The following is a 128,764-nucleotide window of genomic DNA, read 5'->3' as shown; positions in this document are numbered from 1 at the left end:
TTCAAAGTTTTAAGAATGCGAAATTGAAAAATTTGAATTTAAAGTTCCAAGAATAGATAATTAAATCATTTTCAAATGTAGTTCCGAGAATGCAGGGTTGAAAATTTGGAATTTAAAGTTCTGGGAATGCAGAATTGAAAAATTTCAAGTTGAAGTTCCAGAAATGCTGAACATATTCCGACACTGGCAAAAAGTTGTGTGGGATCCATGCTTTGTTTATCTTAATAATGATCACAATGGCATCTTGTTGGTGATGACACCACTGACAATGCTGAACTGCTCTGTGTGTCACCCAACTCATCCTCCTCATCATCCTCCTTTACTTCATTAATATTGATCTACTATAACAGTGATGGCGAACCTTTTGGAGCCTGAGTGCCCAAACTTCAACCAAAAGCCACTTATTTATTGCAAAGTGCCAGCGCAGCAATTTAAGCAGTAATTTATTTCTCCTTATTCTTTGACAACTTTCAATCGTTCAGCCTCCTAAAAACACCAATGCAGTTGAAAGGAGGAGGAAGATTCTGCAGGAAGATTCTTTGAGTCCTGTCTGGTGAACTTCATGCTGGGGTGATGGCCCGGGTGCCCACAGAAAGGGCTCCGAGTGCCGCCTCTGGCACCAGTGCCATAGGTTCGCCACCACTGTTCTATAACATTGACAGAAACATTAGTGCATGACATGTGCACATGAGAACTTAAGAACAGTGCAATAGTAGAAAAGTGTATTCCTAGGTTGACATCTAAGGGTAATATCTGGTTTTAACTTTGTGCTGATATTAGATTTTAGATGCTATGTCTTTTCATGATAATGGTTACTTGGATGTTCCACATGCATTTAATTCATATGGTGAATTCCAGCATTCAGCATTGTATACAAAGTCCATATCCATGACAATGCTCCCTGCGATGCAGGTATTTATACCTCACTGCCGCAGACGAGCAACGTCATTGGTTTGAGGAAGTGCTCTATAGTGCGAAACAAACTGCAACCTGTGTCGTGTTCTCCATCCCCCTGCACTTTCATTGCTATGAAATAAAGATTATGGGTTTTTACTGGGTGAGTGCCACTGCTCTTTCTTCATCTTCCGTGATTGTTTACTTCTCCTGGACGAGCCCCCAGGGATTTCTTACCTTCCTGTTGCCGTATACACCTGCCTATCTTCCATTAGTGGATTTTGAAGTGTGGTCTTGAATATATGAGTGGTGCCCATCCTTTCTCCTTCTTTGATTGTTACCCTAAATGAAAATCTCTTCCAGAGCACTCTCTACCACAAAATGGGCCAAAGGTTCACCTTCCAACAAGACAATGACCCTAAGCACACGGCTAAAATACCAAAGCCGTGGCTTCAAAACAACTCAGTCACCGTTCTTGAATGGTTCAGCCATAGCTCTGACCTAAACTTAATTCAGCATCTCTGGAGAGACTTGAAAATAACTGTCCACCAACATTCACCATCCAACCTCAGGGAACTGGAGAGGATCTGCAAGGAACAGGCAGAGGATCCCCAAATCCAGCTGTGAAAATCTTGTTGCATCATTCCAAAAAAGACTTATGGCTGTACTAGCTTAAAGGATTCCTCTACCAAAATACTGAGAAAAGGGTCTGATTACTTTCTGTTGTTTTTCTGCCAAGATGAGGTGCAGATTGTATGTTACTGAGCAAACAAGAACATCTTTAATCTTACCAATTGGCTGCAATGAAACAAAGAATGAAAAATTTAAAGGGGTCTGAATACCTTCCGTACCCACTGTTTGCCCACAAATCCTGGGTGGGAAAGGGGGGGGGCTTGGTCAGAATGTGAACCAGAGTGCCTCCTGCCTAAGGAAGGACATGCCTGCCTGCAATTGTAAGCTGCACCTCAGTACAATTAGCATTGAGCAGTGCACATCTGATTTTGTCCGCAAATGTTGTTGCAGGGCAAGGACTGCCTGCCCGGAAAAATACTGTGGGACAACCACCACCATCAGATCTTTAAAGCTGTCCATCTCCACCAGTCTCAATGGAAACATTTCAAAGGCCAGTAATTTGGAAATTATTTTTGACTAGAGCTTGTGCATGAGAAACTCCAAACTTCTGCTTTCTCTGCATGATTTGGAGGATGGCAAGCTGAATGGATAGTGTTGATTGACTTGGTCATGGTGGTGGTGGCCTTTTGGCTTGAGATATGGAACAGGCTAGGACAAATGAAGCAAAAAGGGAGCCTTAGTTGTTCCCATTAGGTGTTTATTGGAGTCTCAGCCTTTTTTTGGTGTCTGAAATTGTTAATGCTTCAGTCACGCTCTATTGACGCTCTATGGACTGGAGGCACAGCATGAAAAAGACATTTGTTCTGTCTTCTACATTCTGTAGGATTCTGTTTCCTGGGTCCCAAGGCACTCGCAGTAGCAGTCAATAACATGGCTATGGGCTAACCACTGCACCTTCACCCCCTTTCCCTTATTCTGCTGGCTTCCCATGACCTCCTTGCCACCACCTCTTCCTCCGAAGTATTACTGCCTTCAAACGATGTTGGGTCTAGCACCTCATCTTCAACCCTCACTTCTTCTACTACCGAGGCCACACCACATTCATTTTTCTCCATCTGAATATTGTGGAAAGCCACAACCATTGGTTTTTGTACTTTATCATCATCATAGGTCATTTCAGATGGTCTACTACAATAAAAGTTCTTGGGAATCTTTGAACTTTTTCTCTGCTACTAAGGCAGATGGGCGGGCCACAGAATTTCCACTAGGTGAGTCATTGTACAGCAAGATGGACTGCTTCATGACTTGTGACTGAAACAGGTTTGCTACTTTAAAGGGAGGTGATGTGGAGGGGCTCAGCACATTCAACTGAGCCTGAGTGTGGCAAAGATAATCCCACCAAAGTTGATGGACTGTCGGCTATTTAATTGACCAATGACTCAGCTATGTAAGGCCTATTGGGGCCAACCAGTACACACTGCACACCCTGGGACCTATTTGCGCTAGAGAAACATGGATGAACACTCTGGGGTCATTTACTAAGGGCCCGATTCGCGTTTTCCCGACGTGTTACCCGAATATTTCCGATTTGCGCTGATTTTCCCTGTATTGCCCCTGGATTTTGGCACACGATCAGATTGTGGCGCATCGGCTATGGCATGCACGCAACGGAAATCGGGGGGCGTGGCCGAACGAAAACCCGACGGATTAGGAAAAATCGCCGCATTTAAAAATAAGTGCCGCAGGACTCGCGCTTACCTTCACCAGGTATAGGCTCGTGCATTCCGGCGGACCTCGGGGAACTTCAGCACAGCAGCGACATCTGGTGGACGGCGGAGGAACTACCTTAGTGAATCGCCGGAAGACCCGAATCCACCGCACGGAACGCGCCGCTGGATCGCGAATGCGCCGGGTAAGTAAATCTGCCCCATTGTCTCCCTGCAACACCAGCTCGATCACCACAACTACCATAACTGAGGTCACATTCTTGTTCCTTCATCCCTGCTTTCCTTATTTTAAAAGATTTGTATTAGCAAACTATAGTTAATTCTGTTGTTTAGTATAATGGTTTTTTTTACAGTTATAAAATTTAGACACTGGTTAGTAAAACAGTGACCTTTGATCATCTTTACCTGTAGCGATTTGGTGGCTTTTATTGTAGGGGATACTGTATATACTTGAGTATAAGCCGACCTGAGTATAAGCCAAGGTACCTAACTTTAACCCAAAAAAATGGGAAATCGTATTGACTCGAGTATAATCCTAGGGTGGGAAATGCATTGTTCACAGCCTCCAGCCAGTAAATGGCTGACCAGCCCCCATACCCCACAGTGTATAGCTAGTCAGTCCCTTTCCCCCCCAGTATATAAGTGGCCAGCCCCCCGCCCCCCAGTATATAGCAAGCCAGCCCATGCTCCCTAGTATATAGCCATCCAGCCCCTACCCCCATTATATAGCCAGCAGTCCCTGCCCCCAGTGTACAGCCAGCCAGACAATGCCCCCAGTATATAGCCAGTCCATGCCCCCAGTACATAGCCAGCCCCTTGCCCCCCAGCATTATAGCCTGGCAGTCCCTGCCCCCCAGTATTTAGCTTGCCAGCTCATATTCCTAGTATATTCATATTGCTAGCTCCTGCCCTAGTATATAGCCAGCCCCTGCCCCTAGTATACAGCCAGCCCATGCCCTACAGTATACAGCCAGCCTATGCCCCCGGTATACAGCCAGACCCTGCCCCCCAGTATACAGCCAGCCCATACCCCAAGTATATAGCATGCCAGTCCCTGCCCCCCCAGTATATAGCCAGCCCATGTTCCCCAGTATACATGAACTCATTTGATTGCTCAACTTATTGGGGGTAATTTATTTTTTGTCTATGTTTGGTGTTGTTTTGGTCCAGTTGTGGTACAAATGCTGTTGCACCACTTTCCATTGCACCAAATGAACATAGGACAGTTCAAAGTCACTTTTAAAATAGCCCCAAATTCATTATCTGCATAGACTGTTTTTCATAATACAATTCAGCCCATGAGTCCTCTCCCTACAATGTTAAAGATAGTGCGGTTATGAGCATCATTGTTTTTTGTCTATGCTTGGGGTCGTTTTGGTGCAGTTGCAAAGTCACTGTGACATAGAGATAATTCTTGAATTGTGGATTTCTGTTTAGACGCAAGTTTTGGTGCAAATTGATGCCAGTTCTACCACCCTGTTCTATGTGCTGTGACTTTTGGTATTATTTCGTGACTTTTTGTGCAATTATTGCAAATAGAGGAGCCTGGAGCCCGTTTTTGTTGGTAATACTGAAGGTAATTTTGTAGAGTTTTGGCTGCATTCCTTCTTACAAGGCAGAGAAGATACTAGTCCTGCTACTGCACTGTTGGACTTCCACATCTTTGTTCACTTTATCCCTTCATTTAACAGACAACAGTGTCTTGTTTTTACTCTTAAGATCACTAGAGGGCGCCTCAGAAATTCTATAGACAACCACGGAAGTGAAAGATTAGAAGTAAGATTCCCTATGAAAAATAAGGAAATAAGTAGAGATGAGCGAACATACTCGTCCGAGCTTGATGCTCGTTCGAGCATTAGCGTACTCAAAACTGCTCGTTGCTCGGACGAATACTTCGCCCGCTCGAGAAAATGGCAGCTCCCGCCGTTTTGCTTTTTGGCGGCCAGAAACAGAGCCAATCACAAGCCAGGAGACTCTGCACTCCACCCAGCATGACGTGGTACCCTTACACGTCGATAGCAGTGGTTGGCTGGCCAGATCAGGTGACCCTGGGATAGACTAGCCGCTGCCCGCGCTGCTCGGATCATTCTGTGTCTGGATGCCGCTAGGGAGAGAGCTGCTGCTGGTCAGGGAAAGCGTTAGGGTGTTCTATTAGAATAGTGTTAGGCAGGAGTGATTGTACAACAACCCAACAGCCCTTCGTAGGGCTACAATAACGTTATACTTTTTTTTTTTTTGTTTGCTTGTGGCTGGGCTTGCTGGCACTAGTAGTGCAGCTAGTACCATATTGTGAGGAATTTGCAGGGGGACTTGCTACCGTTGTGTTTAGCTCTTAGTGACACACATATCCACCTCAAACACCAAAGTGGGAAAATTTATTAGGGATTTGATTTCAATTAGGCACAGTCTGGCAGTTTCTTTTTATTTTACGTTTATTTTTTCATAACTCAGCGTCATCTCATCAGTGTGCTTTCATACTTGGCTAGAAAATAGCCAAAGGAGAATCCAAACGGCTTACTTACGCCTACAATAGCGTTATATATATTTTATTTCTGGTTGATCTGCTGGTGGCTGTCCTTGCTGCAGTGCATATTCTAGCCAATTGTGAGGAATTTGGAGTGAGACTTGCGACCGCTGTGTTTAGCACTTAGTGACGCACATATCCATCGCAAAGACCGAAGTGGGAAAATTTATTAGGGGTTTGATTTCAATTAGGCACAGTCTGGCAGTTTCTTTTTATTTTACGTTTATTTTTTCATAACTCAGCGTCATCTCATCAGTGTGCTTTCATACTTGGCTAGAAAATAGCCAAAGGAGAATCCAAACGGCTTACTTACGCCTACAATAGCGTTATATATATTTTATTTCTGGTTGATCTTCTGGTGGCTGTCCTTGCTGCAGTGCATATACTAGCCAATTGTGAGGAATTTGGAGTGAGACTTGCGACCGCTGTGTTTAGCGCTTAGTGACGCACATATCCATCGCAAAGACCGAAGTGGGAAAATTTATTAGGGGTTGGATTTCAATTAGGCACAGTCTGCCATTTCCTTTTTATTTTACGTTTATTTTTTCATAACTCAGCGTCATCTCATCTGGCATAGCAGTGTGCTTTCATACTTGGCTAGAAAATAGCCATAGCAATAGGATAGCATTGTTTGGTTTTAAAAACTAAAAAACACAAAAAAAAACTAAAAAAACACAAAAAAACACAAAAAAAAGTTAAAAAAAAATTAAAGTTATATAACTTTTATTTTCAAAATGTTTAACCCGAGGGCTAGGGGTAGAGGACGAGGACGAGGGCGGGGACGTGGGCGTCCAACTACTGCAGGGGTCAGAGGCCGTGGTCCTGGGTGGGGTGAGACACCACCTGCTGATGAGGGAGCAGGGGAACGCCGCAGAGCTACACTCCCTAGGTTTATGTCTGAAGTTACTGGGACTCGTGGTAGAGCACTGTTGAGGCCAGAACAGTGCGAACAGGTGATGTCGTGGATTGCCGACAATGCTTCGAGCAATTTGTCCACCAGTCAGTCTTCCACGCAGTCCACCCATGTCACCGAAATCGGCACTCCTCCAGCTCCTGCACCTCAGCCTCCTCCCCCCCAGTCTGCCCCCTCCCATGAAAATTTGGCATTTGAACCGGCATACTCTGAGGAAATTTTTTCTGGACCCTTCCCACAGTCACAAACCACTTGTCCGGTTGCTGCTGAGCAATTTTCCGATGCCCAGGTTTTCCACCAGTCGCAGTCTGTGGGTGATGATGACCTTCTTGACGTAGTGGAAGAAGTGTGTAAAGAGGTGTCCGACGATGAGGAGACACGGTTGTCAGATAGTGGTGAAGTTGTTGTCAGGGCAGGCAGTCCGAGGGGGGAGCAGACTGAGGGATCGGAGGATGATGAGGTGACAGACCCAAGCTGGGTTGAGAGGCCGGGTGAACACAGTGCTTCTGAGACGGAGGAGAGTCCTCGACCAGAACAGGTTGGAAGAGGCAGTGGTGGGGCCAGACGGAGAGGCAGGGCCAGAGCAGGTGCATCAGCGCCAAATGTGTCACGTAGTGAAGCTCCCGTGGCGAGGGCTCCCGCGGCGAGGGCTAGATTTTCAGAAGTCTGGAGGTTCTTTAAGGAAACACCGGATGACCGACGGACTGTGGTGTGCAACCTTTGCCAAACCAGGATCAGCAGGGGTTCCACCACTACTAGCTTAACTACCACCAGTATGCGCAGGCATATGAATGCTAAACACCCCACTCAGTGGCACCAAGCCCGTTCACCTCCGGCCGTGCACACCACTGCTCCTTCCCCTGTGTCAGCTGATAGTCAGCCCCCTGCCCAGGACCCTGGCACAAAAACCCCATCGTCGCCTCCACGATCCTCCACAGCATCCACCAGCGTTCAGCTCTCCATACCCCAGACGCTGGAGCGGAAACGGAAATATAGTGCAACCCACCCGCACGCCCAAGCCCTTAATGTCCACATCTCCAGATTGCTTAGCCTGGAGATGCTGCACTATAGGCTAGTAGAGACCGAGGCCTTTCGCAACCTCATGGCGGCGGCCGCCCCTCGGTATTCGGTCCCCAGCCGCCACTACTTTTCCCGATGTGCTGTCCCAGCCCTGCACCAGCACGTGTCAGACAACATCATCCGTGCCCTGACCAACGCCGTTTCTGACAAGGTCCACCTGACCACGGACACGTGGACGAGTGCTGCCGGGCAGGGCCACTATATATCGCTGACGGCACATTGGGTTAACTTGGTGGAGGCTGGGACCGAGTCTGACCCTGCGGCTGGTCATATACTGCCGACGCCGAGGATTGCGGGGCCTACCTCGCTCCAGGTCTTTCAGGCCTACTATGCCTCCTCCTCCTCCCTTCCCTCCTCCACCTCCTCCTCCGAACTACCATCCGTGGGCATGGCGCCATCAGTCGGTAGCTCTAGGCACAGCAGCAGTGCCGTCGCTAAGCGACAGCAGGCGGTGCTCAAACTGCTGAGCCTAGGCGATAAAAGGCACACCGCCCAAGAGCTATTACAGGGCATCACGGCGCAGACTGATCTGTGGCTGGCACCGCTGAACCTGAAGCCAGGCATGGTTGTGTGTGACAACGGCCGTAACCTGGTGGCGGCTCTGCAACTCGGCAGACTGACACATGTGCCATGCCTGGCCCATGTGTTAAATCTGATAGTTCAGCGTTTCCTCAAGACATACCCCAATCTGTCTCATTTGCTCACGAAGGTGCGCCGCATCTGTGCGCATTTCAGGAAGTCCAGCACAGATGCTGCCACTCTCAGGGCAGCGCAGCGCCGCCTCCAACTGCCCGCTCACCGACTGTTGTGCGACGTGCCCACGAGGTGGAATTCAACACTAACCATGTTATCCATAGTTTACCAGCAGCGCAGAGCGATTGTAGACTGCCAGATGTCAACTTCCACCAGAACTGGTAGTCAGGTCAGTCAGCTTCCTCAAGTCTACAATGAGGAGTGGACGTGGATGTCTGATATCTGTCAGGTGCTGAGTAACTTTGAGGAGTCAACACAGATGGTCAGTGGCGATGCCGCCATCATCAGCCTCACCATCCCGCTGCTTGGCCTGTTGAAAAACTCTCTGATCAGCATGAAGTCGGAAACTTTGCGCTCGTCACAAGAGACGGGGGAAGAAGATTCCCTTGTTGATAGCCAAAGCACCCTTAGGTCTGTTTCTCAGCGCATATCGGAGGAGGTGGAGGAGGATGAGGAGGAAGAAGAGGAGAATGTTGGCGAGACACAAGAGGGGACCATTGTTGAGTCCTTCACTGTTCAGCGTGTATGGGCAGAAGAAGAGGAGTTGGAGGAGTTGGAGGAGTTGGAGGAGGAGGAAATGGACAGTCAGGCCAGTGAGGGGAGTGAATTCTTACGCGTTGCTACTCTGGCGCATATGGCAGATTTCATGCTAGGCTGCCTATCCCGTGACCCTCACGTTCAAAGAATTTATTCCAGCACCGATTACTGGGTATTAACTCTCCTGGACCCACGGTACAAGCAAAATCTTTCCACTCTCATCCCTGGAGAGGAAAGGAGTGTGAGAATGCATGAATACCAGCAGGCCCTGGTGCACAAGCTGAAACACTATTTCCCTTCTGACAGCGCTAGCGGCAGAGTGCGTAGTTCTGCGGGACAAGTAGCGAGGGAGAGTAGGCGAGCAGGCAGCTTGCCCAGCACTGGCAAGGGTGCGTTTTACAAGGCTTTTGCCAGCTTTATGTCACCCCAGCAAGACACTGTCACCTGTCCCCAGTCTCGGCAGAGTAGGACTGATCTTTACAGAAAGATGGTGAGGGAGTACGTAGCTGACCATACCATCGTCCTAAATGATCACACAGCTCCCTACAACTACTGGGTTTCAAAGCTGGACATGTGGCACGAACTGGCGCTGTACGCCTTGGAGGTTCTTGCCTGCCCTGCCGCTAGCGTGTTGTCCGAGCGGGTTTTCAGTGCAGCTGGTGGCATCATCACCGATAAGCGTACACGCCTGTCGACTGACAGCGCTGACAGGCTGACGCTTATTAAGATGAATAAAGCCTGGATTTCTCATAATTTCCAATCTCCACCAGGTGAAGGAAGCTCAACCTGAATAATTTATCCACTCCTCCTCCTCCTCATTTTACTCCTTCTCCTCCTCTTTGTACACTAAAGCAGAGGAAACTGGCTATTTTTTGACAGGGCCCACTGGCTCTAGCTATAGTACTTTATGCATTTAATTTTTCTGGAGGGCCACCTACCCGGTCCTCTGTTTTAAACAATTTTTGGGAGTGCCACATACAGGCACTCAATCTATTCCATTTTTCTGGAGGGCCACCTACCTGCTCCTCTGGTTTGAAAACTTTTTTGGACTGCCACATACAGGCACTCAATCTATTTCATTTTTCTGGAGGGCCACCTACCTGCTCCTCTGGTTTGAAAACTTTTTTGGACTGCCACATACAGGCACTCAATCTATTAAATTTTTCTGGAGGGCCACCTACCTGCTCCTCTGGTTTGAAAACTTTTTTGGACTGCCACATACAGGCACTCAATCTATTTCATTTTTCTGGAGGGCCACCTACCTGCTCCTCTGGTTTGAAAACTTTTTTGGACTGCCACATACAGGCACTATCCAAATTAAATTGTCTCCATAGCAACCTCCACACGTTGTCTCCATTGCTACCTCCAAAAGTCGTCCATATAGCTGCCTCCATACATCGTCCCCTTATAAAACGAGGTGTGTCAGGCAGAAATTTGGGTTGTTTTCATGGATTCCACATCAAAGTTGTTAACTTTGTCGCCACCCTGCTGTGTAATCCACAAAATATACTGGCAAACTTTTATCATTTACCGATATTATTTCAGCGCTTCTTGCGCATCTGTTTACATTCCCCTCACCCGCCATATCCCAAACTTATAAGAACGCTACTACACTTGATCTTATACAAAAGGTTCTTAGAAGTGCTGTTTGGGGAGTAGCCTAGAGACAGGGGCTTGGATTGGCGAAAGCTCGCCTGGAAGCGGAGCGCCAGCTCCATGCCAAGATCCAACTAACATAGTTTTAACTGCAGCACCTTTAATCTACTACTAGTTCACTGCCTCCATACATGGTCCCCTTATCAAACGAGCTGTGTCAGGCAGAATTTTGGGTTGTTTTCATGGCTTCCACATCAAACTTGTTAACTTTGTCGCCACCCTGCTGTGTAATCCACAAAATATACTGGCAAACTTTTATCATATACCGATATTATTTGAGCGCTTCTTGCTCACCTCCTTTGGTTCCTCTCTGCCACCCATTGGTTTGAAGCCTGAGTCCATTTAGGGTATGTCGCCATGCCACTCTCTAGCCTGCCGCTGCTGCCGCTGCCTCTGCATGCCGTCCCCTATAGTGTCAGGGTCAATTATTGGATGTTTTAGATGCTATCTAGCTTCATTCTGTCACTCTGTCATGGCCATGCTGTTGCCCATAATTTTGGCATAATGGTGCGATTAAGCAGCCTCAGAGGCATCCATGCATGCTGCCCCTGCTGTTTCCTGTCCATTTCCGTGGTGTTTCCATCCTTTTCTGAGGTTCCCAGGTGTTTGGCCAAGCTTCCCTGTGCAGAGCCTTGGTCCCCTTGAAAAATGCTCGAGTCTCCCATTGACTTCAATGGGGCTCGTTATTCGAGACGAGCACTCGAGCATCGGGAAAAGTTCGTCTCGAATAACGAGTACCCGAGCATTTTAGTGCTCGCTCCTCTCTAGAAATAAGCATAACTGTCCTTGGCCACCACCTCATCGGATGGTCAACAAGAGAAGTGTCAGATCTGGACAAGGCCTACTGCTTGTCTTTGGCCATAGAATTAAAATTTTCAAAAACTGTACAAGTGTGCCTAATGTGAATCGTACCCACAATTCCACATGTAAATACATACAGTTAATCCTTTTATTTTATAATCTTACATAAAATACAAATAAAATGTTATGTTTTAAATTAGACCAGCAGAGAATAAACATTGATTGGTCACAAAGGTCCCAGGATCTATTTGAGAAAATGTTCAGAGATCGCAAGTATGACAGAGGGGAATAAGTGCTGTACATTATATAAGACGGCCTCTGCATCTCTTCTGTTTTGTGATGAAACCAAAATGTCGCAACCTCCATAGAGACTGCTCTGCGTTGTTTCAATTAACCTGTGAGTACAATACATACAGTATACAGTGGGTATGGAAATTATTCCGACCCCTTTACATTGTTTCAATCTTTATTTCATTGTAGCCAGTTGATAAGATCAAAAAAGTTTACTTTTTTACTCAATAATGTGCACTCTGCCCCCATCTTTACAGAATTTTTTTTTTAATAAATTAGCAAAAATATATACAAGAAAAACTGAAATAGCACATGGTCATAAGTATTCAGCCGCTTTGCTCAGTATTGAGCAAAGCTGCTTTTTAGTTAGTACAGCCAGGATATGAGGATCCTCTGCCTCTTCCTTGCAGATCCTCTCCAGTTCCCTCAGGTTGGATGGTGAATGTTGGTGGAGGCCATTTTCAAGTCTTTCTAGAGATGCTCAATTGGTTTTAGGTCCGGGCTTCTCTGCAGCTGAGAAGCACCCCTAGCATGATGCTGCCACCACCATGTTTCACTGTTATATGAGCAGTGTCTGGTTTTCTCCCCACATACCGCTTAGCATTAACTCCAAAAAGTTCTATCATCATCTCATCAGAGCAGAGAATCTTATTTCTCATTGTCTGGGAGTCGTACACATGTTTTTTTGCAAACTCTACTTTCAAATGTCTTGCAGAAGGAGAGGCTTCCAGTAGACTCTGCTATAAAGCCCTGACTGGTTGAGGGCTGCATTGATAGTTGACTGTGGAAGTTTGTTCCATCTCCTTACTGCATCTCTGGAGCTCAGCCTTAGTTATCTTGGGGTTCTTCTCTACCTCTCTCACTAAGGCTTTTCTCTCATAATTTTTAGTTGATGATTTAGATGATGTTTAGTTTGGCTTGACGGCCAGGTATGGAAGAGTTGTGGTCATCCAAAACTTCTTCCATTTAAGGATTATGGAGGCCATAGTGCTCTTAGGATCCTTGAGTGATGGAGAAATTCTTTTGTAATCTTGGACAGATTTCTACCTTGCCACAATTCTACCTCTGAGCTCTTTGGGCAGTTCCTTAGACCTCACGATTCTTATGTGCTTTGTGAGCTGTGAGGTCTTATATAGACAGGTGTGTGCTTTTCCTAATGAAGTCCAGTCCATTTAATTAAACACAACTGGACTCTAATAAAGGAGTCGAACCATCTCAAGGAGGATCAGAAGGATATGGGCAGCATGTAAGTAAAATATGAGTGTCATAGCAAAGGGTCTGAATACTTATGACTTGAGCTATTTCTTGTTTAATAAATTAGCAAAAATCAACATTTCAGTTTTTTTCTATCAAGATTGGCAGTAGAGTGCACATTAATGAGCAAAAAAAGAACTTTTTTGATCTTACCAATTGCCTGCAATGAAAGTGTAAAAAATTTAAAAGGATCTGAATAATTTACATACCCACTGCACATTTTTTTAAATTATTTTTTATCCTTAACAGTTTTAATATGTGTTTTAAATTTTGTCATTTGATTTAGAAGCAATCGTATTATTACCCAGATGGAAATGTTTGTCTTAAACAGATGATTTTATTGAAAATATTTCAATGACATAAACATTATGATCCTGGCACTGTATCTTTAAAAATGTGTCTTTTTTTAAAAACAACACATGGCAGTTACATATGTAAACTGTTGATTTCTGCGTTTCGGGCAGAGAACAATAAAGATGCACTGCGACGTAGCTACGACAAAGTTTTCAAAGATACAGTGTCAGGATCATATTGTTTATGTCATTGGACTTTCACGCTGCAGTCCGAGCAGTCAGTATCCCGTTGCATAGTGTTTCATAATTTGGAAAATAACTGAAACCAATTTTTAGAGTCCAAGGAAAATCTGTGATTCGGTTTATGGGGGACATTTATCATAGTGGGTCTCAGGTTCGCCTATTTTTGCACCTGGTTTGTTCTTTTTTTTTGGCTTGTGATTTATGATGGATCTAGTTCTGCCTTAGTAAATGCGTTTTGGAATTGTTGCATGTCTGATTCATTTGCGCCTAAATTTGCGCCAAATTTGTCTCTAATTTTTACCCTACAAAGTAGATCTCATTTAAGACTAATAATGGAACGAGATTGAAAAAAGGTGACAGAATATATTACAGATATGTAAAAAAAAAAAAATTCTTGCTCAAATGAATCTTTGCCTTTTTTATTATAATGTACCAGAAATGGAGTCTGATAACATTTTCAGATCTGTACAATAAGACAATAATAACTCACAGAGATGATCTCATAGAAAATGGAGAAATTTTACATTTTAAAACTGTGCTAAAGTATTTTTTATGTTGTACAGAGATAGGTTTTCACTTCCCAAATGAAAAATTATGTTTTTAGTAATAAAAAGTGAATTTTTTTTTTAAGTGTACCTGCTCAGAGCAGGTGTATTTTTGCACCTTTTTGCGACTTTTTAGGCGCAAAATTGGGATAGATGCCGTGCAAACATCTCTATAGCAGCCACTCACTGGGGGTCAATTACTAAGGGCCCGATTCGCGTTTTCCCGACGTGTTACCCGAATATTTCCGATTTGCACCGATTTCCCCTGAATTGGCCCGGGATTTTGGCGCACGCGATCGGATTGTGGCGCATCGGCTCCAATTCAGAAAAACCTCCGCATTTAAAAAAAAAAAAGTGTCGCGAAACTTGCACTTACCTTCACTAGGAATAGGCCGGTGAACTTGAGAGCATTTCGGCAGACTTCAGCGCAGCAGCGCCACCTGGTGGACGTTGGAGGAACTACCTTAGTGAATCCCGGCCGGACCCAAATCCACCGCAGAGAACGCGCCGCTGGATCGCGAATGGACCTGGTAAGTAAATCTGCCCCACTATGTCAGATAAGGTGCAGACACTCAAAACCACTAAGTGCTAAACTTTGACGTGCGCCTGAAAATGTTCCAAAAATGCACCAAATTAACTAACTGTGCCAGATTTTTGCGCAAAAAAACGCCAAAAACTGTCTAAAAAACTATGATTAATGTCCCCCTATGTTTTCTATACATTAAAAAAATTACTTCTGTTTAGCTAAAATTCTGCTGTGTGATGCCACACTCCATAGTCCAAACAGTGGGTTACACGTTATTGGTGCTCTGGGAGTAAGAATGTCAGAAGCAGCCTATCCGGGAAGTTGGAGCAAAGGCTACTGCATGCCACAATGGCCTCTCCGATCCCTCTTACTTGCACCTTCTTGCCACTCCTCCTAGCACTCCTGCAGCAACCCCAGCTACTTTGTAGTTCTGCACATGCGAAGTAGCCAATAGGAGACACTATGTGCTATGCCCAATTTTTTGTAATTTTTTTTATTTTTGCAGGAAGATTAGAAATTATGCCACATTTTATCACAGCTTCTATTTGCATAACCATTATCATGACAATTCATGACATCCTACCCAAATAGTGTGCAACTTGGACAGCTCTGCTAATCAATAGCACTGCAGACATGTTTAATAAGCAATTTCTTTTTATGGATATCTCTTTATATGTTTTTAGTTTATGAGATACCAGCCTAATATTGTATTAAAAAAATTATTTATAAATATAACTTTCCAAAAAAAAAACGTTTTCCAATTTATGACTAATCTGACATAATTTAGGGCATGATTTTGATGCATTAGTTGCAATCAACAATTTAGAAGTTTCTGCGGAGACAGCGAGCAAGACTGGGCTACATGTCTCGATGCCATCAACTTCATTTCTTATCCAAAAAATACAAGCTTCTACATGAACAGAAAATTCATCCATCTAAATATCAGTGGCTGGAACAAGAACATGACTTCGTTGAGATCTTGTTGTAATGGCTCCAACGAATAAATAAGAGTTTCATCCTTAACCTGTTTACCTACTCATCCAAATTATTATAAGGCGAAAGGCATTACTGCATAACCCATGAATGGCTGAACCAACATGGAAACCTATAGCTTTGCAAAATTTTATATTAAAAAATAATATACCAAATGAAATCTTTGATTTTGGGGATTGGACCATTTTTCAAGCATGGACAGAGCTGCCACAATAAAATGGGCAACCTCTATTAGATCTTCATCTTTTTTCCATAAATACAAATACTACACCCATTTTTGAACAAAATTAAAGAATCATTTATCTATTGAAAAGCTTTATTCACATCCAAGACATCTCACAACGGCAGGTAGAAGGCCCCACAGTCATCTGCAGAGGCGTTCTGTAGAGATGTTCAGCTTTGTTAGCTTATTTTAAAATCATCTGTCTTCTTAACCATAACCAATTAGTCGAATTGGTCTTATTGTAAGTAATCCAACAAGGTATCTCACATAGGGTTAGGAAATTATGTTTATTGTTAACTAAAGGCATCTCACATAGGATGATCTTCATGAAGGTTAGCAGGCAGTATTTTTAGGGCCGTCAATGTATTTACCTTTCGAGCTCCTACGGTTCATTTTTCTCATTACATATGAACAAATATTATGGAACAATTAAACCAAACAACTTCACTTAGGTTCAACTTACTTGGTTTGTCTACTGACTCTCACCTTAAATTTATATACTTCTTCATATTTTTGATTATGTATTTAATGACGGTATCAGGGAACCTTATGCTGGTTATCGTTATGAGGATCAATCCAAGACTACACAGCCCAATGTTCTTTTTTCTGACCAACCTCTCTATCATTGACATCATCTTCTCCTCCTCAGTTGTTCCTCTCCTCCTTAAGAATACCTTGGCTAAAGACAGAAGTATTTCAGTATTGGGATGTTCAACACAAATATTCTTCTCCTTAGGTATGGGAGCTACAGAAAGTTTAATACTTGCCTTTATGGCCTATGATAGATATGCTGCGATTTGTAGACCATTACATTATAACACCATAATGAACAGGTCATTGTGTATTTCCTTAGCTGTAGTGTCATGGAGTGTCGGATTAATAAACTCTACTATTCAGGCAATCCTTACATTCCAACTTCTGAAGTTCTGCAATAGTCGTGATGTAAATCACTATTTTTGTGAGGTACCTGCTTTCATTCGAATTTCTTGTGGGAATGTCTTCGTAAATGAGTTGTCCATTTATATTGCCGGAGCAATTATTGCGATAGGTTGCTTCTACTTAATTGTGATATCATATGTGCATATTATCTCAAAGGTTCTGAAGATTATTTCATCAGAAGGGAGGCAGAAATCCTTCTCCACGTGTGCCTCCCACCTCACTGTTGTCACTCTCTACTTTGGAACTGTTATGTACATGTATCTACGACCCCACTCCAAAGAGCACGCTTTTACAGATAAGATAGTGCCCGTACTTTATACATCAGTAACTCCAATGTTAAACCCTTTTATATATAGTATGAGGAACAAGGATGTGAAAAACACCCTCATGAAGAGGAAACAATGTCACTAAAACCTTGACTTATTTATGACTGGTGTGACGCCCACCACTAGTTAAGAGGGACAACTTTGGGAAGCTTTGCCAACTTTGGGAAACTTTTTGAATTTTGCCTATATCTCTAAGCATACAGTCATGGCCATAAGTTTTAAGAATGATACAAATGTTAATTTTTACAAAGTCTACTGCATCATGTTCTATAATGGCAATTTGCATATACTCCAGAATGATATAAAGAGTGATCAGCTTAACAGCAATTAATTGCAAAGTCAGTATTTGCCTAGAAAATAAACGTTTTCCCCCAAAAGACATTTCAACTCCATTGCAGGCCTGCCTTAAAAGGAGCAGCTAACATCGTTTCAGTGATTGCTCCAGTAACACAGGTGTGGGTGCTGATGAGGACAGGGCCGGAGATCAATCTGTCATGATAAAGTAAGAATCACACCACTGGATACTTTAAAAAGAGGCTTGTGCTTGGCATCATTGTTTCTCTTCTGTTAACCATGGTTATCTCTAAAGAAACATGTGCAGTCATCTTTGCACTGCACAAAACTGGCCTAAGAGAGCTAGAAAGATTGCAGCTCAGTCAACAATCTATCGTATCATCAATGAATTCAAGGAGAAAGGTTCCATTGTTGCCAAAAAGGCTCCAGGGCACCCAAAAAGGACCAGGGGGCCTGAGGAAGCAGGGATACGTGAAACGCTTGTCAGGGCAGTGCACCCTCGCTCACTAAAACATCCACATAATATGGGTAAGTAGACTTAGAAGAGATTTTTACTGGGAAAACTAATAGAAACCTTAGTCTTTGACCTGTAGTCATATCTATCGATAATCCTGATGCACGGACACTTTATAAGTACACTGGTACATAAATGCACTGGCATTAGCACTTTTATATGAATTTGTTTACATTAGGATGTCGTATGAAATTATTTTTAAAATTAAATGTTTTTTTTGTGATGCGGGGGTGTACCAAATGGATCTGCGGAAACGATTTATATTGTTGTGTATTTTTACACATTGTAGTGGTCTTTTTTTAATTGAATTTAAACAATAAAATGAATTACATATTTTTAAACTGCGATTAGAGATGAGCGAGCACTAAAATGCGAGTGCTCGTTATTCGAGACGAACTTTTTCAGATGCTCGAGTGCTCGTCTCGAATAACGAGCCCCATTGAAGTCAATGGGAGACTCGAGCATTTTTCAAAGGGACCATGGTTCGGGAATAAAATGTGTTAATTAATTGAAAAAGAATGTCTTCTGATAAGTTAGCAGACGTATGCAAACATCTGCAATCTATTCTTCACTGTTCCGCGCGTATATTATCTCCCGAAGAGTTAGCAGATGTGAAGAACAGTGAAGAATAGAATAAAAACAGTGACCAAAGGATCATTTAAGTGAAAAACACAGTGAAGAATAGATTGCAGATGTTCGGCACATCGGCTTACTTGTCGGGAGATACGCTGTCCCGGGATCCGCTGCTCTTCTTCCACTGAAGTCTCCCCGATGTCTCCGTGCTGCCGCTGCCCCGTGTCTCCGTTCTGCCGCTGCCCCGTGTCTCCGTTCTGCCGCTGCCCCGTGTCTCCGTGCTGCCGCTGCCCCGTGTCTCCGTGCTGCCGCTGCCCCATGTCTCCGTGCTGCCCCTGCCCCATGTCTCCATGCTGCTGCCCCTGCCCCATGTCTCCGTGCTGCTGCCGATGCCCCATGTCTCTGTGCTGCTGCCGCTGCCCCATGTCTCTGTGCTGCTGCCGCTGCCCCATGTCTCCGTGCCGCCTCTGCCCCGGTGTCTCTGTGCTGCTCCCCGGTGTCTCTGTGCTGCTCCCCGGTGTCTCTGTCCTGCTCACCATGTTCTTCAATGTGTTCTTCACACATATATATTGTTCTTCACATACTATTTTGTTTGCACCGTTCCGCGTGTATCTTCCGACAAGTAAGCAGATGTGCCGAACATCTGTAATCTATTCTTCACTGTGATTTTCACTGTGTTTTTCACTTAAATGATCCAGTGTTCACTGTGTTCACTGTTTTTATTCTATTCTTCATTGTTCTTCACTGTGTTTTTTTAATTAAATGCTCGATCTCGAGCAGGGGAAATACTCGTCCGAGCAACGAGCCGTTTCGAGTACCTTAATACTCGAACGAGCATCAAGCTCGGACGAGTATACTCGTTCATCTCTAACTGCGATGAATTGTTTATGAACCGTTGTTTCATTCATAAGTCCTTTTTTGGTTTAGTTTAAAATTGCTGTTAGAGTGGGTTCAAATAAGGAGAATATACCTTGAATGTATATTGTTTGTTTTGTGCTGCTTATTTGGTTTGGAGCTTCAAATACATGACTGATTAAGACAGTGCTTCTATAAATGTGATGTCAACCTCAATGAAGACACACCCTAAAGTCTGTGGAAATGTTGCAGATTACATGCTGGACAATCTAATCAATTATTTGTAAGACCTTTGTTGTGGATGGTAGTGATTACTGCACTGTTTAGTAAGTTGCAGGAACTACCTGGCAGGTAAATTCTCCTCCATACTTTTCAATGCAGAGGTAAGTTTAAGTTCAGGGCCTACTCAGGACTTGAGAGAGAAGCAAAGTTGTTGGTAAGTTCTAGTAAGTTTGCTCTGTGGCAACAGAGAAAGTCAGGCTGTTGGACCAAGGACTAATGGCTGCCAAGATGACCCCGCCCACATTAAAGTGCCCAGTCAAGTGGAACCAGCACCAACTACAGAAAGAGATTGCTCTTACCCCACAATAGAGACATCAATGTAGAGATTCTTCTGAACAGATAGAGATTTTATTGGTTGAATAAAAAGTGGACCAATAACTTCTACAAGAAATGTAACTGTCAAGCATGAATAAAGTGCCATGAACAAATGTGTTAGCTGCCACGAGGTCTTCTAATTGCTTTACTTCACCCACGTCACCAAGGAATTATCACAAGCCGAGAAACCTGAGTGTTGCATGTATATCATCTTTTAAAACAGGAAAACAAGTTTTCCAATGGCACATCACAGCCCTCAGGAGATTCAGTAGGAGCATGGACTGCACCATGACATCACTATTTGGCCCTTCCCCTTTGTTCTCAGATTAACTGTGATAGATTTAAGCTCTATTAAATAGTATACAATCTGGTCATCTTTTTTGTGAGATCATCTCAGATAGGTCTCACAAGATGCCTTCCTGAATGTCTTGCTTGTTACTTCAAAAGTGCTATGCAAGTAAAAATAGTCATAGTAAAGGAAAGGTTTATTTAAAAATTTAGTTTTTAAACATCATCAGTAGAGATGAGCGAGCACTAAAATGCTCGGGTACTCGTTATTCGAGACAAACTTTTCCCGATGCTCGAGTGCTCGTCTCGAATAACGAGCCCCATTGAAGTCAATGGGAGACTTGAGCATTTTTCAAGGGGACCAAGGATCTGCACAGGGAAGCTTGGCCAAGCACCTGGGAACCTCAGAAAAGGATGGAAACACCACGGAAATGGACAGGAAACAGCAGGGGCAGCATGCATGGATGCCTCTGAGGCTGCTTAATCGCACCATTATGCCAAAGGTATGGGCAACAGCATGGCGATGACAGAGTGACCGAATGAGGCTAGATAGCATCTAAAACATCCAATAATTGACCCTGACACTATAGGGGACTATGCAGAGGCAGCAGCAGCAGCGGCAGGCTAGAGAATGTCTTGGCAACATACCCAAAAATGGACTCAGGCTTAAAACCAATGGGTGGCAGAGAGGAATCAAAGATGGTGAGCAAGAAGCGCTCAAATAATATCGGTAAATGATAAAAGTTTGCCAGTAAATTTTGTGGATTACACAGCAGGGTGGCGACAAAGTTAACAAGTTTGATGAGGAAGCCATAAAAACAACCTAAAATTCTGCCTGACACAGCTCGTTTGATAAGGGGACCATGTATGGAGGCAGTGAACTAGTAGTAGATTAAAGGTGCTGCAGTTAAAACTATGTTAGTTGGATCTTGGGATGGAGCTGGCGCTCCGCTGCCAGGCGAGCTTTCGCCAATCCAAGCCCCTGTCTCTAGGCTACTCCCCAAACAGCACTTCTAAGAACCTTTTGTATAAGATCAAGTGTAGTAGCGTTCTTATAAGTTTGGGTTCTGGCGGGTGAGGGGAATGTAAACAGATGCGCAAGAAGTGCTGAAATAATATTGGTAAATGATAAAAGTTTGCCAGTATAGTTTGTGGATTACACAGCAGGGTTGCGACAAAGTTAACATGGAAGCCATGAAAACAATCCAAAATTCTGCCTGACACAGCTCGTTTGATAAGGGGACCATGTATGGAGGCAGCTATATGGACCACTTTTGGAGGCAGCTATGGCGATGACGTGTGGAGGTAGCAATGGAGACAACGTGTGAAGGCAGCTAAAAAGACGACGTGTGGAGGCTGCTATGGAGACAATTTAATTTGGATAGTGCCTGTATGTGGCAGTCCAAAAAAGTTTTCAAACCAGAGGAGCAGGTAGCTGGTCCTCCAGAAAAATTACATAGATTGAGTGCCTGTATGTGGCACTCCCAAAAATTGTTTAAAACAGAGGACAGGGTAGTTGGCCCTCCAGAAAAATTAAATACATAGAGTACTATAGCCAGAGCCAGTTGGCCCTGGCAAAAAAATAGCCAGTTTCCTCTGCTTTAGTGTACAAAGAGGAGGAGAAGGAGAACAATGAGGAGGAGGAGTGCATACATTATTCAGGTTCAGCTTCTTTCACCTGGTGGAGAATGGAAATGCGGAGAAATCCAGGCTTTATTCATCTTGATAAGCGTCAGCCTGTCAGCGCTGTCAGTCGACAGGCGTGTACGCTTATCGGTGATGATGCCACCAGCTGCACTGAAAACCTGCTCGGACAACACGCTAGCGGCAGGGCAGGCAAGAACCTCCAAGGCGTACAGCGCCAGTTTGTGCCTCATGTCCAGCTTTGAAACCCAGTAGTTGTAGGGAGCAGTGTGATCAGTTAGGACGATGGTATGGTCAGCTACATACTCCCTCACCATATTTCTGTAAAGATCAGCCCTACTCTGCCGAGACTGGGGACAGGTGACAGTGTCTTGCTGGGGTGACATAAAACTGGCAAAGGCCTTGTAAAGCGTACCCCTGCCAGTGCTGGACAAGCTGCCTGGTCGCCTACTCTCCCTCGCTACTTGTCCCGCAGAAGTACGCCCTCTGCCGCTAGCGATGTCAGAAGGGAAATACTGTTTCAGCTTGTGCACCAGGGCCTGCTGGTATTCATGCATTCTCAAACTCCTTTCCTCTCCAGGGATGAGAGTGAAAAGATTTTGCTTGTACCGTGGGTCCAGGAGAGTGAATACCCAGTAATCGGTGCTGGAATAAATTCTTTGAACGCGAGGGTCACGGTATAGGCAGCTTAGCATGAAATCTGCCATATGCGCCAGAGTCCCAACGCGCAAGAATTCACTCCCCTCACTGGCCTGACTGTCCATTTCCTCCTCCTCCAACTCCTCCAACTCCTCTTCTTCTGCCCATACACGCTGAACAGTGAAGGACTGAACAATGGTCCCCTCTTGTGTCTCGCCAACATTCTCCTCCTCAACATTCTCCTGTTGACTCCTCAAAGTTACTCAGCACCTGACAGATATCAGACATCCACGTCCACTCCTCATTGTAGACTTGAGGAAGCTGACTGACCTGACTACCAGTTCTGGTGGAAGTTGACATCTAGCAGTCTACAATCGCTCTGCGCTGCTGGTAAACTCTGGATAACATGGTTAGTGTTGAATTCCACCTCGTGGGCACGTCGCACAACAGTCGGTGAGCGGGCCCTGAGAGTGGCAGCATCTGTGCTGGACTTCCTGAATTGCGCACAGATGCGGCGCACCTTCGTGAGCAAATCAGACAGATTGGGGTATGTCTTGAGGAAACGCTGAACTATGAGATTTAACACATGGGCCAGGCATGGCACATGTGTCAGTCTGCCGAGTTGCAGAGCTGCCACCAGATTACGGCCGTTGTCACACACAACCATGCCTGGCTTCAGGTTCAGCGGTGCCAGCCACAGATCAGTCTGCGCCGTGATGCCCTGTAATAACTCTTGGGCGGTGTGCCTTTTATCGCCTAGGCTCAGCAGTTTGAGCACCACCTGCTGTCGCTTAGCGATGGCACTGCTGCTGTGCCTAGAGCTACCGACTGATGGCGCCATGCCCACGGATGGTAATTCAGAGGAGGAGGTGGAGGAGGGGTGGGAGGAGGAGGAGGCATAGAAGGCCTTTGAGACCTGGACCGAGGTAGGCCCCGCAATCCTCGGCGTCGGCAGTATATGACCAGCCCCAGGGTCAAACTCGGTCCCAGCCTCCACCAAGTTAACCCAATAAGCCGTCAGCGATATATAGTGGCCCTGCCCGGCAGCACTCGTCCACGTGTCCGTGGTCAAGTGGACCTTGTCAGAAACGGCGTTGGTCAGGGCACGGAGGATGTCCTCTGACACGTGCTTGTGCAGGGCTGGGACGGCACATCGGGAAAAGTAGTGGCGGCTGGGGACCGAATACCGAGGGGCGGCCGCCGCCATGAGGTTTCGAAAGGCCTCTGTCTCTACCAGCCTATAGGGCAGCATCTCCAGGCTAAGCAACTTGGGCAATGTTGAGGGCTTGGGCGTGTGGGTGGGTTGTGCTATACCTCCTATTGCGCTCCAGCGTCTGGGGTATGGAGTGCTGAACGCTGGTGGATGCTGTGGAGGATCGTGGAGGCGAAGATGGGGTTTTCGCACGGGAGGTGTTTGAGCCGTGGTCCTGGGCAGGGGGCTGACTAGTAGATGACACAGGGGAAGGAGCAGTGGTGTGCCCGGCCACACGGGCTTGGTGCCATTGAGTGGGGTGTTTAGCATTCAGATGCCTGCGCATACTGGTGGTAGTTAAGCTAGTAGTGGTGGAACCCCTGCTGATCCTGGTTTGGCAAAGGTTGCACACCACAGTCCGTCGGTCATCCGGTGTTTCTTTAAAGAACCTCCAGACTTCTGAAAATCTAGCCCTCGCCACGGGAGCTTGACTACGGGCAACATTTGGCGCTGATGCACCAGCTCTGGCCCTGCCTCTCCGTCTGGCCCCACCACTGCCTCTTCCAACCTGTTCTGCTATAGGACTCGCCTCCGTCTCAGAAGCACTGTGTTCACCCAGCCTATCAACCCAGCTTGGGTCTGTCACCTCATCATCCTCCGATCCCTCAGTCTGCTCCCCCCTCGGACTTCCTGCCCTGACAACAACTTCACCACTGTCTGACAACCGTGTCTCCTCATCGTCCGACACCTCTTTACACACTTCTTCCACTACGTGAATAATGTCATCATTACCCACAGACTGCGACTGGTGGAAAACCTGGGCATCGGAAAATAGCTCAGCAGCAGCAGGACAAGTGGTTTGTGACTGTGGGAAGGGTCCAGAAAACAGTTCCTCAGAGTATGCCGGTTCAAATGCCAAATTTTGGTGGGAGGGGGCAGACTGGGGGGAAGAAGGCTGAGGTGGAGGAGCTGGAGGAGTGCCGATTTCGGTGACATGGGTGGACTGCGTGGAAGACTGACTGGTGGACAAATGGCTAGAAGCATTGTCCGCAATCCATGACATCACCTCTTCGCACTGTTCTGGCCTCAACAGTGCTCTACCACGAGTCCCAGTAACTTGAGACATGATGAACCTAGGGAGTGTACCTCTGCGGCGTTCCCCTACTCCCCCATCAGCAGGTGGTGTCTCACCCCGCCCAGGACCATGGCCTCTGACCCCTGCAGTAGTTGGACGCCCACGTCCACGCCCTCGTGCTCTACTCCTAGCCCTCGGGTTAAACATTTTCCAAATTAAAGTGTAAGCTTGGCTAGTTTCTAACCTACACTGACAGCACACAACTGGATTTTGTGCTTTGCAAGATGAGTTTGAGCTATAAAATGAAATACAGCTAAAAAAAAAAAAAAATCAGCAGACTCTGCCTAATTCTACTCAAACCCCTAATAAATTGTCCCACTTCGGTGTTTGAGGTGGATATGCGTGTCACTAAGAGCTAAACACAACGGTCGCAGGTCTCCCAGCAAATTCCTCACAGTATGGTACTAGCTGCACTACTAGTGCCAGCAAGCCCAGCCACAAGCAAACAAAAAAAAGGAAAATATAACGCTATTGTAGGCCTAAGTAAGTCGTTGGGGTTCTCCTATGGCTATTTTGTAGCCTACACTGAAAGCACACTGTTTTGCAAGATGAGTTTGAGCTATAAAATGAAATACAGCTAAAAAAAAAAAAAATCAGCAGACTCTGCCTAATTCTACTCAAACCCCTAATAAATTGTCCCACTTTGGTGTTTGAGGTGGATATGTGTGTCACTAAGAGCTAAACACAACGGTAGCAAGTCCCCCTGCAAATTCCTCACAATATGGTACTAGCTGCACTACTAGTGCCAGCAAGCCCAGCCACAAGCAAATAATTAAAACAAAAGTATAACGTTATTGTAGCCCTAAGAAGGGCTGTTGGGTTCTTGTAGAATCACTCCTGCCTAACACTATTCTAATAGAACACCCTAACGCTTTCCCTGACCAGCAGCAGCTCTCTCCCTAGCGGCATCCAGACACAGAATGATCCGAGCAGCGCGGGCAGGGACTAGTCTATTCCAGGGTCACCTGAGCTGGCCAGCCAACCACTGCTATAAGGGTACCACGTCATGCTGGGTGGAGTGCAGAGTCTCCTGGCTTGTGATTGGCTCTGTTTCTGGCCGCCAAAAAGCAAAACGGCGGGAGATGCCATTTTCTTGAGCGGGCGAAGCATTCGTCCGAGCAACGAGCAGTTTCGAGTACGCTAATGCTCGAACGAGCATCAAACTCGGACGAGTATGTTCGCTCATCTCTAATTGCAATCATTTTTATCTCTTTTTGTCTTCAATTGATTATTTCTCTTATTCAATCACCATAATCAATATCTCTATCATATTAACACCAGCATATCCTCAATGGATTGCTGCTTCTTTCCTGTATCTTTTTTGAAGGAAAAAAGTAGGAACAATATTAAAAATATATTCAATCCAACAATAATTTTACATATTGAGTTAAATGAATAATTTATATTGACTTCTACATATTTAGAGATGTAATAAATGCTTAAACTAAGACAAACTAAAACACGACACTACTATCATATTACCTTATTCAGGCCACAATATAATATCACGTATGACACTTCTTGGCCCATATAGAAATAGAATAATGTGCACAATACACTGATAAGGTTATTGTCACATAAATCCCAGAACTATATGTTTTGTTCTATCAAACCTCTTATGTTAAAACCATATCCATTAACAAGCCGTAGTCATTACACCAATAGTAGTCAGTAGTATACAGGGGTATATTCTCAGCCAATACCTAACCCATGTCTAAAAATCTTTCCCTCTAGAATATCATTGAGTATCCTCATCAATGTGTCCTTCCTATGATACATGGATTTGGTGGATTCATTCATGAATTCACAATACTGCATTTTGTCTAATTTGCTCTCAATGGCTGAGGAGACGTCACATGTGGGGACTTCCTTCTCCTGAATATCTTTAGCTTTGTTTACCAAAGCCTTGGCTATGTCTAATGATCTATCCAGTACATCTGGCCCTTTCTCTTCTCTGATTACATTGTCTTTACAATTTGAATGTTCACACTGAATAACTTCTTTACTTACAACAGGTAACAGGGAATTACTCGGTGGAGCAGATTGTGTAATCATGTTGTAAGGTTTCCTTGCTACATGCAGATTTCTAAGCTCCTCATAGATTTTGTCCCACTTTCTCCTTGGAGTATATATTTCTTGTGTTTCTCTTCTATGTTCCTCATAGACTTTGTCCCACTTTCTCCTTGGAGTATATACTTCTTGTGTTCGCTCAGGCAGGTTTCTCTTATATGACTTTCTATAACCATCTGCCTCTATTCTCTCTATACTCTCTCTCTGATCCTGTGATTTGTTCTTTCTCTGATACTTTCTAATATTATCTAAACATTTTGTAGCATCTAATAAAGAAGATTGATCTGAAGCAAATACAAGTGCAGAAGCATTAAGGAATGTAAATTTCTTAATAAATTCTCTCACTATTGAGCGAGGATTACAAATTCCAATTGCTTTACACGTTCTCTCAAACATTGACAGGAATGAGAAGGTACATTCCTTTCTACCAATTTTCATTTCGTGTAAAATTTCGTATGAAGGCATGCTGTCACTTGTAGTGCACCAGAGTAACTTCTTCAATCTGTCTACATCACTGTCATGTGACCACTCCCTAGACTCGTCATCAAGTAAATCTTCTGATTCTAATCGTCTAGAAAACTTTAGAGGAAGCCAAATTTTAAACAACTGATTTTTCTGTTCATTGGATAAATCAAATTTTTCCACAAAACTCTCAAAGATTTCATGATTCCTGCACACATGGATTTTTTCATCATATGTGGGAACCTCTCTGCTCAGATTTAATAATTGCTTCTGCATTTTTAACTTTAAACTGGATTCTTTAATCTCCAATATCTGTCTCTGAAAAGACCCTTCCATGTTTGTAGACACAGAGTCACCTCCAGCAGAGAGAACACAGACCTGTCCCTGGTCATTCTGCTTACATCATTACATGTATTACCTGCACTATCCATCTCCTCACAGATCACATTATCTGTATTAAGAGTAGAACTAGTGCTCCTGACTATGGATCTGTCTAGCACAACCTGATGATAGACTTTTACCATCTGCAGAATGTTTCTCAATTTCTCTTTGTCTTTACTGACAGAAACACGTTTACTTTCTATCTTTTTATTCTCCTTTCCGCATTCATCATATAAACTTAACCAAACAATTTCTAGATCTGACTGATCACTAGGCACAAACTTAAACTCTAAGTTACATTTCTTAGTAAAAGAATCAATGATTTCCATACTTACACCCTTGGAATCCTGACCCCTATTGTCCTCCTCAGGTCGCCGTCTGTAGTGCGTCTGGGAAAGATCACGTGCATCACTCTTCTAGATTCCTCTTTGTTGATTTTCTCTGACACTTGCACCAACATGAGAGTCAATTGGAATTCCCCCCTTTGCAAGTGTTAGGAGAATATAAAAAATTAAAAAAACAAAGTCGTAGGCTGGCTCGCCAAATGTAATAAATTATCTTATTGAATATTATATCTTTCCCGTGTCCTTTAATACGTTCTTCTAAAAATAGAAGGACTCAGGATAATTATTATAAAAAGTTGCGTTTATTGTCGTCGTCCAGGTTGCAGAATACAGAAAACTTGTGCAGATTATTAGTCGTGTGATAAAGTCAGTCAGTCCATGAAATTATGTTCTGGTGAAGGTTTCATCATCTTGTGTTGGTCTTTCTTCCTCCAGCTTCATCTCCATCTTGTGTCCTTAAATTTCCTCCATATGTCAGCGTGTGAGAGCGAGCTTGGTGTGTGTGATATGCTCAATGTACCCCTCCCCCTTGGACAGAGTCACTTATAAAGAGTACACTCCTATAGAGTTACATTGTGAGCCAAACTCCTCCATTGGCCTTGTCCATAACCATATATGGTAACATTCCTTTATGACCAGCTAACACAGAGACCATTATATAGTAAAGCCATATGGATGTGGTTGGGGGAAGGTTGCTTCCTTCCATAGGTTTTTTAGCTATATGTCAAGAATGTCCATACAACTCAAGTACTGGCCATATATGGTCCTGATCTTACACTCATGATTATTACACACTTACTCACCATTTGTATTTTAATCCTCACATTTGTATCTCATTGACCTTGTTGTGCTTGATCAACTCTTGAGTACATTTTCACACCCAAATTATAATATTGTTCATCAATAATATTTAACAACCTGGTATCACAGTTTTGCAGAAACACAGCAATGAAAGCACCCTGTTGAACTTGAATTGTGGTTGGTAATCTTTTGATCATCTGATCAATTAAAAACAATGCTAGGATTTTTTTTTCCTATTATGAGGCTATCTCTATCAATCTTTGAAATGTATTGTTGTCTTCCTTTCTTTTCTACACTACTAAGATATATATATATACTATGATATGTACACATTTGTATTACGGTACAGAATCATGGAGCAAGCGGATAGTCAAATAACATAGCAGGGATCAGATACAGTATAATAAGTAATAGCATTGGAAAATGAAAAGTGTTTGTGTCTGAAAATTAACCACCAAGCTGTCCAGATACCTGGACAAAAATTGCACTGAAAAACCCTAACTCGTCTTATAATCGGGTCTATAAAAAATGAACACTGTACTCACCTTTCCGAGACCCCCCCAATAGGTCCTCTTCTTGCTTCTGATACTTCAGTGCCTCTTCGGGTCCTTCAGGTCCTCTTCGGGTCCTTCTGCTCCTCTATTGCTCCTCTTTGGCTCCTCTTCGGGACCTCTAGCGATGCCTGTGACTCACAAATAATGACGTTGGCAAGCGGCTGATGTCATTGTGTGTACTGGCCGAGTGTGAAGATAGCCAAAAGACCCAAAGAGGAGCAGAAGAAGACCGAAGGACCCAAAGAATATCCAAAGAAAGAAGAGGATCTCCTCGGGGCATTGGAAAGGTGAGTACAGTGTTATTATTTATGTTTTACTACAGCGGAACTGGCTATATACTATCAGGCTGGCAGGCTATATACTACAGGTGCTGGAAGGCTATATACTACAGGGGCTGGAAGGGTGTATACTGGGGGGGACTGTGACGAATGCATTTCCAACCCTTGGCTTATACTCGAGTCAATAGGTTTTCCCAATTTTTTTGTGTTGAAATTAGGTACCTCGGCTTATACTCGGTTCAGCTTCTACTCGAGTGTATACAGTACTTATACTGTTTAAGCCCGAACCCTCAGAGACTGGAACTGAATTGACATGCTGAGTATAGTTCCGGTCTTTGATCATTGGAGCCACACATTCAGGCAAGCTTATGATGTGAGTTTGATGCAAGTAAAGTGCATCAGACTTACTCATGGGCATAAGTCCCTAGACACTGGGTTCCTGACTTACAAACAAAAACTTCTTATTTATCAGAAAAGTGAAACCATGGCAATTTAAGCAGTAGCTTATGTTTAACTACTCTTCCTCAGTTTTAAACCACATAAGCACATTTAAGATGCCAATACGTTGAAAAAGGAAGGGAAATTTGGATTATCATCCATCTAGGATGACAGGAAGAATCATGTAGGTAACCAGTAGGTAACCAACCCTGTCCACACCTACTCTCCCATCTTACGGTCTCAAGAAACTTAAGTGTTGTGGTTGAGAGTGCAGGAGGTTACAATGAGTTCTGTCTGGTCAACTCGGTGATAGGGAAAGGGTCTGTGCGCCTACCCAGAGGGCTCTGTGCCATAGATCTGCAATGACTGACATGGTTGTATACTTCCCATGTATATCATAAATACCCCCCACACCGTAAATGACCACACTGTACCTCTCATATATCATATGCACCCCTCACACCACAACTAACTGCACTGTGCCCCTGCATAAATCCAATATATCCCTCACACCACAACTGACCACATTGTGCCACCACACATATCATATTTAGAACTGAAACCACAAATAACTACCATGTGCCCTCACATATATCATATATACCGCTCACACAAGAACTAACTACACTGCGCCTCCATATACACTCACCGGCCACTTTATTAGGTACACCATGCTAGTAACGGGTTGGACCCCCTTTTGCCTTCAGAACTGCCTCAATTCTTCATGGCATAGATTCAACAAGGTGCTGGAAGCATTCCTCAGAGATTTTGGTCCATATTGACATGATGGCATCACACAGTTGCCGCAGATTTGTCGGCTGCACATCCATGATGCGAATCTCCCGTTCCACCACATCCCAAAGATGCTCTATGGGATTGAGATCTGGTGACTGTGGAGGTCATTTGAATACAGTGAACTCATTGTCATGTTCAAGAAACCAGTCTGAGATGATTCCAGCTTTATGACATGGCGCATTATCCTGCTGAAAGTAGCCATCAGATGTTGGGTACATTGTGGTCATAAAGGGATGGACATGGTCAGCAACAATACTCAGGTAGGCTGTGGCATTGCAACGATGCTCAATTGGTACCAAGGGGCCCAAAGAGTGCCAAGAAAATATTCCCCACACCATGACACCACCACCACCATCCTGAACCGTTGACACAAGGCAGGATGGATCCATGCTTTCATGTTGTTGACGCCAAAATTCTGACCCTACCATCCGAATGTTGCAGCAAAAAACGAGACTCATCAGACCAGGCAACGTTTTTCCAATCTTCTACTGTCCAATTTCGATGAGCTTGTGCAAATTGTAGCCTCAGTTTCCTGTTCTTAGCTGAAAGGAGTGGCACCCGATGTGGTCTTCTGCTGCTGTAGCCCATCTGCCTCAAAGTTCGACGTACTGTGCGTTCAGAGATGCTCTTCTGCCTACCTTGGTTGTAACGGGTGGCGATTTCAGTCACTGTTGCCTTTCTATCAGCTCAAACCAGTCTGCCCATTCTCCTCTGACCTCTGGCATCAACAAGGCATTTCCGCCCACAGAACTGCCGCTCACTGGATGTTTTTTCTTTTTCGGACCATTCTCTGTAAACCCCAGAGATGGTTGTGCGTGAAAATCCCAGTAGATCAGCAGTTTCTGAAATACTCAGACCAGCCCTTCTGGCACCAACAACAATGCCACGTTCAAAGGCACTCAAATCACCTTTCTTCCCCATACTGATGCTCGGTTTGAACTGCAGGAGATTGTCTTGACCATGCCTACATGCCTAAATGCACTGAGTTGCCGCCACGTGATTGGCTGATTAGAAATTAAGTGTTAACGAGCAGTTGGACAGGTGTACCTAATAAAGTGGCCGGTGAGTGTATATCATACTGTATATACCCCTCACACCACAACTGACCACACTGTGCCTCCACATATATCATATATACCCCTCAAACTCCAACTGCGACCCTGTGCCCAAACAAATATCATATATCCCCCAAACACGACAACTGACCATAATCTGCCCCCACATATATCATACATTACCCTCACACCACAACTGACCACACTATGACCCCCCCCATATATTATATATACCCCATATATATCATATACACTTAGTTATTCACTAGATGGGGTTCCCCATTGGTAATTCCTTAGGTACAGTCCACCTTAGTATTTCATTAGGCAAGGCTCACTTTAGTAATTCATTAGGTAGGGCCCCTTAGTAATTCATTAGGCAGGGATAGACATCACTAAGCTCATGCTTCTTTAAGAGGCTGCACCCCACTGTTCTTATAAATGCATATGCTAGTTATTAAAATCTGAACCCAGTACTGGATTGTCATTGGATCTGTTGGAGTCAGGGGCAGACTGGCCATATGACCCACCAGGATTTTTCCTGGTGGGCCGCTCAGTCTGGGGCCAGTGTGGGACGGTCTGGGGCTGGAGGGGCCGGTCAGAAAACAACAAACCATGAACTCAACTTTCAGTTGATCCCCCGGAGCTCCAGTACTTCATCCACTCCGTTCCGCGGTGATAGCTCCGTTTCGGGGCAGGCTGTATACTACATGGGGGCTGGCAGGCTGTATACTACATGGGGGCTGGCAGGCTGTATACTACATGGGGGCTGGCTGTATACTACAGGGGGGCTGGCCGGCTTTATATTACATGGGGGCTGGCAGGCTGTATACTACATGGGGTCTGGCAGGCTGTATACTACATGGGGGCTGGCTGTATACTACATGGGGGCTGGCAGGCTGTATACTACATGGGAGCTGGCTGGCTGTATACTACATGGGGGCTGGCTGGCTGTATACTACATGGGGGCTAGCTGGCTGTATACTACATGGGGGCTGGCAGGCTGTATACTACATGGGGGATGGCAGGCTGGCTGTATTCTACATGGGGGATGGCAAGCTGGCTGTATACTACTTGGGGGCTGGCTGTATACTACATGGGGGCTGGCAGTCTGTATACTACATGGGGGCTGGCAGACTGTAAACTACATGGGGGATGGCAGGCTGTATACCACATGGCGGCAAGCTGTATACTACATAGGGGCTGGCAGGCTGTATACTATATGGGGGCTGGCTGTATACTACATGGGGGCTGGCAGGCTGTATACTACATGGGGGCTGGCTGTATACTACAGGGGGGCTGGCCGGCTTTATATTACATGGGGGCTGGCAGGCTGTATACTACATGGGGTCTGGCAGGCTGTATACTACATGGGGGCTGGCTGTATACTACATGGGGGCTGGCAGGCTGTATACTACATGGGAGCTGGCTGGCTGTATACTACATGGGGGCTGGCTGGCTGTATACTACATGGGGGCTAGCTGGCTGTATACTACATGGGGGCTGGCAGGCTGTATACTACATGGGGTCTGGCAGGCTGTGTACTACATGGGGTCTGGCAGGCTGTATGCTACATGGGGGCTGGCAGGATGTATACTACATGGGGGCTGGCTGTATACTACATGGGGCTGGCTGTATACTACATGGGGGCTGGAAGGCTGTATACTACAAGGAGGCTGGCAAGCTGTATACTACATGGGGGATGGCAGGCTGGCTGTATTCTACATGGGGGATGGCAAGCTGGCTGTATACTACTTGGGGGCTGGCTGTATACTACATGGGGGCTGGCAGTCTGTATACTACATGGGGGCTGGCAGACTGTAAACTACATGGGAGATGGCAGGCTGTATACCACATGGCGGCAAGCTGTATACTACATAGGGGCTGGCAGGCTGTATACTATATGGGGGCTGGCTGTATACTACATGGGGGCTGGCAGGCTGTATACTATATGGGGGCTGGCTGTATACTACATGGGGGCTGGCTGTATACTACATGGGGGCTGGCAGGCTGTATACTACATGGGGGCTGGCAAGCTGTATACTACATGGGGGCTGGCATGCTGGCTTTATACTACATGGGGGCAGGCTGTATACTACATGGGGGCTGGCTGTATACTACATGGGAGCTGGCAGGCTGTATACTATATGGGGGCTGGCAGGCTGTAAACTACATGGGGGCTGGCTGGCTGTATACTACATGTGGGCTGGCTGTATACTATATGGGGGCAGGCTGTATACTACATGGGGGATGGCTGGCTGTATACTACATGGGAGCTGGCAGGCTGTATACTACATGGGGGGCAGGCTGTATACTACATGGGGGCGGGCTGGCTGGTTGTATACTACATGGGGGCTGGATATATACTACATGGGGCTGGCAGGCTGTAAACTACATGGGGGCTGGCTGGCTGTATACTACATGGGGGATGGCTGGCTGTATACTATATGGGGGCAGGCTGTATACTACATGGGGGATGGCTGGCTGTATACTACATGGGAGCTGGCAGGCTGTATACTACATGGGGGCAGGCTGTATACTACATGGGGGCGGGCTGGCTGGCTGTATACTACATGGGGGCTGGATATATACTACATGAGGCTGGCAGGCTGTATACTACATGGGAGCTGGCTGGCTGTATACTACATGGGGGCTGGTAGGCTGTATACTACATGGCGCTGGCTGTATACTACTTGGGGGCTGGCAGTATACTACTTGGGGGCTGGCTGTATACTACTTAAGGGCTGGCTGGCTGTATACTACATGGGGGATGTCTGTATGCTACATGGTGGCTGGCATGCTGTATACTATATGGGGGCTGGCTGGCTGTATACTACATGGGGCAGGCTGGCTTTATACTACATGGGGGTTGGCTGGCTCACTGTATACGACATGGGGCAGGCTGGTTGTATACTACTTGGGGGCAGGCTGGCTGTATACTACATGGGGGCTGGTTGGTTGGCTGTATACTACATGGGGGTTGGATGGCTATATACTACATGGGGTTGGCTGGCTGTATTCTAGATGGGGGCTGGCTGGCTGTATATTACATAGGGGCAGAATGGCTGTATACTACATGGGGGCTGACTAGCTGTATATAGTGAGGGAGGCTGGCTGGCTGTATACTGGGAGGAGCACAAGCTGGCTATTTGCTGGGGAGGGGCTGGCTATAAACTGGGGCTGGCTGGCCATATACTGCTGGTGGAGGGGGTTTTATGGATATATACCGGGGGCTGGCTGTATACTGGAGGGGCTGTTTTGCTATATACAGGGGGGCAGGCTGTATACTGGAGGGCTGCTTAGCTATATACAGGGGGAAGGCTGTGTACTGGGGGGGTTATTTGATTATATACAGTGGGGGTGGCTGTACACTGGTGGGGCTGTCTGGCAATATACTGTGGGGCTGGCTGTATACTGTGGGGACTAGTTGGCTGTAAACTGGGGGGGCTGGCTCTCTATACACAGGGGGGCTGGCTATACACAGGGGGGGGACTGGCTGGCTATACACAGGGGCACTGGATGGTTATACACAGGGGCTATACACAGGGGGGGGGCTGGCTGGCTATATACAGGGGGACTGGCTGGTTATACACAGGGGGGGCTGGCTGGCTATATACGGGGGGCTGGCTGGTTATACACAGGAGGGCTGGCTGTTTATACACAGGGGAGCTGGCTGTATACTGGGGAGTCTGTCTTGCTATATACAGGGGGGGTGGCTGCCAATATACAGGGGGGAGGGGGCTTTCTGGCTATATACTTGGGGGCTGGCTGGCAATATATAGTAGTTATATTCCTGTATATTGGGGGCAGTATTATACTAGTTATATTCCTGTACATAGGGGGCGGTATTATAGTAGTTTTATTCTTTACATAGGGGGCAGTATTATAGTAGTTATATTCCTGAATGTAGGGGGCAGTATTATACTAGTTATATTTTTGTACATAGGGGGCAGTATTATAGTAGTTATATTCTTGTACATAGGGGGCAGTATTATAGTAGTTTTATTCTTGTACATAGGGGGCAGTATTATAGTAGTTATATTCTTGTACATAGTGGGCAGTATTGTATTAGTTATATTATTGTACAAAGGGGGCAGTATTATAGCAGTTATATTCTTGTACATAGGGGGCAGTATTATAGCAGTTATATTCTTGTACATAGGGGGCAGTATTATAGTAGTTACATTCTTGTATATAGGGGGCAGTCTTATACTAGTTATATTCCTGTACATAGGGGGCAGTATTTTAGAAGTTTTATTCTTTACATAGGGGGCAGTATTATAGTAGTTATATTCCTGAATGTAGGGGGCAGTATTATACTAGTTATATTTCTGTACATAGGGGGCAGTATTATAGTAGTTATATTGTTCTACATAGGGAGCAATATTATAGTAGTTATAGTCTTGTACATGGGGGGGCAGTATTATAGTAGTTATATTCTTGTACATAGGGGCAGTATTATAGTAATTATATTCTTGTACATAGTGGGCAGTATTGTATTAGTTATATTCTTGTACAAAGGGGGCAGTATTATAGTAGTTATATTCTTGTACATAGGGGGCAGTATTATAGCAGTTAAATTGTTGCACATAGGGGGCAGTATTATAGTAGTTTTATTCTTGTACATAGGGGGCATTTTATTTTAGTTACATTCTTGTTTAACGCAGAAGGTATTGTAGTAGTTTTTTTGTATATATAAGGCAGTATTAAGTTGTGTTCTTTTAAAAAAAGAAGCAATATTCCTGTATAAGGGAGGCAGTAGGAGTCTCTTTCTCTGCGCTGTACAAATTGATTAAGACCATCTTTCAACAGTTTGTAGCTCCACCCCCATCACATGATCACACCTACTTGGTTTAACCCGCCCACAGAATGGTTCCACTTTTACATTTTTTTCCAGGGCCACTTTAAATTCCCAGTCTGCCCTTGGTTGGAGTCCCAGACCGGCAATTCTCCCAGACCCCCATTCCCCCCCCAAAAAAATACTGAATCGGCGCTGGTGTTCTTATAGCATCAATCATAATCCAGCCCTGAACACACACATTGCAAACACATGCTCTGCATACACATAGACATACACATATTAGTGACACATGTTCTACATACACACAGACATACATTTCTAGCACATGCTGTATGCACACACTATTGTACACTTACCTCTTTTTCAGATAGGTAGAGTTGGTTAGGCAGCCAGTAAGGTACATCACCAGAATAATTATGCAGGCTACAGCAGTAGGAGAGCACAGGACAGGAAAGACACTATGGGCAGTTTCTGCTCTTCTCTGATTTCTGTCACCTCACTCCCTTCTCCGCTCACCTCTTTTCTGTATGATAACCTAGTCCTGCTGAACGCTGCCCCTAGCAGCTGATTGGTTTAGACGTCCATCACTCAAATTATTGCTGAACACAAATTGAACTCAAAATGACTCACTCAGTGTTGCTTCTGAATGACAGCTGCCTTTTATGATCTATTGCACCAAGTTGCACATTGCACTATTAATAATATTATTTATTTATTACTTAATTACTAATGGGTATTTATTTTATTCTTTTGTATAATTGACTTCAGGTATTCATGCATATACTGCTGGGACTGAGTCCTGATTAACGACAAGATCTATAAAAGGAAATTTTTATTTTTACAGAGCTTTGTCTTATTTTACATTGTTCCAAGGTAAGACAAAGCTAATCCTAGCATTAATAATTAAAGGTGGACAAAGCAGCAACTGTTTCTTTGCATATTTCAATCTTTTTAAAAAGATTAACTAAATTAAGGGTTTGTAAATGAGGTGGGCAACATCATTTCATAAGTTATCTTTTCAGGTTTGGTTTGTAACCCTAAAGATGGAAAAACATGGAATATTTGACCACAAGGTAGTTACCTGCAAGCACTTTAGTGAAGATATCGGGGCTCATTTACTAAGAGTCGCTGTGCACTTTTGTCGGACTGTGCACTGTTTTCGGGTCTAAAACGCTTGCACAGATATTTAAGAATTGTGTGAACTGGGATTGTGGAGCACACAACCCTTTTTGTAATGCAGCTGTGCAGGCATCCATGCGACACAAATTAGGGGGCGTGCTGTCAGACAGTCCAACTGATTCGAACTGAGCGTGGGATTTAACTTTCAAATTGTGTCGCAAACCCAAGCACTTACATGCACCAGGAAGAAGAAGGTGAACTCTGTCGAACCTGAGCGGGGAAGTGACACATTCATGACTTCGGGCGCACAATCTTGGTCAATTGCGGCACGCTACATTACAGACGGACAATGCACTTTCGATGAACTCTGGTGACCGGGTATGTAAATATGGCCCATTGTATCAAGATGAAATATCTTAGCATAGACCCTTCTAATGTGTATCTCTTGACCTAAAATAATTCCAAAAAGATAAGCACCCTGAAATATTAGGCTTTAGAGTTTGTTTTTGCTGATGATGGTTCTGTAACGTCTAAAACATTATGTTGAAAATGTTTATTAGGAACCATACGAATGTAATGGACCAGGCAAACCAAACTTCTTCAAAAAGGTTCATCTTACTAGGCTTATCTACTGTTCCTCACCTACAACTTATTTTCTTTGTCATGTTTCTGATCATGTACGTAATCACCATATCAGGGAATCTTTTGCTTATTGTTTTGGTAAGGAGCACCCCAACCCTACACAGTCCTATGTACTTCTTTCTGACCAACCTCTCTATCATTGATATCTGCTTCTCTTCCTCTGTTGTTCCTGTCCTTCTAATGAACACCTTGACCAAAGACAGAAGTATTTCCCTGTTGGGATGTGCAATGCAAATGTATGTTGCCTTAACGTTGGGTGGAACAGAATGTATCATACTTGCAGTCATGGCCTATGATAGATATGCTGCTATATGTAAACCATTGCATTATAACAGCATTATGAGCAAGACTTTTTGTTTATACCTAGCGGTGGGATCATGGAGTGTTGGCCTCATTAACTCCATTACACAGGTTACGCTCACATTTCAACTCCCATTTTGTAATTGTCTCAGCATCAACCACTACTTTTGTGAGGTACCTGCTTTTATACGAATGTCTTGTGGAGATACCTTTCGTAATGAATTATCTATATACATCACCGGAGGGATTATTGTTATGTCCACCTTTTTCTTGACCCTAATATCATATATCTACATTATATCTAGTATACTGAAGATTATAACTTCACAAGGGAGGCAGAAATCCTTCTCTACATGTACCTCCCACCTCACTGTTGTCTCGCTCTACTATGGGACTATTATGTTCATGTATCTACGGCCCCACTCCAATAAATATTTACATTGTACTAAAGAAGTGGACAGTGTGGTTTCTGTTCTGTACACGGCAGTAACTCCAATGTTGAACCCTTTTATTTATAGCATGAGGAACCAAGATGTTAAAAATACCCTCATTAATCTGAAGATGAATCATTAGTAATTTATCAATGGGAGTCTTTGGGTAACATATATTTTATGGATTGACTTATTACGACCGAGTTGCAAAACTTCCAACCTTCAGCGATTTTATGCCATTGTAATAGACATCAGCTTTACTCACCATGGTGGACATTCATCAGAAGTGTCTGAGAGCAGAACTGTTCTAGTTGCTCATTGCAACCAATCATAGCTCAGCTTTCATTTTCCCACAGCTGATTATAAAATTATAGCTGAGCTCCGATTGGTTTCCATGGGCAACTAGAACAGTTTTACCTTCTGATAAATCTCCCTCAATGTACCTAGATATGGATGAAGATACTACGACGCCCAAACATGAAAGTTATTTGAAGGTCTTCATACCACATTGCACTCCAAAAGCCAGAATTGTGTTATTTCTTATTCACAGAGATTTAGGAGGCAACCAGGCAAATCATAAAAGTACCATTTAATATTTCGTACAATGTACTGTGGAACAGGAAGAAGACATTCAAATGCAGTAAATCCAAAAAAAAAAAAAAAAAAGATCCAGTGCGTGTGGTTTGAGTTTTATTGACTCCAAAATGTACAGTACAGAATCACATAGACCGAGACACTGCGTCCATACTGTAGACTACAAATTTTAGCCTACGCGTTTCGAGCGCGTTAAACGCTCTCAGTAATGGCTGAGCTACATTCAAATGCAGTACAGTTGCAGTAAAGCTTTAATGAAAACCATATTTTTTTTAATAGTTTTTGTTATCTTTTCTGAAATAAGAACATCTTAGATATGTCCTCTCACCATACTTTGACATCTGCAACCTTTTATAATTTTCTGTGCTGCTTAATATTATCACTGTGCTTCCTTCAAACTGAGGAAGTGATATCTGTATGATTGCCATATGTGCTTCTCTGGGGCTTCCAGTTCACATGACAGGGGTGCTGTTACCTGAAGAAGGATGGGCCTTGTGGTGCACCACAGCCTTATTCCATGACTTGTCACAGTCTCAGGCGGACACGAGGACTTCCACAGGAACTGACTTCTCTCTGGTGCTTCTTTGTAATCTCTCGCTCTTCTGGGGGTCGCTGTAGAGGTGTTAAGTGGGCAGCACCAATGTTTGTGGCAGTCAACGGTATGGACCTTTAGTTCCCCCAGGTCTACACCCTGATAATGATGTCCGGCAAGGTGGGCCTTAAAGATGATGAGGTGCATATGGACCAGACAACAGGTAGACAAGGTGTCACAACAACTCTTTTACATACAGGTACTTGTACAGTCCAGTTACATATAGATTTTACTGCTGGGGACCTTAAATGGGAGGCTGACCAAAGGAGGCTAAGTTTGAGGCTGAGTGGGAGGCTGGACAGAGGCTGTAATTATATAATACTGGCTTTCCCAATAATGCTTGAGTCTTTTCCCTCCCTTTAAGTTAGGGAGAATCTAGGCCAAACCAAAAGCTATTACATGCTTTTCCTAGAATAATCCAATGCTCCTTGTAAAAATTCCCCCAAAATATGGTTAAAAGGACTAAGTTTATTCTGCCACCCAATATACTCAGGTCCTTTTGTTTCTGTGGAAATCACTTGGTGAATTCTCTCTTACACTTTCAGCTCTACCCCTTCATCTCCATTTTCCCATTATCAGCAGCAGACAGAAATGTCTGCCCAAAGCCGATTTCATCCGAACTACTAACTGAGCAACCACTCCCACCCCCTTCCTGTTACCGGTGGGGTTTGTGGGTGGGCACTCATTGGTATGTCCTTCATTTAGTAGCCAATAAGTAGAATTAGGCAGAGAGAAGAGACTGTTTCTGCTGGCCCTTCAGTGTGTGGAAAAGGGTTGGTGACACATTGGTGACACGTTGGTTTGACACATTTTTCCTTTATGTATTTATGTTGCTCATCAGTAAATTTCTTAATTAACATACACTGAAAACAGGAGACTTGCAATGCATTACAATATATGACATGAGTGATTGGAACATGTCAAATTGAAATCAAGTGGAAATTTTAAAAAATCTAAAAATGTTTGAAGTAAAAGGTTTTAAAGTAAGAAAGAAAACTTTTGCCACCAAAAATCCCCATTAGAAACTGTGAAGTTACAAAAATGTACAAGCTTATTATTACAGTATTTGTAATGTATAATAATTGCAATTAATATAATTAAAGACTAAAGTCTTGAGTGTACTTCAAAGTTGTCCCATGGAAAAAAAGTCGGTAAGAAAATAAACAAGATATGCACAAGAATATTCTAGTTTGGAAAAAGGAAAACGATACCCCTGCTCCAGTGTTACCTTATAAAAGGCCGCTCCCTCATATCAACACCCAACTTTCAAGATATCTTACAACATGATGTGGAATAAAAGCCAATCCAGTAATTCTCTTCCGTTTGCCTCTAATTGAATGTTCAGAATATAATGGAAAAAAACTGGAAAAATGTGCCATATATAGCAACACCACTGTAAACGTATCTGGTATTTATCCCTCACATAGAACTAAATGGCTTAGGGAGAAGTGTGGGATATTAAAATATAACTTTAATTTACAAAAAGTTAAAATGTTTAGGGCACTCATACACATAGGGGCAGATTTACTTACCGGGTCGTGTCGTGATCCAGCGGTGCGTTGTCTGACGAGGATTTTGGTCTGCCGCGATTCACTAACATCGTGCGCCCAAGTTCCTGCATCCGTCGCTTCTCCACTGTGGTCCGCCGGAGTTCACCTTCTTCTTCCTGGTGCATGTAAGTGCTGATCGTGCAACACATTTCCTTTGTCCAAATCCGTCAGGTTGTCTGACGGCCACCTCCCCCCCCCCCCATTTCTGTTGCTTGCAAAATGGCGCCGATGCGCCAAAATCCGATCGCATGCTCCAAAAACCTGGGGCAATTTGGCACAAAACAGAAATAATGTCAAAACCTGACGAAAGTGCGGTGTTTGGACCCTTAGTAAATGAGCCCCATAGCTGTGAATTAAATGTAAAACAGACAGTTTGTCCGCTACATGCATCAAAACATATCAAGAAAGTGGTGGGATCACATATAATCTCACTAGGTCGAATATTTCCCTACTAAGTGGATTCCAAAGTTAATCATGGAACCAAAGTAGTAGTAGCTAGGTATTTTAGTGCATTGCTCCTTTGAGACATGTATTTTCAGTCCCAATACTAATTTGTAAAGAAGTTACCAATATCTTAGACACCTGACGTGTTTTATTGGTCCACATATATTAAGTATCGGATCAGTGTCACAGAGGTGTATATAGAATACGCGATGGCTCATCTGTTCATGTAATGGACCATCAGCCGGACTCACAACTAGTTCAGGTGTCAGGATCAAAGGTAGTGGATATCATCGCGGACAATGACGTAAGCCGACACCTGAGGCCGGATTCTAAGTGGTACTCGGTTTTCACCAGAGCCCACAGCAAAGTAGGTTGGACTTGCTGCAGTGTGGTACCACCAGGTCATTCCACAGGCACAACTTTGTCTGCGGTGGCAGCCAAGGCATAGTACAGATTTGTCAGGCAAACTGAGGAACAGGCAGGAGGTCAAGGCAGGCAGCACAGGATCGGAGTCAGGGAAAAGCAGAGGGTCAGGACAGGCAGCATGGAATCGGAGTCGGGGACACAGCAGAAGGTCAGGACGGGCAGCACAGGAGCGATGTCAGGAATGGAATCGATTTCACAACAGAAAATCAGGATAATCGCACAGGGCATCAGGAAAGCTTTCTCTAAGGCTATAAGGCACAAAGATCCGGCACAGGAACACAGGAAGGGGCAGGAATTTATCTTGGCAGGCAGCCAGCCAGCGCCAATTATCGGTGCCCTGGCCCTTCAAATCCTAAATAGTTGGCACGCACGCACCCTAGGAGACGGAAACGCGTGCTAATATCCACTAAGCTAAGGTCACTGAGGATGTGGTAATATCCAATATACGGGGGTTTTCTTACTATTAAAGTTTTCTATACACTTTATCTACTAGGGAAAATTAGATTTTTGGGGTATTAATGTATTAATAATTTATTTTTATTTTTTTAAACTTTATTTTAACTCTTTTTGTTCCTTTTTCCACACACACTAACATCTCTCTAAAAGAAATGAGAAAGGCATCAAGGGACCTGTATGAAAAACTACAGCATTCCTTTGCAAATCCATAAAGTAACACGGTAGCCTACGTGATGACTATCCCTTACACAAAATGCGGAAAGATAAGATGTCAGTAATTTTTGAAGATGCTAAAAAAGAATAAGTAAACGTTTCCAATCTCCCCAGAGGAATAATTAATGGGGTCTATTCATAGTATTCAGAAGAAACAAACACAACTCTGTAGAGTCTAATGAGCAACAAGGGAATTTCAGAAATTATTTTCAGCTCCTATATCAGGCAATACAATTGGGAGCACAACTGTCTATAAAGGAGTGATCACTAAATCCGAGCTTGTTTTTTCTCCACGACAAGTGACATTTCTATGATTTGGAGGAGTACCAGAACGGTTTACGTGCTACGTGTTTTGATGGACACGTATTTTTTTTAATAAAATGACACGTTTCAGCTTACAATATGAGCCTTCCTCGGGTACAATATATAAATACTTGGTATGAGTTAATCTTAGAAAAACAGAAAAACCTTGACCGTGTTCATGTATTTTCATTCTACATCTTAAAAAAAAGAAAACATATCAGGAACTTATAGAACAAGTACATTTTCATGATTGTTGATGTAAGTTGATTTCAAAACCAGTGGAAGGAAAAGGTAGGCAATTTTTGAAATAATTGTCACGTCCTCCTCACTGTCTTCCTCGATCCACGCCTGTAGATCATTCTGTTTTTCTGTTGGTCTTAAATGGGCTCTAGTAGCTGATCTTATTTCTGCCGCACAATATGTCTCTGCACTCTGCAAGGGTTAACTCTATGGGCCTCATTTATCAAAAAATGTCTGGGATCAGAACTCTTCTAGTTGCTCATGACAACCATTCAGAGCTTAGCTTTCATTTTAAAAACAGCTATGGGAAAAGGAAAGCTGAACTCTGATTGGTTGCCATGGGAAACTAGAACAGATCTGCTCTCAGACACTTTTCAGAAATCTCCCCAAATGTGTCTGCGATTGCCTGTTTACTTGGGGCAAGGCCAATCCCCTATTTTATTACTTTTTATTCTCTTGTGGTACGTGACTTCTGGCTTGAAACTCTGACTACCGTTTGGATCTTGATTTTGTTATTGTTTGCTCCCGCATTTTCTGGCCTAGTTTGTCCACTTCCCCTTATTGTATATTTTGTTTGTTTGTCCTGTTCTGTGTGTGCACAGAGACCAAAGGAGGGACTGTCTTCTAGTTGTCACGGGTCATTGTGACTCACCGAGGCAATAGGCAGGTGACAGATTTGGGGGTTTTAGCTTAGGACTTGCTGTCCTGTTCGTCTTCCAGCCGTCTTACAATAATATATCTCTTTTGTTTTGAAGCTGAAATTTTATTTCCATCAGGTGACATTTTTATACAAATGCATTTGTTATCATATTTACAAATTGTGTAATTTCTTGAGTCACAGAAGTCCCTTTCCAGCACATAGGCCAGAATAAAATAATCAACCATAGCAATCAGAATACTGGAACTAGTGGGAACCTCAATAAACATTTTTTTAATAGTGAATATGTATTACAACGTCAGTTTTGTCAAAGATTTATATTAAAAGGTTTCAATAAAATCATAGCAGATGCCACAAGAAGGTAAGTAATTAAACAGATTTATAATGCTCACAAAGTTACAGTGAAAGATTAATATCCTTGGACATCAGGAAAATCAACCTCCTTTCACACAAACATTTTTGTGGTCGTTTTTTTATGTGGCCTTTGTGGATAACTTAGATCTCTATTTTGTGTAATGGCTTTGTTTTCAGTTTTTTCCTAGTTCAATGTTTGCGTGGCTGTATTCTCAGGTCAAGTGCTAGTTTTAGCTGTTTTTACGTCTAGTGGCTTCCTTTTAAAGTTGGACGTTTTTGCGAAACTATTTTTTTCCAGAAGTCCACATGTCCAAGTTTAAAAAGAGGACAGAAGCCAATGACATCAATTACACGACTTCCTATTTTTGCAGACAAGGAAGGAACCCAGATAGATGTTTAGATGTTTCCGGGTTCCAGAAACAGAACACTTACCAAGAGTATGAAATACAATCTAGGCAAGCACTCTGTTTCTGGAATCCCAGTCCCGGATCTCAGATGCTATAACTATACTTACTTGCAACTTTGTAACGTACATCAGAACTTACTCAAGTGTGTAATGTACTGATCTGATGAAGAGGTTGGTCCACCCCCTAAATGTGCAGTCCATTGATGTATGAATAAAATTAACAGAATTTATAAATAACTCCGCTCTACCAACATTCTGTCCTAAATCTCATGTTGTATATCTATCCAACACCACACCATACCAGTTTTGCCGGCAACGCTGCTATCCACTTAATATCGGGTCCTGCCATCATACATATTATTCATTACACACAAGGTGTCTTCAGGCGAGCAGCTCCACTTACTGATTTTAGCCTCCATCTCTCACCATGCTGCATTAGGGGTGCCGTTTGTGTTTCTTCTGTTACCTGTCATACTTCAGTACCATGTGTCCCGTAGGCCATTTTCCTACTGTATAAGTGAGCTAGAAATTTAGTATAGAGTATAAATTGCATCATATCTAAGAAGGTATTTTTTTTCTCATTTATTTTTGGACATTTGAACTATTGTCCTATACAGATCACTTCACATATTTTATAAAGGTAAGTACAATATTCACTAAACATAAACAATAAATACTAAAAATACTGAAAAATACCAAATACCAAATATATAGTAGTTAAGACATTTATGTAATTTTTGAAAAAAAAAACGTTTGGTAGGTTTGGAAGAATGCTACTCATTAAGAATGCTTTTAAAACTGAACTTTAAAAAAAAAAACATATCAAAGTTAGTAATAAGAAGTAAATTCTATCTAAAAACATTGTTTGGTGTAACCTCCCTTAGCCTTCAATGCAGCATCAGTATTTCTAAATGCACGTGCAGGCTGTTTTTGAAGGAACTTGAGAGTGAGGTTGTTTCAAATACCTCGGGGAAGTATTTTACGTCTTATTGATATCAGTTGGATGTTTGGGACAATGGGGGTCATTTACTGAGGGCCTAATTCGCATTTACCGACGTGTTAAAAGAATATTTCCGATTTGTGACGATTTTCCCTGAATTTCCCCATGATTTTGGCGCACGCAATCAGATTATGTCGCATCGGCGCCGACATGCTTGTGATAGAAATCGAGGGGCGTGGCAAAACGAAAACCCGACATATTCGGAAAAACCGCCGCATTTTAAAAAAAAAGTGTCGCTGGACTCGCGCTTACCTTCACCAGGAATAGGCCGGTGTACTTCAGTGCATTCCGGCGGGCCTCGGCGGACTGCAGAGCAGCAGCGACACCTGGTGGACGTCGGAGGAACTACCTTAGTGAATCCCGGCTGGACCCGAATCCACCACAGAGAACGCGACGCTGGATCGCGAAGGGCCCGGGTAAGTAAATCTGCCCCAATGTCTTGCTATATTTAGAGCTTCCTCACTTTTCCACATTTCTTTAACACCTGCCTAAAACCATTATATGTTATTGTAATTGTGATAAAACATAGGGGCACATGTATCATAGTTTGGTCTCTCTGAGGTGAATTTTAGAAACTTTTGGCAGCTAGTTTTTGCACCTTATGTTTGATCCTGTCTTTTTACTTGTGATACATGTTCAGTTTTTTCTATCCTGGGAGGCGCAAATTTTGGCTTCTTTTTGAGACTTTTTGTTGCAAATGTCTCAAATCCACGTGGACATAAGCCACTTGAGGGGGTTATATGCAGGAGTGAACACTACTGTTAATTTGGGATTTAACATGTTTCATTTTAATGCATTTTGAAACTAATTACAATTACAATTTCATTACTTTTAACATTTGAATTTACAAACGCATAGTAAATGTAATGTTAACACATCCATTAACTAAGCATTTATATTGTGTTTTGTAAACACAAATGTTAACCGTTATGAAATAAGGCAAATCACCTCTCCTCAGCTGTTGTAATTAGTTTCAAAATGCATTAAAACGCAATTAAACCACTACGTGTGACCTCACCCATAGAAGTAACCAATATAAAAAGAAAATGCAAAAATTTAAGAATTTTTACAAAAGAGGTTACGGTGCAAAATGTTAAACATTTAAAGCATGTGAAATAATTTCAATTTACATGTTAAAATCGGGTCCATGAAAAAAAACCTTCTTTTGCACCTGCCCTGGACCAGGTGCAGATTTGCGCCCAAAAAGTTGCAAAAAAGGGGAAACCTAAGTGAAAAGTCGCACAGAACTTCTGGAAAACAAAGATACAAAAGGCACACTGCACAAAGGTGCAGACAAGGCGTACTTGAAAAATAACAGAGTTAAAAGTCGCAAAAATGGCGCAAAAACGGCAAAAGTCGCTAAAATTAGACAATTTGGCTAGCTGAAACTATGATACATGTGCCCTATTGAGTTATATCCTTTGCAAAGGAATCAAACATTTCATATCACTTAAAAAAAATTCATTAGAACTGATACTTATACAATTATGGCCTACAAAATAGTTGAACATATGTCTATTACATCACATCATCCTAAGAAAGGTGTTTTAGACTTTTTAGTTCATATTAGTGTTGATTATTTTGTTGTTTTATCTATTAGGACCCATCTGGATGTTATGGAACAGGCAAACCATACTATGTCCAATAGATTCTTCCTACTTGGATTGTCTACTGATCCTCACCTACGAGTCATCTTCTTCATCATCTTTTTGATCATGTATGCTATTGCCATATCAGGAAATCTTCTTATAACCATAGTTGTGAGGGTTAATCCAAGCTTGCACAGTCCCATGTATTTTTTTCTTACCAACCTCTCCATGATTGACATCTCTCTTTCTTCCTCCGTCGTTCCTGTGATCTTGATGAACACTTTAACCAATGATAGAAGTATTTCCTTTTCGGGATGTGTGACACAGATCTATATCTCCTTTGGCTCGGGTGCTACAGAATGTATAGTCCTTGCTGTCATGGCCTATGATCGATATGTGGCTATTTGCAGGCCATTGCATTATAGTGTAATAATGAACAAGAAGTTGTGTTATTACTTATCGGCAGGAGCATGGAGTTCAGGCTTCTTTACCTCTTTACTTCTGGTCAACCTCACATTCCGACTTTCCTTCTGCAGGTCTCACTACATCAACCACTACTTCTGTGAGATACCTCCTATCATACGTATAGCTTGTGATGACACTTTTGCCGAGGAGTTAGCTATATATATCACTGGAACATTTGGTATCCTGTGTACCTTCCTCTTGACTGTGATCTCTTATGTCCATGTAATCTCCAGTATTCTTAAGATTCGTACTTCGAAAGGGAGACAGAAAACTTTCTCGACATGTGCATCGCACCTTATTGTTGTCACCCTCTACTTTGGGACTATTACCTTCATGTATCTACGGCCACACTCAAAGAGCCAATCACATTACTCTAATGAAACAGACAAAGTAGTGTCCATTCTCTATTCTACAGTGACTCCAATGTTGAATCCTTTAATATACAGTGTGAGGAACAAAGATGTTAAAAATGCTATTCTCAATTCTTCAAACAGGGATTCAAAGATCAAAAAATAGTTGTTTGAAGGGGCACTTTTGAGATTTGCAGAAAAGATTTTTTTTTAAATTATAATTTTTTCTATTTTTAGACAATTTCTTTTCTTGAAACCTCAGCATATGAGCTATATTTTGTACTGAAGCTTAGACTCATGTAATTGAACACTAAAATACCACACGCATCCCACAGTATAGACAAGCCTTAGCGGGGATTCCCACAGGCCTCTGTGTTGGTGTTTATTGTGTGTTATTTTTGTTTATTTCTCTGTTTTGTCTCTGCACCCATTTTTTTCATATCTGTTATGATTCTGTTGTTCCATTTTTAATTCATATCCTCAAAGAAATGAAAGTATAAATTTTTTTTAAAACGCCTCCATCTAAAGCCTCATCAGTAAAAAATTGGACCTACCATCAGTTTTTTTGTAAACTTATAAAATTCTATTGTCTTGCTTGAAAAGAAAAGGACAAGTTCTAAAAAAAATTTCATGAAAAACAGATCAGTGGAAAAGTGAAAAAAAACAATCAATAAAGAGCCCTAAGAATGTTTTACTGGGCATGTATGGAAGTCATATATTTAACAGCTCCTTTTGTACAGGCGGTCCCCTACTTAAGGACACCCGACTTACAGACGAGTCCTAGTTAAAGATGTACCCCTCTGCACCCCGTGACCTCTGGTGATGCTCTCTGGATGTTACTATAGTCCCAGACTGCAATGATCAACTGTAAGGTGTCTGTAATGAAGCTTTATTGCTAATCCTTGGTCCAAATACAGTAAAAAAAATTTGAAACTCCAATTGTCACTGGGGAAAAAAAAATTGTCTGGATCAACAATTATAAAATATACAGTTTCGATTTACATGCCTGCCTGTATATTATTTCTTTTAAGCAACATTCTTTATGGTTGAAAAGTTAGAACAGTAACATTATCCTTTCAAAGTTTTTCTCTTAATGAATTATATATTCTTAAGAAGGTTTGGATTGGAAAAAATACTAAATGCAGTAATATGCAGTTAACAGAATAAAATAATTCAAACCCAAGAATCAGGCTTACACCTATTTTTTTTATAATTTAGTTACCTCAACTCATTAGGACGTACATGTATGTCTTAATGCATTGAGAATGTATGATGAAGGCTTTTGAGGCTAAAACCAGCGATCAGTGCAGGCATCAATCCCGGGTGTTAACAATTTACCCGCCACCAGCGTAAATGCATGTGGGCGCCACCATCTTGGGTTGGATTTTTGCTCCAAGATATTTTTGTTATGTGACACATTGCAATTCGTGTTACAAAATTTGGGTGATATGTTTTGCATTTACTTATGAAATAAAAGAATATTTGAAGAAAATTTGGAAAAATTGTCTGCTTTATGATTGCATATTTTTTATACATCCATTCACTTTTGTAGGATGATATGATGTTTAAAACTTTAGGTGTAATTTTTCATATCGTTGTTAAAAAACTTAAAATCAGACTTTTGAGGGACCTGCTCAGCTTTCAAGTGACTTTGAGACTTAATAATAGTAAAACCCCAAAATGTTATGAAGATTGTTAACCCTTTAAAAATATAATGTAATATGCAAAATATTTTTCTTCATTTTTCCCCTATTCTGACACTAATGACTCTATCATTCTTTGGCATTCTGACTTTGATAAGGTTTCATTTTTTATAGATTGCAATGATATTTACATTTTAATGGTTTATTAAGTACAAATAAAACAAACATGTGACTTGTCTATGCTCAGTGCTCAGCCCCCACCTTTGTGCTCTTGTACAGCTCCTCCCTCCCCCACTGATGTCATTTCACCAGGCAGTGAGCTCTTTGAAGGAGCTGGAGGGAGGATCTGTACAGGAGCACAATGGAGGGGGCCGAGAGCTGAGGAGTCTGCAGTACAGACAAGTCATGTGTTGTTTTTTTTAAATGCATCCAAACCAAAGCCCAACCCCTGGGACTTAGCAGAGGATTTTGTCAGGGTCCAATTATATTGTAATGCAAATGCCTAGAGAAAGCAGGCAGGCATATCTGCAATGCAACTGTAATGGGCTTCTATAATCTGTCTCTAGTGAAAATGAGGTCCCTGGTGACAAGTTTCCTTTAGGAATCCTATATTGACCTTCAGGACAAAACACATTTACCCTTTTTTCATGCTTGAATTCCAGAACACATAATATTTCTTTTAAAAAAGCTGACAATCTGGTAAATGAAGATCTAGTAAATGAAGGATTATTTTTGAAGGTAAGAGATGTAGTTTCCAAAGTCTTTGTTTTAACAGTAAAATAACATTTTAACCGGAGTCTAAGTGGCACCTGGTTTTTACCAGAGCTCACCTCAAAGCTGGTTGGACTTGCTGCGGCCTGGTACCACCAGGTCGTTCCACAAGTGAGACTTTGTCCAAGGTGGCATCCAAGGCGAGGTACAAAAACGGAAGGCAGATTCGTGGTTGGGGACAGGCAGGAGGTCAGATCAGGCAGCACAGAATCATGGTCAGAGGCAGAGCAGAAGGTCAGGGGTCACAGCAGGAAATCACACTAACCACAGAGGACATGGGAATAAGCTTTTTCTAAGGCTGTAAGGCACAAAGATCCGGCGGGTATGCAGGAATTCTGGGTACGGACAGCACCAATCAGCGGCACGATGGCCCATTAGATATTCTAAACCGGTGCACGTGCACCCTAGGAGACGGGGACGCCCCCACACAGCCACCAGACTGTAAACAGGTGAGTTGGAACTATGGGGTGCAGGGCACACAGAGGAGCATGGGTCATTTACTCACCTCATACAGGCTAATTTCTTTCTAAAAGTAGAGAGGAAGTCACTGAGGGATTACAGCTGTGTGGAAAACTGTGACTTTAACCATGATTGATGAATTGATGACAATCCCTTACATACAATGCAGAGAAATAAGATGTCAATAATTTAAGAAGACAGATATCCATAAAAGGATGTGTAAAATTTTCCATTATCCCCAGTGGAATAATTAATGGGGTCTATTGATGATATCCAGAAGATACAAAGACAACTCTACAGAAGCTAATGATCAACAAGGGAATTTTAGAAATTATTTTCAGCTTCGATATCCTACAATACAATTGGGAGCACAAACTCTCTATATAGCCGTGATTACTACATCTGAGCTTGTATTTTCTCTACAACAAGCAATATTTCTATCATTTGGAGGAATAGATGCAAATTTGAACGGTGTACCGGGAAGGAAACAGTCACAGCTAAGTCGTCTGATGGAAACATATTTATTAGAAACATATTTATTTATATAAAATGACATCTAAGAATGTGAGCCTTTCTCAGGTATAATATATAAATACATTTGGTATGAGTTCATCTTAGAAATGCCTTGACATTGGTCGTGTATCCACGTTCTGCAGCGGGGAAAAAAGAAAACGCAACAAAAACATGAAAGCAAACATACCTTGTGAATGCTGTAGCTACATTGATGCAGAAACATTTCTTGTTTAATCCCTGAGTTGAGCGTTTTTGTTATAAAAAACAATTATAAAATTATGATAATGAGGCTGTGTCACTCCTGTGTCTGCCCCGGCACTTCCCCTCTTACCCTAATTATGCCCTGCTTCAGCCTTGTCCTGGCCAGCATAAGCCGAAAACACATTATCACTGTGTTGTCCCTGACAGGCAGAAGTAATCAATCACTGCACCATCCCCCAGCTGCTATGTATGAGTCATCCAGCTCATGTTGATTAGTCCTGCCTGGACAGTTCAGGCAGCTCCTCTGTGTAGCTACAGCAGTCTCAAGGTATGTTTGGTTCACAATACATAAAACAAATGGTAGATTTCCTTTATGTACAAGTTCTTTTCATGGAAACCAGTTATTGGTGATGTAATATGATTTTAAAACTGGTGGAAGGAAAATTTAGAAAATTCTCTCACGTGATGGTTTATATAGGGCAGAAAGGGCATCTCTCTATAATACATTAGTGTACCATGAGTGGCTTGTACTTGGTGCCTGGGATCTCCTACTACTGACTAAAGCCACATTTGATAATATCATCAGCCTCCCCATCTACCAGTGCCTTATGGAGCATCACGCATCTCAGAAAGTAACTTGTACTTTATTTTTTCTTGGTAATTTTTAAAATAATATTTTACTTTTGTTTTGCTGCTGAACGGTTAATTGCCAGTAATTATTTTTACACTAACTGCATTTTTTTAATTATATTTACACATTAGGGGTCATTTATCTTATTTCCCCTTTCCCTTGTCTCTTTTTTCGCCCTTTGTTAGTCTATTTTTAGCCCCTTATTTGTCTTTGTAGATTTGGCTCTTTGTGAAATGCAGTGTCTTTTTGAGCCTTCTTAGACACAAAATAAAAACAACCGCGCAATTTTGCTGCGCAAATTGTACCATTGCCTTTCCTAAGCATGGTCAGGACTGGCGTGTTATTGCACAATTATTTGGCCCCTCTACACAACACTGTGGCTTAGTGGTTAGCACTACAGCCTTGCAGCACTGGGCAACTGGGTTCAAGTCCCATGGTCAACATCTGCAAAGAGTTTGTATGTTCTCTCCGAAAAACATGGCGGCGCCCGGCACGAAGTTAGAGAAGCAAGAAGAGGCGTGCGGAAGCCAGAAGAGGACCCGCGCGGACATCGGGGGAGCAGCGCTGCACGTCGGGGCCACCAGAGGGTGAGTATATAAGTTTAATATTTTTTAAGTATATATATTAAGTATTGACTCGTATATAAGCCGAGGGGACGTTTTTTCAGCACATTTTTTGTGCTGAAGAACTCGGCTTATACACGAGTATATACAATAATTACTCTTGCTTCTCACTCCTTCATTCCATCCTCGTATCATCACTTTAATAGTGACTATGTACCACAACAGCTGTTTTGTAAAAGGTTCATATTAAAATTTTGCAATAGAATCAGAGCAGATCCCTAGTGCAGCAAATCTCAAAGGTAAGCATTAAAATGAATTTACAATTCTCACAAAGTAAAATGAATATCCTTATGTTATGGAGATCAAGAAAATCACCCTAAGGCCCCCTTCACAAAAAAAGTTTCTGCAGTCAGTTCTTGGCTTGACTTGACTTGTGTAATGGGTTCATTTTCACTGACTTTTTTTTCTAGTGCCATTGCGTGGCTGTTATCTCATGTCCTGTCCTATTTTTAGCGTCTAAAAATTTTTTGCTTCTAGTGCCTTCCCATTGAGGTCTATGGGTCTCACATTTTTACAGATTGCATTCAGGTTTGCTCGCTTTTGCTTTCTGATACAACAGGCATATCCAGAAAATGATAATGACCAAGTTTGAATAGAGGCAAGAAGCCAATGACATAATTTAAGCCAAGCTCCCATTTTTGTGGATGAGGAGGAAGTAGGCATAAAATGGGTGAAAAACACAATGTAAAAATGTGACCTAATGGGGGATATGGATTATCGTATCTGCGCCTAAAAAAATGCTTGGATCTTTCGGTTTTTTTGGTGCGCAGAATTGTTGCGGATCATTTATAATGAGTTTGTGCCTGAAAGAACAGATGTTTCTGACTATCCCAACTCCTCCGTCTTTTTTTGGGCATGGCCTAACTTTTCCACATCATCAGTCACATTTATGTGTATTTTGTCAGCATTTTTAGGTGCAATTTTTGGCGCACAATAGACCAGGAAAAAAATTGGTCAGAGAGCAAAATTAAGGCGCAGTCCATGTCAGATTTTGGCACACATCTCATTGATGTTGGCATTTTTATGGCGCATGACTGATTATTTCCGTCTACCCATTATTTAATTACAGCCGTGCGCCACTTTAAAACATCAGGCTGTGCTTTCCGGAGACTGATCTCCGATGCCGACAGTCATGCTTGCGCCAGAATTAGAAAATCCCCCCAATTTGTGTGAAAGGGGTGGAACTGGAAGATTTACAAAGGCTTGGAGAACTGCATGAAATGATCAAGGTTAGTGTTAGTGTTAGAACAAATCCAAATCTTATTTTTGGGTCACGGAACCTGGACTTACGCCACAAGTTTGGGTTTGGTATTCAGCTCACCCAGTCATGACTGAACCTAAATTTGAACTGGCCCACTCATCCCTAATCCTTACAGATCTTTTTATGAGCTATTCACATTATAGATATTTGCTAAGACCTCCGCTCAGCATTTATCTAACATTAGTCAATGACTAAGAATATGTTTGTTTTATGCACTAGGACATCCACTGGTTAGTAAGACAGAATATAAAACTGGATTTATATTCAGCAAATGTGGTACCAATATACAAAAAAGGATCAAATAGCGATCCTGGAAACTACAGACCCGTAAGTCTAACTGCTGTGGTGGGGAAAATATTTGAGGGGTTTATTAGAGATGCTATCCTGGAGTATCTCACTGTGCACAACCTTATAACCCAGCGTCAGCATGGGTTTATGAGAGATCGGTCCTGTCAGACTAATCTGATTGGTTTCTACGAGGAGGTAAGTTCAAGACTGGATCTGGGGGACGCTGTGGATGTTGTATATCTGGACTTTTCAAAGGCATTTGACACAGTGCCACATAAAAGGTTGGTATATAAAATGAGACTGCTGGGAATAGGAGAAAATCTGTGTATCTGGGTAAGTAATTGGCTTAGTGATAGAAAACAGAGGGTGGTCATTAATGGCACATTCTCAGATTGGGTTGATGTTACCAGTGGAGTGCCACAGGGGTCAGTATTGGGGCCACTTCTTTTTAATATTTTTATTAATGACCTTGTAGTGGGTTTACACAGTCAAGTTTCAATATTTGCAGATGATACTAAGCTGTGTAAAGTAATAAATACTGAGGTCGATAGTTTAGCATTACAGAGGGATTTGTGGAAGCTTGAGGGATGGGCAGAGAAATGGTTGATGAGGTTTAATGTAGATAAATGTAAAGTTATGCACTTGGGCCATGGAAACAAAAAGTATAATTATGTTCTAAACGGTCAATTACTTAGTAAAACTGAAGCTGAAAAGGACTTGGGCGTATTGGTGGATGGTAAACTTAATTTTAGTGACCAGAGCCAGGCGGCTGCTGCTAAAGCAAATAAAATAATGGGATGTATCAAGAGAGGAATAGATTCTCATGATAAAGACATAGTTCTGCCCTTATACAAATCCCTGGTCAGACCACACATGGAATATTGTGTACAGTTTTGGGCACCAGTATATAAAAAGGATATAATAGAGCTGGAACGGGTGCAGAGGAGAGCAACCAGGATTATTAGGGGAATGGGGGGACTAGAATACAATGACAGATTACAGAATTTGGGATTATTCAGTTTAGAAAAAAGACGACTGAGGGGAGACCTCATTACAATGTACAAATACCTGAACGGACAGTACAAGGATCTCTCCAAAGATCTTTTTATACCTAGGCCTGTGACCAGGACAAGGGGGCATCCTCTACGCCTAGAGGAGAGGCGATTCTACCATCACCATAGACAAAGGTTCTTTACTGTAAGAGCAGTGAGACTATGGAACTCTCTGCCGCAGGAGGTTGTTATGGCCGACTCTATGTACATGTTCAAGAGAGGCCTGGATGACTTTCTGGAGAGAAAAAATATCACGGGTTATGGGGATAAAACATTTATTTAATTCTTGAAGGTTGGACTTGATGGACTTGCGTCTCCTTCCAGCCTTATATACTATGATACTATGATACTATGATACTATGATACTATGATAATGCCTACTGAATTACTAACATTCTCTTCAAATCAATTTTTTTACTAACTTTATGCTCCTCGGTTTTTTCCCTCACACAGGGTAAATTATATGGAGACTTCAAACCAAACATCTCCAGACTGGTTCATTCTTCTTGGTTTATCTACCGTTCCTTACCTTCAGGTGATATGTTTCCTTATATTCTTGATCATGTATGTGATCACATTGGCCGGAAACCTTTTACTAGTTATCGTGGTAAGGACCAACCCATGGTTACATACTCCCATGTACTTCTTCCTGAGTAATCTGTCCATCATTGACATCTGTTTCTCTTCCACCATTGTTCCCATAATCCTCATGAATACTATGTCACAGAACAAAAGGATTTCCCTCCTGGGTTGTGCTTTTCAGATGTATTTCTCATTAACCTTTGGAGCAACAGAGTGTATTTTACTTTCCGTCATGGCTTACGACAGGTTTGCAGCCATCTGTCAACCATTACATTATCATATTGTTATGAACAAGAAGGTCTGTGTTTGTTTAGCCCTGACAACATGGAGTGTGGGTATAATAAATGCCCTTATACATGTGCCACTCACTTTCCAATTACCTTTATGCAGATCTCGTAACGTCAATCATTTCTTTTGTGAAGTGCCATCTTTACTAAGACTGTCCTGCAAAGATCCTCAGCTCAATGAGGTTGCGATGTATGTAGCAGCTGGGATCATTGCCATGTGTTCTTTTTTCCTGACCTTAGTTTCATATATCCATATTATTTCCACCATTTTGAAGATTCGTTCTGCCCAAGGGAGGGAAAAAGCTTTCTCCACATGCGCCTCCCACATTACTGTAGTGGCCCTCTACTATGGGACCATCATGTTCGTGTATCTTCAGCCTCGATCAGCTTACTCTCCAGAGACAGACAAGACTGTCTCTGTTTTATATACGGTGGTCACCCCAATGTTGAACCCCCTCATCTATAGCATCAGAAATAAGGAGGTTAAAAATTCTGTATTAAAGAATTTAAAAATTAATTCAAAACTCCAGAAAACCTGATTGGTGTTTTTATAAGTGTCGGAACTCCCATGGAAAAAATCCAAATCCAATTTTAGCTCCACATTTTCAGACCAAAGAAGTGGTTGGTGCTCAACTGTAAATGGTCCCATTCCCTTTGTTACTGGGAAGTGGGTATGAAGGGGTAGGGGGCTGGCCTAAACGTCTGTTTATTAAACTCTTCAACCACTACCCCTTATCTATGTCTCCTAACAATGCCTTTCATCTTGGGTGGGGAGTCCATCGATATTTTTTGTGAAATGAAGAGTTAAACAGTTTTCCAATATACTTTCTATATGAAGTCCTCACAGTTTTCTAGATCTCTGCTTGCTGTCATTCGTCAATAAGCTTAAATGTTTACATCACAAAATGTCTGATATATTAAAATATAAAAAAGAGTATCTAACGGAAAAACAAAAATGGAATGTTTGAATTGCCGCCTTTTGCAGCATTTATTGGATATAAACACCAAGCACTAACTCGCACTACATAAAACAATTTATTTAACCTAAAACATTTTACCGTGAACAAATACACATAATTAGTCCCCAAAAATAGATGATGACTATTTATATGACTATTTATGTGTATTTGTTTGTGAAATGTTTTAGGTTAAATAAATACTATTTTATATAGTGCCAGTTAGTGCTCGGTGTTTACCATATATACTCGAGTATAAGCCGACCCGAGTATAAGCCGAGACCCCTAATTTCAACACAAAAAAACTGAGAAAACCTATTGACTTGAGTATAAGCCGAGGGTGGGAAATGTATTGGTCACAGCCTCCCAGTATATAGCCAGCAAGACCCCTGTAGTGTATAGCCTGCCAGACCCTGTAGTGTATAGCCTGCCAGTCCCCTGTAGTATTTAGCCTGCTCAGTCTGTCTCCGATGCTCCGGTGCTGCCTCGGGTCCTTTGGCCCTCTTCAGATTCTTCCGCTCCTCTTCGGGTCTTCACACTCGGCCGGCACACAGAATTACGTCCGCTGCTTGCCGACGTCATTGTTTGTGAGCCGCTGGCATTGCGAGGGGACCCGAAGAGGAGCGGACGAACCCAAAGAGCATCCGAAGGATTCGCGTCGGCACCGGAGCATCGAATCTAGCATAGGACCTACGGGTGACGTCTGAAAGGTGAGTTTTGACTAATGTTTTTTCTTCACTCGAGTATAAGCCAAATTAGGGTTTTTGAGAACAAATTTTGTGCTGAAAATCTAGGCTTATACTCGAGTATATATATATCCAATACATTTTGTTTTGTCTGTTTAGTACAGGATTGACATCTGTACACCACTGCTAGCACCTCCACTATTTTTTCTGTCATCGTATTGTGGTTTATAGCTGGGTGGGTGAGGAAAGTGCTGAGATAATCCTTTACATTTTTGTTCTTTTTCAGCATTTGGCGGCATTTATTAAAATTTTTTATGAAATATGATCCAGATAGTACCAATGAAAACTTCCACTTGTCAAATATAACACTTTGGACAACTCTGAACAGTAGAAAACAGTGATAGGTTTTGAATCTGGGGATACAAATAATTATTAGAATTTTATTTTTTTAGATAATTGGGAATCTTTTAATTTTATATTACCGTATATACTCAAATATAAGCCGACCCGGGACCCCTAATTTTGGCACAAAAAACTGGAAAAATAAATTGACTCAAGTATATAGCCTGCCTGCCCCCTCGAGTATATAGCCTGCCTGCCTGCCCCCTTGAGTATATAGCCTGCCTGCCCCCTCAAATATATAGCCTGTCTGCCCCCTCGAGTGTATACCCTGCCTATCCCCCTCGAGTATAAAACCTGCCTGTCTGCCCCCTCAAGTATATAGCCTGCCAGCCCCTCCAGGTCCATCGCAGGCACCATGACGTCACATGACTGTGATGGATCAGGACCCAGGCACATTTTTTCTGCTGAAAAACAAGGCTTATACTCGAGTATATATGGTAATATTTTAGATTAATAAAATATTTTGTCACAACCTGAAGTAAACCTAATACAGCTTCAAACGCCGAAGTATAAAAACATAATTGCTATCAGAACATGGAAATACAGGAATCAGTGCTGGCACCGATCGCAGCAGTTAACTGTTTAACCCCTTAAGGACGCAGGGTTTTTTCGCCAATTTCTTGCTCTCCACCTTCAAAAATCCATAACTTTTTAATTTTTCTGTGTACAGAGCTGTATGAGTGCTGATTTTGTGCATAACAAATTTTAATTTCTCGTGATGTTATTTATTATTCCATGTCGTGTACTGGGAAGCAGAAAAAAAAATTCCAAGTGTGGAAAAATTGACAAAAAATGCATGTGCATGTGCGTTCTTGTGGGCTCAATTTTTAAGACTTTCACTCTGCACTCCAAATAACACCTATACTTTATTCTTTGGTTCAGTACGATCACAGTGATACCACATTTATATAGGTATAAAATCTTCTGACGCTAATAACTTTTTCATGCTTTGGTGTACAGAGCTGGGGAGGTGTCATTTTTTGCTGAATGAGCCGACATTGCTAACATTTTGAGGACTGTGTGACATTTTGATCACTTTTTATTACATTTTTTATGTCATGTAAAATGGTGTAAAAGTTGTATTTCAGACATTTTGGCGCCATTTCCAGTTTTGGAGGTCACCGCTGTCAATAACCGTTTTTATATTTTAATATATCGTGCATTTTGGGACGTGATGATACATAATGTATTTGTGATTTCTACTGTTTATTATGTTTTTTATCAGTTCTAGAGAAAGGGCGGGCGGTGATTTGATTTTTTAATATTTTATTAATTTTTTTTTTTTCCACTATTTCTTAGACTCTCTAGGGTACATTAACCCTAGATGATCCGATCGTTCCTACCATATACTGCAATACTACTCTATTGCAGTATATGGCGTTTTCGCATATGATTCATTACAATGAGCCACTGGCTCATTGTAACAAATCTCAGGAAACCATGCAGCCTCGGGTCTGACAAAGACCCAAGGCTGTCATGGCAACCAGTCGCCGCCCCCTGATGACATCCGGGGAAGCGATGATCTGAAAAAACATGGCGGTGTTTTAAGTGCCTCCGGCGACTTTGGTCGAGGTTAGCACCCGAGATCGGTGCAAGCACTGACCGCGGGTGATAGCGATGGGTCTTTGCTGCAATATGCAGCAAAGCCCATCTCTGTATGAAGAGGGCTCAGCCCGTTGTGGTTCAGGTCCGCACAACACCAGACAGAAACCAGGAGTAAAAAACATAAAATGAAAGGGGCTACAGGTGCACGGTGTAAAAAAATGCATTGAATGCAAAGAATAGAAAGGCCTGCCATTTTTATTGAAGGTTCACTTCAACTGTGAGAGAGAGACTCTAAGAAATTAGCATATTGCATGAAGTAAGTATTTAATTACCTACCAACCATTATGAATTCTGTCTCTCTCAGATATCTTAGTTTCTCTATGAAGCTCCTCCTTCTCTGGGCTCATTACCTGTATTAATTGCATTGGTATTCACCATGGCCTAGACCAAGGAGCTGTCTAAGGATGACAGGGACAAAATTGTGACCTACACAAAGCTCTGATGGGCTATGGAACAACAGGAAAGCAAGAAGTCAGTCTCTATCAGTCCTGGTGTATACAATTTTGGTTGCCCCAGGACCTGACCTGATCATAATCTCTCGTCTCTGATCTGTTTTATCTTTTTTTCTGTATGTCAGGTACTAGGGAATGTTCAAAAGTTAAATGAAAGTGTATATAAACCTGGACCCTGATAATCTAAGCATATTGTCACCACATAGCATCTCACACAGCAATAAAGGAATCATGAAGTGTCTGCTTAGAGAGTCCCCACCAACACTCTGGAATCTTACACTGACCATCACTGAGTGATAGGAGCTAAAACAGCAATAAAACTGAGTAAAAACATCACTAGGCGATTAAAATTTGAGAATTTTCTTTCATGGGCAAACCCCTTTAATTACAGAAATAGCATATATTTATGATTTCTTATTTTATTATAGATTTATCCAAGTCAGTAACGTTTCATTACCAATAAAACATGTAAGTATTGTAGTAAAAAGTTTACATCTAGAACTTCTTCTTTTAGCATTTTAAATTTCTGTACTAAAATATTTACGTCAATTGGGAACCCATTAAAAGTTTTCTTAGAATAAAAAGTAAAGAAAATTGTTAAAGAAATCTTAAGAGATTTACTCGTAAACTGGGGACTGATCTTCACCTGGAATGATCTGAGCCATGTAACGTTCCCTTCATAATATATATAAACACCTACATCCAGCTCTCATCATTCTGTATACAAAGTGCCAATCTCACCCTGTTTTGTGTTTTATTTTCCAATTTTTTTTTTACATTTTATTTTAAATGGGCAAGCCATAAATCAAATCTCCAACAATACATTTTAGCTTAACCAAGTTTCTCGCAATCACATTGTATTGAGGTAAGTCCATTATTATTATTATTATTATTATTATTATTATTATTATTATTATTATTATTATTATTATTATTATCATTATTATTATTATTAATGTTGTTACAATGTTATTTTTTTTTAATGATAAATTAAGTAAATATATTAATTTATGACAAGTGTAGATTCCAAAAACATTTCATTATTGAAGTTCCATTCAGTAACCATCCAGAATACCTGCCTCTAGATGCAACCAGGACCTATTGGGGCACATTTACTTACCCGGTCCATTCGCGATCCAGCGGCGGGTTCTCCGATGCTGATTCAGGTTCTGCCGGGATTCACTAAGGTCCGTGCGCCGATATTAATCAGATGTCGCTGCTGCGCCGAGGTCCGCTGGAGTTCACTTGCTTTTTTCTGGTGTCTGTGAGTGCTTGATCTTGCGACACAAATGGCTTGTCCGGCGGCCACGCCCCCCGATTTCTGTCACTTGAAAGTCGCCACAATCCCGTGAAATACAGTGCAAAATGGAAATATTAGGGAAAAACCCGATGGATTCGCGGCTGCGGACCCTTAGTAAATGTGCCCCATTGACTGACCCAATGAACATGTGATAACTCTTGACTATAATGGGATCCATAAGGTCTCCTACGGTGTGTGTAATTTTTGTCTAGTTTTGTGATAAAATTTTATGACTATGATGCATGTATGTAGTCATTTTTAGGTCCGACTCAAAAAGTTTTCGTTTTGCATCTTAATGCTGATTCTTCTGTAGATTATTGTTAACCAAAATGTAGAGTGGGTTGTCAAAGTATAGAAAATGTAAAGGTCCTGTCCTTGCTTTTATATCTGCATTAAAAAAAATAAGCAAAACCCATATCGGAGTCTCCAACCTGACACAAATATTTTTGACTCTTTGCCAGATATCTGAGCAGACTTCTCTACTGCTGTTACTCTTAAGATGTCACCTGCAGCAAACCTCTCAGTCTCCTTACTTCCCTCACAATTATTACTCTGCATACCATTCTCCTTAAATAGGGTAGTTTGAGATACACATGATGATCCGTGAAAAACGGGCCACATTTCATGAACACTCCACCAGGGCAAGAACTATAAACCATCATAGTTATGTTTGATGGAAGGAGTCATCGGTTACCATTGAGAATGTTATCATTATGGAACTGTTGTCCATGCAGGAACTATTTGAACTATATTTAAAGGGGTTGGCCATTTTGACTCAAATTTTTTGTAATGTGTGTATAAGTGTGGGGGCAGGATATTAGGTAATTTACCAATATACATCTAGTAATAGTTATGCGCTGCTTTCTTGATATGTAAATTGAAGCCTCCTGTCTTTTACCTCATCATCGAGACATTCCTGACCAGAAAATGGCAGCAGATGGAGGGTCATGTGATCTGTAACTGTCCATGAGCAATCACTAGTTAGAGATCACATGACCCTGCATCTTCAGCCATGTTATGGACAGGAATGTCTGGCTGATGAGGTAAAAGACAGGAAACTTCACTTTACATATCAAGATAGCGGAGCAGAACTATTACTAGATGTATATTGGTAAATTACCAAATATTCACCCCCTCACAATTACACAGACATTACAAAAACATGAGGTAAAGTGGCCAACCCCTTTAAGAATAATACATAGAGTGCGTCCACACGTTCAGTTTTTCAGAGGCAGTTTTTGGAGCCACAAACAGGTGTGGATCATAATGGGTCGAGACAAATAATTGAAAGGTCCTACTCCATTCCAGGTTTGGGCATCAAAAACTGCATCTGAAAAACTGAACGTGTAGACACACCCTTAGAGTCCAATGAAATTTGGTCACCATATGGTAAGTGTGCCTAGACCTAATACGCTCATTTGAAGCTAATTTAAGGCCAGTTATTCACAAACCACTAATCAAAGTTTGATCTGAGTTTTTCAAGGTGTCTTCAGTCCTAGCGCTTTCCAACCATCCAGTGTTTTTTGTAGTTCCAGTGCTCTTCTAGCTGTGTCAACTTTTTTTTAGCTCTTTGCTACTTTCTTGAAATGTTTTCAGTAAAAACTGACAGAACGAATGCTGTGAGTTTTTTCATGCATCAATTGATGGCGGCTGGAGGGGGGGGCACGGCCAGACTGGAGTGGGCCGGCGCGGGGCGTTACTGTCCCCGCGCCTGCGCACTCGGTGCTGCCGGCGACTTTACAACGCTGCGCAGCTTGCAGCCCGATACATGAAGAGGCAGAAGCCTCATCATGAATCGGGCTGCGAATTTGCAGCGGCGGGGCTATCATACGCTGGCGCACGAGCGCCAGCGTATGATAAATATCCCCCTTTAAGTCTATGAGGATGACAGGGGTGACACAAGAGCTTACAGTCTATGAGGATGAGGGGGGACACAAGAGCTTACAGTCTATGAGGATGAGGGGGTGACACAAGAGCTTACAGTCTATGAGGATGAGGGGGGGGTGACACAAGAGCTTACAGTCTATGAGGATGGTGGGATGACACAAGAGCTTACAGTCTATGAGGATGAGGAGGTGACACAAGAGCTTGCAGTCTATGAGGATGAGGGGGTGACACAAGAGCTTACAGCCTACGAGAATGATGGGGGACACAAGAGCTTACAGTCTATGAGGATGAGGGGAGACAGAAGAGCTTACAGTCTTCGAGGATGATGGGGTAACACAAGAGCTTACAGTCTATAAGGATGATGGGGTGACACAAGAGCTAACAGTCTATGCGGATGAGGGGGTGATACAAGAGCTTACAGTCTATAAGGATGAGGGGGTGACACAAGAGCTTATAGTCCGAGGAGGAGGGGGCGACACAGGAGATTACAGTCTATGAGGATGAGGGGGGTGACACAAGAGCTTACAGTCTATGAGGATGAGATGTTGACACAAGAGCTTATAGTCTATGAGGGTGAGGGGGTGACACAAGAGCTTACAGTCTATGAGGATGAGGGGGTGACACAAGAGCTTACAGTCTATGAGGATGAGGGGAGACACAAGAGCTTACAGTCTATGGGGATGAGGGGGTGACACAAGAGCTTACAGTCTATGAGGATGAGGGGGTGACACAAGAGCTTACAGTCTATGAGGATGAGGAGGTGACACAAGAGCTTACAGTCTATGAGGATGAGAGGGAGACACAAGAGCTTACAGTCTATGGGGATGAGGGGGTGACACAAGAGCTTACAGTCTATGAGGATGAGAGGGAGACACAAGAGCTTACAGTCTATGGGGATGAGGGGGTGACACAAGAGCTTACAGTCTATGAGGATGAGGGGGGACACAAGAGCTTACAGTCTATGAGGATGAGGGGGACACAAGAGCTTACAGTCTATGAGGATGAGGGGAGACACAAGAGCTTACAGTCTATGAGGATGAGGGGGGTGACACAGGAGCTTACAGTCTATGAGGATGAGGGGGGTGACACAGGAGCTTACAGTCTATAAGGATACGGGGGGACACAAGAGCTTACAGTCTATAAGGATGAGGGGGTAACACAAGAGGTATAATAGCTTGTATAATGGCCCAGCCATTTTTTACAAGGGAACAGTATAAAATTATTTAATAAATAAAAATTCTGCTGCTTAAACCAACCATAAGCCGCATCTTATATACAAAATCCAAGATCAATAGGAGGAGGACATAGGATGGGTTAGTAAAGAGAGAGATGACATTTCATGGAGTTGGTGAGATTGATAGATCTGCCTAAAGAGATGGGTTTTAGGAGGAGATTTCAAACTTTGGGGGTTGGGTATTAGTCTGAGAGTCCATGGAAGGGCATTCCAAAGAATTCAGAGAAGTCCTGGAGACGTGAGTGAGAGGTTCAAATTAAGGTACAGATGAATCTAAGATCACTGGCAGATAGAAGACCACGGTTGAGTGATAGACTGAGATGACAGAAGAGATCTAGGGAGGTGCAGCATTATGCAGGGCTTTGACTTGGTTGTCTATGTTCAATATTTCTTTTGTCTTATCTGAAATAATTAAGTAAGTATATGTAAGTTGTTGTGTTTGGCTTTGTCTGGTTTGACCCATACTATTGTTTTTTTTTATTTTCTTGCAAAATATTTTTTTTTTGGCGCACTTGTCCCTTGCTGTCTTGATAATTTTGGAAGTGGTTTTTGTCCTATATCTACGCTGGGGGTGACTGGAGTCATTTTGCGCCAAAACATGGATATGGCCTAACTTGCTGATAAGTGGGGGTCTTAGTGATGAGACCACAGATCACAAGAACGAGGGGTCGGATGGGGTCCAAAGTACCTCAGTCGGACCCTTGCGGAGGATTAATGGAGCAGACAACCGGGTATGACCGTTCTGCTCCATACATCTCAATGGAGCTGACGGAAATTGCCGAGCGCTGCGGATCCTGACGATAGGGCCTAATTGGTTTCATGGAAAACTTTAAGCTCTGCGGGCAAGTGTCGCATGAAAAGTCACAAAAATAAAAAGTCGCAACAAAGACCAGGGTGGGGACTGGCCTAAATTTGCACCAAAACTTGCACCTGAATGGACATTTGCACGAAATCAAAAAATAATGAATACATTCTTATCGTGAAAACCAGTCTATGAAAATAATACATTTAGCGCAGTCAAAGTGAGTTTACATGGTCCTATTTTTCATTTGGCATGATGGAAATCTGCAAAACAGCATTTGTACCACAAGTGCACCAAAACAATGCCAAACATAGCTAGCTATATACTACAGGGCGTTGGATGACTATATCATGGGGCAGGGGCTGACTGGCTGTATACTTGGGGCAGGCTGGCTATATATTACTGGGGACTGGCAGGCTGGCTATATCCTAAAGGGGACTGGCTAGCTATTAACTATAAGGGGTTGGAAGTCTGGCTATTTACTGGGGCAGGGGCTGGCTATATGCTGGGGGCTGGATGGCTATATACTGATGTCTGGCTATATACTACAGGGAATGGCTATATACTACAGACAGATGGCAGACTGGCTTTATGCTATAGGGTTAAGTCTGGTTATATATTACAGGGGTCTGGCAGGCTGGCTATATACTATGTGGGGCTGGCAGGCTTGCTATATACAACAGGTAGACTGGTAGATTGGCTATGTACTACAGGGGCAGGTTAGCTATATACTGGGGACAGGAGGCTAGAAAGCTATATACTGGAAGGATTGTACCATATTAAAGTAGTTGTTTTATATATAGAGTTAAAATGCTCTCATTTTATTGTTAAGATCAAATATATTGACTGTCCATCTTTCTTCAAGGATTTCATTACTTTAATGGAAAACAACAACCAGACACTTCCAAATTGGTTCTACTTGCCTGGACTATCCACTGACCCTCAACTTCAAGTTATAGGTTTCCTTGTATTTCTGGTCATATATATGATCACATTGACCGGAAATTGTCTTCTCCTCATTACCGTTAGGATGAGCCCAACATTACACACCCCTATGTACTTCTTCCTTAGTAATCTCTCCTTCATTGACATCTGTTTCTCCTCCACCATAGTTCCTGTTATCCTCATGAATACTCTATCCTCAGACAAGAGCATCTCTGTGGGGGGCTGTGTTTTCCAGATGTTTTTTGCATTACTACTTGGGGCTACAGAATGTGTCTTACTTGCAATTATGGCTTACGATAGGTTTGTAGCCATTTGTAGGCCATTGCACTACTTCAGTATTATGAACATGAGGTTTCGCATTTTACTAGCCCTAATACCATGGATTGTTGGTTTCACAAATTCCACCATACAAGTGCACATCACCTGGAAACTACCTTTTTGCAGGACCCACCATGTTAACCATTTCTTTTGTGAAGTACCTGCCTTCTTAAAGTTGTCCTGCCGAGATCCTTGGCTTAATGAGATAGCAATGTATACAGCAGCAGTAACCATTGTTCTATCTTGTTTTCTCTTGACTTTGGTTTCCTATGTCTATATCATCTCTGCCATTTTGAAGATGCAATCCTCACAAAGAAGACACACCGTTTTTTCTACATGTGGCTCCCACATTACTGTTGTTACCCTCTTTTATGGGACAATAATGTCCATCTATTTCCAACCTAGAGCTGCACATTCTGTGGAGACAGACAAGGTTGTATCTGTTCTCTATACTGTGGTCACTCCAATGTTGAATCCCATCATCTACAGCATCAGGAATAAAGACGTTAAGAACTGTATAAAAAAGATCATTAAAAAACAATAAAAAGTTACTCAAAATAATTTTTTTAACATAACTAAACTTGCTGGAACTGCGATAAACCTGAATATTCATACATGTTTAATTTAATGTCATGAAGGTATTGGACTAGTTTAGGGATCTAAGCCCTTGATTAAGCCACAAAAAACAATATATAGTGTATGTGATTACTGAAATGTTGGGACCATAGACTGTCGATTGAAAGTGTATTCAATGTTTAAGGAATAGATGATTATTAAATATTTAGGAATACCCCTTTAATTCTTGGTGTTGACAGGGGTGACTTTAACCCTGTGGAGCAATTAGATGTAAATGTATGTCGGGAAATGCGGCCAGTTGCCACATCCCAATGTACATGTACGTCTCAGCGATCGCCCAGGCTCAGTAGCAAAGCCCGTGCATTCGCTGAGGGAGCTCGGCTGTATATGACTGGTGGGCACTCGTACTAACAGCTGGGATCGTGATACTCGCGATCTCGATTATTTAACCCCATAGACACCACGGTTCTGGTGACTATAAAAAGAAGTTTTGTCGATTTTCATAAAAATGTGAATAGTTGCCCCCACAATTGTATGCCCCATAAGAGCTAATACCCAGACCGGATGACAATCTTACTAAGTCTGCTCCATGTTCATACCACCTTTAAAAAAAATACATGACCTACTGTACATGACCTACTATACACAATTCATACAAAAATATCAACAAACCCTGCCTCAAACTTGTATTACATTCCAAACCATATATGTTATCCTATGTTGTTAAAGCATAATTGCAATTAACCTCTTAGCGCTCCGTGTCCGATATATATACACGGGCTGCCGGCTGTAACTAATAGCCGACATGACAGTGTAACACCCGCGGTCGGAGTAGGCTCTGCCTTTAGGGGGGGTTTTCCCCCACAATTGCCCCCACCCCAATACCGTCTTCGGGGGGCGACTATCGTTGCTATGGCAGTCCTGGGGTCCGATTGGGGTCGTGAAGACAGTGGGGGCCCGATTCGCGTTTTCCCGACGTGTTACCCGAATATTTCTGATTTGCGCCGATTGTACCTGAATTGCCCCGGGATTTTGGCGCACGCGATCGTATTGTGGCGCATCGGTGCCGGCATGCGCGCGACGGAAATCGGGGGGAGTGGCCGAACAAAAACCCGACGGATTCGGAAAAACCGCCGCATTTAAAAAAAAATGTGTTGCGAAAATTGCGCTTACCTTCATCCAGGATAGGCCGGTGAATTTCAGGGCATTTCGGCGCGCCTCCGGGAACTTCAGCGCACCTGGTGGACGGCGGTGGAACTACCTTCATAAATCCCGGCCGGACCCGAATCCAGCGCAGAGAACGCGCTGCTGGATCGCGAATGGGCCGGGTAAGTAAATATGCCCCAGTGCCTTTAAGATGGCGTTTATGATGTCATCTTAAAGGCACAGTGTCAGCCTATGCATGTGCATAGACTGACACAGCTAATATCCTGCAATACATTAGTATTGCAGAGTAGTATCATGAACAAGCAATCAGATGATTGCTTGTTCATGTCCCATGGTGGAAAAAGTTAAAAAAGTAAAAAAAAAACCAACTGTTATTCAATAAAAAATAAAGTAAAAAATCAATAAAAAAGCCCATTATCCCCTTAACATATAAAGAGACATATAACGCAAAAAAAAGTCTAAATCATAACACAATCCCCACATATATAGTATCACCCTGTCCATAACAACCCGTAGAATAAAAATAAATAATTATTGAAACCGCGCGATGAACAGCATTAAAAAAACTTTTACCTATTGAATCCCACAAAAGATGCAATAAAAAGTTATCAAAAAAACATATTTACTCCATAATGATACTGTTGGAAAGTACAACATGTCTCACAAAAAATAAGCCATCAGCCAGCTCCATTACCAGTAAAAAAGCAAAAATGTTATGCTACTTGGAAGACAGCAATGCAAAAATTATAGATTTTTCCCCACATTAGGGTTTTATTTGCCAAATTTAGTAAAATGTAAGAAAAATATTCAAGTATGGTATCCCAGCAATCGTATTGACCCATAGAATAAAGATAACATGATTATTAGGCTAAACTGTGAACACCAAATAAAAAAAGTAAAAAATCCAGTACAGAATTGATGCTTTTCTACTCCTGCCCTCAAGCAAAAAGTTTTGAAATTTTCAACAATAGGGGATACCAAACCCAAAACGATAACACTAGAAATAGCATCTCATCCCGCAAAAAAAATGCTGTTACATGGTCCCAGTAACGGCAAAGCTAAAATTTTATAGCCTACAAAAGGAGCCAATGAGGAAACTAAAATCCTGGCAGCTGCAGGTCCGTCCTTCCCTTCTGCGCCTCGCTGTGCACCAATAAAACAAGTTACAGCCACATGTGGGGGGGGTCTCTGTACTCGGGATAAATTTCATAACAAATTGTAAGATGAGTTTTCTCTTTTTATCTTTTGTAAATTTGTAAATTTTAGGGCTAAATGAACGTATAACCGACAAAATTTGACCATTCTAAATTTCACCTCCATTTTGATTCAATTACTATGAAGATCTCAAGGGGTTAAAAATCTTCCTAAAAACTGTTTCTGATAGCTTGAGAGGTGCAGATTTGGGGTCAATTCTGAAAATACGGAAAATTGATATCCGATTTGTAAGCCGCGTGACATCAAAATAAATTATCCAGACATTTAAAAAATGATGAAACTATAAAGGAGACATATGAGAAATGTTATTCAGCAACTTATTTAGGTGGTAAATCTATCTGCCTGAAAACGCGATGATTTTGTATTTTTAAAATTGTTCTATCAGCATGAGGAGTAAAAACATAAGTTGATAGCCATGTCTTGCCTTTCATTTCTTGTTTCTTCTCTGATCTTGTATGACCTACACTGTTTGTATTTATATGACATATTCCTATGGACAGTATTTCTAGTTGCAACCTACAAACTACTCGCATCCGCCATGTCGTGCACCCACATAAATGGATATGCACTATACTATGTTGGTTGAATGGATGTATAATCAAGAGCAACCGATCACTGTGATTTACTGGACATGTTAAAAATGAAGTCAATTCCTGAGACATGTTGTCCGAAAAACACCTTGTGACATTAATTGATGGTTTTAATATTTAGAAACTGCACCTCCGCAGTATATTTTGAACCAAAAACCGTCTCCTGTACACTATCCCCATTTGATTATTTTAGTAATGGAACATGATTTCATTTCTATGATTTAAGCCTGATGGAAATCTCGTACCTAAATGAAAGATCCAAAAAGCTTCTCTGTCTCTTAAAATTCTGTCTCTATTGCCTCCCCTTATTGGATTTGGTACATGTTCTATAGCAAATGCCTCTACATCATCCGTTCTCCCCTCATGTCGCACATAGAAGTGTTTGGCTACATTAGGCTACATGCACAATGCCGTTGCCCGCAGTACCATAGCACAGCGGGCACACAGCAGTGGCGGGGAGAGGAGGAGGGAGAGAGCGCCGCTCACCGCTGTCCCTCTCCATAGGAATATATGGCGCATGGCACCGCATTCCAGAGAAAGATAGGACATGTCCTATCTTTCTACGGGATATGGAGCAGTACTATGCTGCATGTGTGCTGCACCGTACCGCTCCCGTTGGGCATCGTGACTCCATAGCGATGTATGGGGGACGTATATCAGCCGTATATACGTCGGCCGTATATACACTCACCGGCCACTTTATTAGGTACACCATGCTAGTAAGGGGTCGGACCCCCTTTTGCCTTTAGAACTGCCTCAATTCTTCGTGGCATAGATTCAACAAGGTGCTGGAAGCATTCCTCAGAGATTTTGGTCCATATTGACATGATGGCATCACACAGTTGCCGCAGATTTGTCGGCTGCACATCCATGATGATCCACCACATCCCAAAGGTGCTCTTTCGGATTGAGATCTGGTGACTGTGGAGGCCATTTGAGTACAGTGAACTCATTGTCATGCTCAAGAAACCAGTCTGAGATGATTCCAGCTTTATGACATGGCGCATTATCCTGCCGAAAGTAGCCATCAGATGTTGGGTACATTGTGGTCATAAAGGGATGGACATGGTCAGCAACAATACTCAGGTAGGCTGTGGCGTTGCAACGATGCTCAATTGGTACCAAGGGGCCCAAAGAGTGCCAAGAAAATATTCCCCACATCATGACACCACCAGCCTGAACCGTTGATACAAGGCAGGATGGATCCATGCTTTCATGTTGTTGACGCCAAATTCTGACCCTACCATCCGAATGTCGCAGCAGAAATCGAGACTCATCAGACCAGGCAACGTTTTTCCAATCTTCTAACTGTCCAATTTCAATGAGCTTGTGCAAATTGTAGCCTCAGTTTCCTGTTCTTAGCTGAAAGGAGTGGCACCCGGTGTGGTCTTCTGCTGCTGTAGCCCATCTGCCTCAAAGTTCGACGTACTGTGCATTCAGTGATGCTCTTCTGCCTACCTTGGTTGTAACGGGTGGCGATTTGAGTCACTGTTGCCTTTCTATCAGCTCGAACCAGTCTGCCCATTCTCCTCTGACCTCTGGCATCAACAAGGCATTTCCGCCCACAGAACTGCCGCTCACTGGATGTTTTTTCTTTTTCGGACCATTCTCTGTAAACCCTAGAGATGGTTGTGCGTGAAAATCCCAGTAGATCAGCAGTTTCTGAAATACTCAGACCAGCCCTTCTGGCACCAACAACCATGCCACGTTCAAAGGCCTCAAATCACCTTTCTTCCCCATACTAATGCTCGGTTTGAACTGCAGGAGATTATCTTGACCATGTCTACATGCCTAAATGCACTGAGTTGCCGCCATGTGATTGGCTAATTAGAAATTAAGTGTAAACGAGCAGTTGGACTGGTGTACCCAATAAAGTGGCCGGTGAGTGTACGTCCCCCATACGTTCACGTGAATATAGCCCTTGAGATATTTTTATTTTGAGGATTTACTTTTAATGGGTCACAATCTACAGAAATGCTTCTAGGAGGTGCTACTCTGTAGTCAAATAGCCAATAACATCACAGCCTTGTAGAAATTATCTCCATTTTATTCTAAACCACTGAACAAGTTATAGCCTTTCCATAGGTAAAACAGGATGTTGACTTCTTAAGTCAAAGTCAAAAGGTCTTGTATTTGGTAGATGGTCAATGATAAACTTACTTCTGAGTAGTTATGGGCGGGACTATTCAGGTTGGATTTGTTGAGATCAGATGAATCTTGAACAATGGTTTGGTTTGGATACCCAACCCCGAACAACCACTGGTAAAACAGTGCTGGCACTTATCACGGATGTCAACCCCCTTAAACCCTCAACTTATCACTTGTTAATGCCTCATATTGGTGCTGTGTGACATCATCGGGAGTGACGATCCTAGGACCGGTGGCATTTGAAGGAAAAATTAAACCTGCAATGAGCGCCCCAACACCAGAACGCCAATCCCAAACTTGTGGGTAAAGTCTGGGTTAAGGGACAAGAACCTGCAAGGTCTGAACATCCCTATTGCAGAGTTTTTTCCAGTCTCAACCCCATGATGGGCTTATGCCTACCCCTCCACACTAAACAAGCTTCTGCTTTCTATCCGTGGTAGTGTTATAGCACCTCTCTTAAGTCCATCATCTTTGACACATGTTTCTTCCTACTTCTTGTGTTTCCTCTCATTTTTATTTCTTTTTCTTTAATGTTTTCATTGTACCATTGCCATTTTCTTGCAGTTGACCATTGACCCTGGATGGATACCCTGCACATCAATTTACATTCAGTCCCGTTATGACATTAAAATGGAAAAAGTGTTTTCTTGTTTTCATCTTATGTTTATCATGCTTATGATTTGTTGAATACGACCTGTTCCTAAATCACTTTCAATTGTTATATTTTTTATGGTACAATAATAATAATAAGCTTTATTTATATGGCACCATCAATTTTCGTAGCTCTTTACAAATCATAGGGTACATATACAAATAAAATATTATATTGTACAAACAGACATGGAACAATAGAAGTGAGGACCCTCAGCACATTCTATGAGGATGAGGGGATGACACAAGAGCTTACAGTCTATGAGGATGAGGGGGTGACACAAGAGCTTACAGTCTATGAGGATGAGGGGGTGACACAAGAGCTTACAGTCTATGAGGATGAGGGGGTGACACAATAGGTTTTAGAGTTTGTATAATAGTCCAGCCATTCTTTATAAGGGAACAGTATAAAATAATTTAATAAATGAAAATTCTGCTGCTTAAACCAGTCATCAGCTGCCGTATTATATACAGGTCAAAGGGACTGCAGAGAAGCCTTGAGCTTGGTATATATCTAGTGTTTTCCGGATAACCAATTGGTGGACGGATGGATAAGTAAAGAGAGTGTTGACATTTCATGCAGTAAGAGAGTGTGATAGGCTTGCCTAAAAAGATGGGTATTAAGAGAACATTTGAAGCTTTGGAGGTTGGGTATTAGTCTGATAGTCCGGTGAAGGGCATTCCAGAGAATTGGTGCAACTCGGGAGAAGTCCTGGAGATGTGCATGAGAGGTTAGAATTAAGGTACAGATGAATCTAATATTACTGACAGATAAAAGAGCACAGGTTAAGTGATTAACTGAGATAAGTGAGGAGAGGTGCAACATTATACAGAGCTTTGTGGATGAGGGTTATTATTTTAAACTGAATCCGGAAGAAGGTGGGCAGCCAGTGCAGGGATTGACACAAACCGGAGGCAACCGTGTAGTGTGTGGTCAGAAAGACGGGCCTGGCTGCTCCATTAATAGTAGATTGTGGAGTAGAGGGTTGAGTGAGTGGAAGACCGATTAGTAGCGAGTTACAGTTGAGAGTGAATTATAGAAACAATTAGCATTTTAGAGGTTTCAATTGTCCAAAGTTTGGAAAGATACAAAATTTGTTTAAAGTTTAGAAAATTGAAAAAAAGAGTACGAAATAGAGGAATGTTTAACACTTTTAAAACTTTAACACTTTTTTGAAATGCTTTTCTTAGTTCGTAGGAAGAGCGTGTGTCAGGAGACCCATCATTATCATTAAACTCCCTGAGCATTGTGGCAATTTTCCAACTCAACTCATTAACACAAAGAAGAAATGTAATCGTGATGCTTTATATAAAGATCAGTAATGCTACCATTCATGTCTGCCTTTTTTAAGAAAGAAAGACGGTCCACCAACACGGAAATAGACATAAATAAGCCGCCATCAACAATTTTAAATAAAATTGAGTTAACATCATTTTTATACTTGGTGGACTTATATCCTAGTGGTCATAAGGTAGGCAAAAGCTAAAACTGTTATTACTAAATATATAACAAACCCATCAATTCTGTTTTTCAAGCTAAACTTTTACCATAGTTGGAATTAGATTTTTATTTTTGAACATTTTTTTATTAGGATGACTTTTGCAGAAATAATTTTTGAGAAATTGCTGTTGTTTTTCATTCATCTTTTTATATGAAAACCTAATAGATAGAAATTAATGTCTTATGGTTTTCATTTTGCCAGACTTTCATTTTGCTTTGGTACATAAAGCTGCATCAAAAACTAGAGTGATATTTAAATTTTTTAGATTGTACTTAAATTGCATTTTGTTGCTGCTTTTCATAAGCAGATATTAAGGCCCTAAGAGGTTATATTTATTGACAAAGGCAAAATGGAACTTCTGGGTGAATATTTACATTCTTTTCACTATGTTTCACCAGCTAAAGACAACTTTGATAATTTTGTCACAGTTCAGGAGGTTTCTATGGAGAACTATAACCAGACACTTCCAGACGTGTTCTATTTACTTGGATTGTCTACTGTCCCTCACCTCCAGGTTATAGGTTTCCTTATGTTTATGGTGATGTATATTGTCGCATTGGCTGGAAATTGTCTTCTTCTCATTACCGTGAGGATCAGCCCAACATTACACACCCCCATGTACTTCTTCCTGAGTAATCTCTCCTTCATTGACATCTGTTTCTCTTCAGACGTAGTTCCTGTGATCCTCATGAATACCCTATCCACTGACAAGAGCATTTCAGTAGGAGGTTGTATGTTCCAGATGTTCTGCTACTTAGTATGTGGGGTAGCTGAGTGTGTCTTACTTGCCATTATGGCTTACGACAGGTTTGTAGCCATTTGTAGACCATTACACTATAGCAGTATTATGAACATGAAGATTTGTATTATCCTAGCACTAACTCCATGGATTATTGGTCTTATAAACTCAACTATACAAGTGCACATCACCTGGAGACTTCCCTTCTGCAGGACTCATCATGTTCACCATTTCTTTTGTGAAGTACCTCCCTTTCTAAGATTGTCCTGCAAAGACCCTTTGCTAAATGAGATATCAATGTATGTAGCAGCTGGGATCATTGTTTTATGCTCTTTCCTCTTGACTCTGATTTCCTATATTTACATCATTTCCACCATTCTTAGGATCCACTCTACACAGGGTAGACGTGCAGTGTTTTCTACATGCACCTCCCACCTTATTGTTGTCACCCTTTATTATGGAACCATCATGTCCATCTATCTTCAGCCTCGATCTTTCCACTCAGTGGAGAAAGACAAGATTGTATCTGTTCTCTATACTGCGGTCACCCCAATGTTGAATCCGATCATCTACAGCATCAGAAATAAGGAGGTTAAGAGTTCTATAATAGCAAACATCCAAAAAATAATTAAATGACCTAAAAACTTTCTGAAGCAATGTCTCTTGTACGGTCCAACCTTGAGAAATAGTGGGTGATAGTATGGACTAGGGCACCCATCACAAAATATGCCATATAATACGTAATCCAAGAACTCCTTTGGTTAAGGTCCATGTTGAGGGGCCATGAGAGGCCAAAATGTCACCGTTGATTGTGTCATATGAATATCACATTTACACTTGGCATTAAAGCAAAGGGGTGCATGGATAACATATTATTTGGCAACTTTCTGAAGTAAGTTATTGTAGTTAAACTTGGTCAAACTCCATTAATTTTCAGAAATGTAAAGCTGTAATGTAAATAGATTGCACCCATGCTGCATACAAATTAAATTCAACTTGGTTGTCTTTAGATATTGATGGGCCTGATTTCACTGTGGAGGTGTAGGGGAGAAGATAAATGAAGCAATAGAAAAAAACTATCCAAAGACTAAAAATGAAGAAATAGAAATAGAAATAGCTCACTCTGATACAAGGATTACATGCTGGACAGGAGGTTGGGAAAATTACAGAACTCAAAATGGAGCGCAAACAACCACAAATACAGTTGTTTTCAAATGAATAAAAATAAATCTCCAGTGCTCATGAATATTTTAAAGGGGAGCTCTAATAGATTGCCATGGGCATCTAAGAACTTTCTTACTTTTAGACAGCTTGACAAATCTGCCCCATTATTCTGCCCCATTAGTCAGTTTTGTGTTTACCTTGGAGCTTGCACCTTTATTTATAAAGTGCTTGTGTAATTATTGTGTCGCGGCTGCACTTTGTCCGACATTTAAGAAAACTGTGCACCTAAAGGGGCATGTTAGTGGTTAATCGGAGTTTGCAACACATTTATGACTAGGTTCCGAAACATAGTGTAATAAAAGTGCACCAAAAAAGGTGCAACTGTGTCCAACAGTGTGCAACTGTGATAAATATACAAGAGAAAAACGTGTTGTGTGAATTCAACTCTCCTGGGTTCCGATAGGACCACTGCCGGTGCTCGGAATAAAACTGAGCTGAGTCAGTGCAACAATTTCAATAACAAAAAAATCCAGCCTCCAGGCATGTATTGCTTGAAAAAGTAGATTAAAACATTGCTTTATTTTTAAGAATAGAGAAAAGAAATTATTCACTCTAGCCGGAGCTCCCAGTTCTTATGCTGTTAAGTTTTCTTCAATATACGGCACTAGATAAGCAGATCCTTCTGATAAAAGCATGTCCATGTTCAGACCAATACCACAACGTTATTCACCAAACTTCCTCTATCATCCTTATAGGAAAATGTTGCTGGAAGGAATATATAGGCACACAAAAATGTTTAAAATGTATTGCACTCACCATACTCACAAAAATACTTTAAAAATGCGCATATCTCATTCAACTGCGGGACGCTAGCTCACAGATTCGCCCGACTCAGGGTTTCGCCTTCAAGGCTTCAACGCCCGGAAGAAGCCTTGAAGGCAAAACCCTGGGTAGGGCGAATCTGTGAGCTAGTGTCCCCCAATTGATTGAGATATGCACATTTTTAAAGTATTTTTGTGAGTATGGTGAGTGCAATAAATTTAAACATTTTTGAACATACTACACCATGTGCAAATTGATTTCTGCATTGCTTTATTTTAATGGAACAAGTAGTCTGCATTCAGCACTCACGGGAAGCCACCAGGTTAAGTATAAAAACAGTCTTCTTTATTAGTATCTCAGGAACGGTACAAACGTAATGTGCAAATGATCAACGCTTTTCGACGCAGCGCGTCTTACTCATGCCTTCCCGTGAGTTCTGAATCCTGAATACTTGTTCGATTTTGATTCTACAACTGTTTTTTACTTCGTGCACTGAGGCTGGTACCAGAGGACTCTGAACTCCAGGTTGTTGGGTGAACTGAATACACACCTACAGGTGTTACATTACTTTTTTTGCTTTTTTTAGACTCAGGCTAGGACTAAGTATGGATTGTTCGAAATGTGTCAGTCTGTCTATATGGCCCCATTATGTTTTAAATTTTTTGTGTCTAATATAAGTTTGAATCTACTTTTTTGAGCAATACATGCCTGGATGCTGGATTTTGTCCTTAATGAAATTGTGTGCAAATGTGTCCAGAGCAGCGCCAATTGTGCCACATAATTGAACACCGTGCCCCACTATAAAATTATCTGGTGCAAGCTGCGCAGGAGTGAGGAAAGCTACACAAAGGCAGATAGAAGCACTCTTTATATATTTGGGCCAATGACTTCCTATTGGTAGGTGTGCTGGTGATAGACTTTATGAACTGGTTTAAAAGTGGGAAAATGGAATATCAATATATTGGTCTTGGTGGATTTTATTAAAGGAGTATTCCTGGAATATGAGCGCTTGATATAAAAAAAAACATAAATTGGCTATAAATTAATTAGTACAACAAAACACAATGGGGGTCATTTATCTATGGTCAGGATGTTTGTGTGTGACTTTTTATGGCTATACTGGCTTTTGGATTTGTTTAATTTATTTTAGAGGTTGATGTATCAGGCAACTGAGAACTGGGGGTTTTTGTGACTTTTTATTAAAAAGTTGCACAAAAGTCGCAAACATTTCTGCAACCTCTTCTAAAGTTTTCCCTATGTATGGCTGGGACTGGAGTTTATTTGTGACTTTAAAACCGTAATTTTTACCACATTTGCACCATTTTACAATGATTTGCACCAAATGTGTGCCCTTTTTATACACCTGCATTTGTATTTTAAAGATATATAAGGTGGAACATTGCTAGTCTAACTTTGCTAGTCTAACTTTTTTGGCTTAAATATGCAAATGCACCAAAAAAGTCACAAATATTATAGGAAAAAAAGAGATAAGCCTAAGATAAATGACCGCCATAGTCCTTGATCACAAAATGGACCTTAAATTGTTTGTTTTTATGTTTTACAAAATCTTATGGGCTTTCTAAAGTAGGCAGAGTTAACTTCAAGATGGCCGACACAGAATACTACATCTCTTATGATCCTTCAGTTCTCTGTAACAGCCCTCTTCCTCCCTCGTATGCTCTGCTCCCAGTGACAGGAGATCCTGCTCTGTTACCATAGTAATGATGTGTAACTGCCATCACTGCACGTTACCCCACTGAGATGACGTCTCACCACAACACTGACCGTACTGCATGCACTGCAAGCAAAAGGACTGCAGCCAAACATAATGGTGATCACTGCACTTGCCCAGGCAGGTGCAGGATATGTGATGTGAACTTGTGACTAGCAGCCACCTTCTGTCCTGTGTCTTCTCCACAGGGACAAAGTCAGGACTGATTAAAGGACCAGTAACATTTTAATTCTCCATCATTGTCAATGTCCACAGTATTTTTCTGCTAAGGGGAGTAACATTTTAAATAACTAATTGCATAGAAGCCTGTATTTTAATAACCATTTGAATATGAATTATGCTTATTCCTGGAATACCCCATTACCAAGAGCAATCCATATTGGACTGTTGCCTTCTTTGAGCTGATAGGAACAGATACACTTCAGATGAGCAAGTACTCTTCTTATTACTTACAAGTAGGGTAGGGAAGACCTAAACCGAAATGTTCCAACCCTTGCTGAACGTAGTGAGTTCAGGTTCCCAAGCCTGAAGTCGGACTTCAGCTCAACCCCACCAGCAGTTAAATCTTCAAATGCTGCTGGCACAAGTTCACATCCATTTTCTCATGGATTGTCACTGTGTGATGATGTCACAGGCAGCAACAATCCTGGGATAAATGGCGGCTCACACAATTTGGCTGAATTCAGCAAACCCAAATCTGAACGGGTCCACTCATCATTATTAATGAGGAACAAGTATCCAATCGCAGATGCACTCAGTCCTCAGTATGAATATTAAACTCACTGGGTAGATGGAAAGTGAGCAGGACACACCCCCTCTGAAGACATGTAGGGGCACATGTATCATAGCTTGGTCTCTCTGAGGTGAATTTTAGAGACATTTGGCAGCTAGTTTTTGCGCCTTATGTATGTTCCTGTGATACATGTTCAGTTTTTCCTATCCTGGCAGGCACACATTTTGGCTTCTTTTAGAGACTTTTTGTTGCTAATGTCTCAAATCCACATAGACATAAGCCACGTAAGGGGTTCCATACAGGAGAAGACACAAGCCATGTGAGGGGGTTATAAACAGGAGAGGACACAAGCCATGTGAGGGGTTATATACAGGAGAGGATACAAGCCATGTGAGGGGGTTATATACAGGAGAAGATACAAGCCATGTGAGGGGTTATATACAGGAGAAGATACAAGACATGTGAGGGGTTATATACAGGAGAGGACACAAGCCATATGAGGGGGTTATATACAGGAGTGGACACAAGCCATGTGAGGGGGTTATATACAGGAGAGGACACAAGCCATGTGAGGGGTTATATACAGGAGTGGACACAAGCCATGTGAGGGGGTTATATACAGGAGAAGATACAAGCCATGTGAGGGGTTATATACAGGAGAAGATACAAGACATGTGAGGGGTTATATACAGGAGAGGACACAAGCCATATGAGGGGGTTATATACAGGAGTGGACACAAGCCATGTGAGGGGTTATATACAGGAGAGTATACAAGCCATGTGAGGGGTTATATACAGGAGAGGACACAAGCCATGTGAGGGGTTATATACAGGAGAGGATACAAGCCATGTGAGGGGGTTATATACAGGAGAGGATACAAGCCATGTGAGGGGTTATATACAGGAGAGGACACAAGCCATGTGAGAGGTTATATACAGGAGAGGACACAAGCCATGTGAGGAGTTATATGCAGGAGAGGATACAAGCCATGTGAGGGGTTATATACAGGAGAGGATACAAGCCATGTGAGGGGTTATATACAGGAGAGGATACAAGCCATGTGAGGGGGTATATACAGGAGAAGTTACACGCCATGTGAGGGGTTATATACAGGAGAGGACACAAGCCATGTGAGGGGTTATATACAGGAGAGGATACAAGCCATGTGAGGGGGTTATATACAGGAGAAGATACAAGCCATGTGAGGGGTTATATACAGGAGAGGATACAAGCCATGTGAGGGGTTATATACAGGAGAGGATACAAGCCATGTGAGGGGTTATATACAGGAGAGGATACAAGCCATGTGAGGGGTTATATACAGGAGAGGATACAAGCCATGTGAGGGGGTATATACAGGAGAAGTTACAAGCCATGTGAGGGGTTATATACAGGAGAGGATACAAGCCATGTGAGGGGTTATATACAGGAGAGGATACAAGCTATGTGAGGGGTTATATACAGGAGTGGACACTACTGTTAATTTGGGATTTAACATGTTGTATTTTAATGCATTTTGTAACCTATTACAACAGCTGATGAGAGGTGATTTGCCTTATTTCATTACTTTTAACATTTGAATTTACAAAATGCATAGTAAATGCAATGTTAACACATATGTTACCGCAGCGTTTATATTGTGTTTTGTAAACACAAATGTTAACAGTAATGAGATAAAGCAAATCACTTCCTCAGCTGTTAGGTTCAAAATGCATTAAAAATGCAATTAAACCGCTACGTGTGACCTCACCCTTAGAAGTAACCAATAAAAAAAAATTAAAAATTCAAGCATTTTCACAAAAGAGGTTACTGTGCAAAATGTTAAACATTTAAAGCATGTGAAATAATTCCAATTTACATGTTAAAATCGGGCCCATGAAAAAAAAGCCTAAAAAGTCTGATAACTGATAGACAAGTGAAAAGTCGCACTAAACATCTGGGAAACTAAGATACATAAGGCACACTGCACAAGGTTCAAACCAAGGCATACTTGAAAAAAGACAGGTGAAAAGTCGCAAAAAAACGTCCCAAATATGACAAAAGTCGCAAAAATTTAGACAATTTGACTAGCAGATATAATGATACATGTTCCCCGTAGTATAACATAAAGTTGATTTTAAGGAGATGTGAGGGGATCATTTTTTAGCTAAATGAAGGGTTTTTATGTAGTTACTTAATAGGGCTCTATGGGAACATGTTACTGGCTGTATTCATTGTGCGGCGAGATTCAGTTTAAGTCTGTGTTTCCATACCCTATTTTTTGGATGTAATTTTTGAAACTAAAGCCAGGTTGATCATCAAGGGATCATGGATCAAAGGAAAAGTATGCTACTTCTACAATACATTCCTAAATACAGTCTTAAACAACATCTAGGGGGCCATTTATCTTTATGTTTCTTCCTGTTTTTTTATGTCTTTTTTGAGACTTTTTTTGTCACATTGCAATTTTTGCAACTTTTTCGGGGCATTTTGAAATGGGCGCCATACATTTATTTATAACATTTATCATTTATATTTGTTTAGACTCATTTATCTTCTATTTTCTACGGGCTAAATTTTGCAAACGAAATTTATCATTTCAAATTTTCTAAAATTTGGGCCATTTTTTGGATCAAAAAACTCCAGGCAAAACAATACTGAATGAAAACTTAGAAAATGGAAAGAAATGACTTGAGACATTTGTGCTACATTATTACAAATGTTTCAAAAAGAGATCTGAAGAAAAAATTAACACAAGTTAAAATTGAGATTGATAAATTGCCAAAATAGCAGACGGAAAATAGACAGGCAAAAACAAAATAAAACACAAAAGATATTTTTTTCAAAGTGTAAAATTTGGATGTTTAAAGGCTAAACAAAGAAACCAAAAACTATTGATCTTAAAATCACTGAAAACATTATCAACCTGTACATTGAAAAGTGAATCCTCAATAATAAGGCCCGTTCCCCACTTGCGAGTGTGATGCGATGAACTCGCATCACACTCGCAACGCAAGCTGTCGGGAACGCACGGCCTGAACGCTGCACCGCGGGAGTGAACTCAGCATGTCAGTTCACTCCCGCGGTGCAGCGTTCGGGCCGTGCGTTCCCGACAGCTTGCGTTGCGAGTGTGATGCGAGTTCATCGCATCACACTCGCAAGTGGGGAAGGGGCCTAAGTTAACCCACAATTTTTTGGTTGGCTGTTTAGAGTTTTGTTTTCTGTCGTCACCCTCCTTTATGGGACAATAATGTCCATCTATTTTCAAACCAAAGCTGCCCATTAAATGGAGACAGACAAGATTGTATCTGTTCTCTATACTGTGGTTACACCAATGTTGAATCCCATCATGTACAGGATCAGGAATAAGGAGGTTAAGAATTGTATAAGGAAGCTCATCAAAAAAACAATCAGAAGTTTCTCAAAATAGTGGATGCTATTGTATCCGTGGTAGTGTTAGAGTCCCCTCTCTCTTGAGTCCACCATCTTTGACACATGTTTCTTCCTACTTCTTGCTTCTCCTTTAATTTTTCTTTCTTTTTTTTAAATATTTTTATTGTTCAGTTGCCATTTTCGTGCTGTTGGCCCTTGTGCTTATGCTTTCGATGGACATTCCACCCTACACATCAATCTACATTCAGTCCCAATATGACATGAGAAAGGAGGTTTTTTTGGGTGTTTTCATCTAACATGTTTATGATTTGTTGAGGAAGTCCTGTTCATAAGTCACTTTCTTTCAATTGTTGTAGTTTTTTCTTTTTTGTACAAAGTTTGGATAGAAAGTAAATACTAAGAGATTGAGAAATGTTTAACACTTTTAGAACTTTAAGATGCTTTTCTTAATTAGAGCCTGTATCAGGAGACCCATTATTATCATTGAACTTTCTGAACTTTGTGCCAAGTTTCCAACTCATCTCATATAAAGATCAGTAATGCTAGCATTCACGTCTGCGTTTTTTTAAGCAATAAAGACATTCAACCAAGACAAAAGTAGAACAAGAAAGCAGCCTTTCTGAATTTAAAAAAAAAATTGGTTAATATAATTTTTATACTTACATGAAATTATTATTTTTTGGTGGACTGACATGGTCATAAGGTAGGTAAAAAACAAAACTGTTCTAGCAAAATATATAACAACCCCATCACTTCTGTTTTTCAATGTAAACTTTTACCACAGTTGGGATAAGATTTTTATTTTATAACATTTTTTTTTTATTAGGATGACTTTTGCAGAAATAGTATTTGAGAAAATGTTGTTTTTCATTCACATTTTTAATCAAAACCTTATAGATGGGAAATAAAAAAAATCTATGTCTTATGGTTTTCATTTTGCTAGATCTCCATCTTGCTTTGGTACATAAAGCTGCATCAAAAGCTTCTGTGATATTTTTACTTTTTACATAGATTGTATTTCGATTGCATTTTGTTGCAGCTTTTATTACGCAGATATGGAGGCCCTAAGAGGTCATATTTATTGACAAAGGCTAAATGGAATTACAGGGTGAATGTTTACATTCCTTTTCTATGTTTCACCAGCTAAAGAAAACTTTGATTTCTTAAGGTTCTGGAGGTTTCTATGAAGAACTATAACCAGACTCTTCCAGACGTGTTCTATTTACTTGGATTATCTACAGTCCCTCACCTCCAGGTTATAGGGTTCCTTATGTTTGTGGTGATGTATATTATTGCAATGGCAGGAAATTGTCTTCTTCTCATTACTGTGAGGATCAGCCCAACATTACACACCCCTATGTACTTCTTCCTGAGTAATCTCTCCTTCATTGACATCTGTTTCTCTTCTGACATAGTCCCTGTGATCCTCATGAATACCCTATCCACTGACAAGAGCATCTCAGTAGAAGGATGTGTTATCCAGATGTTCTGCTATGTAGTATGTGGGGCTGCTGAGTGTATCTTACTTGCTGTCATGGCTTACGACAGGTTTGTAGCCATTTGTAGACCGTTACACTATAGTAGTATTATGAACATGAGGTTTTGTATTATCCTAGCGCTAACTCCATGGATTGTTGGTTTTATAAACTCCACCATACAAGTGCACATCACCTGGAGACTTCCCTTCTGCAGGACTCATCACGTTGAACATTTCTTTTGTGAAGTACCTCCCTTTCTAAGACTGTCCTGCAAAGACCCGTTGCTAAATGAGATATCAATGTATGTAGCAGCTGGGATCATTGTTTTATGCTCTTTTCTCTTGACTCTGATTTCCTATACTTACATCATTTCCACCATTCTAAGAATCCACTCTTCACGGGGAAGACATACAGTGTTTTCTACATGCACCTCCCATCTCACTGTTGTCACCCTCTATTATGGAACCATCATGTCCGTTTATCTTCAGCCTCGGTCTTTCCACTCTGTGGAGAAAGACAAGATTGTATCTGTTCTCTATACTGCGGTTACTCCAATGTTGAATCCGATCATCTACAGTATCAGAAATAAGGAGGTTAAGAGTTCTATAATAGCAAACAACAGGAAACTAATGAAATGCTGTAGATACTTTCTGCAATGAGTTGTTGTAGTTAAACTTGATCAAACGGCAATTATTTACCATATAAATAGACTTTTCTGTGTGATGTCCTGTTCTGAATTTGCACCCACTGTCTACCATATTTATACTTTTCACTCACAAATAGAAATAGAACAAAACCCCATTGTGTACCAGTACCATTTGCTAGTCCGCCATTCTGGGTGAGCAGACAGAAGTCTCCTGGCAAGAGTTGAACCATTATACTTTTCACCAGTTGCTTAAAGAATACACTTGAGTCTTTTTGCGCTTCTTTAATGTCTCCACTTGGATTATCCAGCCCCGCACGAGTGAAGAGTTTCCAACAGAAGAACTCACCCGACCCCAGCCTTACATACGTCAAAATAGAAATAACATGGATAATTATTTTTTTTTTTTAACTTTAAGGTGAATATATTGTATACAGGTTTCATACAAATTCATTTAGGTAATAGTGGGCTTGATCAGGGGCATAACACAGCCATTGCAGTTGTAGCAGCTGCTACGGGGCCAAAATGTAACCATGCTGTTTCCCTGGGCCCTTCTTTCCCTGCTTACCGCAACAGCATAACAGTAAGAGAGGCCCCGCTACAAACAATGTAATGGGGCCCCATCTGCTGTGCTGTCCATAGAGCCACCCACTTGTGCCAGCTGCTCACTCTCCCACTTGCCCGCACAGATGGCTGAACTCCTGCCCAACCGCTGGCACATCCGCCCTCCAGCACATCAGCCCTCTCTTCTGCCTTTCCCCCAGCCCAAAGCACAGCCACCTGCCCTCTACCCTGCCCAACAAAGCCAGGAAAACTGTAAGCCGCCAACTGCCCCAACACCCTGTTCGAACAGAGAGCCAAACTCCCACCTGCTCTGCAATGCTGTCGACCATCCATCGACCAATCTAACTGAGCTCCCTTCTATGGATTACACATCTACCTTTCTGCCTGCACCACCGCCCACCAGGACAATAAAAAAGCAAGTAACTTTATATGTTTATGTGTCTGTGCATATATACAGTTAATATGCATACATATATGCTGTATGTGTATATCTGTTGTATCTGTTTATGTATATGTAAGAATAAGTGTATATGGTGTGTATGTATGTGTATATGCTATATGTATACGCAGAATGTGTGCACTGCATGCACTGCATTCATGCGTGTACGTGCTTTATGGATACCCTGTGGGCACATTTACTAACCTGGTCGGGAGGAGTTCCCGAAAGTGCATTGCCCTCTCCATCCACCTGCACCCAGCATGTGACGTAGTATTATGTCACATGTCGGTAAGGGGTTAATGATCCATTTGAATATGAATTATTCTTATTCCTGGAATACCCCTTTAACAAACAAGACCATTCCATATTGGACTGTTGCTTTCTTGGGGCTGATAAGAAAGCATAAACTTCAGATGGTTCTCTTCTTATTACTTATGAGTAGGGTTGAGCAGACTCAGACCGAAATGTCCAGGTCCATGTTCAAGTCACCAAACCATAACTCAAACTTCAGCTCAACCCCACAATTGCAATGACAAGTGTTAACTCCTCAGATGCCGCAGGCACATGCTCACATCCAGTTGCTTGAGGATTTTTCACTCCCTGATGAGGTCACAGATAGCCGTGATCCCAGGGAAAATGGCGGCCCACACGATTCGGTTCAAATTTGGCTGCTTACCCAAAACTTGAACAGGTCGGTTCATCAATACTTATGAGGACCAAGTATTCAATCTCAGCTACACTCAGTCCTGAGTCAGACTAGGAGGCTGGTGGGAGAGTGTTATCATCAGATCACCCAAGTCTTTAGCACCTGGAATTATGCTTCTGGCATGATTTTTAAAATCAGATTATTGAGAGTGCGTTGTTGAAATGCAGTTAGTGTCTGGCATCCACCAGGCGAAATCATCTTTAGGCCACCACTGCAACTAACTAGAAAAAATTCTAGACTACTCCTAATTAACCTCTTCCCACTCCGCGGTCTAGATATCCACCGCTAAGTGCATTGACTTAGGGCTCAGCTCTGGATTTGAGCCGAACCAGTATCGCGATACATGGGGTGCCGGCTGTAACTAACAGCCGACACCCCAGTGTAACACCAATGGGCTCCAATTGTGGGTGTTTAAACCGTTAATTGCTGCAGTCAGCATGACCGCGGCATTTAACCTGCCTTCCGGGGGTCTTTCCCCTACAATTGGCCCCCCGCGCCTACTTTGGTGGTCACCGATCATTTCTATAACAGCCCTGGGTCCCGATCCGGAACCCACAGCTGCCTGCCAGCAGTGCCTGCAGGAAGGCGTCTATTACGTCATTTTAAAGGCACAGTGTCAGCCTATGGATGTACATTTGTATTGCAAGATATTATCATGAACAAGCAATCAGATGATTTCTTGCTCATGTCCCATGATGGAAACAGTAAAAAACAGTAAAAATAAAAAGTTAATCAATAAAAAATGCACATAATCCCCATAACATATGAAGAGACATATAACCCATAAAAATCTAAATCATAACACAAACCCCACATATATAGTATCACCTCGTAACAACCCATACAAAAAAGTAAATCATTATTAAACCTGCACGATGAACGCCGTTAAAAAAACTTTTAAAAAACCCACCAAAAATTATGATTTTTACCAATTGAATCCCACAAAAAATGCAATAAAAAGTGATCCAAAAAACAAAAGTACAACATGCAAACGTGCAAAGTACAACATGTCCCGCTAAAAAAAACCCCATGAAACAACTCCATAGCCTAAAAAGTAAAAATGTTATGCTACTTGGAAGACGGCAATGCAAAAATGATAGATTTTTCCGCACATTAGGGTTTTACTTGGCAAATTTAGTAAAACGTAAGAAAAAATATTCAAGTATGGTATCCCCATAATCATATTGACCCATAGAATAAAGATAACATGATTATTAGGCTATACATTGAACACCAAAAAAAAGTAAAATATCCAGTGCAGAATTGATGCTTTTCTACTCCTGTCCTCAAAAAAAAAGTTCCTAAATTTTTAACAAAAGGGGATACCAACCCTAAAATGGTAACACTGGAAAAAGCATCTCATCCCGCAAAAAAATTGCCATCACATAGACCCAATAATGATAAAGCTAAAATTTTATAGCCTAAAAAAGGGGCCAGTGAGAAATCTAAAGTTCCTGCCAGCTGCAGGTCCCGTCTTTCCTTTTGCATCTCTGTGCGCCCATAAAACAAGTAGCAGCCACATGTGGGGGGGTCTCTGTGCTCGGGAGAAATTACATAGCAAATTGTAAGATGAGTTTTCTCATTTTATCTTTTGGAGATGTGTCAATTTTAGGGATAAATGAACATATAACTGACATTGACCATTGTAAATTTCACTTCCATTCTGATGTAATTACTATGAAGATCTCAAGGGGTTAACAATCTTCCTAAAAGCTGTTTCTGATAAAATGAGGGGTGCAGATTTGAAAATAGGATGTTTATGTGGGGGTTTTTTGATGTTAAATATGTAAAAATTCATTCAAATTTGTATTTATCCCAAATATAGTCAATTCCAAAATAGTCAATTCTGAAAATACATAAAAAATCAATATTCAATTTGTAAGCCACATGAAATAAAAATAAATTATCCAGACATTTCAAAAATTATGAAAATGTAAAGTAGACACATGGCAAATGTTATTCAACAACTTATTTAGGTGGTAAATCTATGGGCCTGAAAACACGATGATTTCGAATTTCGAAAATGGCAAATTTTTTTTAAAAATGCATCATTTTTTCTTTTTTTTAAATAAATAAACTCAAAAGCCAAAATTTACCACTAAAATGAAGTACAACTACAGATGAGCAAGCACTAAAATGCTCGAGTGCTCGTTACTCGAGTCAAACTTTTTTCCGATACTCATTTCGAATAACGAACCTCATTGAAGTCAATGGGAGACTCGAGCATTTTTCAAGGGGACAAAGGGGACCAATAAAATGTGTCATTTTATTGAGAAATAAGGAAGTCAGTCCTGTTTCTTCGTTTTTTTTATTCAACGGCATATTTGTGGAACTTCAAAAAGGAGAATGACCCGTGTTAAACATCTGCAATGTGTTCTCCACACATATTGTTCTTCACATACTATTGTGAAGAATACCTTTGTGTACTCATGTCTTCTGATAAGTTAGCAGATGTATGGAAACATCTGCAATGTGTTCTTCACACATATTGTTCTTCACATACTAATGTGAAGAACACCTTTCTGCACTTATGTCTTCTGATAAGTTAGCAAATGTACGGAAACATCTGTAATGTGTTCTTCACTGAGAAATGGCAATGAGCCGTTTCGAGTACGCTAATCAAGCTCGGACGAGTATGCTCGCTCATCTCTAAGTACAACATGTGGGGAAAAACAGTCTCAGAATCGCTTTGTAACAGTGTTCAAAAGTTATAACCATATAAAGCAACGCAAGTAAAAATCCGAAAAATGGGGCTGAGCCTTTATTTGTAAAATGGCTGTGTCCTTAAGGGGTTAAATTGCAAAACATGCAAACGTGTTTCCAAACTCTTAAACACACTAGGAAAGATTTCTCATAGTGTCTGCAGACTGAGACAGAACTTCCTGTACGCACCAGATTTATCAAATTGTCTGATGCCGAATATTAGATCTGTGTGTTAAACAGATAACAAATTTGACTCAATTAATAAACTGTGCACAGTACTTTGTACATGGAATGTTATGGACTTGTAGGATGGCCTGTTTTCTACATAACAAACTGCACTCTGTTGACCATAATTAATATACCGTATATACTTGAGTATAAGCCGACCCGAGTATAAGCCGAGGCCATTTATTTTGCCACAAATAAATGGGAAAACTTATATCTAAGTATAGGTCTAGGGTGGGAAATACATCGGTCACAACCTCCACTGGTAATGAATTGCCCCATGCTGCAGCCACCCCCAGTAATGAAATTCCGATCAGCCTCCCCTAGTAATAAAATGCCCTGTAGCAGAGTCCCTAGTAATGAAATGCCCTGCTGCCAGCCCCCTCTCCCACTATGAAGTCCCTATAATGTCAGCAGTGAAGACACTGCAGCATCATAGTGTGCACCGGCTAGCAGAGCGCATGAACGCATCTCTGTCTGCTTTGTTAAAGATGAAGAGCTGAATGGAATTGGAGCCGTGTGGAGTGGAGAAGGCAGCATGAAGGTAAGTATGGAAGGTTTTTTTTTTTATATAGCCTTGTGTATAAGCCAAGGTGAGGTTTTTCAGCCCTTTTTTGTGCTGAAAAACCCGGCTTATACACAAGTATATACAGTATCATGTTGTGTACTGAAAAGCTGGAAAAAATCCAAATGCAGTGACATGTACAAAAAAACCATTTGCTTGCTCATTTTGTTATGTTTTAATAGATTTAAAAATTAAATAAAACCTTTGCGACAAAAAATTATTTCACCATTTTGCTATATTCTTACAGCAATTGGATGTCTTTTTTATAGGAAAGATACTGTTTTTATTGCAACCATTTAGGTGAGTGTCTTACATTTTGATCCCTTTTTATCACATTTTTTATATGTTGCAAAATATTGAAAAAATGTTCATTTGGATATTTGAGTGCTATTTCCCATTAAAGGGGTCACAGATGGAAACAATTGTTTGTATATATTTATAGCTCTGGAATTCTGTTGGTTGATTTATTTTTATTTTAAATATATAAAAAAGCTGATTTGAAATTTTTTTACATTTTTGAAATTTTTTTTTACTGGTTTTATGGCCATCAAAGGTAGTTTATCCCTAGGGGGTATGATTGCTCTGCATATTACACTGTAATGTCTTTGCGGTATAAGGGGACTTTTTTAGTGATCTGTATTGGTTTGTCATAGGGAGACCGATCTGTGCAAAAGACAGGCCTAGGGTCTAATAGAGACTCATGAATGTCATTGCAATGGTTGGTTTATTGCTTGGTTTAATTTGAGTCTTTTTTTAAAATTCTTAGAAAAGTGTGTATCAGGAGACCTGTTATTATCACTGAAAGCTTAAAATATCATTACAAATCTCCAGCCACTCATTTACAAGAAGAAGGAAGACATTTGTGATACCTAATATAAAGTCATGTCATTCTAGTTCTCAGGTCTGCCCTTCTTTTCGTCAGAAAGACACTGAACTGATGTAAGCAGAAATAGCCATAAGAAATAACTAGCCGTGTTGATTTTTTTTTTTTTTTAAATCCAAAATATGTTTGGTTATTTTTTATATATTTATGCTAAAATGAAATGTCCTCTTGATTGTGAGACTACTAACCAAATGGTTTTAAGGTAGGTAAAAAAACAAAAATGTAAATGAAATCATGATTTATTATGATAAAATAAAGGGTATACAGTCCCCAGGTTATGTACAAGAGAAGTTCCATAGGTTTGTTCTTAAGTTGAATTTGTATGTAGGACAAAACTGTATACTTTATAATTGTTTATATAAAGTTTTTTGCCCCAGTGACAATTGGAGTTTAAAAATTTTTTGCTGTAATTGGACTAAGGATTATCACTACAGGCAGTCCCCGGGTTACATACAAGATAGGGTCTGTAGGTTTGTTCTTAAGTTGAATTTGTATGTAAGTCGGAACTGTATATTTTATTACTGTAATCCCAGCCAGAACATTTTTAGTCTCTGTGACAATTGGATTTTAAAAATGTTGGGTTGTCATAAGAATCAATATTAACACTAATGTTTCATTGCAGACGCCTGTGATAACTGTTATAGCTGATTATTGTAGCCTAGGACTAAAGTACAATAAATTACCAATATGCAGAGGTCCTTTGGAACTAGGGGTCGTATGTAAGTCGAGTGTTCTTAAGTAGGGGACCGCCTGTAAATGTTAATTACAGACACTTTACAGCTGATTATTGCAATCTAGGACCATATTAAAGTCGGGTGTCCTTAAGTAGGGGACCACATGTATATGAAACTTGTCCAATTCTATCTATGTGTAAGGGGATTGTTTATAATGTACTCTTTATACTTTGGGAGAATAAATACTCCAGGAAAAAATATATTAGTGTAGAGGATATTTTTGAATATTTAAGATTTCAAATCCTTATTTGGATTTTCGATGGCACACATCATTTTATTCTAAGCCAATTACCAAATAGATGGAAAATACAAAAACGAATTCTTATACTTATATTCTCAATTTAACGTTTTTACATCCTGCCTCTATAGTACCTCCTTTTATTCTGACTCAGCATTTTCAAATATACATCAGTCTTTATATTAATATTTTGGAGGCATTTACAAGAATATAAACTTTTAGAATCCTAAGGAATATAATTTAGTTTTCCAAAAATGCATAACATAAGGCAATGTAAGTACTTTATACTATTTTTACCATGTACAATAGGGGATACTAAAAGCTTTGGCTTTCCTTTATGCTGTTTTGTTTCTTTTTACTGTAATAAACCTTTTCCCTCAATCTACTTGACCAGGCCACAAATGTTGACCTGAAAAATGTATCTTTGAATGCTAATAACTTTAGAATGCTTTAAGGTACCATAGTGAAGTTATAGATTGTAAAAATCAAATTAATTTTTCAAAATAATTTGTTTAGGGACCATTGGAACCCCTATAAATCAACCCGGTTTTAAAAAGGCACCCATCAATTTGTCAAAATAGCTTTTAAAATGTATGTTTAGGCTTCAAGAGTTTCACAAGGACACATTGAGCTTAAATTATGAGAGCAATACTTGGCTTTTAGAGGACATTTTTTACCTTTGTCCCATTTGCAGAGCCTGAGAGATATCAGGAAAGGATAAAACATCAAAGAATTACCCCAATTTAAAACAGGCACCCCAAAGAACGTTAAAGCATATTTAACATTTGGCCTTCACAAGTGCTTGCCAAAAAGGAATGATTGATGAAAATTATAATTTTTCCACACATATCTTTGTATATATTATGTTGTATCCAGTTCATGCCACTATAAAAAGTCCTTAATTTTTTAAACACTCAACATGTGACTTTTAGCATTTTGCATTAAAGGTCTTTTTTCTGATTTATAAAGCATTGGTAGAGGCACTGAAGTGAAATAAAAACATAAATCCCCAACAATTGGGCAGATTTTATAAACCACACCCTTGAAATTCACCTCGTGCTTTCTAAAAATGACAGCACCACAGCTGGAGCTAAGTGATAATTGAACTTTTTGTCATATAGAATAAGCCATTTCCATGCCCAGTATGTTGTGCCCTTCTGAAGCGACTGAGAAAATCCTTCCTCTATGTATCATGCTGTGTTTCATAAACACAGTACATATGGCTCTTATCTGTTTTATATAAATGACAACGCTCAGGACCACAGGGCACCAAGTGACTTTTGGCTGTTCCTGGAGCATTACAAAGCAATTCAAGAGACTATAAGATTTGATTAAAAAATAGCTATGGTTTATGGGTTATAATTAGAGATGAGCGAGCACTAAAATGCTCGAGTGCTCGTTATTCGAGACAAACTTTTCCAGATGCTCGAGTGCTCGTCTCGAATAACGAGCCCCATTGAAGTCAATGGGAGACTCGAGCTTTTTTCAAAGGGACCATGGTTCGGGAATAAACTGAGTTAATTAATTGAAAAAGAATGTCTTCTGATAAGTTAGCAGATGTATACAAACATCTGCAATCTATTCTTCACTGTTCCGCGCGTATATTATCTCCCGACAAGTTAGCAGATGTGAAGAACAGTGAAGAATAGAATAAAAACAGTAGCCACAGGATCATTTAAGTGAAAAACACAGTGAAGAATAGATTGCAGATGTTCGGCACATCTGCTTACTTGTCGGGAGATACGCTGTCCTGGGATCCGCTGCTCTTCTTCCACTGAAGTCTCCCCGATCTCTGCGTGCTGCCCCATGTCTCTCTGCTGCCCGATGTCTCCGTGCTGCCCCATGTCTCCCTGCTGCCCGATGTCTCCATGCTGCCCCATGTCTCCGTGCTGCCCGGTGTCTCCCTGCTGCCCGATGTCTCCGTGCTGCCCGATGTCTCCGTGCTGCCCGATGTCTCCCTGCTGCCCGATGTCTCCCTGCTGCTCGATGTCTCCGTGCTGCCCCATGTCTCTGTGCTTCCCGATGTCTCCCTGCTGCCCCATGTCTCCCTGCTGCCCCATGTCTCCCTGCTGCCCCATGTCTCAATGCTGCCCGATGTCTCCATGCTGCCCGATGTCTCCATGCTGCCCGATGTCTCCCTGCTGCCCGATGTCTCCCTGCTGCCCGATGTCTCCCTGCTGCCCGATTTCTCCCTGCTGTGTAAGGGGATTGTTTATAATGTACTCTTTATACTTTGGGAGAATAAATACTCCAGGAAAAAATATATTAGTGTAGAGGATATTTTTGAATATTTAGGATTTCAAATCTTTATTTGGATTTTCGAGGCACACATCATTTTATTCTAAGCCAATTACCAAATAGATGGAAAATACAAAAACTAATTCTTATACTTATATTCTCAATTTAACGTTTTTACATCCTGCCTCTATAGTACCTCCTTTTATTCTGCTTCAGCATTTTCAAATATACATCAGTCTTTATATTAATATTTTGGAGGCATTTACAAGAATATAAACTTTTAGAATCCTAAGGAATATAATTTAGTTTTCCAAAAATGCATAACATAAGGCAATGTAAGTGCTTTATACTATTTTTACCATGTACAATAGGGGATACTAAAAGCTTTGGCTTTCCTTTATGCTATTTTGTTTCTTTTTACTGTAATTAATCTTTTCCCTCGACCTACTTGACCAGGCCACAAATGTTGACCTGAAAAATGTATCTTTGAATGCTAATAACTTTAGAATGCTTTAAGGTACCATAGTGAATTTATAGATTGTAAAAATTAAATTAATTTTTCAAAATAATTTGTTTAGGGACCATTGGAACCCCTATAAATCAACCCGGTTTTAAAACGGCACCCATCAATTTGTTAAAATAGCTTTTAAAAAGCATGTTTGGTCTTCAAGAGTTTCACAAGGACACATTGGGGCACATTTACTTACCCGGTCCGTTCGCGATCCAGCGGCGCGTTCTCTGCACTGGATTCGGGTCCGGCCGGGATTCATCAAAGCAGTTCCTCCGACGTCCACCAGGTGGCGCTGCTGCGCTGCAGTTCGCTGGAATGCCTCGAAATACACCGGCCTATCCAAGATGAAGGTGAGTGAAATTTTCGCGACACAAATTTTTTTTTAAATGCGGCGGTTTTTCCGAATACGTCGGGTTTTCGTTCGGCCACGCCCCCCGATTTCCGTCGCGTGCATACCGGCGCCGATGCGCCAAATTCCGATCGCGTGCGCCAAAAACCCGGGGCAATTCAGGTACAATCGGCGCAAATCGGAAATATTCGGGTAACACGTCGGGAAAACGCGAATCGGGCCCTTAGTAAATGACCCCCATTGAGCTTAAATTATGAGAGCAATATTTGGCTTTTAGAGGACATTTTTTACCTTTGTCCCATTTGCAGATATCAGGAAAGGATAAAACCTCAAAGAATTACCCCAATTTGAAGCAGGCACCCCAAAGAACGTTAAAGCATATTTAACATTTGGCCTTCACAAGTGCTTGCCAAAAAGGAATGATTGATGAAAATTACAATTTTTCCACACATATCTTTGTATATATTATGTTGTATCCAGTTCATGCCACTATAAAAAGTCCTTAATTTTTTAAACACTCAACATGTGACTTTTAGCATTTTGCATTTAAGGTCTTTTTTCTGATTTATAAAGCATTGGTAGAGGCACTGAAGTGAAATAAAAACATAAATCCCCAACAATTGGGCAGATTTTATAAACCACACCCTTGAAATTCACCTGGTGCTTTCTAAAAATGACAGCACCACAGCTGGAGCTAAGTGATAATTGAACTTTTTGTCATACAGAATAAGCCAATTCCATGCCCAGTATGTTGTGCCCTTCTGAAGCGACTGAGAAAATCCTTCCTCTATGTATCATGCTGTGTTTCATAAACACAGTACATATGGCTCTTATCTGTTTTATATAAATGACAACGCTCAGGACCACAGGGCACCAAGTGACTTTTGGCTGTTCCTGGAGCATTACAAAGCAATTCAAGAGACTATAAGATTTGATTAAAAAATAGCTATGGTTTATGGGTTATAATTAGAGATGAGCGAGCACTAAAATGCTCGAGTGCTCGTTATTCGAGACAAACTTTTCCAGATGCTCGAGTGCTCGTCTCGAATAACGAGCCCCATTGAAGTCAATGGGAGACTCGAGCTTTTTTCAAAGGGACCATGGTTCAGGAATAAAATGAGTTAATTAATTGAAAAAGAATGTCTTCTGATAAGTTAGCAGATGTATACAAACATCTGCAATCTATTCTTCACTGTTCCGCGCGTATATTATCTCCCGACAAGTTAGCAGATGTGAAGAACAGTGAAGAATAGAATAAAAACAGTGACCACAGGATCATTTAAGTAAAGAACACACTGCCCGATCTCTCCGTGCTGCCCGATGTCTCCGTGCTGCCCCATGTCTCCCTGCTGCCCCATGTCTCCGTGCTGCCCGATGTCTCCGTGCTGCCCGATGTCTCCTTGCTGCCCCATGTCTCCGTGCTGACCGATGTTTCCCTGCTGCCCGATCTCTCCGTGCTGCCCGATGTCTCCGTGCTGCCCGATGTCTCCATGCTGCCCGATGTCTCCGTGCTGCCCCATGTCTCTGTGCTTCCCGATGTCTCCCTGCTGCCCCATGTCTTCCTGTTGCCGCATGTCTCCCTGCTGCCCCATGTCTCCGTGCTGCCCCATGTCTCCCTGCTGCTCGATTTCTCCCTGCTGCCCCATGTCTCCCTGCTGCCCCATGTCTCCCTGCTGCCCCATGTCTCTGTGCTGCCGCTGCCCGATGTCTCCCTGCAGCCCGATGTCTCTGTGCTGCCGCTGCCCCATGTCTCCGTGCTGCCCGATGTCTCCGTGCTGCTCCCCGATGTCTCCGTGCTGCCGCTTCCCCGGTGTCTCTGTGCTGCTCCCCGGTGTCTCTGTGCTGCTCCCCGGTGTCTCTGTCCTGCTCACCGTGTTCTTCAATGTGTTCTTCACACATATATATTGTTCTTCACATAGTATTTTGTTCGCACCGTTCCGCGCATATCTCCCGACAAGTAAGCAGATGTGCCGAACATCTGTAATCTATTCTTCACTGTGTTCTTTACAGTGTTTTTCACTTAAATGATGCTGTGTTCACTGTTTTTATTCTATTCTTCATTGTTCTTCACTGTGTTTTTTTAATTAAATGCTCGATCTCGCGCAGGGGAAATACTCGTCCGAGCAACGAGCCGTTTCGAGTACCTTAATACTCGAACGAGCATCAAGCTCGGATGAGTATACTCGCTCATCTCTAGTTATAATTAGTGATGAGCGAGTATACTCGTCCGAGCTTGATGCTCGTTCGAGTATTAAGGTACTCGAAAAGGCTCGTTGCTCAGACGAGTATTTCCCCTGCTTGAGATCGAGCATTTAATTAAAAAAACACAGTGAAGAACAATGAAGAATAGAATAAAAACAGTGAACACAGGATCATTTAAGTGAAAAACACAGTAAAGAACACAGTGAAGAATAGATTACAGATGTTCGGCACATCTGCTTACTTGTTGGGAGATACGCGCGGAACGGTGCGAACAAAATACTATGTGAAGAACAATATATATGTGTGAAGAACACATTGAAGAACACGGTGAGCATGACAGAGACACCGGGGAGCAGCACAGAGACACCGGGGAGCAGCACAGAGACACCGGGGAAGCGGCAGCACAGAGACATCGGGGAGCAGCACAGAGACATCGGGCAGCACGGAGACATGGGGCAGCGGCAGCAGGGAGACATGGGGCAGCAGGGAGACATGGGGCAGCAGGGAGACATGGGGCAGCACGGAGGCATGGGGCAGCAGGGAGACATGGGGCAGCAGGGAGACATGGGGCAGCAGGGAGACATGGGGCAGCACGGAGACATGGGGCAGCACGGAGACTTGGGGCAGCAGGGAGACATGGGGCAGCACGGAGACATCGGGCAGCAGGGAGACATCGGGCAGCAGGGAGACATCGGGCAGCAGGGAAGCATCGGGCAGCACGGAGAGATCGGGCAGCACGGAGACATTGGGCAGCAGGGAGACATCGGGCAGCAGGGAGACATCGGGCAGCACGGAGAGATCGGGCAGCAGGGAGACATCGGGCAGCAGGGAGACATCGGGCAGCAGGGAGACATCGGGAAGCACGCAGACATGGGGCAGCACGCAGACATGGGGCAGCACGGAGACATGGGGCAGCACGGAGACATGGGGCAGCAGGGAGACATCGGGCAGCAGGGAGACATCGGGCAGCACGGAGACATCGGGCAGCAGGGAGACATGGGGCAGCAGGGAGACATCCGGCAGCACGGAGAAATCGGACAGCACGGAGAGATCGGGCAGCAGGGAGACATGGAGCAGCACGGAGACATGGGGCAGCACGGAGACATCGGGCAGCAAGGAGACATCGGGCAGCAAGGAGACATCGGGCAGCAGGGAGACATTGGGCAGCAGGGAGATATCGGGCAGCAGGGAGACATGGGGCAGCACGGAGAGATCGGGGAGACTTCAGTGGAAGAAGAGCAGCGGATCCCAGGACAGCGTATCTCCCGACAAGTAAGCAGATGTGCCGAACATCTGCAATCTATTCTTCACTGTGTTTTTCACTTAAATGATCCTGTGGTCACTGTTTTTATTCTATTCTTCACTGTTCTTCACATCTGCTAACTTGTTGGGAGATAATATACGCGTGGAACAGTGAAGAATAGATTGCAGATGTTTGTATACATCTGCTAACTTATCAGAAGACATTCTTTTTCAATTAATTAACTCATTTTATTCCCGAACCATGGCCCTTTTGAAAAATGCTTGAGTCTCCCATTGACTTCAATGGGGCTCGTTATTCGAGACGAGCACTCTAGCATCTGGAAAAGTTCGTCTCGAATAACGAGCACTCAAGCATTTTAGTGCTTGCTCATCTCTAGTTATAATCTTTCAAAAATGTTTACAAAATTGTTGACAGATTTTGCCTTTTTTATGTTAGATAAATCAATGTATAAAGAATTACAAAGCCAAAGGTTTCTGTTTGATTTCTTTTCTTTCAAATCCTGAACACCAAGAAGTGCAAATTGATGGAAAGAAGGTGGCTCTGATTACCATGTGACTGGAATGTCATGGATATGGTTTTATGGAACATAATTAACAGATCAAAACAACCTTGACTAAGAATTTATATTTAGGTACCAGAGGCACTTCAGTGGTCTTGAGCACCAATAGTTTCAGCCTGAAGGGGTAAATCCCATGAATTTTATAACTTTTTTAAGCATTGTAATTTTGTATATTAAAACAACTATAAATACTTTTGCTCATTGTTGCCCTATTAATATGTTCTAATCCTTGTTGAGGTAAATTACAAAGTACTGTGTTTTTGAATGCATACTTGTTCGGTGCATTGAGTAGACATCCCTTAGGTTGTGACAACTAATGGTGGCAGCATTTCTGTCAATGTGTGAATAAGTGGGAAGTGTAGTTACCCTTTACAGTCAGATCCAAAGTCATGTGGGAAAGAAAGTATTTCATAAAAGACCCCTGGGGGAAATGTTCACTTTTTTTTTATTGTACTTTATTTTATTTTTTTTTACAAGTTTTCCCCTTTAACTAAGGCATCTGCAAGATGGGGATTCTGATCAGAGCTGGACTGGCGGTCCGCAACTGCGCCAGCTCTGCTCCTCCCTGCATGAGGCTCCTTCAGCGTAATGCTGAAAGGAGTGGAGAAGAGAGAAGTGGTAACGAACTACATCTCCCTAGGGTCTCCAGGTGTAAGAGACACCCAGAACCTGGGTCCTGCACCTGCGGCTAGCGCCCACTGACATCTGAAGTCAGCGACAGTCTAAAACGATTTGAGGATGCTAGAAGTTGTTTCCAGAATTTAATCCATAAAAGAGTACAAATTGTACAGTATGTGCAGTAATTGTACAGTATGTGATTAAAAATGTGGATCCATTTAAAACTATTATATTGTGTCCAGCTTTAGATCTCTGCATTTGGTCCTATTTTCAAGAATATGAAAATGACAATCTGTAAAATAATGAAGACAAGAATAAAAAATAACTGGAGAAACCAATTGCACATTTTATGCTAAGGAAAAAAGTCAAATATAAAAAAAATATAAACTGTAGTTACCTGTAACAAACACAAAATCTTGGCTGTAGTCTACATTGTTTATACATTGACATTCTGAGTAGAAATTGATTATGTTGCTTCTTTGTTCAAGGCTCTGCATGTTTCTATGGATAACTTGAACCAGACTCTTCCAGACATGTTCTACCTGCTTGGGTTATCTACTGTCCCTCACCTCCAGGTTATAGGGTTCCTTATTTTTGTGGTGATGTATATTCTCACATTGGCAGGAAATTGTCTTCTTCTCATTTTAGTGAAGATCAGTCCAACATTACACACCCCTATGTACTTCTTCCTGAGTAATCTTTCCATCATTGACATCTGTTTTTCCTCTACCATTGTTCCTGTGATCCTCATGAATACATTGTCCACTGACAAGAGCATTCCAGTAGAAGGCTGTATTATCCAGATGTTCTGCCATTTATTGTGTGGGGCAGCGGAGTGTATCTTACTTGCCGTTATGGCTTACGATAGGTTTGTAGCCATATGTAGACCATTACACTACAGCAGTGTTATGAACATGAAGTTGTGCATTGTCTTAGCTTCAATTCCGTGGATTGTTGGTTTTATAAACTCTACCATACAAGTGCACATCACCTGGAGACTTCCCTTCTGCAAGACTCATCATGTTGAACATTTTTTTTGTGAGGTACCTCCCTTCTTAAGACTGTCCTGTAGAGATCCTTGGCTTAATGAGATAGCAATGTATGTAGCAGCTGGGATCATTGTTTTATGCTCTTTTCTCTTGACTTTGGTTTCCTATGTTTACATTATCTCCACTATCTTAAGAATCCACTCTTCACGAGGAAGACATACAGTGTTTTCTACATGCACCTCCCACCTCACTGTTGTCACCCTCTATTATGGAACAATCATGTCCATTTATTTTCAGCCTCGATCTTTCCACTCTGTGGAGAAAGACAAGATTGTATCTGTTCTCTATACTGTGGTCACCCCAATGTTGAATCCGATCATCTACAGCATCAGGAATAAGGAGGTTAAGAATTGTTTAATAACAAATATCCAAAAACTGCTGTCTTACAATTAATGTTATGTAAAAAAAAAAGGTATGAATGTACCATCTACCAGTATCTTTGTGATTGCTTGACACTGGTCATCTTCTATATCTCGACTCATTTGGGCAGACGCATCTTTTTATTTGCACATTTTTTACTTTCCTTTTTGCTTTTTCTTTTCATTTGCGTCTTTTTTGCAACTTTCTGAAACCCGTGGTGCACTAACTTTCCTGCTTTGTGCCAAATTCTTCTTTCAACTGCTGACAGATCTGGCCACATTATTTACCACTTATTTACACCTAAAAAGTCACAAAAAATGTGCAAAAATTTGCAATTTCTGAAATAGTGAAAAACATTTGCATAAAAAGCCACACAATTTATCTTAAGGAAAATTGCCCCTAGATAAATCAAAGGGCAGAAGTGCTCAACAAATATAAAAAAAACCATACCGCCGCAAATTGCAAGTATATGATACATCTGCTCAATTGTATACCTTGTTTATACTATTACAAATATAAAACACATGGAATTTTTAAGACTATTAAGTGTACCGGACTGTATAAATTGAGCTGAGTTGAATTCAATTTAATATAACAATACAATTTAAAATAAAGAAAAACTTTTTTATTTCCTTCAGTTTTGGGAAAAAATATTTCACTAGCTCTGGAGGTCTAGGTTAGATATTTGTTAACACCTCATGACAACACTAGGGGTTAGTACTCAGTAGTAGTTATGAGTGGACCCAGTTGGAATCCAAACCCCCGCTATTTAACACACAGGATCAGCACTAGGTGTTAACTCTTTAAAAGTTGCTGGCAGCATTTACATGGCCGACTGTGTGCAGGAGCTGTCTCCTTTTTCGGAATTGTTGCTCCCCATGATGTCAGTATCAGTGGTCACCTCCGAGAAAATGTCAGTATGTAGGCAGCGTGCATACAAGTTCTGCATTAACACCTTCCCAACATGTGACGTAATAGTATGTCATGTGTTGGGTGTGGATGCATGTAGAGGGCTCATGGGCTGACTCCAGCTTTAAAGAATTTTTACCTGCAATCATTGCCAGATCAATGACGGGTGTTAAATGGTAGGAAGGGGAGCTGAATCCCAACCCTGCCTTAAATTTCTGACTGATGTCCGGGTAGGGGTTCTGCATTGGGGGTTCAGATCCAATCATCACTACCTAGTAGTGTAGGTAATACCAGGACACCACTCTTGTCCTCATACTCCACAAAGGTATTGATGGCCTTTAGTTGGTTGCTTGGTGATTGATTATAAAAATTTAACTTTGTCACTAATATTAAAGAACGCTGTATTTCCACATCAGATGCCTTCTTCAGGTTTATAAGAATAGATATCCTTCAGATGAGAAATTGTTATTTCCATCCAGAAGCAGAAGGATGTATAAAACATATTTTTTATGATGAACTAGTAGCAAGACATTGTGGTGTTGGTTCTCCTCAACCTGAAGAAGGCATCATTCAGTTTTTGAATTATATTGGCCCACTATTGTCATTGTGTTTGTGTCATGGGACACTGCACGAAAAATGTGCAAACTGCTTCTCCTTATGTATTTATGAAGTGTTGGTGCTAGTTTTGTGTCGTAACTGCACTGTGTCCACCAAAAAAATCTTCACCAAAGGGGACGTTCTGATGCCAATTTGGATCATGTGTTTTGTGCGTTATGAGCCAAACATACCTAGAGACTGCTGTAGCTACACTGATCCAGAAACATATCTTGTTTAATCCCTGAACTGAGTGGTTTTGCTGATAAAACAATTATACAATCATGATAATGAGGCTGTGTTGCTCCTGTGCCTGGCTCAGTGCTTCTCCTCTTCCCCAAATGATGCACTGCTCCAGACTTGTCCTGCCCAGAATAAGCTATCACTGTGTTGGAAGTAATCAATCGCTGCACCATCCCCCAGCTCCTGTTTATTAGTCCTATCTGGGCAGTTCAGGAAGCTCCTTTGTATGTGGAAGTAATGCATTCTTGTATGGCAGCCAGGCTGAACCTAACTTACCCAAGGTCCTAAATTTTATAATTGTTTTTTGAGCAAAACCACTCAGTTCAGAGGTTAAACAAGATATATGTATGCATTAGTGTAGCTACAGCAGTCTCAAGGTATGTTTGGTTCACCATACATAACAACAAATGGTAGATTTCCTTTAATCACATGGATCAGTTTGCAGCTATTTCTAGGTTTAGGACTTGACATTGGACATAATTTTCCACCACCATAATGTGAAAATCAGCTCTGTATATAAAGGGAAATAGGTACAATATGTACAATAACGCCAACTATATTTTTACAACATTTCTTTTTATCTACCCAATATTTATTTGTGGGACACAAATACCCCTCCCCCACCCAAAATGAATCTCTTTATTTTCTTGATGCATGTATGTACATGGTTTAGAGTATTACACCAATACAGAATACTGATCTGTACCAAAATAGCCTACAATTTATTTCCATTGACCTTGTTCTATGTATTACACAAAAACCTTCATTTTCAGAGGGCCACCTCTGTAGAAAAAATTTAAAACACACTCCCTTGTTGATAGGTAAGTAAATAGTAATTATGACTCCATAAATTATTGATGGACTCTATACCAGGAGAAGAATAATATTAGACAGACCATCATTCAAACTTCTGGTTGGGCTTTGAGAAAAAAGTAGCAAACTGGTTGAATGACCGCTGAGTAGCCAATCAACCAGCAATTAGCCCCTCAATAATCACAGTTATGATCTCTAATGGCATGGCTATGAATAGCCAGGTGGGACATGTGACACTGCTGTATTAGATGTCCTAGTGCCCTTTCAGAACATAGACAGAGCTAGGGAGAGACTGCTGATAGAGATAGGGTCAGCAGGCAGGCAGGAACTAAGTAAAAATAAATGATTGCCCTTTTCAGGGCAGTTGGGTTGGGAGAGGAGGTTGTTGTAAATCTGAAAAAAATTAGCTATTCATATGCTGCTTTAGTGCAAAGTTTGTCTTAGTACTATTTGTATCATACAGTACTATATTGTTGTGCCAGTCTTTGTACTATTTGCATTTTACAGTACTACTTTACAGTACCAGTCTTATAACTATTTATATCTGTATAACAAAAATACAATGAATGATGTATATTTACATTTACATTTACAGTGCTATGTGCATCATACAGTACTATTCATTATGGTGCTGTGCTAGGAGGCTCAGCTCTAGGCATTTGTATTAGTTTTTTTTGTTTAGTTTAGTTTTTAGCTTAGCTTTGTTGACAGTGTTTTGTTTTTTTGCTCAACTTACGTAGATCACTCCAGCCTCTGGGAATTTTGGATCTCCGGAACTCCAGCACTCCCAGCTTTCCAGCAGCTCTTGGCTCTCCAAGGCAACAGCAGCATCACCAGCAGCAATATCACATGTAGTTTCATGCTGATCCGGCACTCCACACTACAAACAGATGCCGACTGCATGGATGGCACACCAGCACAGTGTCAGTATCATTGCCAGCAGCACCACCCAAACACCAGTATCAGTGGCACCATAACCAGCAGCACCAACATCACCAGCAACATTACCATAGCAACAGTAGAACCGGCACCAATGACACCAGTACCAACAATACCAGTAGCACCAACATTACCACAATTTTCAGCAGCACCACTAAATAGCCAGTCCCAATGCCACCAGAATCAAAAACACAAGTACCAGCCAGCACCACCCGCCGTCACTCAAGATGCCAGCATCCTGCCAACAACCCTTATAATCACTGGGTACCAATGGAGCACCACAAGTGCCAGTGGTACCACACAAGTCCAATACCATAAGTTACTACCCGGTGCTCTCTATGCTGTATCCCATCTTCTCAACCCACCAAGCCGCTAACAGCGGTATACTCTGGTGGCTTGTACCAACCTGTCCATGCCAGCTCCCCAACTATCTAGTACTGTAGGAAATGTCTTAAGGAAAAAAGTAGGTTGCACAAACAACCAGCCCCATCATTTGCCATGTCAGAACCATACTTAACATGATAGATGAACTATTCCGAAATATTTACAAAACATGTCTGTCTTGCAAACCTACAGACTACTGCCCCTTTTACCGGAAGCACTGATATAAACTCTGTGTGTACCATTTTCTATTGCTGGTAAAACACTTGTCTTCCTAGCTGTCTTTTAGCGTTTCTTGTTATTTGTTGGCACTTCTGGTTTTCCGATATGAGTTTTTCATCCTCGACTACTCTCCTTTGTTATTGATTTTGTACCTTACTTGCTATCTTGTTATGACCCAGATTGTTGACTTTCCATTTGTGTTTCAATTGGCTTTTTTGTTACATGTCTACACTTTGAACTCTCAGTTTCTGGACACTGCTTAAGATGAACCCAGTAAGCAGAAAGGAACTGTTTGTATAACGCTCACTATCCTTTTTTGTGTCCTGCCCTATAGATTGACCTACCCAACAAAAATACCTTTATTGTGTTTTTCTCATGAAGACATTTGGTGACCAGTTGTAGGATCTTGTTCACATGCTGCAGAACCCAAGGTCAAGTTTGTTCAGTGGTATTAAGTGACTGTTTTTTCTCATTTGTAATTTATATTTCCACCTCAGTCCCCCAGTAGTGATGCTCATAATGTAAGCATTATTATTTCCCTTATGTATGTAAGTCTTCAGGGATGGGTGGACGGAATCACTAAATATACTAAAAAGACTTAGCTATTAGTGATGGGTGCTGATTGGTAGCAGTACAGGCTGGGCCAACTAATGCATCTGGTGGAGCCTTAGGTGTTCATAGTGTTTTTTGTGTCTCAGCCACTTGAGCTCATGTTTACGGGCTATTGGCACAGCAAGCAAATAACATGTGTTCTGTGAGAAAACATGCCATGATTCCAACACTCTGTAGGGTGGCCTTTGTTTCCTGGGTCCCAGGAATGAACAGTAGCTTATTTGACCAAAATTTTAATTTCTTCCACCCATGTCGGATTTAGGACCTCATCATTACCTCTCACTTATTCTACTACTGAGCCCCCAACACTGTCTTCCTTCTCTGTTTGAACATCACAGAAAGCCACAGCTGTTGTGTTTCATTGCCATCATAGGTCTCCTCTGATGGTCCGCTATCCACATGCTCATGCTCCAATAAAAGTTCTTAGGAAACTTTAAGATAAGATAAGATAATCCTTTATTAGTCCCACAGTGGGGAAATTCACAGCGTTTCAGCAGCAGAGAGGGTACAGAGAGTGAAGTACAAACTATGACAACAACAATATTAGGGATAAATGAACAAAAAGAAAAGGGGGATAAAAAGACAAAAAAGAGACAAGCAATGATCGGCAGATTGATGTTTAGTCTTTGGATGGGACCTGCAGGGACTGGTTAGGTGGGGGGCGCAGGTTACTTCTGTTTGGGCCTTGTTTGTTGAACAGCCTGATGGCAGCGGGGAGGAATGACTTACGATAACGCTCCCTCTCACACTTGGGGTGAAGCAGTCGGTCACTGAAGGTGCTCCCCAATGCCACCACAGTCTCATGCAAGGGATGGGAGCTATTCTCCAGAATAGACCTCAACTTACACAGTGTCCTCCTCTCAGCTACCACCTGCACTGTGTCAAGAGGCTCCCCCAGGACAGAGCTGACTTTCCTAATCAGTTTGTCCAGTCTGCTCCTCTCCCTCGCTGAGATGCTGCTTCCCCAACAGACTATGCCAAAGAAGATGGCTGGTGCCACTACAGAGTTGAAGAAGGTCTTAAGAAGAGCCCCCCGCACTCCGAATGCCCTCAGCCTCCTCAGCAGGTGTAGCCGGCTCTGACCCCTCCTGTGAAGTGCGTTTATGTTCTCTGCCCACTCCAGTTTATTGTTGAGGAGGACACCCAAGTACTTATAGGACTTCACTGCCTCAATGTCCGTCCCATGGATAACCACCGGTTGAGAAGGAGGACTGTGCTTACGAAAGTCCACCACCATCTCCTTGGTCTTCCCAGCATTAATCCTAAGGTGGTTTCGCTGGCACCAGTCCACAAATTTCCGTATCAGTTCTTTGTACTCCCTGTCGTTCTCACCTGTAATGAGGCCGACTATTGCAGAGTCATCAGAGAACTTCTGGAGGTGGCAGCTACATGAATTGTACCTGAAGTCTGCTGTGTACAATGTGTAGAGGAAGGGAGCCAGAACTGTGCCTTGAGGTGCACCTGTACTACTCATCACAGTATCCGACACACAGTCCTGGGCTCTCACATATTGAGGTCGGTTTGTGAGGTAATCTAGGATCCAACTAGAGAGATGGTGGTCCACTCCAGCCAAATCCAGTTTGTCCCTTAGTAGCCCTGGCTGTATGGTATTGAAAGCACTGGAGAAATCAAAGAACATTATTCTCACAGTGTTCCCAGGTTTCTCCAAGTGAGAAAGAGTTCGGTGTAGAAGGTTGATGATGGCATCATCTACACCAATGCCTGGCCGATAAGCAAACTGTAGGGCGTCCATAGATGAGCTCACTAGAGGGCGGAGATGTGTGAGAACCAACCTCTCGAAGACCTTCATCAAATGGGATGTTAATGCCACCGGTCTGTAGCTGTTGAGGTCCGATGGGTGAAGTGTTTTTGGAACTGGTACCACACAAGATGTTTTCCACAGTTGTGGTACCCTTCCCAACTCCAGGCTCATGTTGAACATATGTGCAATGATACCACAAAGCTGATCACCACAGGTCTTGATTAATCTTGCACTGATACCATCTGGTCCTGCAGCCTTGCCCACTTTGAGTCTTTTCAGCTCTTTTCTCACCTGGGCACTTGTAAGGATCAAATTGTAGCCTGATGACTGACAGCTGGTTTCACTGATCTGTGGATGAGGGCTAACAGCAGGGGATCCAGTGGGGGAGACATTGAGTGTGGAGGAGACAATAGAATGGTTTCCTGATGACATGGACTCATGTTGTCTCAGGAGGGAAGCCTGTGAGGTGGGAGAGGCAGGTGTGTGATCAAACCTATTGAAGAATAGATTAAGTTCATTAACCCACTCCTTATCTGCTGTAACCTGAGAGACAGGCTGTCTGTGATCAGATATTGATTTGAGGCTTTTCCAGACCCCACTGATGTTTTTCTGTTGCATCTGCTCCTCTATCTTCCTCTTGTATCTGGATTTCCCCTCCCTTATTCGTCGCCTCAGCTCCTTTTGAACAATCCTCAGGTTTTCCCTGTCACCTAATCTAAAAAATCTCTTTTTCTCTTTAAGAAGAGCTTTTATATCAGGGTTAATCCAGGGTTTGTTGTTAGAGAAGCACCTCACCATTTTTGTGGGTACCGTGTTCTCTGTACAGAAGTTAATATAGTCCGTTATGCAGTGTGTTAGGCCATCAATGTCATCCCCATAAGAATCCTGCAGGACTTCCCATACAGTTGTATTGAAACAATCCCTCAAAGCCTCTTCAGCCTCCGCAGATCATATCCTCGCTGTGCGGATAGCAACTGGTTCTCTCTGTACAAGGGGTAGGTACACAGGGCATAGGTGCACAATGTTGTGATCTGCTCTTCCCAAGGGAGGTAGGGCTGATGACTTATATGCCTCCTTTATGTTGGCAAAAAAGAGGTCCAGTGTTTTATTTTCCCTTGTGTTGCAGGATATATACTGTGTGAAATTTGACAATGCAGATGTTGGACAAGCGTGGTTAAAATCTCCAGACACCAGAAAGAGGGCCTGGGGGTGCAGTGTCTGCAGCCGGCTCAGCGCAGATTGTAGGACGTCACAGGCAGTATCAGCATCCGCAGAGGGGGGCACATAAGCAGCTATGACAATGACATGGGATAGTTCCCTTGGCAGATAAAAAGGTCTCATACTCATAGCTAACAGTTCAATGTCTTTACAGCAAGTTTGCTCCTTAATCGTAATGTGCCTAGGGTCACACCATCTGTCATTCACAAATATTGCCAGCCCTCCTCCTATCCTCTTACCGCTATCCCTTGTCCTGTCTGCGCGAAGAGTTTAAAACCTCCCAAGGAGACAAGTGTGTCCGGAGTAAGTCCAGTAAGCCAAGTCTCTGTAAACAGCATCATGCTGCACTCCCGAAACTCCTGTTGATACCGGGTCAGCGCCGACAGTTCTTCCATCTTATTTGAGAGAGATCTTACGTTGCCCTTAATGATGGAGGGTAGAACAGGTCTATGACGTCTCCTCCTGGCTCTCCGAAGAGCTCCAGCCCTACAATCTCGTCTCCTTCTTTTCCTCAGTTCTTGGGGGATGTCAGGTCTGATAGCATGCTGCCCTGATGTGTCACTGAGCTCCAGCAGCTGTTCCCTAGTGTAGACTATAGACCCTCGGCCCATAGTTCAATCTCTCTTAAGTAGAGTAATAGAAGTAATAAAAAAAGAAAAAAAGAGAATAAGCTCATAGGTGAGCAGGAGCTGCTGTAACAGGCTGCCACTCCAGGCGGCGCCTAACTGTCTCTCTTAAACTCGGGTAGGAGAAGGTGGATGGCCCATGGAATCCCAAGTAGGAGAGTCTTCATAGGCTGCTCCATGAATGGATGAAACGGCTTTGTACTTTAAAAGGGGGGTGAAGTAGAGGGCTCCACACTTCCAACTGAGGAGGAGCATGTTGAAGATAGTCCGAAAGATGTTAAGGCACTGTCTGCCATGTAATTTACTCATGCCATAAATGTATGTGGCCTATTGGGGTCTGCCAGTACATACTGCATACCATGGTACCAACTTGCATCAAAGGAATCTGGAGCAGTTTTTGGAATCTGGATTAGACCATTTGGTGTGCTTGAAAATGCGAAATGGAACTGGTGTTCTATTGTTAGAGAATGAAATACCAGATTATTTTCGGAAAACGGTTTTAAAAGATAATTTTTTGTTTAATGGGGTTTACAATTACATTGTCAGGATCAGTGGATCCTCTGGACCACCGCGGGAGATGGAACTAGCCGACACCTGGGACCGGAATCCAAGTGGCACCTGGTTTTCACCAGAGCCCGCCGCAAAGCGGGTTGGACTTGCTGCGGTAGGATACCACCAGGTCTTTGCCAGGCGTGACCAGCCCGCGGTGGCAGCCGAGGTCGAGGTACCTTAGGAGAAGACAGTCTCATAGTCAGGTCCAGGCTCGGGGTCAGGGCAGGCGGCAGAGATGCAAGGTCAAATCCAAATCCGGGGTCAGCAACGGGAGGTCCAGGCAGGTGGGAACGGCAACACAGGCACAGGGAACACAGCAACACGGAGGAACTCGGGTAACATGGGAAGACAGGACTTGGGAGCGGAGACACACAGGAATGCAGGAATACACAGGAACATAGGAATACACAGGAACGCAGGAATGCACAGGAACGCAGATAATCACCAGGAATCTTTCTCTTAGGCTGTGAGGCACAAAGTTCTTAAAGGTGAGGTGTTCAGCCAGTGCACGAATTAGCGGTGCGCTGGCCCTTTAAATTTTCTGAAGGAGCCGCGTGCGCGCCCTAGGAGGCGGGGACGCGCGCGCGCGCACGGCAGCCCGGGCAAGAGCAGGAGCCGGGAGAGGTGAGTGAGACCGGGCAGCAGCGGGGGCACACGGAGGAGCACGGATGCGCCCGCAATCCGAGACAGGGATCGCGGGAGCACCCGTGACATACATAATATGAAATCTTTTTATTAATAAGAGATGTAAATTCCTACGAAACATTTTGTGTATTCATATTTTGCACCTAATTTGGGCTTAATTTAGATTTGTAAAAGAATTAATGGTTATACATATAATCCTATCTCCCAAATGTTTTTGAACAAATCAAACGAATTATTAAATGTGTATAGATTCGGATATTTTTATGGTTATTCGGTAAAATATATAATTTTAATTTTAATGTTCACATTTTTCTTAAACATTTGGGGGGGAGGGGAACGGAAGGCAATCACAAGTCCTTCTTGTTCTTCACATCCTTCACATCTTCACGGAATTCGCTATAAGTCTTACAGACATATTGAATACCATATTGGCACGTCAACAGGTATATAGCCCCTACACTTCTACAATTAATAAATTGTTGATTGTTAAAGGTGCTGTGAGCAATGTCAATGCTGGAGCAACATGCTCCTTATGATACATGGGGATGCAAATTAGCATTCTGCACTTACCTGGCAAATAGCAGCATGATTTGCTGTCTCTCTTCGAGTCCCGGGGAATGTCATCTAACACTTCTTTCTTCTGATAGGTGGCACGCATGGCAGTGCCGCCACCTGCTGGTGTGGCTTTATCTTCATATACTTTGCATATGTGCCGTGCACATGGCGTTCGTAGTATCGGGACACTCTGGCAAATACATGAATACTGGACCTAATCTAACCTTTTATTTATCTGCTTCCTATACATACCTGTATGTTTTCACTTCTGTGCCTCTGATAATGCATTGGTCATAAGAGTCAATGCAGAAATGCATCAGCAACCACTTTTCACCCCTATCAAGGCCCATTGGTTTCTCTGGTACATAAAAAGTTTGACAAAATTACTTCTTGAGTTCTTAGTGACCACAGCAGTAATTAGATGTACTTCTTCTAATGCTACCCCATTTTATATATTTTGCTTTTCAATCACTACCGACTAAAGCTAGAAAACTATAAAATTAAAAATGCAGAAAAAGCAATGGACAAAATAACATCTTTTGATCATTCATCACACCTAAAATGCAATTAAAAGCGATCAAAAAGCTTTATGAACCCTAAGTTCACCGTCACACAGCCAATGTGACAAAAAAGTTTCAAAAGTTATGGTGCTTGGTTGGAAGATGATGATGCAAAAAGTTTTTTTCCTTCCAAAAAATATTTCATTATACAAGTGAAGGTCATTTCTAAAAAAAATCAGTTAGAAAAATGAAACCCAAAATTGGATTAGTCCTACAAAATCCAAACCCCATATAGCTATACTGACAGAAAAGTAAAAACGAAAGAAACAAAGAAAAAGCCTGGTCATTAATGTGGAAAACAGGTGCGAAGATAAACTGAATTTTTATTGATTCTTACAATTCTGTCTGGAGACCCATTATTATCACAAATAGCCTGAAATCTCCAGCCACTCATTAACATGAGGAAGAAAAATATTTGCGATTCTTAATATAAAGTTGTGTAATTCTAGTCTTCAGGTCTATCTTTCCTTTAACTCTGTGTCTTACACCAACACAGACAAAAACGAATACAAGGAAAACAACGGAGCCGCCATGAGGAATTTCTTTCAAAAACATTTATTAAGAAGTTTTTTACATTTTAATATTCAAATGAAATGACAGCTTACCGGTTAGAGTTTTAACCGCGTGGTCTTAAGGTTGGTAGGAACCAGAATATTAAATTAAGTCATTGGGCAATCCATCTCTGTCTCTGTTGATAGAAGATTGTTCATAAGGAACTTTATATACTATTTCTAAAAAGAAAAACTCCATCTTCTCCTCTTAGAGTTGTGATTACAATATTATTTTTGAATATGTTTTCTATTTTAAAAGCATACAATTATTTTTGAATATTTGATGGTTTTAAAATATATTTTTTGGATTTGTTTTTTGGGATGGTAGCTGCTGATTGGCTCACAGCACGACCTGACCTGTGATCTAGAGTTCCTGGCCTTTTCATTTCGGCATTCAGCCTCTTGTTAGCTGCCATTGCAAGGAACCTTTACTTAAATGAATTTCCAGGAAATTCACACTCATGACTAAGCATATTTTTCCCTCAAAATTCAGTTTGTGAATAAATGAATGACGATGTGAACAATCATTAACTGTAGAGACAGTTAATTGGAAATTTTAAAGGAAACCATGAGGAATCAGAAATAGATCTGATGGTAGATTCCTCCCCCTGTTTGTGTCCTAAACTATAATTTAAAAATCCTGGAACCTAACTTGTTAAAAACTCTATTTTAGTAATATGTAAATTAACTGCAGAGGCTACTGGGGCATTGAGTAGCCTTATATCCCAGTGCCTGGCCAGGCTAGTACACACCCCAATAGCCCCTGCAGTTAATTTACATATTACTAAAATAACGTTTTTAACAAGTTAGGTTCCAAGATTATTAAAATAACAGATTAGGGCAAAAAAAAGTGGAGGAAATTACCATCAGATCTACTTCTAATACCAGCTTCCTCATGGTAGGTTTCCTGTAAGCTAAAAAAATGTCAACAATAAAAAGTAAAAACACAAAGAAGTTGTCTACAACAGACACTAAACCTGTTTTGTAGTCTACATGAGTCTAATAGTTAGTGCACCGAGTCATAATTAGCTTCATTATTCTGTGTTTAGGGTACTGGGTATTTCTATGGAGACTTCAAACCAAACACTTCCAAATATGTACTACCTGCTTGGATTATCTACTGTCCCTCACCTCCAAGTTATAGGGTTCATTATGTTTGTGGTGATGTACATTCTTACATTGGCAGGAAATTCCCTTCTTCTTGTTACCGTGAGGATCAGCCCAACGTTACACACCCCCATGTACTTCTTCCTGAGTAACCTCTCCTTCATTGACATCTGTTTCTCCTCTACCATTGTTCCTGTGATACTCATGAATACACTTTCCTCAGTAAAGGGAATTTCAGTAGAAGGATGTGTTATCCAGATGTTCTGCCACTTACTATGTGGAGCAGCAGAATGTGTCTTACTTGCCATGATGGCTTATGATAGGTTTGTAGCCATTTGTAGACCATTACACTATAACAGTATTATGAACATGAAGTTTTGTGTTATCTTAGTCTTAATTCCATGGATTGTTGGTTTCATGAACTCCTCTTTGCAAGTGAACCTCATCTGGAAACTTCCCTTCTGCAGGACTCATCATATTGACCATTTCTTTTGTGAATTACCAGCCTTCTTCAGACTGTCCTGTAGAGATCCTTGGCTTAATGAGTTATCAATGTATGTAACAGCTGGGATCATAGTTTTATGCTCTTTTCTCTTGACTTTGATTTCCTATATTTACATAATCTCCAACATTCTAAGGATCCACTCTTCACGAGGAAGACATACAGTGTTTTCTACATGCACCTCCCACCTCACTGTTGTCAGTCTCTACTATGGAACCATCATGTCCATCTATCTTCAGCCCCAATCTTTCCACTCGGTGGAGAAAGACAAGATTGTATCTATTCTTTATACTGTGGTCACTCCAATGTTGAATCCCATCATCTACAGCATCAGGAATGAAGATGTGAAGAATTCTATAGTAATAAATATGAAAAAAATAAGAAGCTCGAATATTTTCTAAATTGACTTATCATAACTAAATCTTTTCAAATTCCAAGAAATGCATTATTAGGCAGGAATTGTGTGCCAATAATTAGAAGCTATTCTACATGTCCTGTTTTCAATAGGGAGTGGGCCTAGTAATCTAGCATTTGTGATACTAAGGACTGTATTGTATTCATAACTTTCGAATTTTCGCTAATTTAAGTGCAACCTATCTAAAACTTTTACCTACATAAGGAGGGATCTGGACTGGCTTTCAATCAAAATTTTCAATTTTACAATCTGGAATGTAGCACATCATTAATAGACTTTATAAATATCTTGATACATATCATGTTTGATAAATATAGAGGGAGGGTCATTCATTATAACCTTTCAAATGGAAAACTGGTGGTACATTATTTTTTTTTCTCTTTTCTGCGTCTCTTATGCCTGAATTTATGAAGAGACAGCTCTACAATATTGGTGTTTCCCGACACTCTCGAATTGCTCTATTTTTTAGCTCAAAATTTTGACGCCACTTTTGAATCTAACAGTTTTCTAGTGCTTCTGTTTCCTGACTCAAAAAAAGAGCAGCTAAAAGCCGGTCTAGGGAGTTCTAAACCAGTATGTCAATGCGCCTATTCATTAATCCCTTGTGCCACAAACATCCCAGTGAGAAATTTAGCATGGTTCCAGCACCATCCTGCACCAAAATTAATAAATACCCCTAAAGTATCTTAAGAGAATTGAGAAGTTGACGAGGGTAGCGAATAGTCACAAAAATTACATATGGCATATGCAACAATTTAGTGACATGAAACCATATAAATATGTAAAGATAGGATCTGCACAACCAGATATCAATAATCATGCCAACACACAATTGAAACATTGATGTATAAAAAGAGCAAGAGAAGTGTATATTATATACAAAGTGTATTTTATATACAAAACATCACATATACAGGGAAGAAAAATAATTACTTTAAAAACATTGAATAGTATAAAGCATACAATGCAAGAATCATCTGAACAAGGACCCTTCTAAGTCCAGCATGGGAGAGGGAGGTGCAGGGGTGTGCAAAATTTGCAGCCCAGAGTGCTGGACATCTTGTCCCCATGCTCCGTGCTGCTAATTATAAGATTCCTTTCTAGATGATCCTGGCGTGTCATGAGTAGCAGAGGACAGCGCCGGGATAAGGATGAAGAAGAGCAGAGGTGACTATTTCTAGTTTTTTTGTGTTTTTGCAACCGGTTGATTTTTTTAAAATAGTTAATCTAGTCATTTCATTGCTCACATTATAGGAAAAAACCTTGTAAGTTGCTGGGAAGGAGCTTTATCTTCAAACTTGTTTAATTATCAAAAATATATTATCATCATTCCCATCTCATCATGACAGGGATCATTTTCTGAACCTTAGTTGCATCATAAATTATCTTTTAACTCTGGATTAAATACATTCTAAATATGTTACTAAGCTGAACCATCCTATGGTTCACATTAACCAATGAAACCATAACATTTTTGGAAAATGGGTTCTACAACAATCCTAGATCTCTGCTCCTTTTTTCTTGGCTAAAGTGCATTCAATTCACACATGTATTATCCATAAAACGACTGTACATAAAATATGTAAATCTCTATTCTCACCAATAAATTTTACTTGTGCAACCAGTAAGTAATGATAAAAAAGACACTGCACCCTTAATGTTTATCTAACCTGCTAAAAGCAAACTCTTTATTTCTCCCAACTAAGGTTGCTGATCAAAACCCTGATGCAGTGAACCATTTAAAAAACTGTGAAAACAGACAGCAGGTACAGTTCAGCAACGGATTATTTTTCAATGGGAGGATTACCAATTCATGTTTTGAGGGTTTATGAGAGAAATGTGAAAAAAATGTGTTGGAAAACATGAGTACCATATATACTCGAGTATAAGCCTAGTTTTGCAGCACAAAAAAATGTGCTGAAAACCCAAACTCGGCTTATACTAAGTAAAAAAATATAGGTTTTACCAGGTTTTTGTGGTAAAATAAGGGGCCTCGGCGTATACTTGGGTCGGCTTATACCCGAGTATATATGGTAGTTTAAAAATTAATTTAAAGGAAGCCCACCATGAGGAATCTACTATCATAAGTAGATCTGATGTTAGATTCCTCCTGCCTGCCTCTGCCCTAATTTGTAATTTAATAATCCTGGAACCTAACTAAAAACTTTATTTTAGTTATATGTAAATTAACTGCAAGGCTACTAGGGCATGGAGTAACCTTATCTCCCAGTGCCCGACCAGGCTAGTACATGCCCCAGTAGCCTCCGCAGTTAATTTACATAATACTAAAATAAGATTTTTTTTTTACAATTTAGGTCAGGTTCCAAGATTATTAACCCCTTCCCGACATTTGACGTAATAGTACTGCATCGCGAGAGGTGCGTTCCCGCAAAATGCAGTACTATTATGTCATGCTTTGGGCACCGGCTCCTGAGCGGAGTCGGTGCCAGAAGCTGTGGGTGTCAGCTATAGATTTCTCCGATCGCGGGTGTTAACACCTAACACGCCCTGGTCGCACTGACCGCGGCATGTTAGGGGCATTTAAAGTGAATCGGATCCCCCGCGGCGCTTACCGGGGGGGTCCGCTGCTCCGATTGCAGCCCCGGGATTGCCAGTGCCCGGGGCTGCGCGATCCTCCTCCGGGAGCCGTGTCCTGCCTTCTGACAGGACCCGGCTGTAACACACTGAGCATGCGCAGTGTGTAATGTTAAGAAGAGCTTGAACAAGCGATCAGTGGAGTAAATTAAAAGTAAATTAAACTAAAAGTAAATTTAAAAAGTTAAAAACATTAAATAAAAACATTTTTTAATAAAAAAAATTAAATAAAGTTAAAGTCCCCTAAACACAAATATTCCCTATACACATACAATAAAGTGAAAAAAACACAAAATAGACAAAACCTCCCACATATTTGGTATCACCACGTCCGAAACAATCCGTACAATAGATCAGAAACATTATTGGACCCGCTCGGTGAACGCTGTAAAAACAAAACCCAGAAAACAGACCAAAAACGTACATTTTATATAAAATCTCTACACAAAAACTTTCTAAAAAGTGATCAAAAAAAGTTATATGCGCCAAAAGATACCACTGAAAAGAACAAATCAACATGTAAAAAATAAGCTCTAAACTAGCTCTGTCAACCAAAAAATATTAAAGTTAAGTCTCTGAAAAGATGGCGATGCAAAGACAAATGAGATTTCCTCTATATTAGTTTTTATCCAGTAAAATTGTAAAAATGTAATAAATGAGGTATCACCATAATCGTAGTGACCTATAGAATAAAGATAATATAGTATTTTTAGTGTACGGTGTACGACCCCCAAAAAATATGAAAAGAAAGTAAACCAAAATTGACAATTTTCTTTTCACCCATAAAATGTCATCAATAAGCTAATGACCCACTAAAATGAAATATTTGTAAAGTGCATCTCATGTCACAAAAAATAAGCCCTTATATGTCCAAATTGCCAAAAAAATAAAGATTGTATAGCCAATAAAATGTGACAATGCATAATCTGCTCTGAATGGCGCAGCTTCCCTTCGATGCCCTGGCGTGTGCTCATACAGCAGGTTACCACCACATATGGGGTATTGTTATACGCGGGAGGGATTGGGTATCAAATTTTGTGGAGCGTTTTGGTATTTTATCCACTGAGACTTTGTACATTTTTTGAAAAACACATTCATTTAGCCAAAAAAAAGTTTTAACCCCTGTAAAACAATTAAAGGGTTAACAAACTTAATAAAAGATGTTTTAGGTACGTTTAGGGGTGTAGTTTCTATAGTGTGGTAATTTATAGGGTTTTACTTTTATTTAGGTCTCTCAAAGTGATTTGAAAACTGAGCAGATCCCTCAATAGCAGGATTTTGCGTTTTTTATGAAAATGGAAAAAAAATTGCACCTAACGATCAAAGCCCCATAACATCCTACAAAAATAAGAGTATGCATAAAAACCATGTCCGCATAAAAAAGAAATTTAGTAAATGTTAGTTATTAAGTATTTTTGCGGTTATGACTATGTATGAAAAAGGTTGAACATTTTGAAGTTCGAAAATCAAGAATTTTTCCAAATTTTCACCAATATCTGATTTTCTCATAAATAAATGCAAAACATACCACCAAAATTTTTCAACTAACATGAAGTACAAAGTGTCACAAGAAAACAATTTTAAAATCACTTGGATACGTTAAAGCATTCCGAAGTTATAACCACTTATAGTGACACAGGGCAGATTTGAAAAAATGGCCCATGTCAGGAAGGTAAAAAGTGGCTTCGGTGTTAAAGAGAACCCATCATGCAAAATAACCCCCCTAAACTAAATATATTTTCATAAACTGCCATTAGAGAGCATTGCCTCTATCCCTTCATTGTCCCTCTACATGCCTGTAAACCTAAGCAATGAGGTCCTAAAGCTGTATGCAAATGACCTGTGAAATGTCCAATGAAGCATTAGCATATTCAAGCTGTCCACTCTATTCATGAGTGGGAGGCACAGCCACACCCCCAGTGCATGACTGACAGCCTGTATAATGATGTGAGGCTGTATAATGATGTGCTTCCTGGTGCTGGTGGCCACGCCCCCTGCAAGCCTGTGTGTGTGTATAGGAGAGATACAGCAGCTCCAGGCAGCCATGTTACAGCAGAACATGTCAGATTCATGTGTAGCTGATGTCTGTGTCTCTCACCTGTATATTAGGAGGATGCAGCATGTCAGCAGATGCACTAACTATGCTTTACTATACATTACACACAGACATGAGCAGGGGGAGGAGAGGGGAGGGGTAACAGGGGTGACATCACTGCCTCTGACCATGTGACCTGCCACATTTACATGATAAAGAATAGATGATTTTATAATGAATAATGTATGAAATAACTAGATAAAGGCTGGGATGGATCCTTGTGAGCTGCTCCAACAGGTAGAGGTGACAGGACAAGTGACACAGACCTGATGACAGGTGTCCTTTAAGGGGTTAAATTACAGATAAGGGTAGAGGCAGGCAGCAGGAATCAACCATCATTCCTCATGCTAGATTCCTCATGGTGGGTTTCCGCTTAACCCTAGAATGCATACCTGGGGCCTCGCAGGCCCGCTCTGTTAGTTGTTTTCTTTTTACTGCAAGATTACTTTAGTTAGAATTCTGAAACTCTAGGTATTCCTCAGTTATATAGTTGTTAGTCATTTCCAGTTGTTTATGTATTTTTATGTTACAGGCATTTTGGTACAATAACTCTTTTTTGTAAATATGCCATATTCACATACCTGGGGCCTTTTAGGCCCGTACAAGCTTTACATGTGATCCTAAGTCTTTTTGTCAATTTTCCATTCTGGAAAAAATATAACAATGGACAACTACTTTACCAGTCTAGAACTGGCCAATTTTTTGCTTCAGAAACAAATTACAATTCTTGGTACAATGAAGCAAAACCGCATAGAAATTCCTCCAATCATGAAGCACAATCAACATCGACAACTTTATGATAGTGTATTTGGCTTCTGCAATCAAGCAATAATGGTTTCTTATAAAGCTAAGAAAAAAAAAACAGTGATATTACTGAGTACAATGCACCATGATGGAAGTATAGACACCAATAACAGGAAACGGAAACCCAAAATAATCTTGCAAAGGAGGAGTTGCCAACATGGACGAAATGATTGGAGAGTATACGTGCAAGAGGCAGACAAAAAGTTGGCCTATAGTTTTATAATATGCTAGATGTGTCAGCTCTCAATACCTATATTGTTTATAGTGAGAATTCCATGCCAACAGAAAGGACAAGAGATCTCTAAATTTGACGGAACTTTGCTATGAACTTTTAATGCCTACCATGATGGAGAGAAGCAGCACAAAATGCTTGCCAAGGTAAACAACAGAGGCTATGATCAGATGTGGTATACGTTTTCAGGAACATCGAGAGCCAAGAGATAAAAAAAGAAAGCGATGTTACATTTGTACAGCAAAGAAGGAGAGAAAATTGAAGTGTGCCTGTACTACTTGTCTGCAAGGATCATTCTTCCGAACAGATAACGTGTGAAAGATGTTGCAGTCATTAGTAAATTCGAAAAGGAAACTTTGAAAAGGGATATTCCTGCAGCATGTTTACTGCAACTTTTATATAAAAAAACTTTTAGACCAAAAAACATTATTATAAAGAGTTATATTGAATGAGTATATTCGGCGTTTTAAGCCTGTTCAGTCAATGTTTTGAATTATTCACATCTTAGGATGCATTCTCACTAGCGCTGGTGTCTGCCAGGAGGTGATCCATAATGGATATGATCTCTTAGTAACTCCAGTTAAGGCTGCCGAAATGCCTGGATTGTACCAGCCTTAGCTGGGGACACTAGGAGGTCAGATCCAGTACAGATCCCTTCCTGGCAGACCACAGCACTAGTAGGAATGCATCCTTACTTCGAAAAAACTTGAAAAGTATTTTTATTTGAGTTATTCCATGTTATTTGAATAAGATATGTATAAGTGTAGATTTTTATGGTCATGGGTTCTAGGGTTAATTTTATTGGTTGGGCAATGCATTTCAATACTAGATCTGTGTCTTCAACCTGCCCTCAAATAAATCAGCAGCAGGCAGAGCTGAAAAGCGAAAGTTGCTGCTTGTTGTTCATCTTTGCCTGCTGTTGAACAGGATAGAGAAGGTTGTGTAGGCCCTAAATTCACAAACAATCCCTGTCACCTACTTAACAAGCCACACAAACCTTAATGGTCACAGACTGGTCAACAACCCCAACCCTTAATGGGTGCATAGGTAAGATGACAAACCACAGTGGGACAAATAACAGAGGAGTCAGACAAGCAGAATCAAGCAGAATCGGGTTGCATCCCAGATGGCAGCTAGGTATTATTATTGTTATTATTATTTATTTATAGAGCACAATTAATTCCATGGTGCTGTACAATCAGAAAAGGGTTCACATACATTACATTAAGACAAAAACAAGTGCAAGTCCGAAATACAAAACCACAGTGATCTGGAGACAAATAGGTAGAGGACCCTGTCCATGAGGGGTCACAATCTATATGGGGGGGTGGAGACATGAGGTGAGGGAGCAGTGCAGTTAATACATAGTCAAGAGTAATTTGATTGTTGAGTAAATGTAGCAGAGGTCGGATAAACTGATAAGCAAAAGCAATAGCAAGGGATATGGACAAGTGTCAGAGAACTGAAATTAACCAGTAACCTGTAAGGAAGCTGGAGGGACAAGTAAGGGTGAAATAAGCACCTAAAACAACTAAACACACAAACTGTACTACAAGACAACCCAGATTTCCCCAAGGAAGTCATCCTAAAAGGCAGCTTTAAGTCAAAAGCAGTCCTGGTTCATGGTTTTCAAGCACAGAAGCTCAAAACCACATCTAATTCATAGAGTTCTTACACAAAGGGGCACATGTGTCATAGTTTTTCAACTGCCACTTTTTCAATTTTCCTGAACTTGGCCTACTTAATCATTACAATATATCTACTATATAAGTTTTTTCCTTTGTGATAAATGTGATGAGTTGCCTGTTTAGTCTCATTTTTGCAACTTTTTGTGATGTGCAACTTTTGAGTTCCAAATAGTAGCTCCCAAAAGTAAGTCTGGGTCTAGCATGCTCTGTTTAGGCTCATTAGGTGCAAGAATGGGATAATTTCAGAGCACAAAAGTCTCACAAGTTGAACTAACACCTCGGCTACAAAGATAAATACGACCCCATCAATAAATCCTTGAGGCAGCTAACTTTGGTACGCTGCTTAATTCTGGAAAAAAACAGCAATAGTAGTGATACATGTCCCCCAAAGAGTTTTTTTTTAGTTAGTCTTTATCCCAGGTAAAGAACCAAACTGTTTACCATCTGTACATCTTTCGAGAGGGAATTACCGTATATACTCGAGTATAAGCCGACCCAAGTATAAGCTGAGGCCCCTAATTTTTTTTACTTGAGTATAAGCCGAGTTTGGGGTTTCAGCACATTTTTTTGTGCTGAAAAACTCGGCTTATACTCGAGTATATATGGTAATCAATTACCTAGTACTTGTATGCACTTACATGGATTTTATTACTTTCACCACCGATTTCAATCCCCTCCATACTGATTGCTTCAACATCAACAGAAGAAGCAGGAGAAATATTATTACGAAGAATTCTAACTGAAGAATTTCTTTGGAAAAAATTAAAATGTACAAAATGTTATTTCCTTTCTATTATCTTTCAATACTGTGATACAATGGTTGGTGGATGAAGATAGACAAGACAGTAGTAAAAGTAGTAATATTAGTAATAGTGATATTAGTAAAATTATGGTACTTTATCATTTATAGTCTACTTTGTCACCATTCCCGTCAGGTTTTGAAGAGACTGAGACGCTACGACATAACCTTCTGTATAATTTTTACCCCCACCCTTTGTTTAATATGGTATAGTCGTTCTGACTCTACTTAAGTTTACATTACAGTCCTATCCAAGGGACATATCTGTAAAATCTCATGCAAGTAAAAAAATGCTTATTTTATCTGAAGGAATGGTCAAAGATGACCAGTTTAGATTACAAATATGTATTTGATATTGCAAATCAACCCCATTGACTTGCTAAACCAGACACTGTATTGAGATTAAAGAGCCATTGTTTTTATAATACAGCCCCTTTAAGTCCAGTAAAGACATTGGGGATAACTGTTGTCTTATTTTTTAGGACAGCTTAGGAGAATTTGCATTCCATTTATTCAATGTGGAAAATACATAAAATTGCAAAATTAATGCAATGCATGAAGTGTCATCTATAACTAGAGATGAGCGAGTATACTCATCCAAGCTTGATGCTCGTTCGAGTATTAGTGCACTCAAAACGGCTCGTTGCTCGGACGAGTATCTCGCCGGCTCTAGATCGAGCATTTACTTAACGAAACACAGTGAAGAACAGTGAAGAATACAATGAAAACAGTGAACACAGGATCATTTAAGAGAAGAACACATTGAAAGAACACAGTGAAGAACAATATGTGTGAAGAATAGAGATGAGCGAACATACTCGTCCGAGCTTGATGCTTGTTCGAGCATTAGCGTACTCGAAACTGCTCGTTGCTCGGACGAATACTTCGCCCGCTCGAGAAAATGGCATCTCCCGCCGTTTTGCTTTTTGGCGGCCAGAAACAGAGCCAATCACAAGCCAGGAGACTCTGCACTCCACCCAGCATGACGTGGTACCCTTACACGTCGATAGCAGTGGTTGGCTGGCCAGATCAGGTGACCCTGGAATAGACTAGCCCCTGCCTGCGCTGCTCGGATCATTCTGTGTCTGGATGCCGCTAGGGAGAGAGCTGCTGCTGGTCAGGGAAAGCGTTAGGCTGTTCTATTAGAATAGTGTTAGGCAGGAGTGATTCAACAAGAACCCAACAGCCCTTCTTAGGGCTACAATAACGTTATACTTTTTTTTTTTTATTTGCTTGTGGCTGGGCTTGCTGGCACTAGTAGTGCAGCTAGTACCATATTGTGAGGAATTTGCAGGGGGACTTGCTACCGTTGTGTTTAGCTCTTAGTGACACACATATCCACCTCAAACACCGAAGTGGGACAATTTATTAGGGGTTTGAGAAGAATTAGGCAGAGTCTGCTGATTTATTTTTTTTTAGCTGTATTTCATTTTATAGCTCAAACTCATCTTGCAAAGCAGTGTGCTCTCATTGTAGGCTAGAAAATAGCCATAGGAGAACCCCAACGGCTTACTTAGGCCTACAATAGCGTTATATTTTCCTTTTTTTTGTTTGCTTGTGGCTGGGCTTGCTGGCACTAGTAGTGCAGCTATTACCATACTGTGAGGAATTTGCTGGGAGACCTGCGACCGTTGTGTTTAGCTCTTAGTGACACGCATATCCACCTCAAACACCGAAGTGGGACAATTTATTAGGGGTTTGAGTAGAATTTGGCAGAGTCTGCTGATTTATTTTTTTTTAGCTGTATTTCATTTTATAGCTCAAACTCATCTTGCAAAGCAGTGTGCTCTCATTGTAGGCTACAAAATAGCCATAGGAGAACCCCAACGGCTTACTTAGGCCTACAATAGCGTTATATTTTCCTTTTTTTTGTTTGCTTGTGGCTGGGCTTGCTGGCACTAGTAGTGCAGCTAGTACCATACTGTGAGGAATTTGCTGGGAGACCTGCGTCCGTTGTGTTTACCTCTTAGTGACACGCATATCCACCTCAAACACCGAAGTGGGACAATTTATTAGGGGTTTGAGTAGAATTAGGCAGAGTCTGCTGATTTTTTTTTTTTTTTTACCTTTATTTCATTTTATAGCTCAAACTCATCTTGCAAAGCACAAAATCCAGTTGTGTGCTGTCAGTGTAAGTTAGAAACTAGCCATAGCAATAGGATAGCATCGTTTTGTTAAAAAAAAAAAAAAAAAAAAAAAAATAAACACAAAATTATTTTTTTTTCAAGTTTACACTTTAATTTGGAAAATGTTTAACCCGAGGGCTAGGGGTAGAGGACGAGGGCGTGGACGTGGGCGTCCAACTACTGCAGGGGTCAGAGGCCGTGGTCCTGGGCGGGGTGAGACACCACCTGCTGATGGGGGAGCAGGGGAACACCGCAGAGGTACACTCCCTAGGTTCATTATGTCTCAAGTTACTGGGACTCGTGGTAGAGCACTGTTGAGGCCAGAACAGTGCGAACAGGTGATGTCGTGGATTGCGGACAATGCTTCTAGCCATTTGTCCACCAGTCAGTCTTCCACGCAGTCCACCCATGTCACCGAAATCGGCACTCCTCCAGCTCCTCCACCTCCGCCTCCTTCCCCCCAGTCTGCCCCCTCCCACCAAAATTTGGCATTTGAACTGGCATACTCTGAGGAACTGTTTTCTGGACCCTTCCCACAGTCACAAACCACTTGTCCTGCTGCTGCTGAGCTATTTTTCGATGCCCAGTTTTTCCACCAGTCGCAGTCTGTGGGTGATGATGACATTATTCACGTAGTGGAAGAAGTGTGTAAAGAGGTGTCGGACGATGAGGAGACAGTGGTGAAGTTGTTGTCAGGGCAGGAAGTCCGAGGGGGGAGCAGACTGAGGGATCGGAGGATGATGAGGTGACAGACCCCAGCTGGGTTGATAGGCCGGGTGAACACAGTACTTCTGAGACGGAGGCGAGTCCTATAGCAGAACAGGTTGGAAGAGGCAGTGGTGGGGCCAGACGGAGAGGCAGGGCCAGAGCTGGTGCATCAGCGCCAAATGTTGCCCGTAGTCAAGCTCCCGTGGCGAGGGCTAGATTTTCAGAAGTCTGGAGGTTCTTTAAAGAAACACCGGATGACCGAAGGACTGTGGTGTGCAACCTTTGCCAAACCAGGATCAGCAGGGGTTCCACCACTACTAGCTTAACTACCACCAGTATGCGCAGGCATCTGAATGTTAAACACCCCACTCAATGGCACCAAGCCCGTTCACCTCCGGCCGGGCACACCACTGCTCCATCCCCTGTGTCATCTGCTAGTCAGCCCCCTGCCCAGGACCCCGGCCCAAACACCTCCCGTGCGAAAACCCCATCTTCGCCTCCACGATCCTCCACAGCATCCACCAGTGTTCAGCTCTCCATACCCCAGACGCTGGAGCGCAAAAGGAGGTATAGCGCAACCCACCCACACGCCCAAGCCCTCAACGTCCACATCTCCAAGTTGCTTAGCCTGGAGATGCTGCCCTATAGACTGGTAGAGACCGAGGCCTTTCGAAACCTCATGGCGGCGGCCGCCCCTCGGTGTTCGGTCCCCAGCCGCCACTACTTTTCCCGATGTGCCGTCCCAGCCCTGCACAAGCACGTGTCAGAGAACATCCTCCGTGCCCTGACCAATGCCGTTTCTGACAAAGTCCACCTGACCACGGACACGTGGACGAGTGCTGCCGGGCAGGGCCACTATATATCGCTGACGGCACATTGGGTTAACTTGGTGGAGGCTGGGACCGAGTCTGACCCTGGGGCTGGTCATATACTGCCGACGCCGAGGATTGCGGGGCCTACCTCGGTCCAGGTCTCAAAGGCCTACTATGCCTCCTCCTCCTCACACCCCTCCTCCTTCTCCTCCTCCGAATTACCATCCGTGGGCATTGCGCCATCAGTCGGTAGCTCTAGGCACAGCAGCAGTGCCATCGCTAAGCGACAGCAGGCGGTGCTCAAACTGCTGAGCCTAGGCGATAAAAGGCACACCGCCCAAGAGTTATTACAGGGCATCACGGCGCAGACTGATCTGTGGCTGGCACCGCTGAACCTGAAGCCATGCCTGGCCCATGTGTTAAATCTCATAGTTCAGCGTTTCCTCAAGACATACCCCAATCTGTCTGATTTGCTCACGAAGATGCGCCACATCTGTGCGCATTTCAGGAAGTCCAGCACAGATGCTGCCACTCTCAGGGCAGTGCAGCGCCGCCTCCAACTGCCCGCTCACCGACTGTTGTGCGACGTGCCCACGAGGTGGAATTCAACACTAACCATGTTATCCAGAGTTTACCAGCAGCGCAGAGCGATTGTAGACTGCCAGATGTCAACTTCCACCAGAACTGGTAGTCAGGTCAGTCAGCTTCCTCAAGTCTACAATGAGGAGTGGACGTGGATGTCTGATATCTGTCAGGTGCTGAGTAACTTTGAGGAGTCAACACAGATGGTCAGTGGTGATGCCGCCATCATCAGCCTCACCATCCCGCTGCTTGACCTGTTGAATAACTCTCTGGTCAGCATGAAGTCGGAAGCTTTGCGCTCGTCACAAGAGACGGGGGAAGAAGATTCCCTTGTTGATAGCCAAAGCACCCTTAGGTCTGTTTCTCAGCGCATATCGGAGGAGGTGGAGGAGGATGAGGAGGAAGAGGAGGAGAATGTTGGCGAGACAGAAGAGGGGACCATTGTTCAGTCCTTCACTGTTCAGCGTGTATGGGCAGAAGGAGAGGAGTTGGAGGAGTTGGAGGAGGAGGAAATGGACAGTCAGGCCAGTGAGGGGAGTGAATTCTTGC

The 128,764-nt window shown here is 41.8% G+C and overlaps 9 protein-coding genes across 9 annotated transcripts; all 9 read left to right on the top strand.

Moving 5' to 3' along the window:
* The first annotated feature begins 16,246 nt into the window (after window positions 1-16,246).
* Window positions 16,247-17,176, top strand: LOC140070041 (olfactory receptor-like protein OLF3). The gene has a single exon (XM_072116371.1). It carries the CDS (start codon window positions 16,247-16,249, stop codon window positions 17,174-17,176), a length of 930 nt encoding a protein of 309 aa, XP_071972472.1.
* Window positions 17,177-38,493: 21,317 nt separating this feature from the next.
* Window positions 38,494-39,432, top strand: LOC140070040 (olfactory receptor 2D3-like). The gene has a single exon (XM_072116370.1). It carries the CDS (start codon window positions 38,494-38,496, stop codon window positions 39,430-39,432), a length of 939 nt encoding a protein of 312 aa, XP_071972471.1.
* Window positions 39,433-48,142: 8,710 nt separating this feature from the next.
* On the top strand, window positions 48,143-49,096 carry LOC140070039 (olfactory receptor 5AR1-like). Its single transcript, XM_072116369.1, has one exon. It carries the CDS (start codon window positions 48,143-48,145, stop codon window positions 49,094-49,096), a length of 954 nt encoding a protein of 317 aa, XP_071972470.1.
* Window positions 49,097-56,835: 7,739 nt separating this feature from the next.
* LOC140068678 (olfactory receptor-like protein OLF1) lies at window positions 56,836-57,780 on the top strand. Its single transcript, XM_072114062.1, has one exon. The coding sequence runs from the start codon at window positions 56,836-56,838 to the stop codon at window positions 57,778-57,780; it is 945 nt and encodes a 314-aa protein (XP_071970163.1).
* A 9,665-nt stretch (window positions 57,781-67,445) lies between these two features.
* LOC140070038 (olfactory receptor 5AP2-like) lies at window positions 67,446-68,372 on the top strand. Its single transcript, XM_072116368.1, has one exon. The coding sequence runs from the start codon at window positions 67,446-67,448 to the stop codon at window positions 68,370-68,372; it is 927 nt and encodes a 308-aa protein (XP_071972469.1).
* A 7,747-nt stretch (window positions 68,373-76,119) lies between these two features.
* LOC140070037 (olfactory receptor 5V1-like) lies at window positions 76,120-77,052 on the top strand. The gene has a single exon (XM_072116367.1). It carries the CDS (start codon window positions 76,120-76,122, stop codon window positions 77,050-77,052), a length of 933 nt encoding a protein of 310 aa, XP_071972468.1.
* An 8,371-nt stretch (window positions 77,053-85,423) lies between these two features.
* Window positions 85,424-86,377, top strand: LOC140070036 (olfactory receptor 5G9-like). Its single transcript, XM_072116366.1, has one exon. It carries the CDS (start codon window positions 85,424-85,426, stop codon window positions 86,375-86,377), a length of 954 nt encoding a protein of 317 aa, XP_071972467.1.
* Window positions 86,378-101,662: 15,285 nt separating this feature from the next.
* LOC140070035 (olfactory receptor 2G3-like) lies at window positions 101,663-102,601 on the top strand. Its single transcript, XM_072116365.1, has one exon. It carries the CDS (start codon window positions 101,663-101,665, stop codon window positions 102,599-102,601), a length of 939 nt encoding a protein of 312 aa, XP_071972466.1.
* A 12,214-nt stretch (window positions 102,602-114,815) lies between these two features.
* LOC140070033 (olfactory receptor 2K2-like) lies at window positions 114,816-115,760 on the top strand. Its single transcript, XM_072116363.1, has one exon. The coding sequence runs from the start codon at window positions 114,816-114,818 to the stop codon at window positions 115,758-115,760; it is 945 nt and encodes a 314-aa protein (XP_071972464.1).
* The last annotated feature ends 13,004 nt before the right edge of the window (window positions 115,761-128,764 follow it).

This window comes from Engystomops pustulosus, chromosome 7 (assembly GCF_040894005.1).
Source record: "Engystomops pustulosus chromosome 7, aEngPut4.maternal, whole genome shotgun sequence".
NCBI classification, from domain to species: domain Eukaryota; kingdom Metazoa; phylum Chordata; class Amphibia; order Anura; family Leptodactylidae; genus Engystomops; species Engystomops pustulosus.
This window is presented reverse-complemented; position numbering and strand designations above follow the sequence as displayed.

Coding starts and splice junctions, on each gene's coding strand:
- LOC140070041 (XM_072116371.1), top strand. CDS start 16,247: ATGGAACAATTAAACCAAACAACTTCACTTAGGTTCAACTTACTTGGT.
- LOC140070040 (XM_072116370.1), top strand. CDS start 38,494: ATGGACCAGGCAAACCAAACTTCTTCAAAAAGGTTCATCTTACTAGGC.
- LOC140070039 (XM_072116369.1), top strand. CDS start 48,143: ATGGAACAGGCAAACCATACTATGTCCAATAGATTCTTCCTACTTGGA.
- LOC140068678 (XM_072114062.1), top strand. CDS start 56,836: ATGGAGACTTCAAACCAAACATCTCCAGACTGGTTCATTCTTCTTGGT.
- LOC140070038 (XM_072116368.1), top strand. CDS start 67,446: ATGGAAAACAACAACCAGACACTTCCAAATTGGTTCTACTTGCCTGGA.
- LOC140070037 (XM_072116367.1), top strand. CDS start 76,120: ATGGAGAACTATAACCAGACACTTCCAGACGTGTTCTATTTACTTGGA.
- LOC140070036 (XM_072116366.1), top strand. CDS start 85,424: ATGAAGAACTATAACCAGACTCTTCCAGACGTGTTCTATTTACTTGGA.
- LOC140070035 (XM_072116365.1), top strand. CDS start 101,663: ATGGATAACTTGAACCAGACTCTTCCAGACATGTTCTACCTGCTTGGG.
- LOC140070033 (XM_072116363.1), top strand. CDS start 114,816: ATGGAGACTTCAAACCAAACACTTCCAAATATGTACTACCTGCTTGGA.